Raw genomic sequence first — 144,179 nt, 5'->3', positions numbered from 1 at the left:
ATTATATGAAATGGGAGCGGGTTGCATGTCTACAACGGTCCATATCTTTTGCCGGTGTTTGATTTATGGTGTTCCTTATATTTCTCTACTATTATTTTGTTGTTACCTGCTACTCCCTGCAGCATGTTTCCCCCGCCTAACTTTAGTTGTAATTATCTGCTTCTATTTCCGCTGTATATGATTTAACTGCACATGTTTATTTGGTAGTCTGGTTTAGCCTCGTCATTACTTCACCGAGGTTAGGCTAGGCACTTACCATCACATGGGGTCGGTTGTGCTGATACTACACTCTACACTCTTTTGTGCAGATCCTTGTGCTGTAGATTTCAGACCGTAATGAGTATGTTGTTTCTTGTTCATCAGGCGACCCGAAGTAGTCCTGCAGGCGTCCGCAGGCCTTGGCGTCTCCTTCTATCTACTATTACTGTTTATTTCATGTATTTCCAGAGAGTGTTATATTTATTTCTTTCAGACCTTTATTTGTAGTACTCCTAGATAGTCTGTGAAGTTGTGACACCAGTCTTGGGTAGATTTATTATGGAATGGTATTTGCAGTATTATTAAACTTGAAATTTAATCTTCCGCTTAGTAAATTTTGTTGATCGATAACTGTTGGTTCTTAATTATTAATGGGTTTAGAATGGAAACAAGGTAAATAATGCAATTGGTTGGCTTGCCTAACTTTCACTAGTGGGGCACCATCACGACTCTCGAGGGTGAGAAGTCCGGGTCGTGAACAAGGTTATATCAGAGCTCTAGGTTACATAGGTCTCACAATTCATAGACAAGCTTAGTAGAGTCTGAGGGATCAGTAAGGAGACGTCTGTATTTATCCTAGAGGCTACAGAGTTATGAAAAACTTCACATCTTTTCCTTCTTGTCGTGCGATTTTGTTCTCTCAAAGCTAAATTGAACCCTATACTCTTGTCCTTTCGCGGATGTCAAGGTCACTTACCGCTTCTTCAGTCAAATAGCAGCACAGACTGGTGATAGATCAACTACGTCTTCGGAGGCTTTGTGGAGGTTGGACAGGTTTTACCAAGCTCTTTACAACCACTTTCAGCGGTGCATCTTCTGAGGATCCCAAGGATTATTTGGACAGCTGTCATGAGGTTCTCAGGAACATGGGGATAGTGGAGACCAATGGGGTCAACTTTGCTACTTTTCGCTTATCTGGATCCACCAAGACTTGGTGGAGGGATTATTATTTGGCTAGACCAGTTGGATCACCAGCTTTGACTTGGGATCAGTTTTCTCAGCTATTTTTGGAGAAGTTTCTTCCGGTCACTCAGAGAGAGAGAGATCTATCGGAGACAGTTTGAACATCTCCAGCAGGGTTCTATGACTGTTACTTAGTATGAGACCAGATTCATCGACTTGGCCGTCATGCTCTTCTCATACTTCCTACCGAGAGAGAGAGGGTGAGAAGGTTCATTGAGGGACTTATTCAGCCTATTCGACTTCAGATGGCTAAGGAGACAGGGAGTGAGATTTCTTTCCAGGAGGTGGCCAATGTGGTCAGGAGAATTGAGATGGTTCTATTGTAGGAAGGTGGTCAGGAGTCTGACAAGAGGCCTCGTCATTCAGGCAAATTCAGTGGCGCCTCATCTGGAGGCAGAGATTCTTTTGGTAGAGGCCATCCTCCTAGGACTTTTCAGTCAGCACTTCAGGCTTCTCACAGTGCCCCAGGTGGTCGTGGTTCTCACATGCAGTATTCCGATCAGTAGTCCTACAATGCATTACCAGCTCCTATCAGTGCACCTCTGCTTCAGAGTTTTCAGGGTCGTCAGCCCCAACGCCCGAGGGCTTATTTTACTTTTGGTGACACGAGGCACATTGCTAGATATTGTCCTCGAGCATCGAGCAACTCTAATCATCCAGGTTCTCGTGCCATAGTTCAAGCACCGATTGTTTCAAAGCCCGCCCGGCCAGCCAGAGGTGGAGGTAGATGAGGTAGAGGTGGAGGTAGAGATGTTAGAGGTGGAGCTCGGGTAGCTAGAGGTAGAGGCTAGCTAGCTGCAGGCCGTCCTAGAGATGTAGTCCAGGGTAGTGGGGCCCAGCCCTGATGTTATGCTCTTTCAGCCAGGCCTGAGGCTGAGGCTTCCGATGCAGTTATCATAGGTACGGTTCTGGTTTGTAGTAGGGACGCTTCAGTGTTATTTGATCCAAGGTCTACATATTCTTATGTGTCATCTTATTTTGCCGTATCTGGTCATGCTTAGCGATTCTTTGAGTGCCCCTATTTATGTATCTACACTGGTGGGTGATTCTATCATAGTAGATCGTGTTCATCGCTCTTGTGTAGTTGTGATTAGGGGTCTCGAGACCCGAGTAGACTTATTACTACTGGACATAGTTGATTTTGATGTCATATTGGGGATGGACTAGTTATCACCTTACCACGCTATCTTGGATTGTCATGCCAAGACTGTGACCTTAGCCTTACTGGGTCTACCTCGTCTTGAGTGGAGAGGGATACCAGGTCATTCTACCCGTAGCATTATCTCATACATAAAGGCTCGGCGTATGGTCGAGAAGGGGTGTTTGACTTATTTAGTATATGTTCGTGATTCTAGCGCTGAGGTCCCTTCTATTGATTCAGTATCGGTAGTTCGTGAGTTAGCTGAGTTATTTCCTTCAGACCTGTCGGGTATGCCACCCGATAGGGATATTGACTTCAGCATTGATTTAGCTCCGGGCACTCAGCCCATTTCTATTCAGCCGTATCGTATGGCCCCCCCTGAGTTGAAAGATTTGAAGGAGCAGTTGCAAGACTTGCTTGAAAAAGGTTTCATTAGACCTAGTGTTTTGCCTTGGGGTGCGCCCGTGTTGTTTGTTAAGAAGAAGGACGGGTCGATGAGAATGTGTATAGATTACCGACAGTTGAACAAGGTTACAATCAAAAATAAGTATCCATGGTCGATGATTGATGATTTATTTGATCAGCTCAAGGGTGCCAAGGTATTTTCAAATATTGACTTGAGATCTAGATACCATAAGTTGAGGATTAGGGCATCCGATGTCCCTAAGACAGCTTTCCGCACTCGGGAGAAGCATGAGCAGCATCTTAGAGTGGTTCTCCAGACTTTGAGAGACAGTCAGCTGTATGCCAAGGTTTCGAAGTGCGAGTTCTGGTTGAGTTCAGTTGCATTCCTGGGTCATGTTGTATTAGCAGAGAGTATTCAGGTAGATCCGAAGAAGATAGAGGCAGTCAAGAACTGGCCTAGACCAGCATCAGCTACAAAGATCCAGAGTTTCTTGGGTTTGGCAGGCTATTATTGTCGGTTTGTGGAGGGGTTTTCATCTATCGCAACCCCGATGACCAGGTTGACCCAGAAGGGTGCCTAGTTCAGGTGGTCGGACGAGTGTGAGGCGAGCTTTCAGAAGCTCAAGACAGCCTTGACTACGGTGCCAGTGTTGGTTTTGCCCACAGGTTCAGGGCTTTATATAGTTTATTGTGATGCATCTCGTATTGGACTTGGTGCGGTGTTGATGCAGGATGACAAGGTTATTGCATATGCTTTGAGTCAGTTGAAGATTCATGAGAAGAACTATCCGGTTCATGATTTGGAGCTAGCAGCCATTGTTCACGCGTTAAAGATTTGGAGGCATTATCTATATGGCGTGTCATGTGAGGTGTTCACGGATCACAAGAGTCTGCAGTACTTGTTCAAGTAGAAGGAGCTAAATTTGAGGCAAAGAAGGTGGTTGGAGCTATTAAAGGACTATGATATCACCATCCTATATCATTCGGGAAAGGTCAATGTGGTGGCCGATGCTTTGAGTAGAAAGTCAGCCAGTATGGGTAGTCTTGCATATATTCCGATCGGTGAGAGACCGCTTGCTTTGGATGTTCAGGCTTTGGCCAATTAGTTCGTGAGGTTGGATGTTTCTGAGACCAACCGTGTGTTAGCTTGCACGGTCGCTCGTTCTTTATTATTGAAGCTTATCCGAGATCGGCAGTATGATGATCCTCATTTGTGTGTCCTTAGGAACACGGTGCAGCATGGAGGTGCCAAGCAAGTTACATTAGGAGATGATGGAGTTTTGAGGCTGCAGGGCCGAATTTGCGTGCCTAATGTGGCTGGGCTTCGAGAGTTGATTTTAGAGGAGGCCCATAGTTTCCGGTACTCTATTCATCCGGGCGCCGCTAAGATGTATCAGGATTTGTGGCAGAATTATTGGTGGAGGAGGATGAAGAAGGATATCGTTGCGTATGTGGCTCGGTGTTTGAATTGTCAACAGTTTAAGTACGAGCATCAGAGGCCTGGTGGTTGTTTTAGAGGATTGAGCTTCCCCAGTGGAAGTGGGAGCGGATCACTATGGACTTCGTTGTTGGACTCCCACAGACTCAGAGGAAGTTCGATGCAGTGTGTGGCATTATTGATAGGCTGACCAAGTCAACACATTTCATTCTGTGGCAGTCTCATATTCTTTCGAGATGTTAGCTGAGATCTATATCTGGGAGATTGTTCGTCTTCATGGTGTGCCCGTGTCTATCATTTTAGATCGAGGTATGCAGTTTACCTCATGTTTCTGGAGGGCAGTTCAGCGAGAGTTGGGCACACAGGTTAAGTTGAGCACATCATTTCATCCTCATACGGACGGGCAGTCCGAGCGTACTATTCAGATTTTGGAGGATATGCTCCGAGCGTGTGTCATTGACTTTGGAGGCTCGTGGGATCAGTTTTTGCTTTTAGGAGAGTTTGCCTACCATAACAGCTACCAGTCGAGTATCAAGATGTGTCACGACCCAGATTTTCCACCTTCGGGAGTCATGATGGCGCCTACTAGTGTGAGCTAGGCAAGACAACTATCGAGCAAGTAACCTTTTTACCCTTTTTATACTCTTTAACAGTTATAAGGCAATAACGTGTAAACAACAGAAATTTATAATGAGCGGAAGAAAAGCAATAAAATATCTGAACATGTAACTAATACAACTTTTTAAGCCTTAACCACCCAGAACTGGTGTCACAGTGTCACAGACGATCTAAGATTTACTACATACAAAGTCCGAAAAATAAACGATACACTGTTCTTGAATGAAGGAAATGAAACAGGGATAAAAGGATAGAGGGAGACGCCAGGGCCTGCGGACTCCTGCAGGTCTACCTTGGATCTCCGTGTGGACTGAAGGTAGCCACCCAATCTACAATCCAAAAGCTGCTCCGGGATCTGCACATAGTGCAGAGTGTAGTATTGGCACAACCGACCCCATGCGCTGGTACGTGCCTAGCCTAACCTCGGCGAAGTAGTGACGAGGCTAGGACCAGACTACCACATAAACCTGTGTAATTTAACTATATACAGCGGAAAAGAAGAACAAAAATAAACAGTCAAATAACGGAGAGGTAGCATGCTACGGGGGAGATATCAATTCAGAATAGAAAGGCAACAGGTAATTGAAGGAAATAGTAAATCTCGGATATCAACAAAGAACTAGAAATCAATAAGTGCACGGCACCACCCTTCGTTCTTTTACTCTTGTCCTCACCAAATCAAGTAATGAAAATGTACACGGCATTACGCTTCGTGATTTTACTCTCGTCCTCACCAAATAAACAATATAATCGGCACGGAATGGTACATCGTATGACACGACATCACCCTTCCTGATTTACCCTCTTTTCTCACACATCATACATGGCATCACCTTTTCTGCTTTAACACTCTCTCACTAAAATAATGTCCGGCATCACCCTTCGTGCTTTAACACTCTTCCTCACCCAAACAACAATCACAAATAATAGGGCAAGAGAATAAATGAAATTACAATAAGAATCCCGGAAAGGGAACAATAGTTCAATAATCAAGTCCCAGCAAGGGAATAACATCAAAAGAAGCATCAACATCCCGGCTAGGGAGATAACATAAAAAAAACAAATTCCTAGCAAGGGAGATAATACAATGATTCTCTTCTCTTTTTCACTTTTACTTCTCAACTCACTTCACAACTTGAGTCAATGCTCTAAAAGGTTCAATTTCCACTTATACTTTCACATTTCATTGTACAACTTGAGCCAACGCTCCTCAATACTCAAATGTCACAATTACTTCCACAAACTTTGCCCAACAATAGAAATCAACATCAAATCATGAATAACACAACGAAGCCATAATAATCACAATATAAGACTCATGAGCATGTTTGACACCAATGTATAGATGCTCGTCACCATGCCTATACGTCGTACTTGACAATTACCACATAGCAAATAAGACTCGACTCCTAATCCCTCAAGCTAAGGTTAGACCAAATACTTACCTTGATGCCACGAACATAATTCAAGCCTCTACTATCGCTTTACCTCTTGATTACACCACCAATTCGCTCGTATCTAGCCACAAGTTACTTAAGTACATCAATATATGTTAAATGAATCAACTCCAATGCATGAAAATGAGTTTTCCAAAGTTTTACCCAAAAAGTCAAAATTGCCCCTGGGCCCACATGGTCAAAACCCGATTACCCATTCCCCACAAACCTAAATATATAATTTATTTTGAAATCGCATCTCAAATCGAGGTCCAAATCCACAATTTTAAAAAAACCTAGGTTCTACCCAAAATACCCAATTTCCCCCATGAAAATCATTGATTTTGAGTTGGAATCATGTTAAAAGATGTTAATGATTGAAGAAATCGAGTTAAAATTGAGTTACAATCGATTTGGAAGAAGAGTTGTCTTTGAAAAATCGCCCAAAAGTGTTTTGGTTTTGAAAGAGTGTGAAAAATGGGAGTTTTTCGGCTAAGTATAAAAATTGCAGGTTGCAGATATGGGAATTGCGACCAAGGTTCGCAATTACGACCAGGGTTCGCAATTGCGAACCCCGACCTCTTCTATGTTCGCATTTGCGAACAAAATGTCGCATTTGTGACCAAGTAGATTTTTCGGTCTTCTTCACATTTGCGATAGACCTCTCGCAAATGCGTCGCATTTGCGATACAAGAGTCGCATTTGCGACTAAGGCAGTAGCTGGGGGGAATCGCATTTGCGATGGGAACCTCGCATTTGCGAGATAGTGTTGGCCTGGGCTAGTTAGCATTTGCGACATAGCCTTCACAATTGCGATCTCGCATTTGCGAGCCAGGCTTCGCGTACATCAGTTCAAAATCTGCAACATCCTAAGTCAAAATTCCACTCCGTGGCCTATCCATAACTCACCCGACCCCTCGGGGCTCCAAACCAACCATGCACACCAACCTAAAAATTTCATACGGACTTGCTCATGCATTCAAATCGCTAAAATAACATCAACAACTATGAATTTAGCATCAAAATCATGAAATTTCTTAAGAACTTCAAACTTGCCAAATTTCTCAAATAAGGTCCGATTCACATCATTTCAAAACCGTTTCTTACCAATTTTCACAGACTCTACTCAAATCATATATAAGACCTGTATCGGGCTCTGGAACCAAAATATGGACCTGATACCAATGATTTCAAACACATTTCTTTTTCAAAAACTCATAATTAATTCAGCAAAACAATTTCTTTCAAAAATTCATTTCTCGGGCTTGGGATCTCGGAATTCGATTTCGGACATACGCCCAAGTCCCATATTTTCCTACGGACCCTCTAGGACCGTCAAATCACGGGTCAGGGTTCGTTTACCTAAAATGTTGACTGAAGTCAAATTAATTTATTTATAGTCAAAATTCATCATTTTCACAGATTTTCACAAAATGGCTTTCCGGCTACGCGCCTGAACTGCGCATGCAAATCGAGGTAATGCCGAAAGAGGTTTTTAAGGCCTCAGAATGCAGAATTCACTTGTAAAACAAGTGATGACCCTTTTGGGTCATCCCTTTTGGGTCATCACATCCTCCACCTCTAAAACAACCATTCGTCCTCAAACAGACAGAAGAAAGAAGTACCTGAGTAGGGGAAAAGATGGGGATAACGGCTCTGCATATCGGACTTGGACTCCCAGGTCGATGCCTCAGTAGGCTAACCTCTCCACTGAACACGAATAGAAGGAAAATTCTTCGATCTCAACTGACAAACCTGTCGGTCTAGAATAGCTACCGGCTCCTCCTCGTAAGACAAGTCCTTGTCCAACTGGACAGTGCTGAAATCTAACACGTGGGATGGATCGCCGTGATATCTCCGAAGCATGGACACATGAAACACTGGATGCACGACTGATAAACTCGACGGCAACGCAAGTCTGTAAGCCACCTCTCTCACTCGATCAAGAATCTCAAACGGGCCAATGAACCTAGTGCTAAGCTTGCCATTCTTCCCAAATCTCATCACGCCCTTCATAGGTGACACCCGAAGCAATACTCGCTCATCGACCATGAATGCCAAATCTCGAACCTTACGGTCGGCATAACTCTTTTACCTGGACTAAGCTGTACGAAGCCTATCCTGAATAATCCTGACCTAGTCCAAGGCATCCTGAACCACACGGCGACTGACACCACCTACCATACAAAGCCTCATACGGAGCCATCTGGATACTCAACTGGTAGCTTTTGTTGTAGGCAAACTCCGCTAAAGGAAAAAACTGATCCCACGAGCCACCAAAGTCAATGACACAAGCTCGGAGCATATCCTTCAAAATTTGAATAGTCTGCCCGGACTGCCCGTGTGTCTGAGGATGAAACGTTGTGCTCAACTCAACCTATGTGCCCAACTCTCGCTGAACTGCTCTCTAGAAATAAGAGGTAAACTGCGTACTTCGGTCCAAAATGATAGACTCGGGCACACCATGAAGGTGAACTATCTCCCGTATATAGATCTCAGCTAACCTCTCAAAAGAGTAGAAGACTATCATAAGAATGAATTGTACTGACTTGGTCAGCCTATCAACAATAACCCACACTGCATCGAACTTCCTCTGAGTCCGTAGGAGTCCAACAACGAAATCCATAGTGATACGCTCCCACTTCCACTCAGGAATCTCAATCTTCTGGAACAAACCACCAGGTCTCTGATGCTCGTACTTAACCTGCTGACAATTCAAACACCGAGCCACATATGCAACGATGTCCTTCTTCATTATTCTCCACCAATAATGCTGCCGCAAATCCTGATACATTTTCGCGGCGCCTGGATGAATAGACTACCGAGAACTATGGGCCTCCTCTAAAATCAACACTCGAAGTCCATCCACATTATGCACACAAACTCGACCCTGCAATCTCAAAACTCCATCATCTCCTAAGGTAACCTGCTTGGCACCTCCGTGCTGCACCGTGTCTCTAAGGACACATAAATGGAGATTATCATACTGCCGATCACGGATACGCTCCAATAAGGAAGAACGAGCGACTGTGCAAGCTAACACATGGTTGGGCTCAGAAACATCCAACCTCACGAACTGATTGGCCAAAGCCTGAACATCCAAAGCAAGCGGTCTCTCACCAACCGGAATATAAGCAAGATTGCCCATGTTGGTTGCCCAGATGATATAAGATGGTGATATCATAATCCTTTAATAGCTCCAACCACCTTTTCTGCCTCAAATTTAGCTCCTTTTGCTTGAACAAATACTGCAGACTCTTGTGATCCATGAACACCTCACATGCCACGCCATATAGATAAATGCCTCCAAAATTTCAACGCGTGAACAATGGCTGCTAACTCCAAATCATGGACCAGATAGTTCTTCTCATGGACCTTCAACTGCCGTGAAGCATAGGCAATGACCTTTCCATCCTGCATCAATACCGCACCAAGTCCAATATGAGATGCATCACAATAAACCGTATACGGCCCTGAACCTGTGGGCAAAACCAACACCGGTGCCGTAGTCAGAGCTGTTTTGAGCTTCTAAAAGCTCACCTCACACTCGTCAGACTATCTAAACTGGGCACCTTTCTGGGTCAACCTGGTCATAGGGGCTACAATAGATGAAAACCCCTCCATGAACCGACGATAGTAGCCTGCCAATCCTAAGAAACTTCGAATCTCCATAACTGATATTGGTCTAGGCCAGTTCTTGACTGCCTCAATCTTTTTCGGATCAACCTGAATACCCTCTGCTGATACACATGACCTAGGAATGCAACTGAACTCAACCAGAACTCACACTTCGAAAACTTAGCATACAACTGACTATCCCTCAAGGTCTGAAAAACCACTCTAAGATGTTGCTCGTTCTCCTCTCGGCTACGGGAATAGATCAAAATATCATCAATGAAGATTATCATGAACAAATCCAAGTAAGGCCTTAACACTCGGTTCATCAACTCCATAAAAGTTGTTGGGGCATTTTTCAACCCGAATGACATCACCAAGAACTCATAATGCCCGTACCGAGTGCGGAAAGCTGTCTTAGGGGTATCGAATGCCCTAATCCTCAACTGATGGTAGCCAGATCTCAAGTCTATCTTTGAGAATACCTTGGCACCCTGAAGATGATCAAACAAATCATCAATCCTCGGCAATGGATTCTTATTCTTAATTGTAACCTTGTTCAACTGTCGGTAATCAATACACATTCTCATCGATCTATCCTTCTTCTTAACAAAGAACACCGATATAACCCAAGGCGAAACACTAGGTCTAATAAAACCTTTCTCAATCAAGTCTTGCTACTTCTCCTTCAACTCTTTCAACTCAGGCGGGGCCATAAGATACGGCGGGATAGAAATAGGCTGAGTGCCCGGAGCCAAATCAATGCAAAAGTCAATATCCCTATTGGGTGGCATACCCGGCAGGTCTGAAGGGAATACCTCAGGGAACTCATGAACAACGGGCACAAAATCAATAGAAGGGACCTCAGCACTGGAATCACGAACATAGGCCAAATAGGCCAAACACCCCTTCTCGACCATATGCCGATCCTTCATATAAGAGATAACACTTCGGGTAGAATGAGCAGGAGTCCCTCTCCACTCTAAAAGAGGTAAACCCGGTAAGTCTAAGGTCACAGTCTTGGCATGGCAGTTGTCACACCTCCTTTTTTACTACACCCCGTAAAGGGTATAAATATAAGGGAGTTTTTCCAATTAAAGGACAATCGAAACGGTATTTGTTTATTTAAAGATTCAGAGTCGCCACTTAGAAGATTTACGGTGTCCCAAGTCACCGATTGAATCCCGAATCAAGGAAAGATTGACTCTGTTTAACAATCCGCGAACCAGAAATCCAAGTAAGGAATTCTGTTAACCGGGGAGAAGGTGTTAGGCACTCCCGAGTTCCGTGGTTCTAGCACGGTTGCTTTGATCATTCTTGGCTTACTAAAATTATTTAATTACTGATTTTAGAACCTATGTGCATTTACCTTTTACCGCTTTTTAATTAAGAAAATTATCTTGAAACGGGTCACGCGTACGTGTACCTGTCTGTTTGGCGTGTCAAAATCATGTCACTCGAACGTGTCCATAATTAATAACGCATTATTATTATTAAGAAAGTTTAGCCGAAGTTGCGCGAACGCATACTCCGATTTTATTTTTAGAAACCGTAATCATGTCACGCGAACGTGTCCACGATCACAGTGGTATATTAAACAGGCCTAAAGCAAACTACGAACATTTGTTATTTTATATCTAAATCATAAGAAATTAGTAGAGAGCCATGCATTTTAAGATTTTATTTGACACGGCGCACCTCGTTCCCAATTTTTAAAACAAGTTTAAAATTGAGCTTTTGAAGGCCATAAGTTATACATTTGACTAATTGGGCGGGTCTCGACCCATTTTTAAAAGGTCTAATTAGTTAGCTAAAGGTCTAAGGTAATTTGAATTCCGTCTAAATCAAACAAGTGACTTAACGAAATGGAACAACGTTTCATCAATATAGAACCCAACCAACAGCCGGCCCAAATCAGTCACGGGCCCAAATCACAAAAGATAACAGAAGTCTAGAACGAAAGTTGCAACGCGTCGAAGGCATGGGGCCAACGTTAAAGGCCCAATTGCACGCTCCAACGCCAGATCATACCCAAGAACTCAGCATTGTACATATTTTTATTGAATACCAATCAGCTAAAGCTATGTTGAGCAGCGATTAAACCAATATCTTTGCTTTCTTAGTTATTCAAACATAGAGCAACTAAAATTATAATTCTAATAATGTCTGCACCTCAGGCCCATATTTGCCTTGGATTCACAAGGCCACATCACAAGAAAAATGAACTTTGGGCCCAAGCGAGCCCAAGCCAGATTTCAAGGTAACCCTCCGGGAGCCTTAAGACTCAATATCGAGTCTTCTCATCAGCAAACAATGTATGTCTAATAAACAAGCCTCAATCTGCAAGCGTATAGCTAAAAAAAAGAAAGCTGAGCAACATGCATTCAATCAAACAACATGGGTCTCAACAGATCTCAAACAAACCTGAAATACACCGAATACTACTAAAATTTCTTTGCAATAATTCTCTGCTGCTCCTACACATGATCAAGAACCTTAGAACATTCAAGTTAAGCAAGTGAAAGGGAAACATTTATACATTACCATAAAAAATCCAAAAGATAATGACCATAAACTAAATAACTTATATGAGCCTAGGAGGAACGTGAAGACGACTTATAATAAACATCAAAGCTGGTAAGGTAACATGGAAAAGGCAACGATCAATTTCTTCGACTCGTATTACATAATTCAAGCACAATTGCCATAACAAGCTTCATTTCCATTCAAGGTTTGAAGGAAATACCTGGAAGTTGAAAAGCAAAACAGAGAAATGAAGAATCAGTAATGGAATCAGTAGCAGGAACAGGAATCAGCAACAAAATCAGCCCAGAAATGATTGAGAAAAGACCACTTTAGCCCAGTTTTGTATTCACAATGATATCACATAAAGCTCAGAACTAAAATCCACTCAAGATTGTACCAAAACTTGAATACCAAACAGATTCGGTTTCCTTTTAAAACTTTCAGCTGCTCAGAACCCCTTTTTTAGCTCTTGAAGTCTATGAAAGTGTAAATTTATGTAAATTTTGTATTTTTTCTGGATTTTTTAACTCTCGAAAAAGTTCCCCCTTCAGCTGCAAGTAACTTATGCCTTTATAGGCAAGCCACTAAGGCAGCTCTAATAAATTCACAATTGCATTTCAAACCTTCAGAAATTTTCGTTTTTGCTTAGGTATCCTTCTTTTAAATCTCAGAACTTCAAACTAGTCCCCTTCCCCAGCTTCCTAGTTAGTTAGAACAAGATTCCTTAGGCCAATTCCCTAGACTACCCTTCGAACCCTGATTATTTACTCTAGGAACCCATATGGGTCAGATTGACCCGATATTTAAACCAATATTTGGGCTCAATTCTGACCCAATACCCTAAACCAAATCCCTTGGAATGAATTCTAAAATAGATTCAGATCCCAAACAGCAAAATGGGTTGAACCAGGCTGACAACTAAATGATTTCACAAGACTAAAACCTAAACTAACATGCGGAATTGAATGAAGCTGTCAAATAAACCTAATTAAATTAACCTAGAAGGCTGAAAAAGCAGGGTGAACTCAGATGGCGGATTTAACTTTCAGCCACATTACTATAAGACAACTAAACTAAAGAAAGGGGAAGAGGATGATAATAAGATAATGAGAGAAAGAAAACAAAAAAGGGAAAAAGAACTTACCAAATCAACCTCGACGCCAGACGGAAACAAAGGACCCAATAAAACTAATGTCGATCAGTCGTTCTTTGTAAGAACAGACTGAGCAACATCAGTCTTGATGAGTCCAAGCTTCAAAACTCGACGACACACCACCCTATGACCATGCATGCTACCAAATTCCATAGAAAATAACTTTTGGATTTTAGGGTTCGCTTTTCGATCTGAAATTCGAGAAGTTCCAGAGGAATTCAAAGCAAACAGAGTGGAAATTTGGAACGAGGGAGTCTTGGGGTTCACAGGATGTTAATTCGGAGTGATTTGGGAGAAATCAAGTTTTAGTTTGATTTTCGATTGAAGATTCGAGAAATAGGGCTAGGATTTGAGAGAAAGGGTTTAGGGTTTTGGAATGGGGAGGTGGAGAGGAGTTAGGGGTGTAAATTTGGTAGGGTTTGGACGCCGGCCACCGCCATGGGCGATTTCCAGCGGGTGGCAAACGGTGGTTTGGGGCGGGGCTAAAGGAGGGTCTCTGAGGTGGTGAGAGACGAAGAGGGGGGGTTTGAGAGGGGCAGGGTCCGTTCGGACACTTATATACCATCAAGACTCACTGTTCCCAACCGTTGGATCTAAAGAAGATCGACGGCTAGGATTCAAGTTCATCGAAACGGGGTCGTTTGGTTTAGTGTGGAGATGGACCGGGTTCTGGCTGGTCTGGGCCTTGGTTAAACGGGTATTTTGGGCTGGAAAATCAGATTTGGCCCAAAAATCTGGTCTCATTTTTTTTTTCTTCTTTCTCTTTTTTTTTTCAATTTTCCCTTTAATTTCTTTTAAATAAAATTAAAATTAAAATAAAACCTAAATTAATTCCTAATCAAATTATCTTATCAAATTGAATTAATTAATTCTAAATAATAATTACCACCATTAATTAAATACCAAATTAACGAAAAGCTACCAAAATTCGAAATTAAAATTTAAAATGTAAAAATACGTTATTTTTTTTATTTTTCCATTTTTATAAAACAATTAAATTAATAATTAAATTTTTTGAAAAAATGCAAAGTTAAACTCTAAATGCAAATGCAACATATTTTGTATTTTTCATTAACTAAAATGCGCACACAAAATACAAACAAATAACAGAACATGTCACGAAAATCCACAAAATTGCGAACACTGAAAGAAATTATTTTGTTTTGAATTTATGGGAGTAATTCATATAGGGCAAAAATCACGTGCTCACAGCTACCCCTCTTTGCCCGGAAACACCAAGAGTTTTCGTGCAAAGATAAGTGAGCGGATACGAGCGATTTTTGCCCGTTTGAATACTCCGTGGGAAGCATTTTTGAAAGATTTGACTGCACCCTGCTTCCTAGGTTGCCTACATATCCTTGGCTAAAAAGGAATCAGGTCAGTATAGTTCAGGAGTGTTTGGTAGTTGAGACTACCATGAAGCTGGGCTTTCACTATTGCTGCTGCTGCCGCTACTGCTTACTGAACCCCTTATTACACCATATCAAAAATAAAAGAAGCTAGACTAGACTATGATTTATGTTTTATAAAATCCTATCTAGATCTTTAAACTTGCTCTTGTACTTTTTGTTGCCTTATGGTCCTCTATTCTATCGGTGATATCCATTTGTCCCCTTAAATTGTAAGCTGAGATGTCTTCCCCTTCTTCAGGTGGGTGCCTGACTGCTGAACTTGATATGTATTCCCATGCTCTCCAGGTGGGGCTCCTGATCGCTGAACTTGAATGTATTCCCATGTTATCTAGGCGGGCTCCTGACTTCAAAACGTGAATGTATTCTCATGCTATCCAGGCGGGCTCCTGACAAATATCAATAAGATTTTTTGAAAACCAAAACTTGAATTGTACTGCTTTGTTCTCCATGCGGGCTCCTGACTGCTAAACTTGAAAGTATTCCCTGCTTTCAGGCGGGCTCCTGACTGCTAAACTTGAAAGTATTCCCTGCTTTCCAGGCGGGCTCCTGACTTCAACTTGAAATGCATTCCCTGCTCTCCATGCGGGCTCCTGACTTCAACATAGACGAAACAAAGAATTTGAAAGCTAAAATTTAAATTGTACTCCCTTGTTCTCCAGGCGGGCTCCTGACTACTACGCTTGAAAGTATTCCCTGCTCTCCAGGTGGGCTCCTGACTGCTGGCTTGAAATGTATTCCCTGCTCTCCAGGCGGGCTCTTGATCTCAACAAAATAGACAAAACAAAGAAAAACTTCTGCCCCAGTTTGGTGCTGGGCATGTCGTGTTACCAAATATCAATAAGAGCTTGAAAGTTAAAACTTGAGTTGTACTCCCTTGTTCTCCGAGTGGGCGCCTGATTGCTGAATTTAAAATGTATTCCCTTATTCTCCAGGTGGGCGCCTGATTGCTGAATTTGAAATGTATTCCCTTGTTCTCCAGGTGGGCACCTGATTGCTGAATTTGAAATGTATTCCCTTGTTCTCCAGGTGGGCGCCTGATTGCTGAATTTGAAATGTATTCCCTTGTTCTCTAGGTGGGCGCCTGATCTCAACAAAATAGACAAAACAAAGAAAAACTTTGCCCCAGTTTGGTATTGGGCGCATCTGTGAGTGTTAATTGAATCATGTTGCCAAATATCTTTATGAATTTGAAAGCTAAATCCCATTATCCAGGAGGGTCCTGAAAACTTCTAGTTAAATGGTGGCTTAAAAATCTAAATTATATCTTCTGAAGGTGTGACTTCCGCTGAATCTTGTTGTCCAAGAAGGTCTTAAAACTATATCCCATTATTCAGGAGGGTCCTGAAAATCAAATATCAAGTCCTATCTTAAGAGTGACAACTTTTGCGGCTGAATTATACTACCCTACAACAGAACTTACGCTAAATGTTGTTATCCAATTGAAATCTTAAAACTAAGTCCCATTATTCAAGAGAGTCTTGAAAACTCCTGATTGAATCCTATCTTAAACATACCAACTTTGAAGCCAACTTATATTCCTTTGGGGTATATTTATGCTAGATTATGCTACTCATGATTGTTTCGAATTTTAAACTAGGTCCCATTTTACATGAAGGTCCTGAAAATCAAAAATCAAACCTGTTTGGTGCCTGCCTTTCTCCACGGGGGGTTTCTCTGAAACAACCGAAATTTCCTGCCCCTGTCTCAATCAAAGAAAATTTTGTCAGTTTAAAATGGAGGTTAGCTGATGGCATTCTTGCTAAAGATCTTTCTGCCGCATTGTTTTGTTCTGACTGGCTTCCCCGAACTGGCCCTGAACCGCTTTGACTTTCTGACTGACTTTCAAACCACATGACCATTGACGAACCGAGTGTCCTATGGCCATGCTGTTGTTTCACACTTCTGGCCCCTTTATCCAAACCTTTGCATCTCCCATGACATTACCAATCCATTTCACCGATGAAACTTCCGGTGATTCCTTGTACCCCCCTCTCACATCATGTTATCCTTAGTACGCTCTGACCACGCTATGCTTTGCAATTTTGGAAGTTGGTAGTGAGCTTTGAATTTCTTTATCACTTGCTTTGAACAAAACTGACATTGAAACATCTTAGACAAACAAACCCAAAAGAAAATGAAATGCAATGACTTTGCAGGTTAAGGATAAGAAGAATCCAAAACCAGATGACTGCTACAAAAGGGAAAAAGAAAAAGAAACTTATCTAAGTGGAACAGCTGGTACCGAGGATCATGACATGCATTTCGGATTAATCGGCCCAATCTGTCCAACCAATCAACTTTCAATCGCCGTACTTCATTGCCTCAGAATTACCATGACCTAATTACTTTACCCCAACCTTGACCTTGTTCATCCTGCGGTGCCTTGAAAGGTTTTCACCAGCAGACCTTTTTCATTCGTTCATCTCTCAACTCACTTTCGCCTCACGGTGCCCGTAAGGGTTTTCACCAATAAAACTCTCTCATTCTTTGATTTCTCTCAGCTCTCGTCGCCTCATGGTGCCTGCGAGGGTTTTCACCAATAAGACTCTCTTATTTTTATTTTCTCTCAACTTTCATCACCCCATGGTGCCCGCGAGGGTTTTCACCAATAAGACTCTCTCATTTTTATTTTCCTGCTTGAACCAGAGTGTTGCCCCTGACATGAATTACCTTTACTTGCTCGACTTGGAATTTCTCAAAGACTGATCCGAAGGTCTTTCTTTGGACCGTAATGTGGGCTTTTGGACAGGCTTAGAAAGAAAGGGTATAAAGGCTCAAAACAATTCAAATGGGTTCAAAATTACAACTTTCGGAATCAGATTTCTTACAACAACCACAACTTCTGCCCCAGTTTCTTGCTTGGGGCTTTTGGATTTTTATTTTGACAGGACCGAACCATGAGGCTACCTACGTATCCTTAAAAGGAATCAGGTCGAACGTAGTTCATGACATAGGAATTGCTCTATCGTTGTGATTTTCTTTTCTCTTTCTCTTTTCTTTTCTTTTCTTTCTTCCTTTTCTCTTTTTGTTGTTTTTTCTTTCTTCTTTTTCTTCTTTTTTTTCCTTCCCTTTTTCTCTTTTTTTTTTCATTTTTTTCGTTCTTTTCTTTTCTCCTTTTCCTTTACTTTTCTTTCACGCTTGTGTTTATGATCCTTGCTGCTGATTCCGAAAGAGGGGTATGAAAGAAAATAAACAAGGCTCAAAGGTGTAACGAAGGATAAAGTGTTTAGATAGCATAACAAAAACACCTTTATCATTTCAATCTTCAAACATGCCAAATACAAACAAGTACAATCAAACAAAGAAATCATACATAGTATCTCTTGACTGCATCGGAATTGATAGCCATTTCTACACATTTCCCTTCTACATCTGTCAAATATAACGCGCCATTGGACAACACTCTAGTTACAACAAATGGCCCCTGTCAGTTTGGGGCAAACTTTCCTTTTGCTTCAGCCTAATGAGGCAAGATACGTCTCAACACTAATTGACCCACTTCGAACTTCCGCGGACGTACCTTCTTGTTATATGCTCTCGCTATTCTCTGTTGGTACAATTGGTCATGACATACTGCTGCCAATCTCTTTTCATCAATCAGACTTAATTGCTCCAAGCGGGTTTTGACCCACTCAACATCATCAATTTCCGCCTCAGCGACGATCCAAAGGGATGGGATTTCAATTTCTGCGGGTATTACTGCCTCTGTGCCATACACCAACAAATAAGGAGTGGCCCCTACTGAAGTACGGACAGTAGTACAATAACCCAACAATGCAAATGACAGCTTTTCATGCCACTGTCTAGAACCTTCCACCATTTTTCGAAGTATCTTCTTTATATTCTTGTTGGCTGCCTCGACTGCTCTATTCGCCTTAGGGCGGTACGGGGTGGAATTGCGATGTATAATCTTAAACTACTGACATGTCTCCTTCATCGGGTGACTGTTGAGATTAGCGCCATTGTCCGTGATGATTACCTTTGGAATCCCAAACCGACAGATGATATTTGAATGCACAAAATCGACCACTGCTTTCTTGGTCACAGATTTAAAAGTTTTTGCTTCAACCCACTTGGTAAAATAATCAATGGTTACCAGGATAAACCTATGTCCGTTTGATGCTTCTGGCTCGATTGGCCCAATGACATCCATGCCCCAAGCGACAAAGGGCCATGGTGCCGACATTGTATGCAATTCAGATGGTGGGGAATGAATCAAATCCCCGTGCACCTGACACTGATGACACTTGCGCACAAAACTGATGCAATCCCGCTCCATAGTGAGCCAGTAATAACCTGCTCGGAGAATCTTCTTTGCCAGAATGTACCCACTCATATGCGATCCACAAACTTCGGAGTGTACCTCAGTCATGATAGCTGCAGCCTGTCTAGCATCTATGCATCTTAGCAATCCAAGATCTGGAGTTCTTTTGTATAACACCTCTCCACTGAAGAAAAATCCACTTGCCAATCGTCGAATTGTTCTTTTCTGATCATCTGTGGCCTGTACCGGATATACCCCCATCCTGATGTATTCTTTGATATTATGGAACCATGGCTCCCCATCAAGTTCTTCTTCCACCATATTATTATAAGCATGCTGATCACGGACTTGAATCTGCAAAGGGTCCACATAAGCCTTATCTGGATGATGTAACACTGACGCCAGAGTAGCCAAAGCATCGGCAAGTTCATTATAGATCCTTGGGATATGCCTGAATTCTATTGACTGAAACCGCTGGCAAAGATCATGCAAACATTGTATGTATGGTATGAGTTTCAAATCCCGTGTTTCCCATTCTCCCTGAATTTGATGCACCAGGAGGTCCGAGTTCACCCAAGACCAAGACTTCTTGGACACCCATATCCACAGCTAACCTCAAACCCATAATGCATGTCTCGTACTCAGTCATGTTGTTGGTACAATAAAAACGAAGCTGATCCATAACATGGTAGTGTTGTCCTATTTCAGAAATAAGTACTGCTCCTATCCCCACACCCTTCATGTTTGCAGCCCCATCAAAGAAAAGTTTCCATCCCGGCTTCTCAACTTGCTCCAACTCATCAATGTGTATCACCTCTTCATCGGGGAAATAAGTTTTCAAAGGTTCATAATCTTCATCAACCGGGTTCTCGGCCAAATGGTCCGCCAAGGCCTGTGCTTTTATTGCAGTTCGAGGACAATGTCAAACTCTGTGAGCAGGATCTGCTATTTTGCAAGCCTCCCTGTGGGCATAGGATTCTGAAAGATATACTTCAATGGATCCAAGCGAGATATGAGGTAGGTAGTATAAGATGACAAATAATGTTTCAGCTTCTGTGCTACCCAAGTTAGGGCGCAACATGTCCTCTCAAGATGAGTATACTTAACCTCGTAGGATGTGAATTTCTTGCTGAGGTAATAAATAGCATGTTCCTTCTGCCAGTGATATCATGTTGACCTAATACACAGCCAAATGAATTGTCCAAAACTGTCAAATATAGAATCAAAGGCCGCCTTGGTTCTGGTGGGACCAACACGGGTGGATTTGACAAATACCCCTTTATCTTGTCAAATGCCTCTTGACATTCGTCTGTCCACTTGACCGCAACATCTTTCTTTAACAGTCTGAAGATTGGCTCACATGTTGTCGTGAGCTGAGCAATAAATCGGCTGATGTAATTCAATCTTCCCAATAGACTCATCACCTCGGTCTTATTCTTCGGAGGTGGCAATTCCTGGATAGCCTTGATTTTTGATGGGTCCAGTTCAATTCCCCGGCGGCTGACTGCGAACCTCAACAACTTTCCAGATGAAACACCGAACGCGCATTTTGCAGGATTAAGCTTGAGATTGTACCTGCGAAACCTTTGGAAGAACTTCTTCAGATCTCTGACATGGTCAGACTGCTTTCTAGACTTCACGATCACACCATTTACGTACACCTCAATTTCCCGGTGTATCATATCATGGAATATTGTTGTCATTGCCCTCATGTAGGTTGCCCCAGCATTCTTCAAGTTAAATGGAATGACCCGATAGCAGTACGTTCCCCACGGCGTGATGAATGCCATCTTTTCTGCATCTTTCTCGTCCATTAAGATCTGATGATAACCCGCGTAACAATCCACAAAAGAACCAATCTCATGTTTGGCACAATTATCAATCAAGATATGGATGTTCGGCAATGGGAAATTGTCTTTTGGACTCGCCTTGTTGAGATCTCGATAGTCAACATACACCCTGGTCTTGCCATCCTTCTTCGGCACAGACACAACATTGGCTAACCAGGTGGGATACCGGGTGACCCGAATGACTTTGGCATCGAACTGCTTGGTACCTCTTCTTTGATCTTTACACTCATATCCGTTTTGAACTTTCTCAGCTTCTGTTTGACAAGAGGGAATGTCGGGTCAGTGGGCAATTTGTGAACCACTAAAATCAGTGCTTAGACCCGGCATGTCATCATAGAACCATGCAAAAACATCTTTGTATTCGAACAGTGCTTTAATTATCTCCTCCCTGAGTTGAGGTTCCAGATTGACACTTATTTTAGTTTCACGGACATTATCTTGGTCCCCTAGATTAACTGCTTCTGTATCGTTCAAATTAGGTTTGGTTTTTTCTTCAAAATGACTTAGTTCCTTACTAATTTCTTCATAGACCTCATCATCATCAAATTTCAACTCGTCATCACACTCAATTTCTTGTATTATTATTTCAGAGTTAGATTGGCTTTTAAAACTGGGCCGAATATTCCTCATGCATGTCATGTCATTGATATCAGCATAAAAAGAACTGTACAAAAGAAACAAAAGTAAAATTAGAAGAAATGAAGGGAAAAGAACAATTGCATTTCATTGAATTTAAAGATAATAGGGTTTTAACACATCCAACTGGACGGAACATAATATCTGAATTACAGACCCTGGAATAATTCAGACAACTAAAAGAAATCAAAACCCACTACCAAGACTCCCTCCAGGTAGGAAGAGGAGTAGCTTCCCAGTTGTTGACTTTTGCACGTGGTCCCACGAATTGCACATCTGCCTTGCTGGACCCTTCCCCAGCCTCAACCATGTTAACCTCGGCGAATAACCTTTCGAACCCCTTTTATAAGTCTCCATCATCACCAATCAATGATTCAGGAACCTTTAACAACAATTGCTTTCTGATACCCCGCCTGACGAATGATCTAGACAGGCGCGGGATTGGCCTTGGCAATGCCCATGCTTTTTGTTTCATTTTGCGGGCTCGTCTCACATGTGCAACAGTAGGCTTGAACCCCAGACCAAAAGTATCCAGATTCTTTGGAAGAGAAACTGGTTGCACAATACCTTGAAGAGATGCACCCAAACCCTTGCCCGGTACAAAACCATTTTTCAACATTTCAACGGCTACCATGACTGATGCAGTAGCTACCTTTGGAGTTGGAACGCACTTCCCTTCTGGAATTTTCTCTACCGATAATGTGTCGAAAACCTGATAAACCCATGGCCCCTTGTCGTCTTCAACCTCTATGAGCGGAACAATGGCATCATTGGGCACACACAAATTATCCTCGCCGTGTACGACAATTTCCTGTTGATCCCATTCAAACTTGACAATTTGATGCAGAGTAGACAGGACCGCTTTGGAAGCATGAATCCAAGGTTGTCCCAACAGCAGATTATAGGAAACAGCCATATCGAGCACCTGGAATTCCATAGTAAATTCAGCTGGCCCTATTGTGAGCTCAAGCACTATGTCCCCGACTGAATCTTTCCCTCCACCGTCGAATCCCTGAACGCAAATACTATTCTTGTGAATTATTTCATCCTCAACTTTCAGCTTGTTCAATTTGGATAGAGGACAAATGTTCGTGCTAGACCCATTGTCAACCAGTACCCGAGTAACCACGGAATCTTCGCATTTCGCCGTCAGATAGAGGGCTCTATTGTGCTTGGTACCCTCCACGGGCAACTCATCATCAGAAAAAGTGACTCTGTTTACCTCAAATATATTGTTGGCTATCTTTTCCAAGTGGTTTACTGAGATTTTGTCAGGAACGTGGGCTTCGTTCAAGATCTTCATCAAAGTATGACGGTGTTCGTCTGAATGGATCAGTAATGACAAGAGCGAGATCTGAGCTGGTGTCTTCCTTAACTGCTCCACAATGGAATAGTGTTGCACTTTCATCTTTCTCTGAAATTCTTCTGCTTCTTCCTCAGTCATTGCTTTCTTCACCGACACTGGATTATCTTTTGAGGTTTTAGCTTTTCTCAACTCTTCGGGGGTAAAGCATATCCCCGATCGAGTCAAACCATGAGTCTCACACACTTCTTCTTTAACTTCTTTCCCTTTGTAAGTCACGGTCACTCGTTCATAATTCCATGGGATTGCCTTGCTGTTGACTATCGGTAATTGAGTTACCGGTTTGATAATGACAGGATCTGTGGGTGCGCCCTTCACAATTACTACAGGCTTGTTCGCCACTCCTAGCACAACCACTTTTGCTCTTTTATATTTTCCTGCAACATCACTTGAGGACCCCTTCTTGACCTCAAAAGATGGTTCATTATTTTCCCTATTCAACTTGATCATAGACTTCTTACTTGTTGACTTTTCAAATGGCCTGGCTTCACTAGCCCGAATCATCATAATGATTTGCGAAGGCTGCTTAGGCTCCCCTCCCTTATGCACTATCTCAATCATATTTGTTTCATGATGGGCTGACAAGGGATTCTGATTGATATTGGGCGCCTTCGAAGCTTGGAACTCAATCCGATTGGTGTCAATGAGTTCTTGAATGGCTGTTTTTAATTTCCAGCATTTCTCTGTGTCATGTTCCGGGGCCCCTAAACAATACTCACAACTCACCGAGCGGTCAAGATTTCTGGGAGGAGGATTCGACAATTTAGCCTCGATCGGATTCAACATACCCAAATGTCTCAGTCTGTGGAATAGACTACCATATGATTCTTCCAATGGAGTGAAAGTCTTTTGCTTCTACAACCTCTCATTCTTAAAGGCTTGGTTGGGTCGAAAACCCGTTCCAGGAGGATTTCTGTAGGCTTTTGGGGGTGGATAGTTATTTTGTGGATCTTGGTACGGATTTTGTAGAGCTGGCGCACGCCATTGTGAGTGAGCGGAAGGTTGGGTATAGGTTTGTGCGTGATGGACAGAAAAATGGGGATCTGGCGGCGGGTAATAGTGTTGTGGTGGGTTATATGGAGTGTGGGGGTAAGTTTGGGGATAGGGTCGTGACTGGTTGTAGTAATAGGGAAGGTTCCTATATCCAACCCAAGCTCCTGACTCAATTGTCGCAACATCCTCCTTCTTCTTCTTCACGAGCACACCCCCAGTACCATTTTGAATGGCCTGAGTGGTCGCTTTGATTGCTGAATAACTCATGATCTTGTTGGACTTGAGTCCCTCTTCAACCATGCCTCCTATTTTTACAACTTCATAAAGGACTTGCCCACTGATGACACCAAGTGACCGAAATAAATGGGTTCCAAAGCCTGCAAGAAATAATCAACCATCTCGCTTTCTTTAATCGGAGGGTCAACCCTCGCTGCTTGATCTCTCCAATGGAATCCATATTCCCTGAAGCTCTCACCAGGCTTCTTCTCAATTTTTGTCAACGATAGATGATCTGGGATAATTTCGAGGTTGTACTAAAAATGACGGGCAAAGGCTTGGGCCAAATCGTCCCATGTGTACCACCTATTGTGATCTTGTCTGGTATACCATTCTAAAGCCAATCCACTCAGACTTTGGCTGAAATATGCCATCAACAATTCATCTTTTCCACCTGCTCCTCTCATTTTGCTACAAAATCCTCTTAAGTGTGCTACTGGGTTACCATGCCCATCGTACAGATCAAACTTGGGCATTTTGAACCCCGTTGGCAACTGAACATCTGGGAACAAACATAAATCCTTATAGGCCACACTTACTTGACCTCCCAACCCCCTCATATCTCAGAACGATTGTTCTAAGCTTTTGACTTTTCTGATCATCTCTTCATGCTTGGGAATTTTGGGTGGTTTCTCGGTCCCTGCCGGGAGATCAAGATGAGGGTGTAAGGATATGTTCTGGAACTTTGAAGGTGGGTTCAGGGGGATAGTACTGGTTGTCGTGAGTTTGGAACAGGGGTTCACTGGAAGATCGGTGTAATGTAGCAGGTGGAGGTGCCACAAAAATAGGTGTAATTGGTGGTGGAGGTATGGGACTTGTTTGGGTGGAGGAGCCTGTGATGTATGGGAAGTGGTACCGTGGCATTGTTGGTAGAAGGGAAAGGCTAGAGACGAGTTCACAGTGGGAGGTTCCTGAGATTGAAACAATGGTGAGATATAAGCAGGGTTAGCGGGATAGACTGGCGGTGGATGCCCCTTTGCCCAGGCTTGGTATATTTCAGCCATCTGTTGCTTTAGCTTATACATTTCTTCTCTCATTGCATTAACGTCAAATTCTTCCACTTCTTTCGATGGGTCAACAATACTTGTTTCCGGTTCCTGGTTGGCCCTATTCAGCCTGTCTTTCGATCGGGTGTTTTATGAGTGAGTTGCCATAATGCCAAGCAACTAGCCACCTGCCTGTACTCAATGCATCAATAACAACATTGTTAGCGATTAGGTTTTAACAGATTGGTAACCGTACATTGGGCATGAATGCACCTAAATAGTTAACCGTCTCTACTATGTATTTGATCGGTTGCATGCGTCATCCCGACCTTTTAATTGCAAACTTCCCCCTTTTCTTTCTTTTTGTTTCCTTCCTTTCACTCTTGCCTCTGTTCTCTCTTTGTTTTTATTCTCTTTTGATTTCTTATTTTCTCTCTTTTCTTTCTTGTTTTTCCGCTCTTTTCTTTTCTTTACTCTCTTGCTTTTACTCTTGTTTTCTCTCTCTTTTTTATTTGGCTACGGTCGAATCTTATGGAGATTGCCTACGTATCATGACCCCATATGAATCAAACCAAGCGTAGTTCTTGGAGATAAAAATAATCAAACACATTTAGTTTTCTTTTTTTTGGAATTTTCAAATTTTTCATAATAAGACTCGGAAATAAACTTAAACAGAAACTAACAGACTCTGATGAAAGACGAAATACAGACTCAAAAACAAACAACCCACATACTCTTATAAAAGAAATACAGACTCCAAGACAAACTGGCAGACTTTAACGGAAAGAAAATATAGACGCAAGGAATCACGAATACATCAATGCTTTAATTGCCCCCGGGAACCGTGGGGCATCATTCGGCCTTGTCGCGGGCTGACTCGCTAAATCCCCTTGGGGGTGGTAGGGATCTTCCATAACTCGGCGAACGAAAATCATCACAGTAGTGAAGAACATAGATCTAGTCATATCCTCACAGCTACTGCACTTCATCACGATGTAGTTAGCAACCTTTTGACTAGCTCTCTTATGACGCCCTTCTCTTGCAACAAACGCCCAATTTGTTTGGTTCTGGCTTCCAAAGTTCGTTCGGCTACCTGGTTCTGCTTTTGGAGTTGTTGCAAGTCTCTTTCTAGCCGTGCCATTAAGGCGTAACAATGTTCTCTTTCAGCCTTAAATTTTTTGGCTTGTGTAGCCATTTCACCCTCGAGGTTTCCAATTGCCTTTTCCTAAGCTGTGACCCCTTTTTCATATCTTTCTTTCATCTGTTGAATGAAATTTGCACGCCCTTCGGCGCTTTTAGCCAACCTCGGCCGTGCTTTTGCTAGTTCAGACTCAGCTTTCTGCAGGTCATTCTTCATAGTCACGTACCTTTTGAGTAAGATTATAAATGAGCCTTTCATCTTTCCTGCTTCGGCCTGGGTTCTCGGCTTCAATTTTCAACTGTCGAACCTAAGCTCTGAGGGCTTCATTTTCTCGCACCAATCTTCTCCTTTCACCTTCGGCCTCCTGTGTCTACAAATCATTGTTGAAGGTGACATTTCTCAACTCTTCTCGTAGACCATGGATGATGGCCTTATATTCCTTTTCCTTCTCCCCCCAAGCTAACCTCTCCTGAATTTTATCATCAAAGGCTTGAACATGAGGCCTTTTGAAGGGCCTTTCGGGCTCTGGCTCATTGTTTACATAAGATATTTTCTCAAACCAAGCAGCATAATTTGGATCTACTTCCCCCTTGGCGATGTTTGGTACCTGGGTGCCATTTTTTTATATACCGGCAGCTATTCCAATCCTACTGAACTACAGCCTCGGGCAATGCAGCTTCTGGATGTAAATCTATGACTTGGGTGCTTAGATCTTCATCTTTAGGCACAATCTGATACCTTCCCAATTGCCTCAAGACCCTCTGCGGTGCATATGGCTGGATACTCCTTACACCCATTAACCTCAGGTAGCCTTTGGTAGCAGTCATATAGATGGCTTCTGACCTCGGGAGCCATCCTATAGTCCACTCGACCTGACCTGCGTTAAGAACATTCAAGTGAGAGACCCATGCTTCAAACCCTTCTGGTGCGTTATAATCTTTTACCCTCTCCTCGTAACTAGTGATGAAGTTATTCGGGCTCGAACCATAACTCATGAATCTGGGATGATGGCGAAGGTGCTCGATCAACCACATTTGCAGAAGGATGCTGCAACCTTCAAATAATTGAGCCCCTGCTTTGCATAAAGTCAATGCTCGATAAATATCCGCCAGCACCAATGGGGCAAGTGTATGATCTTCCTTGGTAGTGAGGATTTGTGCAATTCTAGCCATACGACTATCCACCGTCCCTTTCTAATTTGGAAAAACCATGATCCCCAAGAATGCCACAATAAATGCGAACCGACGATGAATTTGCCAAAGGCCCTTGTCTTGTTTGTTGCTCAGACCCTTTTCATGCGTTTCAAAACCAGCAGAGTGCCCGAACCTAAAGTATAAGAAATGGAAAGCACAACACCCATTGCTCACACATTCTTTATTTGTCTGTTTACTAATATTCAGGAGGTCAAAGTACTTGTGCACCGATGGAGCCCTTGGAAATATAAGTTGTTGCTTCCTCAAATCCCGTCAGAATTCAATGTACTCGGATATCTCCTCCAAAGTAGGGGTGATCTCAAAATCCGAGAAACGAAAGACATTGTGGACAGGATCCCAGAAAGTTACCAAAGCTTTGATCAGATCTTCCCGTGGTTTGATCTCAAAGATGTCTATAAGAGCACCCAAGTGCTTTTTCACCCATTTCTGACCATCTTCGTCTAGATTATTCCACCACATACGCAAGTGTAGCTGAGCCTGTTCCCTGACCACTTCTGGCGGTTCCTGGATGGTATTCATTTGTTCCTAGAAGATTAAGGTTAGGGTTGACTCGAGTGGACCCTTTTGTAAATAGTTTTTTTGAAGAAGAAAAGAAAAAGAAAGGGAAAAGAAAAGAAGAAAAGAACCATAATTTCTTCCCCTATATGCCAACTTTAGCCAAGTGACTGTTTTTGCAAATGCGGCCCCTTCCCAATTTCATGCGAATTTTGAGGCCGGGGGGAATTATTTTATGACCCTTCACAAACTTGTCCATTCTTTTACGAAAATAGCCTTTTGACAACTGAAGAATACTCTGAGGCTATCTCGGCAAGAACGGTTTAAGACATTACCGAAGCTGGATCGACTTATTTTGACCAAAAATCAAGATTGCATTCACTCGACCACCGACTCTCTTTTCTTGTTTTTCTTTCTCTTTTTTTTTCAAAAATAAGGCCTAACCTTATGTAGGTTGCCTACTTATCCCACATCCGGTGAGAATCAGACCTGCGTAGTTCGGTCAGTTTTGACACATTTGAAAGAACACATTGTTTAACTCTTTTGAAATAACTCTTTTTGAAAAATTTTGGGCAGAGTTTCAGGACGTTTTTCAAATACTGGGATTTTTAGAACCGGGCCTTATTTCCTTCCCTATATCACTCTTGGTTTTCCTTTTTCGCTTTATTTTCCCTGGCCGGTCATCATGCAAGCCAAAACAAATAAATGTTCACATAGCACGTAGAATGCATCAGGATGGTCTGTTATTTTGGGCATACCTGTCCTAGACGGATCCAACCCCTGTGTTGAGTCCCCTAAGTCAAATGCACATGATGCAAACAAACATTCCTACTAGGGATCCGGCATGAGGCTGTGTTTTTCTAGGTTTAAATCCTGGGGTTTTGGTTTAGACTTAGGGTACCCGAGTGGACAACTGGGGCCGAGGAGGGGGCGACGTACCGGGAGCACTGAAGTCTACCCGGCCTTGTCGCTTGCCCAGCCTCATTCTATTTGGTATAATTTCTACAGAAAAAGCGGGCTACGCTAACGTATGTACCATTTCCAGAAGACTCAGATGGGTGTTGTAAGAAGATAGTTATATACAATTCAAATAATATTAAAGCGGTAAACCGATAGCATTTAGCACAAAGGATTCACATAATACAGTAATATTAACAATAAAGCCAAACAAAATCATATTAACAAGCTCGAATTCTTGAACCCTGAACCAGAGATTCTGGGTTCGATCCCCAGCAGAGTCGCCAGAGCTGTCACACCTCCTTTTTTACTACACCCCGTAAAGGGTATAAATATAAGGAGTTTTTCCAATTAAAGGACAATCAAAATGGGATTTGTTTATTTAAAGATTTAGAGTCGTCACTTGGAAGATTTACGGTGTCCCAAGTCACCGATTAAATCCCGAATCGAGGAAAGATTGACTCTGTTTAACAATTCGCGAACCAAAAATCCGAGTAAGGAATTCTGTTAACCCGGGAGAAGGTGTTAGGCACACCTGAGTTCCGTGGTTCTAGCACGGTCGCTTTGATCATACTTGGCTTACTAAAATTATTTAATTACTGATTTTAGAACCTATGTGCATTTACCTTTTACCGCTTTTTAATTAAGAAAATTATCTTGAAACGGGTCACGCGTACGTGTACCTGTTCTGTTTGGCGTGTCAAAATCATGTCACACGAACGTGTCCACAATTAATAACGCATTATTATTATTAAGAAAGTTTAGCCGAAGTTGCGTGAACGCATACTCCGATTTTGTTTTTAGAAACCGTAATCATGTCACGCGAACGTGTCCATGATCACGGTGGTATATTAAACGGGCCTAAAGCAAACTACGAACATTTGTTATTTTATATCTAAATCATAAGAAATTAGTAGAGGGCCATGCATTTTAAGATTTTATTTGACACGGCGCACCTCGTTCCCAATTTTTAAAGGAAGTTCGAAATTGAGCTTTTGAAGGCCATAAGTTATACATTTGACTAATCGGGCGGGTTTCGACCCATTTTTAAAAGGTCTAATTAGTTAGCTAAAGGTCTAAGGTAATTTGAATTCCGTCTAAAGCAAACAAGTGACTTAACGAAATGGAACAACGTTTCATCAATATAGAACCCAACCAACAGCCGGCCCAAATCAGTCACGGGCCCAAATCACAAAAGATAACAGAAGTCTGGAATGAAAGTTGCAACACGTCGAAGGCACGGGGCCAACATTAAAGGCCCAATTGCACGCTCCAACGCCAGATCATACCCAAGAACTCAGCATTGTACATATTTTTATTGAATATCAATCAGCTAAAGCTATGTTGAGCAGCGATTAAACCAACATCTTTGCTTTCTTAGTTATTCAAACATAGAGCAAATAAAATTATAATTTTTATACTGTCTGCACCTCAGGCCCATATTTGCCTTGGATTCACAAGGCCACATCACAAGAAAAATGAACTTTGGGCCCAAGCGAGCCCAAGCCAGATTTCAAGGTAACCCTCCGGGAGCCTTAAGACTCGATATCGAGTCTCCTCAGCAGCAAACAATGTATGTCTAATAAACAAGCCTCAATCTGCAAACGTATAGCTAAACTAAAGAAAGCTGAGCAACATGCATTCAATCAAAGAACATGGGTCTCAACAGATCTCAAACAGACCTGAAATACACTGAATACTACTAAAATTTCTTTGCAATAATTCTCTGCTGCTCCTACACATGATCAAGAACCTTAAAACATTCAAGTTAAGAAAGTGAAAGGGAAACATTTATACATTACCATAAAAAATCCAAAAGATAATGACCATAAACTAAATAACTTATATGAGCCTAGGAGGAACGTGAAGACGACTTATAATAAACATCAAAGCTGGTAAGGTAACAGGGAAAAAGCAACGATCAATTTATTCAACTCGCATTACATAATTCAAGCATAATTGCCATAACAATCTTCATTTCCATTCAAGGTTTGAACGAAATACCTGGAAGTTGAAAAGCAAAACAAAGAAATGAAGAATCAGTAATGGAATCAGTAGCAAGAACAGGAATCAGCAACAAAATCAGCCCAGAAATGATTGAGAAAAGACCACTTTAGCCCAGTTTTGTATTCACAATGATATCACATAAAGCTCAGAACTAAAATCCACTCAAGAGTGAACTAAAACTTGAATACCAAACAGATTCGGCTTCCTTTTAAAACCTTCAGCTGCTCAGAACCCCTTTTTTAGCTCTTGAAGTCTATGAAAGTGTAAATTTATGCAGCTTCTGTATTTTTTCTGGATTTTTTAACTCTCAAAAAAAAAATCCCCCCCTTCAGCTGCAAGTAACTTATGCCTTTATAGGCAAGCCACTAGGGTAGCTCTAATAAATTCACAATTGCATTTCATACCTTCAGAAATTTTCGTTTTTGCTTAGGTATCCTTCTTTTAAATCTTAGAACTTCAAGCTAGTCCCCTTCCCCAACTTCCTAGAAGCTTCCTAGTTAGTTAGAACAAGATTCCTTAGGCCAATTGTCTAGACTACCCTTCGAACCCTGATTATTTACTCTAGGAACCCATATGGGTCAGATTGACCCGATATTTAAACCAACATTTGGGCTCAATTTTGACCCAATACCCTAAACCAAATCCCTTGGAATGAATTCTGAAACAGATTCAGAGCCCAAACAGCAAAATGGGTTGAACCAGGATGACAACTAAACGATTTCACAAGACTAAAACCTAAACTAACATGCGGAATTGAATGAAGCTGTCAAATAAACCTAATTAAATTAACCTAGAAGGCTGAAAAAGCAGGGTGAACTCAGATGGCGGATTTAACTTTCAGCCACATTACTATAAGACAACTAAACTAAAGAAAGGGGAAGAGGATGATAATAAGATAATGAGAGAAAGAAAACACAAAAGGGAAAAAGAACTTACCAAATCAACCTCGACGCCAGACGGAAACAAAGGACCCAATAAAACTAATGTCGATCAGTCGTTCTTTGTTAAGAACAGACTGAGCAACATCAGTCTTAATGAGTCCAAGCTTCAAAACTCGACGACACACCACCCTATGACCATGCATGCTACCAAATTCCATAGAAAATAACTTTTGGATTTTAGGGTTCGCTTTTCGATCTGAAATTCGAGAAATTCCGGAGGAGTTCAAAGCAAACAGAGTGGAAATTTGGAATGAGGGAGTCTTGGGGGTCACAGGGTGTTAATTCAGAGTGATTTGGGAGAAATCAAGTTTTAGTCTGATTTTTGATTAAAGATTCGAGAAACAGGGCTAGGATTTGAGAGAAACAGTTTGGGGTTTTGGAATGGGGAGGTAGAGAGGAGTTAGGGGTGTAAATTTGGTAGGGTTTGGATGTCGGACGCCGCCGTGGGCGATTTCCGGCGGGCGGCAGGCGGTGGTTTGGGGCGGGGCTAAAAGAGGGACTCTGAGGTAGTGAGAGACGAAGAGGGGGGGGGGGTCTGAGAGGGGCGGGGTCCATTCGGACACTTATATACCATCAAGACCCACGGTTCCCAACTGTTGGATCTAAAGAAGATCGACGGTTGGGATTCAAGCTCATCGAAACGAGGTCGTTTGGTTTAGTGTGGACATGGACCGGGTTTTGGCTGGTCTGGGCCTGGGTTAAACAGGTATTTTGGGCTGGAAAATCATATTTGGCCCAAAAATCTGGTCTCATTTTTTTGTTTTTCTTCTTTCTCATTTTTTTCAATTTTCCCTTTAATTTCTTTTAAATAAAATTAAAATTAAAATAAAATCTAAATTAATTCCTAATCAAATTATCTTATCAAATTGAATTAATTAATTCTAAATAATAATTACAACCATTAATTAAATACCAAATCAACAAAAATCTACCAAATTCGAAACTAAAATTAAAAATGCAAAAATACGTTATTATTATTTGATTTTTCCCTTTTTACGAAACAATTAAATTAATAATTAATTTTTTAAGAAAATGCAAAGTTAAACTCTAAATGCAAATGCAACATATTTTGTATTTTTCATTAACTAAAATGCACACACAAAATGCAAACAAATAACAGAACATGTCACGAAAATCCACAAAATTGCGAACACTGAAAGAAATTATTTTGTTTTGAATTTATGGGAGTAATTCATATAGGGTAAAAATCACGTGCTCACAGCAGTCCAAGATAGCGTGATAAGGTGATAACCAGTCTATCCTTAATATGACATAGAAATCAACCATGTCCGGAAGAAGCAAATCCACACGAGTCTCAAGACCCCCAATCACAACTATACAAGAATGATGGACTCGATCTACTACAATAGAATCACTCACCGGTGTAGACACATAAACAAGAGCACTCAAAGAATCACTAGGCATGACCAGATACGGTGCAAAATAAGATGACACATAGGAGTACGTAGATCCCGGATCAAATAAAACTGAAGCATCTCTGTTACAAACCAGAATAGTACCTGTGATAACCGCATCAGAATCCTCAGCCTCGGGCCTAGCTGAAAGAGCATAACATCGGGGCTGGGCCCCACCACCCTGAACTACATCCCTGGGATGACCTTCTGCTGGCTAGCCTCCACCTCTAGCGGCCTGAGCTCCACCTCTAATACCTCTACCTCCACCTCTAGTACCTCTACCCCACCTCTAGCTGGCTGGCGGGCTGTGGAACACTCTATGCCTGAACCATGGCACAGGAACCCTGATGCTGAGAGTTGCTCGGTGCTCGAGGGCAAAACCTAGCAATGTGACCCATATCACCACAAGTGTAACAAGCCCTCGGCTACTGAGACTGCTAACCTTGACGACCTGAATGTCCACCTTGAAAACTCTTAAGCGGCGGTGCACTGATAGGAGCTGGTGGTGCACTGTAGGGCTTCTGATCAGAATACTGCATATAGAAACCACGACCACCTAAAGCACCGTGAGAAACCTGAAGTGCTGACTGAAAAGGCCTAGGAGGATGGCCTCTACCATACGAATCTATGCCTCTAGACGAAGTACCACTGAATCGGCCTAAATGACGAGGCCTCTTGTTAGACCCCTAACTACCTCCCTGCGATAGAACCATCTCCACTCTCCTGGCCACATTGGCCGCCTCCTGGAAAGAAATTTCACTCCCAGTCTCCCTGGCCATCAGAAGTCAAATCGGCTGAATAAGTCCCTTAATGAACCTTTTCACCCTCTCTCTCTCTCGGTGGGAAGTATGATAAGAGCATGACGAGCCAAGTCGATGAATCTAGTCTCATACTAAGTAACAGTCATAGAACCCTGTTGGAGATGCTCAAACTGCCTTCGATAGATCTCTCTCTGAGTAATAGGGAGAAATTTCTGGAGAAATAACTGAGTAAACTGCTCCCAAGTCAAGATTGGTGATCCGGCTGGTCTAGCCAAGCAATAATCTCTCCACCAAGTCTTGGCGGATCAAGACAAGCAAAAAGTAGCAAAATCGACCCCATTGGTCTCCACGATCTGCATGTTCCTGAGAACCTCATGACAGCTATCTAGATAATCCTGGGGATCCTCAGAAGATGCACCGCTCAAAGTAGTAGTGAAGAGCTTGGTGAACCTGTCCAACCTCCACAAAGCATCGACAGACATAGCTGCTCCATCACTGGTCTGAGCTACCACACCTGGCTGAACTGCTCTAACTGGCTGAACTGCTGTAGTCTGGAACTAGGGAGCCACCTGCTTCGGAGTGCGAGTAGCAGGAGTCTGGGCTCCTCCTCCAGCCTGAGAGACGGCTGGTGCTACATGAAGCAAGCCTGCCCAGGTGACACTCTCCATAAGGCCCACTAGGCTAACTAGAGCATCCTGGAGTACGGGGGTAGCAATAAACCCCTCTAAGACCTGAGTTGGGCCCACCGAAACTGTCTAGGCTGGAACCTCATCATCAAATTCAACCTGAGGCTCCACCACTGGTGCTGCTACTCGGGGTTGTGCTCTGCCCCTACCTCGGCCTCTAGCACAACCTCGGTCTCGCCCTCTTCCCCTCGTGGGAGCTGCTGCTGGGGGCTCGGGCTGCTGGACAGTGGATGAGGAAGCATGTGTTCTCGCCATCTGTGAAATAATAGAGTAGAGATTCAATTAGCATTGAGAAACCAAACCGCACGACAGGAAAGAATAAATGTTAAGTTTTTCCTATCTCTGTAGCCTCTGGGGGATAAATACAGACGTCTCCATACCGATCCCTCAGACTCTACTAAGCTTGTCTGTGAACTGTGAGACCCATGTAACCTAAAGCTCTGATACCAACTTGTCACTACCCGGATTTTTCACCCTCGGGAGTCGTGATGGCGCCTACTAGTGTGAGCTAGGTAAGACAACTATCGAACAAGTAACCTTTTTACCCTTTTTATACTCTTTAACAGTTATAAGGCAATAACATGTAAACAACAGAAATTTATAATGAGCGGAAGAAAAGCAATAAAATATCTGAACATGTAACTAATACAACTTTTTAAGCCTTAACCACCTAGAATTGGTGTCACAGTGTCACAGACGATCTAAGATTTACTATATACAAAGTCCGAAAAATAAACGATACACTGTTCTTGAATGAAGGAAATGAAACAGGGATAAAGGGATAGAGGGAGACGCCAGGGCCTACAGACGCATGCAGGTCTACCTTGGATCTCCGCATGGATTGAAGGTAGCCACCCAATCTACGATCCAAAAGTTGCACCTGGATCTGTGCATAGTGCAGAGTGTAGTATCAGCACAACCGACCCCATGTGCTGGTAAGTGCCTAGCCTAACCTCGGTGAAGTAGCGATAAGGCTAGGACTAGACTACCATATAAACCTATGCAATTTAACTATATACAGCGGAAAAGAAGAACAAAAATAAATAGTCAATATGAGGGGTAGCATGCTGCGGGAGAGATATCAACTCAGAATAGAAAGACAACAGGTAATTGAAGGAAACAGTAAATCTCGGATATCAACAAAGAACCAGAAATCAATAAGTGCACGACACCACCCTTCGTGCTTTTACTCTCGTCCTTACCAAATCAAGTAATGAAAATGTACACGCCATCACCCTTCGTGCTTTTACTCTCGTCCTCACCAAATAATCAATATAATCGGCATGGAATGGTACATCGTGCGGCACGGCATCACCCTTCGTGATTTACACTCTTTTCTCACACATCATACATGGCATCACCCTTCGTGCTTTAACACTCTCTCACCAAAATAATGCATGACATCACCCTTCATGCTTTAACACTCTTCCTCATCCAAACAACAATCACAAATAATAGGGTAAGGGAATAAATGAAATTACAATAAAAATCCCGGCAAGGGAACAATAGTTCAATAATCAAGTCCCGACAAGGGAATAACATCAAAAGAAGCATCAACATCTCGGCTAGGGAGATAACATAAAAAAAACAAATTCCCGGCAAGGGAGATAATATAATGATTCTCTTTTCTTTTTCACTTTTACTTTTCAACTCACTTTACAACTTGAGCCAATGCTCTAAAAGGTTCAATTTCCACTTATACTTTCACATTTCATTGTACAACTTGAGCCAACTCTCCTCAATACTCAAATGTCACAATTACTTCCACAAACTTTGCCCAAAAATAGAAATCAACATCAAAGCATGAATAAACAACGAAGCCATAATAATCACAATATAAGATCCACATGCATGCTTGACACCAACGTATAGATACTCATCACCATGCTTATATGTCGTACTTGACAATTACCACATAGAAAATAAAACTCGACTCATAATCCCTCAAGCTAAGGTTAGACCAAACACTTACCTCGATGCCACGAACATAATTCAAGCCTCTACTATCGCTTTACCTCTTGATTCCACCACCAATTCACTCATATCTAGCCACAAGTTACTTAAGTGCATCAATAAATGCTAAATGAATCAACTCCAATGCATGAAAATGAGTTTTCCAAAGTTTTACCCAAAAAGTCAAAATTGCCCCCGGGCTCACATGGTCAAAACCCGAGGTTCAAACCAAAACCCGATTACCCATTCCCCCACGAACCCAAATATATAATTTGTTTTGAAATCGGATCTATAATCGAGGTCCAAATTCCCAATTTTTGAAAAACCTAGGTTCTACCCAAAACTTCCAATTTCCCCCATGAAAATCATTGATTTTGAGTTGGAATCATGTTAAAAGACGTTAGTGATTGAAGAAATCGAGTTAAAATTGACTTACAATCGATTTGGAAGAAGAGTTATCTTTCAAAAATCGCCCAAGAGTGTTTTGGTTTTGAAAGAGTGTGAAAAATGGGAGTTTTTTTGGCTAAGTATAAAAATTGCAGGTTGCAGATATGGGAATTACAACCAGGGTTCGCAATTGCGAACCCCGACCTCTGCAATGTTCGTATTTGCGAACAAAATGTTGTATTTGCGACCAAGTAGATTTTTCGGTCTTCTTCGCATTTGCGATAGACCTCTCACAAATGCGAAATCACATTTGCGACTAAGGCAGTAGCTGGGGGAAATCGCATTTGCGATGGGAACCTCGCATTTGCGAGATAGTGCTGGCTTGGGCTAGTTCACATTTGCGGCATAGCCTTTACAAATGTGATTCGCATTTGCGAGCTAGGCTTCGCAAATGCGAAGCCTGGAGGCCTGCAATACATCTGTTCAAAATCTGCGACATCCTAAGTCAAAATTCCACTCTGTGGCCTATTCAAAACTCACCCGAGCCCTCGGGGCTCAAAACCAACCATGTACACCAACCTAAAAACATCATAAGGACTTGATCGTGCATTCAAATCGCTAAAATAACATCAACAACTATGAATTTAGCATCAAAATCATGAAATTTCTTAAGAATTTCAAACTTGCCAAATTTCTCAAATAATGTCCGATTCACATTATTTCAAAACCGTTTCTTACCAATTTTCACAGGCTCGACTCAAATCATATATAAGACCTGTACCAGGCTCCGAAACCAAAATACGGGCCCGATATCAATGGTTTCAAACACATTTCTCTTTCAAAAACTCATAATACCCAAGTCCCATATTTTCCTATAGACCCTCCGGGACCGTCAAATCACGGGTCCAGGTCCGTTTACCCAAAACGTTGACCGAAGTTAAATTAATTCATTTTATAGTTAAAATTCATCATTTTCATAGATTTTCACAAAATGTCTTTCCGGCTACACGCTCGGACTGTGCACACAAATCGAGGTGATAACGAAAGAGGTTTTTAAAGCCTCGGAACATAGAATTCACTTTTTAAACAAGTGATAACCCTTTTGGGTCATCACAAGATGACTCCTTATGAGGCTTTGTATGGTAGGCGGTGTCGGTCGCTGGTTGGATGGTTTGAGCCGGGAGAGGCTCGGTTATTGGGTACGGATCTAGTATAGGATGCCTTAGACAAGGTCAGGATTATTCAGGATAGGCTTCGTATAGCTCAGTCCAGGCAAAAGAGTTATGCCGACCGTAAGGTTCGTGATTTGGCTTTCATGGTCGGTGAGCAGGTATTGCTTCGAGTGTCCCCTATGAAGAGCGTGATGAGATTTGGGAAGAAGGGGAAGCTTAGCCTTACGTTTATTGTCCCGTTTGAGATTCTTGATCGAGTAGGAGAGGTGGCTTACAAAATTGCATTGCCGCCGAGTTTATCAGCAGTGCATCCAATGTTTCATGTGTCCATGCTTCGGAAGTATCACGACGATCCATCCTATGTGTTGGATTTCAGCACTGTCCAGTTGGACAAGGACTTGTCATATGAGGAGGAGTCGGTAGCTATTCTAGACCGGCAGGTTTGTCAGTTGAGATCAAAAAGTTTTCCTTCTATTCGTGTTCAGTGGAAAGGTCAGCTTGCTGAGGCATGGACCTGGGAGTTCGAGTCCGGTATGCGGAGCCGTTATCCCCATCTTTTCCCTAACTTAGGTACTTCCTTCTTATGTCCGTTCGAGGACGAACGGTTGTTTTAGAGGTGGAGGATGTAATGACCCAAAAGGTCATAACTTCTTTTAGAAACAAATTCAGTGTTCTAAGGCCTACAACCCTCCCTTTTACCTCACCTTAATTTGTGTGCATGGTCCGAACCTATATCCGGAAAGCCTTCTATGTGAAATAGAAATTTCTAGGGTTAAAAATTCAATTTTTGGTTGACTTTGGTCAATATTTTGAGCAAACGGACCCGGATCCGTGTTCCGACGATTCCGGGAGGTCCGCAGTAAAATATGGGACTTGGGCGTATGCCCGGAAATGAATTCCGAGGTCCCAAGCCTTATAAATTAATTTTTGAAAGAAAATATTTTGCTGAATTATCTAAGAAATGAAGAAAAGAATTAATATTTAAAACCATTGGTATCGGGCCCGTATTTTGGTTTCAGAGCCCCGTACAAACTTGTTATAGTATTTGAATGATAACTGTGAAATTTGGTGAAAAATGGAGTCTATTTGACGTGAGTTGGACTTCCGGTTGAAGAGTTATGAACTTTAAGTGTTCTTGATGAAATGTTGAGTTTTGAGGTTCAATTCATGGTTTTACAAGTTATTTTGATGATGTGATCACACGAGTAGGTTCATATGATATTTTTGAGTTAGTATGCACATTTGGTTTGAAGCCCCGAGGGCTCGGGTGAGTTTCGGGTAGGTTCCGGGATGTTTTAGGCTTAAAATTTAGCTGTTGCAGGTCCAGAGATGTTGCAGATTTCTGAACCCGCCAGTGCTGACCGCATTGATTTTGTCCTGACCGCGGAGGGGCCTTTGTGGCCGCAATCCTTTTTGTGTGGTCCGCGGTGAGGAAGAATTTCACGGGTCCGATGTCGAAAGCCTATATCTTTTGATCTAGAAGGAATATTGAGATGATTTAAAAATAAAAGTTGTAGCCCTTCGTGTCTAGTTTCCAGAACGATAAAGAAATCATAATTTGGATATCTGTAGAGAAAGTTATAGCCACAATACTAAAGCATGTCACTGCAGTCAACATTGTGAGCTCCGTAGCCACACTCCTTTTTGTGCGGTCCGCACAGAGGGTCTGAGAGGGGTATATTTAAACGGGAATTTCAGTTATTTTGCATTTTTCAAAACCCCAAAAACATAAGAGGCGATTTTTCAAACGACCTTTCTTCTCCAAAATATTAGTAAGTGATTTCTAACTCATTTTCTTTCCTCCTTAACTTCTTCTTACAAGATTTCATCCTAGAATCTAGGGTTTTCATGGTGGAGTTGGGAATTTTGGGTAAAACCTAAGAATATTGAAATTTGGGGACTTAGACCTCAAATTGAGCTCGGATTCCAAAACCAACTATATATCCGGGCTCGGGGGTGAATGTGTAATCGGGTTTTGATCCGAATTTCGGGTTTGGACCAAGCGGGCCCGGGGTCAAATTTTGACTTTTTAGGAAAAACTTTAGAAAACTTATTTCCATGCATTAAAATTGATTCATTTAGCACTTATTAATATTATTAAGTAACTTGTGCCTAGATACGAGCGAGTTGGAGGAGGGCTCAAGAGGTAAAGTGATAGTTGAGGCTTGAATTGTGTTCGTGGAATCGAGGTAAGTGTTTGGTCTAACCTTAGCTTGAGGGATTAGGAGTTGCGTCTTATTTGCTATGTGCTAATTGTGTAGTACGACGTATAGGCATGGTGACGAGTATCTATACGTCAGTGTCAAGCATGCCCGTGAGTCTTGTATTGTAATTGTTGTGACTCCGTTGAGATTTATTGTGCTTCCTATGAGGATTACCATTATTGTTCCCTTGTCGGGATGTTGTTGTCATATTGTTGTTCCCTTGCCGGGATATTGTTGTTATATTATTGCTCCCTTGTCGATGTTGTTGTTATAGTATTATTCCCTTGCCGGGATGTTGTTGTCATATTATTGTTCCCTTGTCGGGATGTTGTTGTTATAGTATTGTTCCCTTGTCGGGATGTTGTTGTTAAAATATTGTTCCCTTGTTGGGATTCTTTTATGATTGGTATTGATAAATGAAAAGGGAGCGGGTTGCACGCCTGCAACGGTACTATATGAAAAAGGGAGCGGGTTGCATGCCTGCAACGGTACTATATGAAAAAGGGAGCGGGTTGTACGCCTGCAATGGTAACATACAAAATGGGAGCGGGTTGCACGCCTGCAACGGTAACATATGAAATGGGAGCGGGTTGCACGCCTGCAACGGTAACATATGAAATGGGAGCGGGTTTCACGCCCGCAATGGTAATATATGAAATGGGAGCGGGTTGCACGCCTGCAACAGTAACATGAGAAATGGGAGCAGATTGCACGCCTGCAAAGGGTAACATGTGAAATAGGAGCGGATTGCACGCCTACAACGGTAATATATAAAATGGGAGCAGGTTGTACGCCTGCAACGGTATTATATGAAATAGGAGCGGGTTACACGCCTGCAACGGTGTTACATGTGTACTTGTTTCTTATGTCCATATATTTTGCTAGTATTTAATTTTTGGAGTTCCTTACATTTCTCTACTATTATTCTGTTGTTACCTTCTACTCCCCACAGCATGTTTCCCCCGCCCAACTTTAGTTGTAATTATCTACTTCCATTTCCGTTGTATATAATTTAACTGCACATGTTTATTTGGTAGTCTGGTCCTAGCCTCATCACTACTTCGCCGAGGTTAGGCTAGGCACTTACCAGCACATGGGGTCGGTTGTGCTGATACTACACTCTGCACTCTTTTGTGCAGATCCCAGTGATGTAGATTTCGGACCGCAGTGAGATTGTTGTTTCTTGTCCACCAGGCGACCCGAAGTAGTCCTGCAGGCGTCCGCAGGCCTTGGCGTCTCCTTCTATCTACTATTCCTATTTCTTTCATGTATTTCTAGAGACAGTGTTGTATTTATTTCTTTCAGACCTTTATTCGTAGTACTCCTAGACAGTCTATGAAGTTGTGACACCAGTCTTGGGTAGATTTGTTATGGAATGGTATTTGTAGTATTATTAAAATTGATATTTAATCTTCCTCTTAGTAAATTTTGTTGATTGATAACTATTGGTTCTTAATTATTAATGGGTTTAGAATGGAAACAAGGTAAATAATTCAATTGGTTGTCTTGCCTACCTTTTACTAGTGGGCGCCATCACGAATCCCGAGAGTGGGAAGTCCGGGTTGTGACATGCACAGACCTAATTATGTGGTGGAGGATAGAAATAAGAGGAGAAGGTTAACCATTGCTGAAATGAATGACAAACGGGCTAAAGGACTTTGTTTCTTTTGTGATGAGAAGTTCGAAGAAGGGCATGTGTGTAAAGATAGGAAACATCTACTCTTATTGTTGTTAGACGAAGAGGAAGTAGTGCAGGACACCAATGAGGAGGGGAATGGTGCAGAGGGACCAATTGAAAATTGTAAAATCTCTCTAAATGGAACCAGAGGTTACACAGCCATTCGACTGATTGGCTATAATCAGAAGAGAGCTATTAACATTTTAATAGATGGAGGTCCTACTCATAACTTTGTTGATTGTGATTTTTCCGTCAAGATGGGATGACATATAGAAACATGTAGACCACAGAATGTGAGTGTAGCAGATGGCACTACTATGCAAGTATCACAGATATGTAGGGGGAATTGCATGGCTGATGCAGGGAGCAGTTTACACCTCTGACTTCTTGTTGTTTCCAATAGGGTCCAGTGATATGGTGTTAGGAGTCCAGTGGTTGTGTGAGCTTGGAAACATCAAGTTCAATATAGGAAACTCTCTATGGAGTTTGAGTATCAAGGGAAGATGCTTAAAGTGCAAGGCATTACCCCCACTCTGAAGGAAGTGGATGCCAATTCCTTTCACAACATAGAGTGCACTAGTGCTCACTTATTCATGATTAGAGTCACTCCTACTATTACAAGTGTTTTGGTAAACGATAAGGAAGAGAAGATCAATGAAACTTGATGGTGGATTAGAAACTCGTATTTTAGTCATAGTTTGCACTCTAATCACCATATTTACTTGTAGTTAAACTTAATTAATGGTGATTTGCGCTTGTTACATATTTTATGCCTTGTAGGAGATGATTTCATGCTATTAAGATAATTTGGAGTTAATTTGAACAAGTTGGAGCTTTGAAGTCTGAGTAAAAGCCCAAGAAATTAAGCCGGGATCAAATTCGGGGGTCGAGGACCAAGTGTGGATGCCAAAAAATAAGAAAAACAATTACTTTGAGAAAACTGCACTACCGCCCGCGCCATGCGTAGCGGGGCGCTAGTGCAAAATTCCTGCAGAGTGAGAAAAATAGGCCTCTGAACTTTCCTACTAATGCGGCGCATGGTGCACTGCCCGACACACCGCGATAGTGTATTTTCTCGCCCAACTTTTTCCACTTCGACTTGGAAAGGATAGTTTTGTCCGGGTCTGTTCCAACATGGTATAAATATACCAAAAATATGATTTTTAGAGGACTTTTGACCTTGGAAGCTTTGGGAGAGCGTTGGAGGCTACAAGACACATAATTTCATCATCCTTCCATAAATTCAACACGGGAGTTTGGACTGTAACATTATATTGATGTTTTCTTGATCTTTAATTATATTTGTGATGAGTTCTTCCATGATTATGGAGTAGTTTCCCTTCCGGTGTAATGACCCAACCGGTCGTTTTGAGCATTTTGTACTTTGCTTGGTTGATTGGGGGCATGAGAAACTCCGTATGATGCATTATGACTTATGTGAATCATCGGTTTTGATTTTCAGGTTATTCGGAATTGATTTGGAAGAATGATTCTCACCTAGAAGCTTTAAATTTGAAAGGTTTGACCAATTTTTGACTTTTTAGAATTCGACTTTGGATTGAATTTCTGATAGTTCCGTTAGCTTCATTGGATGATTTTGGACTTAGAAGCGCGTCTGTATTATGATTTGGAAGTCCGTAGTAGAATTTGGCTTGAAATAATGAATGTTGGAATTTTAGAAAGTTTGACCGGGAGGAACCTTTTGATATCAAGGTCAGATTCTGATTCCAAAAGTTGGAGTATGTCTGTAATGTAAAATGTGACTTGTGTACAAAATTTAAGGTCAATCGGACGTGATTTGATAGGTTTCGGCATCGGTTGTGAAAGTTTCAAGTTTCAAGTTTATTGATTTCGAATTGAGTTGTGATTCGTTGTTTCGATGTTGTTATGTGTGTTTTGAGACCTCAAGTAGGTCCATGTTTTGATATGGGACTTGTTGGTACGTTCGAACAGGGTCCCGAGGGGCTCGAGTGAGTTTCGGATAGGTTTGGATTGTGTTGTGCTCGTTTTTTATGTTTTGACGTCGTTTCTTCAAGCATAAATGGTACTATATTAAGCTAATGAGCTCCGATTTTTGTTTTTATTGAAGCATTAGATCCGTATCATAATTACGAAGCCATAGCAAAAAGAATCGTCGAATTTGGACATCGTATGAGGATTTTATGGTCATTTTGACTAAGAATTGAGTTGCTAGATTTTTCAGATTAATTACTAAATTGCCACTGAGTTCGTATTTAAAAATCTTCACTATTTCCAAATATTGAAACCAACATATCTCCTTCTATATAAGGTCAAATGGAGTGATTTAGGAGCCTAACTTGACTAAAATTTTATAAGGAATCCATTAGAGGCATCAAAAGCGAGTTTCGAGATTATTTGGCATGAGAAGCGAGGTAGAATAGCTGGCAAAAAAATATATAAAATAAGAGTTTGTTCGTTTGGTCATATTTTGAGTTGGGGAGCTCAGATTTGGGCGATTTGGGAGGCAATTTTCACCAAATTGATTGGAGTAAGTGTTCTCTACTCGGTTTCGATTATATTTCATGAATCAATCTTCGTTTTTGACATTTGATTGATGATTTCAAAGTGAAATTTGGGGGGGTTTGCCTTAAGTTTCATAAAGTGAAATTTTAAGTTTTGAACATCTATTTGGAGTCAGAATTGGCTAAAATTAGTATGGTTGGACTCATAATTAAATGGGTTGTCGGATTTTGTGAGTTTTGTTTGATTCCGCGATGCGGGCCCGGATTGGACTTTTTGGCCGATTTTGGGCTTTTGATTAAAGATTTGACCTTTTTCAATTGAGATTGGTTCCTTTAGTATTGTTTGATGTATTTGAGTTGTTTTGTTTAGTTTCAAGCCGTTTGGAGGTCGGAACGCGTGAGATGGCATTTTTGGAGCATCGCTTAACTTGCTCGGTATTGGAATTGGCTTGTTCGAGGTAAGTAACTCTTCTAAACTTAGTGTTGAGGGTATGAAACCCCAAATTACATGCTATGTGATTGGTATTGAGGTGACGCACATGCTAGGTGACGGGCGTGTGGGCGTGCACCATGTGAATTGTGGCTCCGTCGTTTCCATGGCACTGTATAGTGGCCCTATCTTGTTGTTATTTGTGTTTTCACCATGTGATAAAGTAATTGAGATGTTAATCATGCTAGATATCATGTTAGGCTTTATGCCGATACTATTGGGACCCATAATGGTCATTTCTTGCTTGTCATCTCATTGATTTTACTGATATGTTTGTACTCAATCATATTCATGCATTCATATCATATCTTAGTATCAGTTGTTATTTATTGATACATCATATCATTATTGTAGGGCTAGTTTCATGACATTGCGAGCCCGTGAGTGAGAATGGAGAGATTAAGGATTGAGTGAGGTTGAGAGCCTGATTATGAGTGATATTTATGGGATCGGGCTGCACGCCGCAGCGATATAGCGCTTAGGGTGAAGGAGCCCCTCCGGAGTCTGCACATCCCCAATGAGCGCAGTCGACTATGTATATATATGTATATGGATCGGGTTGCACGCCGCAACGAGCCTTATGGATATATATATATATGGATCGGGTTGCATGTCGCAACGAGCCTTATGGCTATATATATATATATATATATAGATCGGGTTGCACGCCGTAACGAGTATTGTACATTGCTGAGTGATTGAGTGTGCTGAGTATTGAGCACGGTAAGAGATAATGCGAGACAGTAAGGTTGAGTACTCTGAGAGTGTGAGTACTTGAGTTCATCACTGAGAGGCGTTGCATTTTTCATGCGTACTTGAGATACATGCATAGAGATGCATTTTCTTTTGCTGCCCGATTTTGGTGATATTCATGATTTTCCCTGAATCTTGACATGTCGGCATTGAGATATACTTTCCTCATGCTATCTGAAAAATGAAACATTTTATCTGATGAAAGTTTTCTGGGGAAAATTTCAGTTTTCAAACTTACTCATATTTTTGACGATTTCGGTAAGGGATTTGGGTTTTCACTGATATACTTGAAAAGCGGAACTATTTTTGGAAAACTATTTGAGTTTGTTTTGGTTAGTTTTGAGCCGTTTGAAGGTCGGAACGCGCGAAATGGTATTTTTGGAGTATCGCTTGGCTTGCTCGGTATTGGAATTGGCTTGTTCGAGGTAAGTAACTCTTCTAAACTTAGTGTTGAGGGTATGAAACCCTGAATTACGTGCTATGTGATTGGTATTGAGGTGACGCACATGCTAGGTGACGGGCGTGTAGGCGTGCACCGTATAAATTGTGACTCCGTTGTTTCCATGGCACTGTATAGTGGCCCTATCTTGTTGTTATTTGTGTTTTCACCATATTATAAAGTAATTGAGCTGTTAATAATGCTAGATATCATATTAGGCTTTATGACGATACTGTTGGGACCCATAGTGGTCACTTCTTGTTGTCATCTCACTGATTTTACTGATATGTTCGTACTCTGTCATATTCATACATTCATATCATATCTTAGTATCAGTTGCTATTGATTGATACATCATATCATTATTGTCGGGCTAGTTTCATGATATTATGAGCCCGTGAGTGAGACTGGAGAGATTAAGGATTGAGTAAGGTTGAGAGCCTGATTATGAGTGACAGTTAGGGGATCGGGTTGCACGCCGCAGCATGTTATATTGATTACATTTTATGGGATCTGGCTGCACTCCGCGGCGATATAGCGCTTGGGCTGAAGGAGCCCCTCCGGAGTCTGCACACCCCCAGTGAGCGCAGTCGACTATGTATATATATGTATATGGATTGGGTTGCACTCTCTCTCTCTCTCTCTCTCTCTCTCTCTCTCTCTCTCTCTCTCTCTCTCTCTCTCTCTCTCTCTCTATATATATATATATATATATATATATATATATATATATATATATATATATATATATATATATATATATATATATATCGGGTTGCACGCCGCAACGAGTATTGTATAGTGCTGAGTGATTGAGTGTGCCGAGTATTGAGCGAGGTAAGAGATAATGCGAGACAGTGAGGTTGAGTACTCTAAGAGTGTGAGTACATGAGTTCATCACTGAGAGGCATTGCATTTTTCATGCGTACTTGAGATACATGCATAGAGATGCATTTTCTTTTGCTGCCCGATTTTGGTGACATTCATGATTTTACTTGTATCTTGACATGTAGGCATTGAGATATACTTTCCTCATGCTATCTGAAAAATAAAACATTTAGAGCTTGTTTGGAAAGTCACATGGGAATTGGAATTGGGTGTAATTACACACTTTGGCATATTTGTTTGACCAAGTAATTACTTGGTTGGTGAGGAATTGGGTATAATTGGGAGAGAGTAAAATTATACTCTCCAATTCTCATGGGGGAGTAAAGAATTGGATGTAATTACAAGGCAACCTTTCCAATTCCTTTTTTCCTCTTTCAATATTATATTACTCTTTCATTGGAAAAAAAGACGATAGAAAAAACAAAACATCTCTACTTCACTTCTTCAGTTCTAGCACCGTCTCTGCTCCAAGTAACCTTTCTTTTTTTCCCCTTTTGTATTTCATATTTTTTAAATAGTTGGTTCCTATTAAACTATTTTATTTATATAACTTCACGTTGCCTTGACTTATTGTTAAAATCTTTACCTTTCAATTTTAGATGGGTGAAATTTGGGTAGAACAATAATTTTAAACTTATGTAGAAACTTCACAACTAATGCATACAAATAGTATTTCTTGTCATATTCCGTTTCCATATTGTGTAGTGTATTACATTGGAAAGAGAAAAAAAAATCTGTATAAAAAAAGTGGTACTATTTGTGTGTGGAAAGAAATCTTTGTGTGTTTCCCTGATTTATGCCATTAAAATAGAAATGGAGAACCTTAATATATTAGAATATTTACTGTCAATTATAAATTTTTTGTGCAATTATAAATGAATCACTATGCTTTGTTCATATTCTGCCACGTATATCTTTTACATTTTGCCCGACTTGATTATGCATATATGAATCTCATAAACATATTGTAGAATCGTATAGTTATATTTATGTAGGATGTTAAATAACCAAACACCTAAGGTTGAAAAACCATACACTAAATGGAGTGAAGTTCAAGACGAACATTTCATTTATTTTATCGCTTGACAAGTTAAGTTAGGAAGAACGCAACAAGGAGGCTTAACAACCGAGGGATGGGATGGTGTAGAAAGAGAAATAAATAAGTTATATGGGGACAAATTAGATAAAACAAAAATAAAAAATAGGATGAGAACCTTGAAGAAAACTTATGCTACTATGAAGAGAATGGTGCAACATAGTAGATTTGGGTGGAATGAAGAAACTCGAAAAGTTGATGCCAAAGATGATGTTTGGGAGCAGTACCTTGCAGTGAGTCATACTATTCTTTTTTCCTTTATAGCTAAAATTTGAATATAAGTTATTTGTTTCTCTAATTAAGAACATTGGTTATATTATAGGCTCACCCAAAAGATGCTCAATATAAGACGAAGAAGTTGTCAGACTATAATACTTTGGCTTTGATTTTTGGAGACACTGTAGCTGATGGTAGGAATTGATGTGAAATTAATGAAACGGAGGATTTTCAAAATGAATTTTCTGATGAGGAGATAACTGGCGAAAAAATTATTATACCTGCTTCTAAAGATGCACAGTCTATTGACCATGTATATCTTGATCAAAACATAAGCTTTATGAGTACTGAAACAACTCAATCAATTGGTCAAGATAAGAGAGCAGGAAAAGGACATTTAGCTGAGGAACAAACTTTGGCATCTCATCTCAAAAGAATTAGGAACTCTATTGGTATTAGTTTGGCTAAATCTGTTGATAGATAGACAGCCATAACTGAAGAACAAATAAGGCTACAACATGAACCAAAAAATACTTCTGCGGAGAAATTAATGCCTTTGATAATGGAACTAGAATTGGACGACGCATGGAATATACGCGTTATTGATCTCCTTACAAATGAGAGAAATGCTGAATTCTTTGCTGATATGGCTCCTCCGCTTAGAAAGAAATGGGTTATGCACAAACTTGGATTATATGATTGATGTTGTTAGTGTTGTGTTTTTGTTGTTTGGATAAAGTTATAAACTAGTATATTATTTTTTTGGATTATGTTAACTATTAGCTGCAGACATGAGCATCTTCTACTTTTGCTTATGCTTTATATATATTATGTGAAAATCATGGATTTTAGTGTCACGACCTTAACCCCGAACCCAATCGTGATGGCGCCTCTTGTGAAGACAAGGCCAGCCAGTTCAACCCAACTCAACTTTTAAAGCAGTTAATCAACATAAAAATAGTCTAAACATGATTTAAACAGTACTAAATAGCGAAAATATCGTTAACAATGCGGAAAGTCCAACCCGACACAACCCGGAATGTCACAAGTCATAAGCAACTAATAATCTTGATACGAGTCTACTAGGTACGATGTCTGGCACAATAGTTTGAAAAAAATAGAATTAATAAGATAAAGGGAGGCACGGGGGCTGCGGACGCCAACAGCTACCTCATAGTCTCTGAAACACCGCCTGAACTGGGAGGATCAGCACTTAGGAGTGGGATCTGTTATGCCTGAATCTGCATACAGGGGTGCAAGGAGTAAAGTGAGTACTCTAACTCAGTGAGTAATAATTATAAATAATGGTTGAAAGCATGAAAATACGTAAAAGCACAAGGCAATTCTATATCAAAGTAGTAAAATCACTTAAAGCAGTAAATTCGTGAAGAAATCAAGTTAAATCCCTTTTTAAACAAGTAAAACAGGTAGTTTGGCAGGTAAATAACAAGTAGAAATCCGCCCCTCGGGCACAGTATCAATCACTCAGAACAGTATCAGCCCCTCGGGCCCACTCTCAGTACAATATCAGCCCCTCGGGCTCACTCTTAGTACATGATGGGTACCCGCGCTCACTGTGGGTGTGCAGACTCCGGAGGGGCCTCTTACAGCCCAAGTGCTATATCAAGCCACCTTGTGGCATCATCTCTCGGCACTCGGCCTCACATCACTCAAGCCACCTCGTGGCATATAAAGTATCTCAGGCCCTAGACCTCATATCACTCAGCATATCCTCACATATGGCCCTCGGCCTCACTCAGTCCGAAAATCATCAAGAGCCCCTCGGGCATTAGTAAAACAGTAGTTCTCAGCCCAAAACATCATTTAGAAATATCATTTAAGTTTTCAAATCTGAGTAAAAGTGGCTGAGTTTGTAAACAGTAGATATCAACAGGACCGAGTTCAAACAATAAGTCAAAACAGTGAGAAAACTGTGATAAAAATCCCCGAAGGGTTCAAATAGTTGGCACGAAGCCCAAATATGGCAATCAGCCTAAATCATGATGATGACAAATAAGTTTCAGTCAAATATGCGGTAAAATCATCAATCGGGACGGACCAAGTCACAATCCCCAATAGTATACGACCCCACGCTCGTCATCAAGCGTGTGTCTCACCTTAATATAGCACTACGATGTGCAATCCGGGGTTTCAAACCCTCAGAGCATCATTTACAATCATTACTCACCTTGAACCGGCTAAATCTCTAACTCGCGATGCCTTTTCCCCTCGAATTGGCCTCCACGCGCGTCAAATCTATCCAAAATCAGAACGAATACGTCACAATATGCTAAGGGAACAAAGCCCAAGCGAAAACAATCGAATTACCACAAAATTCCAGAAATTGGTCAAACCCGACCCCCGGGCCCACATCTCAGAATTTGACAAAATTCACAAAACTAGAATCCTTATACTCTCACGAGTCTATCCATACGAAAGTTATCCAATTCCGATACTATTTGGTCCTTCAAATCATCATTTTACATTTTTGAAAGATTTCACAATTTTCTTCCCAAATTTCATCTCAAGTCACGAATTAAACGATGAATTCAATGATAGATTCATGTACTCTAGCCAAATCTGAGTTAGAATCACTTACCCTGATGAATTTCTTGAAAAACCTTCGAAAAATCGCCAAAATCCGAGCTTTGTAGGTCAAAATATCAAATAAAACCTAAAACTTCGTATTTAGAGAGTACCCCATAGATCTCCACCTCCGCGTACCGTACAAAATCGACCGCAGTCGGCACAAAAATGACCGCGGCCGCACAGGCTTTCCTTACAGTGACAAGATTTAGTGTTTTGGCCATAACATTCGCTACAGACATCCAAATTGCGATATCTTTACCTTTCTGGATACTAGAGACGAAGGGCTACAACTTTTGTTTTTAAATCATCTTAAAATTCCTTGTAAATCAAAAGATATGAGCTTCCAAAGTAGGACCAGTGAAAAGTTCCCCACCGCGGCCGCACAGCATTTTGTGCGGTCCGCACAGCATCTACCGCAGCTGCACTTCATTTTGTGCAGTCCGCACAGCACATACCGCGGCCGCACTTCTTTTTGTGTGGACCGCGTGGGTAGGTTCCGAGGCCTGCAACCCTTTCGGACCTGCTACAGCTATGATTTTCGGCCTAAAACATCTCGGAACCTACCCGGAACTCTCGGAACTTCAAACCAATTATACCAACACATCCCATGACACCGTTCAAACTAATTCAAAACTCCAGAACGCTCACAACAATATCAACCACCAATTTAACATAGGATTTAAGCCTAAAACTCCAAGAACTCTTAAATTATGCTTTCGATCAAAAAATCTATCAAATCTCGTCCGAATGACCTAAAATTTTGCACACACGTCCCAAAATGACACAACGAAGCTACTGTCAACCTCGGAATTCCATTCCGACCCCTATATCAAAATCTTGCCTATCAACCGGAACCGCTAAAATATCGATTTTGCCAATTTAAGCCTAAATCTTCTCTACAACTCCAAAACCCATTCCGATTGCGCTCCTAAGTCACAAATCACCTAACGGAGCAAACCAAATCATAAAAATTCCAATCTGAGATCAAATACACACAAGTCAAACCTTTCAAATTTTAAGCTTTCAATTGAGATGGTTCTTCCAAATTAAATTCTGATTAAACTGAAACCCAATACCAACGATTTACATAAGTCATATTGCATCACACGGGGCAAGTCATGCCCAAGAACTGGCGAGCGAAATGCAAAAGCTCAAAACGACCGGTCGGGTCGTTACATCCTCCCCTACTTAAACATACGTTCGTCCTAGAACATGCCCAGAGTTGTTCCGAAAGCCAACCAATTGCTGAATAATCTCACCATGCACATACCCGGGGGGTGATCCCAAGTCACCCTATCTTACATAGGTTCGATAACACAATATAACTGAAATTTCACAATCCATCCTAGTCCATAAACTATAGAACCACATTTCCTCTTCTAAAATCATCAACACGATCAGAATCTCACATTTATACTGTGAATAAGTCCGAACAAGCTGTAACAAACCATATATTCTATCTTCGGTGCAATCACATGATATACCACATAACTCAACACTTGTAGTGATAACTTCTAACCATAGCAGTTGCACACAACATCCACATACCGATAGAAAAACTCTTATCAACTAAAGTCTCATCCCAACACTTTCATATACTGCCAATGATCACTAAGACACGCGGTAAGCCATAACTATTTCCCAGATCAATCATTCATGAAGCCATTCCTTCCTTGGCAAATACCACAGCAAATTTTTGAACCGAAGCTCAATATTATCCTCCCAACATGCTGAAATCGCATCCATTCGTATTTATTAATGATCCCCAACGATCTCCTCTAATCCAACACATTACTCTGGTGACATGACACATCCATACAGACCTAAGCCACAACTTGCACAATACACGCATCAATATGCAACAGTCCGAACATACTCAAATCATGAAAATGACTCAAATGAAAGAGTTGAACCTCAAGTTCACTAGTACCACCACAACACAAGACTGAGAACCCATCTCACATTATAGGAACAGAACACATGAATCTAACCTGCAAGGTCATACCTCCACATAACTTCGTTGCGATGTGCGATCCTATCCAACACTGCTCCACATGAGCCACCTTAGTCACATTGCTCGAAATCGACAACCACGCACAATTTGATGTCTGGAACCAAAGCAAATCATCATACCCACTGTGAAGCAAATAACATACACCACACTAACCCGAAAGGATATAACTGATATGCCATTCACCGAGCAACACCCAATCACTCTTCCCGCTCGACTTCCACTATGAAACTCCGATAGAACCGCACCATAGGTGCCTTATAACCAACAAATCATAACATCTCGCAATACAGAAAGGTAACTCATGGATCTCCCCAAATTACTAATAAGCTCAATAACAATCGAATCAACACACCCCTCAACAGTACAATTCGGAGCCAACCAAACCGGCTCAAATTAGAACACGCATCCACATTGGCCTGCCAACGAGCTCCTTATCACAAAAATCCTGGAGTTGCTCTTCAACTCCTTTAACTTTGCTGGTGCCATACGATATAGTTCCCGGCATCAAATCAATACCGAAATCAACAACCTTGCCCGACGACATGCCCGGCCACAAGAAACATATCCGAAAAGTCCCTTACCATCGGAACTAAATCAATAGTAGGAGCCTCTGCACTGACATCTATCACGAAACCCGACTAAGAAAGATAATCCTTCCCAGCCGCCTGTTGGGTCTTCGAAATATAAAACCACTCCACTAGGACATAATCCGTCGAACCTCACCACTCAATTCGTGACATTTCCGGCATAGCCAACGGCGTCGCCTTAGCGCAATAGTCCAGAATGACACCACATAGAGACAAACAATCTCAACCCGATATCACATCCAAAATCTAACATACCAAGCAACAAAATATCCACTCGGGTTTCCAAATCCCAGTAGTCACTAAACAGTGCTGATACACACGACCCACAACTACCACATAGCCTGAATGTGAGAACTTCCCATCTCCAGCTCCATATGGCCCATGAATCAACATATCTGGTCCCAATTCCACCGTCCGTATACATACCACACCTCAAATACCCAATCATTGCACGAGAGAAAATCTAGAATTCCACTATGCCACCAAGCAAACTCGAATATTAGCAGTCGATCTAACAAGAAAAATGCCGCAATACTACTGAAGTATCATCAACTTAATCACATTGCCCTTTCTAAAACATATGCCCTCGTCAAATCACCCCAAATTAGCAATACCATTTCCTTAATCATCCGAAGACCCTTTCTCTAATTATCTGAAGCTCGTTCCTCTAATTATCTGAAATTGCCCGCCGCCTAAGAGTTGTGACCTTCCTTTCAGAACCGAACTGCAACCTTACACACGCGATTCTCAATCCTTCACAACATACCGCATAACCCGTACCATCCTAGGATAACCATGAGAACTTCATATCCTTTTCGAACCACAAGCAACTATGCATTCCACTAGCAAGAATTCCCCATTGATCCCATCTAGAAGAGAACCACTATACATCCCATGCTCCTCGTGCCAATAGAAAAAATATACCTCTCTAACTGTGGTGGAAACCATCTAGAACTCCCCAAATTCCTTTTGGCACGACACTAACTCATCAGGACTGAATCCTTCTAACTCAACCGAGCTACACATATCACTAAAACCCAAAAGAATTTCCGCAAAACACCTGCAGAGACTCGTTACCTCAAAAACACCCAAGGAACTAATCATATCCTTACCATACCGTTCTGGCCTACAACCATGCTATCTCATCTATTCGAGTTTCCCTCTGATCTACCGTTAGCTTGACACTTCTTCTTGCTACAATGCCACAATTCCTCAATCCAAACTTACCACAAGAGTCCCAAGCATGAAACCACACTGTCTAAGGCTCATAAACCGCTGAGTACTCTCTTAAATGTTTTCAAAAGCACCACATTCAAAATACCTACCCCGAAGGGACCTCCTGCGAATCTGGAACCATTACCTTCCTAATACTGATATATAGAATCCCATAGTTAATGTAGAAAGTACCACAAGTCTTGACATCTTCCAAATGAAAACTCAGTTCCTAACCACATATACAACTTTAAAATACCCAATTGCTACACGTAGAACCTTGAACACATTAGAACCATTCTTGAGAGTCATTCACTCTATTCAACTGCAATTAGTCTGATCAAATGAACCGAACAACCCATGCCTCATTGGCACTCCGACACTGCAGAATGTAACCTCATCCCAATACGACCAAGCAACTTTCTGCTCTATGCACCGAGCATTCTTGCCAATAACAACTCAAGACATCCCGTGATTCTCACACACCTATGAAGCATAATATAATCTTCGTCAAAATTTTCCTTTACTCGAGCCATCCTCGATCTCAATTTCCGCAAGCCATAACTGATTCACCAGCATGCCTCAAACTGGAACCAATATAGCACCTAACCGTGCAATCGCCTATTCAATAGCAGGCTCCCCCACTTGGCTCGAAGCCATAGATCAGCACACACTCAATAACTCATAACGATTATACTCTATTGATGCTATGATACCATAGTGAGATTAAACTCAAATCTTTTATAAGCCCATGAAAACACAGTTAATCTAGAGTTTTAACTCTTCTGCAAATCTCGCATTCCACTCTCGCAACAGTTACACTCACTCTCTAAGCGACCCAATTTAAATTGCAACACATATCCTTCACTCGTAAATGAGATCTTCTAACAGACACATAAGGATTGTACAACCTTAGAACATTTCGCAGGAGACAACCTACCTGCTTTGCCTCTAACTAACATTTCTGTATACCTTCCACCATCATAAACTGTACGCAGTCACTTAGTCTTCCTGAGTCTGAACTCATACCGCAAAATGAAATTTACTTCACTCACAACTGGGAAACATGAACAGATCCTTCACATGCACATAACTCGGGGCTATACCTCGAATCAAGATAGAATTTAAGCACCTAATAGTTCTTCTATCCTCTAGCAGACCTTCTCATCGCTTCCAAATCATGTGGATACATCTCGCAGTACCAACATACTTATCACATAGTTATCCAGTCGTCACTTCCACTAGTAAGGACAATACCAAACATATACGTTCAAAAATACTTGCTCACACAATCAGCACCTCGGTGCTCAAGCTATAGGCAAAGATCCGGCCTCAAGTCCTCCAGACTGGCCCAACATCAACTCACAAAGATCACATCTCGCCCCTCGATCAGGGAATCACAAGCCATCGAGGCACATCTAATACTGAGCGCTCATGCGCATACGAATGCGTGGAAAGAATTCAAGAGTTACTTTTCAAGCTGAATCAAGGACGTACGATTAGAATTCAAAAACGTGAAGTTTTCCTAAAGGTTCTGCAGCCTCTCGAGGATAAATACAGACGTCTCTGTACCGATCCGCAAGACTCTACTAAACCTGCTCATGACACGTGAGACCTATGTAACCTAGGCTCTGATACCAACTTGTCACGACCTTAACCCCGAACCCGGTCGTGATGGCGCCTCTCGTGAAGACAAGGCCAGCCAATTTAACCCAACTCAACTTTTAAAGTAGTTAATCAACATAAAAATAGTCTAAACATGATTTAAACAATACTAAATAGTGGAAATATCGTTAACAATCCAGAAAGTCCAACCCGACACAACCTTAACCGGGGTGTCACAAGTCATGAGCAACTAATGATTCTGATACGAGTCTACTAGGTACGATGTCTGGTACAATAGTTTGAAAGACGTAGAATTAATAAGATAAAGGTAGGCACGGGGGCTGCGGACGCCAACAGCTACCTCGTAGTCTCCGAAACACCGCCTGGACTGGGAGGATCAGCACTCAGGAGCAGGATCTGCTATGCCTGAATCTGCACACAGGGGTGCAGGGAGTAAAGTGAGTACTCCAACTCAGTGAGTAATAATTATAAATAATGGCTGAAAGCATGAAAACACGTAAAGGCACAAGGCAATTCTATATCAAAGCAGTAAAATCACTTAATGCAGTAAATGCGTGAAGAAATAAAGTTAAATCCCTTTTTAAACAAGTAAAACAGGTAGTTTGGCATGTAAATAACAAGTAGAAATCCGCCCCTCGGGCACAGTATCAATCACTCAGAATAGTATCAGCCCCTCGGGCTCACTCTCAATATAATATCAGCCCCTCGGGCTCTCTCTCAGTACATGATGGGTACCCGCGCTCACTGTGGGTGTGCAGACTCCGGAGGGGCCCCTTACGACCCAAGTGCTATATCAAGCCACCTCATGGCATCATCTCTCGGCACTCGGCCTCACATCACTCGGCACTCGGCCGCTCAAGCCACCTCGTGGCATATAAAGTATCTCAGGTCTTCGAGCTCATATCACTCAGCATATCCTCACATATGGCCCTCAGCCTCACTCAGTCCGAAAATCATCACAAGCTCCTCGGGCATTAGTAAAACAGTAGTTCTCAGCCCAAAACATCATTTAGAAATATCATTTAAGTTTTCAAATCTGAGTAAAAGTGGCTGAGTTTGTAAATAGTAGATATCAACAGGACTGAGTTCAAATAATAAGTCAAAACAGTGAGGAAACTGTGATAAAAATTCCCGAAGGGTTCAAATAGTTGGCACGAAGCCCAAATATAGCAATCAACCCAAATCATGATGATGACAAATAAGTTTCAGTCAAATACGTGGTAAAATCATCAATCGGGACGGACCGAGTCACAATCCCCAATAGTACACGACCCCACACTCGTCATCAAGCATGTGCCTCATCTTAATATAGCACTATGATGTGCAATCCGGAGTTTCAAACCCTCAGAGCATCAATTACAATAATTACTCACCTCGAACCGGCTAAATCTCTAACTCGCGATGCCTTTGCCCATCGAATTGGCCTCCACGCGCGTCGAATCTATCCAAAATCAGAACGAATACACCACAATATGCTAAGGGAACAAAGCCCAAGCAAAAATAATCGAATTACCACAAAATTCCAGAAATTGGTCAAACCCGACCCCTGAGCCCACATCTCGGAATTTGACAAAATTTACAAAACTAGAATCATTATACTCTCACGAGTCTATCCATACGAAAATTATCCAATTCTGATACCATTTGGTCCTTCAAATCATCATATTATATTTTTGGAAGATTTCACAATTTTCTTCCCAAATTCCATCCCAAATCACGAATTGAACGATGAATTCAATGATAGATTCATGTACTCTAGCCCAATCTGAGTTAGAATCACTTACCCCGATGAATTTCTTGAAAAACCTTCCAAAAATTGCCAAAATCCGAGCTCTGTAGGTCAAAATATCAAATAAAACTCAAAACCTCGTATTTATAGAGTACCCCACAGATCTCCACCTCCGCAGACCGCACAAAATCGACCGCGGTCCGCACAAAAATGACCGCGCCGCAAAGGTTTTCCTCTACAGTAACAGGCTTTAGTTCTTTGGCCATAACTTTCGTCACAGATGTCCAAATTGTGATATCATTACCTTTTTGGAAACTAGACACGAAGGGCTACAAATTTTATTTTTAAATCAACTCAAAATTCCTTGTAAATCAAAAGATATGAGCTTCTGAAGTAGGACCAGTGAAAAGTTCTCCACTGCAGCCGCACAGCATTTTGTGCGGTCCGCACAGCATCTACCTCAACCGCACTTCTTTTTGTGCGGTCCGCACAGCACATACCGCAGCTGCACTCTTTTTGTGCGGACTGCGTGGGTGGGTTCCGAGGCCTGCAACCCTTCTGGACCTTTTACAGCTATGATTTTTGGTCTAAAACATTCCGGAACCTACCCGAAACCTACCCGGAACTCCCAGAACTTCAAACCAATTATACCAACACATCTCATGACATCGTTCAAACTTATTCAAAACTCCGGAATGCTCACAACAACATCAATCACTAATTTAACATAGGATTTAACCCTAAGAACTCTAAGAACTCTTAAATTATGCTTTCGATAAAAAAATCTATCAAATCTCGTCCGAATGACCTAAAATTTTGCACATACATCCCAAATGACACAACGAAGCTATTGTCACCCTCAGAATTCCATTCCGACCCTATATCAAAATCTTGCCTATCAACTAGAACCGCCAAAATATTGATTTTGCCAATTTAAGCCTAATCTTCTCTACAACTCCAAAATCCATTCCGATCGCGCTCCTAAGTCACAAATCACCTAACGGAGCTAACCAAATCATAAAAAATCCAATCTGAGATCAAATACACACAAGTCAAATCTTGGTCAAACCTTTCAAATTTTAAGCTTTCAACTGAGACTATTCTTCCAAATTAAATTCTGATTAACCTGAAACCCAACACCAACGATTTACATAAGTCATATTGCATCACACGGGGCAAGTCATGCTCAAGTACTAGCGAGCGAAATGCAAAAGCTCAAAACGACCGGTCGGGTCATTACATTTAGTCCATCAATGCTTTGTATAGCTTCTTCCTATTTTGTTCTTTTTCATTAATTGCTACAATGAGCTCCATGGACCTACACTTATCTTATTTATTTTTGAAAGCATAATGTTTTCTCTTATGCTATTACAGTTGTAAATTTTAATTTTTTCCTGTCATATAGGATGGCAAATGAAGACCAATTCATGATGTTTCTTGCAAAATGTGTGCTTTTAGTTAGCATTATTGGAAAATATTTAGGTATTGGACCAAAAGAAAAGAGTGCACCGCTCAATTTTAACTGGAGAAGAGTTTATTAAAGATTTGATTGAAGGACATTCTTGTGGATGCTATGACCTACTATGTATGAATGTCAGATGTTTCTTACAACTTGCAAATGAGATGAAAATAAGAAGTCTATTAACTAATTCAATAACGGTTAGAGTTGAGGAACAATTGGCCATATTTTTGTTTACATTAGCTCATAATGAAAGGAATAGAGTCATAAAAATCGTTTTCAACATTCAGGAGGAACGATTAGCCGTTATTTTAACAAGTGTTTGAAAGCTTGTCTACGATTAGGAAAATACTATGTCAAGCAAGCAGGAAAAGGTGTCCCGCAAGAGATATCATCTAATCCACTTTTCTATCCTTGGTACAAGGTTAGTATTTAGTATTACATTCTACAATTATTAACAATATTATTAATTATTTGTGCAATATCATAAAACTATTGTAAGTTTTTGAAGGATTGCATTGGAGCTATCGATGGAACTCATATTCATGCATTTATTTCTATGGAAGATCAACCAAGATATAGAAATCGTAAACGAGTTCTTTCTCAAAATGTCCTTGCTGTGGTAGATTTTGATATGAATTTTCAATACATGCTTGTTGGTCGGGAAGGCTCTGCTTCAGATTCTAGAATATTAAGAAATGCCATTTGGGAGAGATCATCAAATAAGTTAAAAATTCCAACTCGTAATTTACAAATAATTCATATTACCTATTTATTTTTTATTATCTTTTTTTTAAAATATTTAACTCGTACTTGTAACTTTGTAGGAAAATATTATATAGTTGATGCAGGCTATGCAAATACAAAAGGGCTTTTTAGCACCTTATCGTGCAGTACGATATCATTTGAGAGAATGAAGTCAAACACAAGCTCCACAAAATGCTTGCGAGCTTTTTAACTTAAGACATTCAAAACTTCAAAATGTGGTGGAGAGGACATTTGCTGTTTTAAAAAAAAAGTTTCCTATATTGATGACTCCTCCCCCTTATACTATCAAAAAAAGGCTGGATTATGCTAGCATATTGTATACTTCACAATTTTATTCGTAAGTGAAACTGAGAAGATGCATATTTTGAAGAGCACATGGAAGAGGAAATAGAAGATTTCCATAATTTGGATGGTATTGATTCAGATTCAGATGATGAAGAATTTGGACAAGGCCCGACTGATATTGACAAACAATATATGTGCAATCTAAGAGATGGAATAGCTCATCAAATATGGAATGCTAGATCAATTAGATAAAATTTTATATACATCGTTGTTAGGAGAATTTTGTATGAGGAAGACTTGCGAAAAAATAATTTATATTTTACTAATTTTATTTTCTAATCAATAACATAAATATTAACTGTGAAAAAAAATATTTTATAAGCTCATATTTATCTTTTTTTATTCAAATGAGTTGCTAAAGAATTTTGATTTGTTATTGAAATTTTCATTGTTCTCTTTTTAGTTACAATATTGTTTATATGGAAGATACTAATTACTTTTATAATAATATGTATTACTTTATAATTATTTAATATATTTTCTTATAAAATTTTAATATATAATAATTTAATATATATTATACATATAAATATTTATCATACAATGAAAATTATTAATTACATATTAATCTGAAAAAATATTCATTTATCTATGTAATTACACTTGTACAATCAAACATGACACATGTAATTACATTGTAATTACATCATGACAAACAAATAGGCCATTATAATTACAATACTATATAATTACCAAGCTGTGTAATTGTTACTCTAGTAATTACATAGGGATTTCCAAACAGACCCTTATCTGATGAAAGGTTTCTGGGAAAAATTTCAGTTTTCAAACTTACTCATATTTTTGACGATTTCGGTAAGGAATTTGGGTTTTCACTGATATATTTGAAAAGCGGAACTATTTTCGAAAAACTATGAAAAGGCTGAGCATTTTATCTCTGAGCTATTTCTTTATTTAATCGCTTTACATTGTTATGAACTGTTGTTGGTTATTGGTGCTGGACCCGACCTATGTTCCAGCTCGTCACTACTTTCAACCTAAGGTTAGGTTTATTACTTATCAGTACATGGAGTCGGTTGTATTGATACTACACTTCTGCACATTGCGTGCAGATTTTGGCTGCTGAGGTTGTTGTGTTCGATGGGAGCTGGATTTGAAGATGTACATGTGTTCCGGTTGTAGCTGCCTCTTGTTCATGGTAGCCTTAGATTTTAAAACTCTGTTTATGTACTTTTCAAACAGAAAGTGTATTTAGTTCATATCAGCTTGTAAACTCTATTCTTAGAAGCTCATGATTTGTACTACCAGTCCTTGGAAAAGGTATAGGATTCAGATAATTCCTTTATTTAATTATCTTTTTAATATTATTGAAATTGGATAGTTATTAGTTGGCTTACCTAGCGGGTTGGGTTAGGTTCCATCACAACTAGTGAATTTTGGGTCGTGACATCGGGTTTGACGGATATGGTGTTTTGATTGATATTTGTGAATTTTAACTCTAGTTCTTTACATGAATTCGTTTATGGAGCTTTGAATTGTTGCAACTTTATTCACCAGTTTATTTAATCGAAAGAGGAATATTTTGGTAATTATCTTTGCATTATTTTATTTGATTTAATTCAGCGATTCTCTTAAGTAATCGAAAAAGCTTGTTGAATTGTTGATTAAATTAAGTTAGGAGAATATTCGAGAGACGTTTTCTTGAAGACTAATCTATTAACGCATGCTTATATATTGTCACAGTGCATATAATAGTTCACCTCATAGAGTTAAGATTTAATTGAGAGATGAGTCTTGATTACACATTTGAACTAATCATCCAGTGAATTCGTGAGAATCATTAGAACATTAGAGTGAACTAAACTAGAGTTAATTCTCAAATAGTTATATTGCACCTATCCTGTCATGACTCTTATTCCTCACATTGATAAGAAACCAACTCTACTAATCTCTAGTTCTTTGCAATTAAGTGTCAATTGTTTTACTTTAGTAGTTAATCGTAGTTTGAAATCATTCCAATTCAAGTTTTTGTCATCCTGAATAGCAGTTAAATCATAAATTAATAGAACATTATTTAAATCCAATCCATGTGGAGAATATAATTTTACTATACTATCTTTAGCTAGCGAGCATCAATTTCATATTTTGTTTTGCGCTCGTCAAACCTCCTATTATACAACAGGTCCTTGATACCCCCAAGGATCTTCCACCCTTTAGGGAACTATATAATCATCAAATTCTCCTAATAGAAGGATCCAAAGCTGTCAACTCTAGACCCTATAGGTATTTTCCTATGCAAAAAGACATTATTGAGTAGATAGTGCAAGAACTCCTAGTTCAGGATCTTATACAACATAGTTGCATCCCTTTTGCCTCACCTGGGTGCTAGTCGGGAAGAGAGATAGGAGTTGGAGGATGCGTGTTGACTATAGGGCTCTAAACCAAATTACCGTTAAGGATAGTATCCTATCCCAGTAATTGAAGAGCTTTTCGATGAATTAGGTGGCTCCAGGATCTATTCCAAGATTGACCTTCAGGCGACCATCAAATCAGAATGGCACCATCTGATGTCTACAAAACTGCCTTCAAGACCCACTGTGGTCATTATGAGTACTTAGTCATGCCCTTTGGCCTGACTGATGCTTCTTCTAGCTTTCAAGGCTTAATGAACCATAAATTCCAAGCATTCCTCAGGAAGTTCGTCTTGCTATTTTTTGATGACATTTTGGTGTTCAGTAAGAGTCTTCAGGAGCATGTCGAACACTTGAGAATAACTTTCCAGTTGTTACTAAAACATTAGTTGTCTTCTAAGAGGTCTAAGTGCCAATTTACTGCTGAAAACGTGGAATACCTGGGGCATTACATATTAGCTCAATGACCCTAGGAATTTTCGGGCTGTGCAACAGTGGCCACATCTAACTAACATCAAATAATTAAGAGGATCTTTAGGGCTAGCAGGGTACTACAGAAGATTTATTAAGGGTTATGGGCAGGTCAGTAGACCTTTGTCTGACTTGATCAAGAAGGATGGGTTAAAATGGACAGAGAAGGCTAGTGAGGCCTTTGGGGAATTGAAGTAGGCTCTTACTACAGCTTCTTTATTGGCTGTCACGACCCAAACCGAAGGGGCCGCGACGGGCACCCGGTGCCTTACTCAACTGAGTACCAATGTAACATATCTTTCTTCTCATACTATCATGGGTAAATGATCCAGAAAATCTGTCATGAGATAACAATAATAAAACATAAAGGAATACTCAACATATGACGATCCAACATCATATACAAACTTATACATATGACATATAAGCCTATAAGGCCGACATGACCATTTATAAACTCAAAACATAGGCCGACAAGGCCATACACCTGACATCTATCTACAAGCCTCTAAGAGTACATAAAATCATAAAGGTCGGGAATGGGTCCCGCTATATTAATCAATACATATCCAAGCATATTGACCAAATAGGCAACTCCGGAGCAAGTGAAGTGCACCAACACCTTTCACTAAGCTGATAGCCTACTTGGAGGACTGTCAACCTATCAATCAGGACCTGCGGGCATGAAACGCAGCGTCCCCAGGCAAAACGGACGTCAGTACGAATAAAGTACTAAGTATGTAAGGCAGAAAAACATAAACAAGAATAGTAATGTAAAGAGAGATAGAGAAGATACAACCTGTAACATCTGAGTGCCTCTAGGGGCTACTGACATGAAATGCATAATACATATATATACATAAACTTTTAAAAACATACGCCTTTGTGGGCATCATCATCATCATATCATACCCGGCCTCAAAGAGGACTCGGTAAAAATGTACCCGGCCATCATAAGGATCGGTAGAATCGTACCCGGCCACGTAGATCTCGGTAAACCCAACTGATCAGTGGTTGAACAATAGGTGTCTTACCCCGTCGACTATAGCGCGGCTCGGTAGAGTACAAGAGATACTATACATAATGCATGCTGGACTCATGGAATCACGTTCTAAACCTTTCGGAGTGACGTAAGGTCGTTGCACCTTCGAATAACATTATGTACATCCATACCATCAATATGAACCTCAGTAGGATTTAAGGATCATACATACTTGCTTAGAATAACTTTATAAGGAAAGAACAATATGAGCAACCTTAGTTGCTAGGAGTAGATCCGTTATGAAATAGCGTATAGTTTATGTTCATTTCATTTTAGATCATGCCAAAAGAAAGAAGGAAGTGCCTTAACATACCTTTGAAATCTTCTATCGAATCTTCAAGCAAGTTCAATATGATCTTCTTACGTCTACAATGAGTAAACCTACTTCGTCGTCATCATATAAGAGTTATAACTCTCATATTTTGAAACCAATATTCTATAAGAAAACGGACAGCACCTCCCCTATTTGTACTACATCCCATATGTTACCAAAAGTCACCAAACATCCCAAACAACAACAATATAATTCACAATAAGCTCTCCGATATTTTCAATAACCATTTTGAGCGGCAAGCTCGACTTACGATTAACAAAATATGGTTTGAATCCAATTCCTTTTCCATGAATCTGCCTACAACATATATAACATCATACTTATTCTTACCATATCATTTTCAACCTAAAACATCATAAGCATAATCTTCAAATATAGTCCACACACCTAGCACCTTAACCTTTATCATCAACATCTTATTTTTCATGTTATCTTCCTCAATCCACTGAATTAGCACATAGATAAGCTTAACAATAGCATCCATAACGTAATAAAACTATTTATAATGATTCCTTATGCCATGTCAATTACTATCTTGTAGATTTTCACTCAAAGAACTCAACCAACATGATTGACCTTAAGCACAACCAAGAACATGATACACTTACCTTAGGCAGTAGATACAACTTGAAATCCCCAGCTGGTGTAGCTCACAAATACACTCAATCACACCACAACACTATAGGAGTTGTATTCTCTTCTTGAATCAACTTATGTGTTCATGTTGGTGTGTAAACACTTGTATTTTGCCTTGAAACTCTAATATACATGAAGGAGGTACTAATTCTTATTAATCATAAATAACAACACGAAATCTGAGGTTACTTACCTTTGAAGAACCCTCCAAAACAGTCACAAGATGTAGAACTATGATCTAGCAAACACCACGGAATTTCTAGCATTAGATTCATGTTTTTATCTTAAGTTTTCTCCCTAAAATTATGGAAAACCCTTGGAGAGAATTTATAAGGGTTTAGGAACTTTTGTGGATGAGAAAAATGAGTTAAAATGACATATAAATGACTTAAATACAAGCTGAAGTTTAAACTAACTTTGTGGGTCCCATGGGAGCTGCTTGCGCAGTCCCACGAAAACGCAAATATCTCTCTAGTCCAATGTCATATTGACAAACGGTTTAATGAATTAGAAACTAGACTCGTATATCTTCAATTTGATATGTAGATCATACCTTTATTCCAAGTATATTAGGAGAAAAGTTCAGCTACATTTGACCTAAATTTCAGCACATTATGAATGCAACATGTGATGACCTTTGCCGACTTTTGTTCTACAACTCGCTTGACTTAAAAACATAACACACGACTATCATACGGATAAAATAACTCATAAATTAACCTCTCATCATGTTAATCACCCTAGTCTCACCCCAAGAGTATATGTTACAACATTCCAAACTTGTCGACTTTCGACGAAACTTATTTTCTTCAATTCGTTTTGCGTCTAAGCTTTCCAACCCTTTTGGTACTTGTTATTCATGATCTTAAAGATTTATAACCTCAAATATAACATGATGAACTTGCGTTATGTACTTTAAAAAATGATCTCATTTCCGAGCTTAGATCAATTGGCTTACGACGTACTCTCACGTACGAAAATATGGGATGTAACATTGGCACTACCAGATTTCTCTATACTCTTTGTGGTAGAAACAAATGAACGCGACTTAGGTATTGGGGCTGTTTTAATGCAACAAGGCAGATCTGTATCTTACCTGAGCAAGGGGTTATCAGGCCAACACCAAGCTCTGTTTGTCTATGACAAGGAGTTGTTAGCATTAGTCATGGCTGTGACTAAGTGGGGACAATACTTAGTGGGTAGGCACTTCATAGTCATAATTGACCAAAAGACTCTTATGTTCCTGTTGGAACAGAAATATGACTTTGACATAGAGTACAACAAAGGAAAAGAAAACAAAGACACAAATGCCTTATTCAGGCTACTAGCAGTGGAATTGGCAGCTCTTACTCTATCTACTATGACAACTGATTTGCTACAAGCTATCATGGCTAGTTGGCAGAAAAATGCTCATTTTGGTGGAACTAATCCAGAAATTGGTATCTAAGCAAAGTGACATTAAAGGGTATACTTATATTAATAATCAGTTGAGGAAGAAGGATAGATTGGTGGTAGGTCTTGATTTATCTTTGAGAAGTGAAATTATTAAGTTGTGGCATGATACCCCAACTGGAAGGCATTAAGGAATTGATCACACATATAGGAGGATTGCAGCCTTATTTTATTGGAAATGATTGAAGGAAGTGGTGGCAGATTATGTCAAAAAAATGTGCCATCTGTCAGAAAAATAAGTATGGCCCTGCTGCCTACCAAGGGTTGCCTCAACCTCTCAACATTCCTATTACTGCTTGGAGTAGCATTATCATGGACTTTATTGAGGGCCTTCCAAAGTCTAAAGGGAAGGCTGTTATATGGATCGTAGTTGACCGGCTAACCAAATATGCTCACTTCCTAGTTATCTCCTATCCTTCTTTAGCAGCTGATATAACTAAGATGTTCATGGAGTAAATTTTCAAATTGCATGGTATGCCGGAGGATATTGTTAGTGACAGAGATCCTGTGTTTACAAGTAGACTTTGGCAGGAGTTATTTGCTATTCAAGGGGTTACACGGAATACTTCCACTACCTATCATCCTTAATCCGATGGGCAAACTGAAGTTATCAATAGATGTCTTGCAACTTATCTTAGGTTCTACTGTTCTAATTCACCTTCTGATTAGGCCCAATTCCCATCTTATGCCGAATGGTGGTATAACACCACCTTTCACACTTCCACTCAAACAACTCCATATGAAGCCCTTTATAGCCAGCCACCTCCTTTACACTTGCCATATGTTGTTGGCGATTCAGAGTTATCTGAAGTAGATAGGAGCATCGTGACTAGAGAATTCAAGTTGCAATTGCTTAAAAGCCAAATCACAGCAGAGAATGGAGATGCAAGCCAATAAGAGAAGATCTGATAGGCAATTTAGTGTGAGAGATCATTGGGGTTGGAAAGGTAGGTAAGACAGACTTGTCACACCTCCTTTTTACACACCCGAAGGTATATAAGGGAGTTTTTCCAATTTAAGTGACATTATTCGAAATGGGATTAATTATTCAATTCAGAGTCGCCACTTGGGATAGTTTATTTGGTGTCCCAAGTCACCGATTTATTTTAAATCCCAAATCGAGGAAATTTCGACTTTCCTTTTGAAGTCTGCGAACCAGAAATTCTGAGTAGGGAATTCTGTTAACCCGGGAGAAGGTGTTAGGCATTTCCGGATTCCGTGGTTCTAGCACGGTCGCTTAAACTATTACAATTGGCCTATTATCTGATTTTTAAAACATGTTTCAACCTATGGTATATTTTTAACTTATTAGCCACTTTTAATTAAAAAAAAAATTGGAAAAATTCAACGTCATATAAAACACGTATTGAACCACGTCACATGAAATGCACCCGCGGTCCACGACACATTTTATCTAACGTTGTTGAGATTTGGATTTGGGTCACATAAAATGCACACCCGAGTTTAGGAAATTAATTTTTTTAAAAAAAATAGATAGCGCGCCTAAAGCAACTACGCACTTTCAAGTTTGCGAGGGCCATGGAAAATTCAACTAAATGGCACGCCTCGATTTCTAATAATTAAAATTAATTAAATGAGGGCCATGGGTTTTGAGATTTTATTTGGCATGGCGCGCCTCGATTATTCTAAAAGGATTGTATTCAATTTAAAGCAAACTACAAATATTCATGATTATGTTTCTTCCTAAAACTACTTTGAGATTATTGCAAGGTCATGATTTATGAATATGGAATTATTATTGAAGAAATATATGATTTGAGTTATTATGAACCTAATCACCCATGTCGGTATCAAATTTGCTATTGACTTAACATCCTTTAATTTGGATCCAAGCTATTACATCGTTCTCTCTCCATTTTGAATACATTTTCCTATCTTTCCCTATGAACTACAATCTCATTGAAGAAACTCATTCTGTCTTTCACGAATTCTATTTCTTGATGCTCTTCCTTCATTTTTTTTGTTCATATCTTTCAAGTTGGTAGATAACCAAAATATAATATACAAATCAAAAGGAAATACGGTGAAAGAAAAATAATGGAAACATTGGTTAAGAAAAGAATGAACATTTTATAGATGAAGATCTTATTCAATACATATGGAGCAAACAACCATCAAATTTAATGTGCAAATGAACCACAATCAGAGGCAACGAGCGGAAACCTTACGAACCGAACTCGACTTTGACCTCTTCGGGCCAGTATTTTGGGCTATCTTTTAAATTGAGTTTGAAGCTTTTGGATTTGATTTTTGGTGTGATTTAGCTCCTGTTTTTGAGGTATTTTTTTTTTTAAACAAAGTAATGAATGGCTATATGTTTTTTTTTTGTTGAAAGAAATAGGTAGAAAGAATAAAACTAGTAGAAATTCTCTTTAGCATAGAAGAAGAAAATTTATTTTCTCTCAATATTCTTCCCTTTTCTCTTCTCTTCTTTTCTTCAAATATTTCTCTTCTATTTATAGGAATATTTTCAAAAAATAACATATTTTTTTTTAATCTTTTTAATTTTTTATTTAAAAGAAATCTCACTTACATTTTGCTTTTCTTTTTTTATAAAAATAATTACCACCTTTCTTTACTTTTATTTTTTAAATTCCAACTTTAATTACTTTTATCTCATTTAAAATCCCACTTTTTTTACTTTTTTAAAAGAGAATTCCACTTATTTTACTTTTCTTAAAAAAAATCCACTTTCTTTTACTTTTCTTTAAAAAAATCTACTTTATTTTAATTTACATTTTTTAAAATTTTCAGCTACCTTTATATTATTTTTTAATTCCAAATTTCTTTTACATTTTATTTTTAAAAATTTCCACAAAATTTTATTTTTATTTTTTAAATTTTTCACTTTCTTTTACTTTTTTAAAAGAGAATTCCACCTACTTTTACTTTCTTTTTTTTAATTCCATACTTTTTTTTTCTTATTTTTTTAAATCTCTCCCGAAAATTTAAAAAAAATTAATATTTTTTAGATTTTTTATTATTATTTAAAAATAAGAATAAAAATAAAATAATATTAATAGTAATAATTCACCTTCTAAAATTTTGTATTTTTAACCTATAATAAAATGTATAACAAAGCTAAAAATTTGTATGTTAAAACCCCCTAAAATATTTACATAGAAGAAGTGACAAAAAAAATTAAATATTGTCAAAAATTAGGTGCTCACAACTGCCCCTCTTTGCTTGGAAACATGAAGAGTTTTCAAGCAAAGATAAGGTGAGTCATGTGACTAATTTTTGAACATATCTTTATTCAAAAGAGAAGAAATAAGGACAAAAGAAAAGAGAAAGGGTGCAACCGAGTCTTGGTTTTGGACAGCCTACATATCCCGGGTTATAAGGGAATCAGGTCGCGTGTAGTTCAAGAAAAGTGATGGAATGATGAGTTGAGGAGTCGAGTGATGTTCCGTCGAGGCTCCAGTCCGCGATCCTGTTATTATATCAAAAATCAAAGAGAAACTAAACAAGCCTATCAGCTATGAGTTACAAGATTCCTATCTATGAGTCTTGTGAAACTTGTCCTTGATCTTGACTGGTTCTTCTTGCAGACTCTATCTGAATCTTGATGCTCGTTAGCTGCAACTGCTGGTTCATTCTTCTTCAGCTTTTCGGATCAAGGCGGGACATGCGAAGCTTGTGACTTCAATCATATCTTGAACAGTCCACATCTTTCTCCACATCAACACTTTGAGTTCATTTCTTTTTGCTCCTTTTCTTCTTTTCTTTATTTTGGATTGAGACTCATTCTTTTGGTTGTCTCAGACCTTGTGCCTCGAGGCCAAACCTGCTCAGACACCAAAACAAACAAACGAACGAAATTATTCTGCCCCAGTTTTCACTAGGAAAATTTCGTAAGTTATTTGTAACTAAAATCTAATTTTTTTTTTGTTTTGAAAGCGGTAAAATAAGGATTGCGTGTCTTTAGGAGGAAGAGATTAGGGAATGGAGCCCTATATCTAAAATAACCTCAACTAGGGAGTGGATACCCTATGTAGGCAAAAAGGCAACTAGGGAATGGAGGCCCTATGTCTAAAAATCTCAACTCAGGGATTGGAGCCCTAATGTTGGAAAAGAAAGGCGACTAGGGAATGGAGGCCCTATGTCTAAAATCTCAACTAGCGATTGGAAACCTAAAGTTGGCAAAAGGCGACTAGGGAATCGAGGCCCTATGTCTAAAAATCTCAACTCAGGGATTGGAGCCCTAGTGTTGACAAAAGGCGACTAGGGAATGGAGGCCCTATGTCTAAAAATCTCAACTTAGGGATTGGATCCCTAATGATGGCAAAACATGCGACTAGGGAATGGAGGCCCTATGTCTAAAAATCTCAACTCAGGGATTGGAGCCCTAATGTTGGTAAAAGACGACTAGGGAATGGAGGCCCTATGTCTAAAAATCTCAACTCAGGTATTGGAGCCCTAATGTTGGCAATAAAGACGACTAGGGAATGGAGGCCCTATGTCTAAAATCTCAACTTAGGATTGGAGCCCTAACGTTGGCAAAAGGCGACTAGGGGATGGAGGCCCTATGTCTAAAAAATCTCAACTTAGGGATTGGAGCCCTAATGTTGGCAAAAGGCGACTAGGGAATGGAGGCCCTATGTCTAAAAAATCTCAACTCAGGGATTGGAGCCCTAATGCTGGCAATAAAGACGACTAGGGAATGGAGGCCTTATATCTAAAATCTCAACTTAGGGATTGGGGCCCTAATGTTGGCAAAAGGCGACTAGAGAATGGAGGCCCTATGTCTAAAAATCTCAACTCAGGGATTGGAGCCCTAATGTTGGCAAAATGCGACTAGGGAACGGAGGCCCTATGTCTAAAAATCTCAACTCAAGGATTGGAGCCCTAATGTTAGCAAAATGCGACTAGGGAACGGAGGCCCTATGTCTAAAAATCTCAACTCAGGGATTGGAGCCCTAATGTTGGAAAAGAAAGGCGACTAGGGAATGGAGGCCCTATGTCTAAAATCTCAACTAGCGATTGGAAACCTAAAGTTGGCAAAAGGCGACTAGGGAATCGAGGCCCTATGTCTAAAAATCTCAACTCAGGGATTGGAGCCCTAGTGTTGACAAAAGGCGACTAGGGAATGGAGGCCCTATGTCTAAAAATCTCAACTTAGGGATTGGATCCCTAATGATGGCAAAACATGCGACTAGGGAATGGAGGCCCTATGTCTAAAAATCTCAACTCAGGGATTGGAGCCCTAATGTTGGTAAAAGACGACTAGGGAATGGAGGCCCTATGTCTAAAAATCTCAACTCAGGTATTGGAGCCCTAATGTTGGCAATAAAGACGACTAGGGAATGGAGGCCCTATGTCTAAAATCTCAACTTAGGATTGGAGCCCTAACGTTGGCAAAAGGCGACTAGGGGATGGAGGCCCTATGTCTAAAAAATCTCAACTTAGGGATTCGAGCCCTAATGTTGGCAAAAGGCGACTAGGGAATGGAGGCCCTATGTCTAAAAAATCTCAACTCAGGGATTGGAGCCCTAATGCTGGCAATAAAGACGACTAGGGAATGGAGGCCTTATATCTAAAATCTCAACTTAGGGATTGGGGCCCTAATGTTGGCAAAAGGCGACTAGAGAATGGAGGCCCTATGTCTAAAAATCTCAACTCAGGGATTGGAGCCCTAATGTTGGCAAAATGCGACTAGGGAACGGAGGCCCTATGTCTAAAAATCTCAACTCAAGGATTGGAGCCCTAATGTTAGCAAAATGCGACTAGGGAACGGAGGCCCTATGTCTAAAAATCTCAACTCAGGGATTGGAGCCCTAATGTTGGAAAAAAGGTAAAAGATTGATTTTGGGGATTCTAAACTACCTTTTTTTTATTTTCTTCTTATCTATTTTCTTTCAATTCATTTTTAGTAAAAAAAAATGCAGGAAAGAATTTGGAGGAGACTTCCCTTTTGGGTTGATTATTGTTGCTAAGCTATTTCTTTCGCTTGCACATTTCTTTTTCCATTTTGGTTACACCTGCTTCTTGCACTGTTGCTTTAAATTGCACCTGTTTCAATTTTCAAACAAAGAACAATTGTTAGTTTGAAACGGTGGTCGGTTTTGTGGCCTTCATTGTTTTTGATCACTTGATCTCGGCCCAACTCTTTTGGCGAGAACCTCTGCCGCTTGCTGGCTTTTCATAAAGATTGGTCTCTCTCCTAAAATCGAGGAACTCAACTTTTCAAAATTTATCATGACGGCTCACCCGTATAGGGCTTTGGCCCTTTCATTTTATTCTGCTTCTAGGGGATTTTGACTTTGGATTTCTTTTTATTTTCAATAACTCTGATTTCAGAGTATCGGCTATCATGGCCAGTTGGTATCGACTTGATGCACCCACTGAGGCTGGGTACTTTTCTTTGGACTTGGCTTTTATTAAACAAAACCCTGTAAAACCAATCTTTCCACCTTTTCTTTGTATTAGTTTCGGAACAGAGTTAGACCGAAAAGGATTCAAGGAAAAGTAAAGAAAGGACAAGAAAAAATGAATTTAAGGAGAAGCGTCCCTTTTGGGGGAAAGAAGGACTTATCTGGGGTGCATGCAGACTTCAATAGACATGACATGCTTTTTGGAGTGGATACCCGATATGCACAACTATCCAACTCATTGTGAACCACATCTCCAAATCAAGAAACATGGCCAGGACTCTTTCAGTGGTGGGGGTGTCTTCTTTTCGATCGACGGCGCCCTTTGCGGGTTTTCGCCAATCGACCTCTCTCATTTCTCTTCTCACTGTCGCCTGATAGTACTCTTTACGAGGTTTCACTAACCAGGCTCTCTCATTTTCAATTTTTCTGCTCACCGTCGCCTTATGGTGCCCGTGTGGGTTTTCACCAATAAGACTCTCTCATTTTATTTCTCTCATTTTTATTGCATCGGATCCAAGTAGCTGTATTCTCTGATCCTTGAACATTCTCACCGATTGATCGGAAGGACTTGAAAGGATTTGGGTAAAAATGATTTGGATCGAATTACAACTTTGGAACCATTCAAGCGGGATTATCGCAGGACCATTACAACATCTGCCCCAATTTCACTTTTGAGGGAATTTGGATTTTTATTTTGGTGTGACTGAACCCCATAGAGAGGCTGCCTACGTATCCTTTCGGAATCAAGTCGAACGTAGTTCAGGAAAACATCTTCTTCTTCTTTTTCATTTCTTTTTTTTCAATAACACTTTCAAGTTCCATAGAGGGCAATCAAAGAAGAGTAACAGGTACAAATGGGTTTGCAAAGGGTAGATAGTGTTTGGGTAGCGAGAATAAAAGCCTTCGTCCTCCCAATCGGACAATGTTGTTGTTACAGAAAGACTAAACATAGTATCTTTTGACTGCATCCGTATTTACAGCTGCTTCAGGATCATTTCCTTCGATATCGCCCTGATACAATGCTCCTCTCGGCAATATCTTTCTGATGACGTATGGGCCCTTCCAATTAGGAGCGAATTTTCCTTTTGCTTCCTGGTGATGGGGAAGAATACGCCTTAAAACGAGTTTCCCCACTTCAAAACTTCTAGGCCGCACTTTCTTGTTATAGGCACGAGCCATTCTTTGTTGGTACAACTGCCCGTGGCAGACCGCAGCCATTCGCTTTTCATCGATCAAGGTTAATTGTTCCAGATGGGTTTTAACCCACTCACTGTCTTCAATTTCGGCTTCAACAATGATTCGGAGAGAGGGGATTTCAACCTCGGCGGGTATTACAGCTTCCGTGCCATAAACCAAAAGATACGGGGTGGCTCCAATTGATGTGCGCGCAGTAGTGCGATATCCCAACAATGCAAACGACAACTTTTCATGCCACTACCTGGAACTTTGAATCATCTTTCTCAAAATCTTTTTGATGTTTTTGTTTGCTGCTTCAACGGCACCATTGCCTTTAGGCCGATAAGGAGTAGAGTTTCGGTGCATTATCTTGAATTGCTCACATATCTACCCCATCAAATGACTATTCAAGTTTGCAACATTCTCTGTGATAATAGTTGCAGGAATGCCAAAACGGCAAATAAGATTGGAGTGCAAGAAATCTACCACAGCTTTCTTGGTGACAGACTTGAGAGTGATTGCTTCAACCCATTTTGTAAAGTAGTCAATGGCAACTAGTATGAATCTGTGTCCATTTGAGGCTTTTGGCTCGATTGGCCCAATGACGTCCATGCCCTAGGCAACAAATGGCCAAGGTGCAGACATGGGATGCAATTCTGTGGGAGGTGCATGAATCAAATCACCGTGCACCTGACATTGATGACACTTCCGAACGAAACTAAAACAGTCCTTTTCCATGGTCATCCAGTAATAACCCGCTCGAAGGATTTTCTTTGCTAAAACATACCCATTCATGTGGGGACCGCATACTCCCGCGTGTACCTCATGCATGATTCTTCCAGCCTCTTCCGCGTCAACACATCTTAAGAAATTGAGGTCCAGAGTTCTCTTGTACAAGACATCCCCACTCAAAAAGAAACCACTCGCGTGCTGTCTAATGGTTCTTTTTTGGTCTCCACTGGCTTGCTCGGGGTATTCTTGAGTTTTCAAAAACTTTTTGATGTCATGGTACCATGGTTGGGTATTTGGTGCTGCTTCAATTATATTACAATAACTATGCCTTTCCCAGATTTGAATTTCCAAGGGATCTATGTGAGCATTGCCTGGATACGGCAGCATTGAGCCCAAAGTAGCAAGTACGTCAGCTAATTCGTTGTGACAACAAGGAATGTACCTGAACTCTATTGACTTGAATCACTTTCTGAGGTCTTCCACATCCTTCTTGTAAGGGATAAGCTTAACATCTCGGGTTTCCCATTCTCCTTGGGCTTGCCGGATAATCAGATCTGATGATCAACAACTCTTCGACATTTTGGTCGATTGCTATGTTTATACCCATAATGCAAGCTTCATACTCGGCGGTGTTGTTTGTACAGAAGAACCGAAGCCGAGCTATGGCTGGATAGTGCTGACCAGTGGGTGAGATCAAAATTGCCCCAATTCCAACACATTTTGCATTTACCGCCCCATCAAAGAACATTTTCCAAGCATGAGTGTCTTGAGATATTGCCTCAACTGAATTTACTTCTTCATCTAGGAAGTAAGTTCTCAAAGGTTGGTACTCATCATCAATCGGGTTCTCAGCCAAATGATCTGCTAATGCCTGGGCTTTCATTGTCATGCGAGTGACATAGACTATGTCAAACTCCGTGAGCAAGATCTGCCACTTTGCTAATCTCCCTGTGGGCATTGGTTTCTGAAATATGTACTTTAAAGGATCCAACCTGGTTATGAGGTAAGTAATGTAAGCTTGCAAATAATGCCTCAGCTTCTGAGCGACCCATGTAAAAGCACAGCAAGTTCTTTCCAATAAAGTGTACTTGGCTTCATAACTAGTAAACTTCTTGCTTAGATAGTAAATGGCCTGCTCCTTCTTTCCGGTCATGTCATGTTGCCCGACGACACAGCCAAAAGGATTTTCCAAGACGGTCAGGTACAAGAACAGAGGCCTCCCTGGCTCAGGTGGGACCAAGACTAGCGGATTTGACAGATATTCCTTGATTTTATCAAAAGCTTCTTGACATTCAATTGTCCATTTGATTGCCGCATCTTTGTTTAACAACTTAAATATGGGTTCACACGTGGAGGTCAACTGAGCAATGAAACGACTGATGTAATTCAATCTTCCCAACAAACTCATAACATCTTTATTGGTTCTTGGAGGAGGCAAATCCCGAATAGACTTTATCTTTGTTGGATCTAACTCGATGCCCCTCCGACTGACTATGAATCCCAAGAGTTTGCCGGATGGTACCCCAAATGCACATTTGGCTGGGTTCAGCTTCAAATCATATTTGCGCAGCCGCTCAAAGAATTTTCTCAAGTCCCGAACGTGGTCGTCCTGGGTTTTGGATTTGATGATTACATCGTCCACATACACCTCTATCTCTTGGTGCATCATATCATGAAAAATGGCAGTCATGGCCCTCATGTAGGTTGCCCCGACATTTTTCAGACCAAATGGCATGACTCTATAACAGTAAGTGCCCCAAGGTGTGGTAAAAGCTGTCTTTTCTGCATCTTCTTCATCCATCAACACCTGGTGGTATCCTGCGTAACAATCCACAAAAGACTGTATGTCATGTTTGGCGCAGTTATCAACAAGGATGTGGATGTTTGACAAAGGGAAATTGTCCTTGGGGCTTGCTTTGTTCAGATCTCGGTAGTCAACGCACACCCAGATTTTCCCATTTTTCTTTGGCACAGGAACTATATTAGCCAGCCACGTGGTGTATCGGACCACTCGGATCACTCCCGCCTTTAACTGTTTTGTGACCTCTTCTTTAATCTTGTCACTGATATCAATTTTGAACTTCCTCTATTTTTGCTGGATAGGGGAATAATCGGGGTAGGTTGGCAACTTATGGACCACTAAATCGACACTTTAATCCTGGCATGTCATCGTATGACCAAGCAAACACATCTTTGAATTCAAACAAAAGTTGGATCAATGCGTCCCTGGTTCTTTCATCTGTATGAATGCTTATCTTGGTTTCTTTGACTTCTTCAGAGCTACCCAAATTAACCGGCTCGGTTTCATTTAAGTTTGGCTTAGGTTTATTCTCAAATTGTTCCAATTCTCGATTTATTTCCTTAAAACCCTCTTCTTCAACATATTCCGGTTCTTGGTTCATTATTTCGCAGTTAGACAGCGTGTTTGGATCTGGGCATGAAGTCCTCAAGCATGTCATATTATTTAAAGCCACATTATTAGAGCTGAAAGAAAAAAGAGAAAAAATAACAAAATCAGAAAGAATAAAGAAGGATGGACGATGAACTATGATTTCATTTCTTTGAATTTAAAGATAACAGGGTTTACATTGGAAATTAAAAGACAAAAAACTAAAGAAAAACATCCGAGTTACACCCTTACATAACTCGCGATGCAGAAAAAGTGGCAGGACAGGTCTACCGGGACTCCCGCCTGATTGGGAATGGCGTAGCCTTCCAATTCTGCAGCTTGGCATTGGGTCCCATATACAGCACCTCAGCGGTGCTTGAGCCCTCCCCTGGCTGGACCATGTGGGTTTCATATAGTATCTTCCTCATTGCCCCACATATCTCTTCAATCTCTTCGGCAGTACAGGCCTCATCTTCTTTTTCTTCTGGTATTTTGGCTTGACAAATGTTCTGTACAGATGCGGAACCGGCTGAGGCAAGACCCAACCATCATTCTTTCTATCATCTGCCCATCTTATATCAGCTGGAATGGGTCGGAAGCCTACCCCAAAGAACTTTTCACTGGTGGGCAGGGTGATAAGTTCAACTATCCCTTGCAATGATTTCCCAAGTCCCTTCCCCAGTTTGAAGCCATGTCGGATCATTTCTTTGGCCACCATGATTGATGCATTAGAAAGGAAGTGTTAGGGGCAAGGGTTTCCTTCTTTGTACTGGTCTGCAACCACAATTTCAAAAGCCTGATAAACTATGTGTTCACTCCCCTCTCTTGCTTCAAGACATGGGACTGATGGGTCCTGATAAATTGATTGCTCATCTTCTCCGTGGACCACGATCTCTTGATCCTCATGCTCGAACTTCACCATCTGATGAAGAGTAGAGGGTACAACCCCCGCTGCATGAATCCATGGCCTCCCCAAAAGAAAGTTGTAGGATGTGTCCATGTCTAGAACTTGGAAGGTTATTTCAAAGTCTACTGGGCCGATGGTCAGAATTAGATCGATCTCTCCAATTGTGTCCCTTTTGATGCCATCGAAGGCACTTACGCAGACATTGTTGGGTCGGATTATTTCGGTCCTGATTTCCATGCGCTGTAGAGTTGAAAGTGGGCAAATGTCTACTCTAGAGCCTCCGTCCAACATAACCCTTTTCACGTAGTGCCCTTTGCATTTAACTATTAGGTGCAGGGCTTTGTTATGTGCGGCCCCTTCTGAGGGCAAATCATTTTTGCTGAAAGTGATCTAGTTGATTGCGAAAAATCTTTCTGCCATTCTCTCCAACTGCTCTACAGAAGTGTCAACAGGCACATATGCTTCGTTAAGGGTCTTGATCAATACCTTCTGATGTTCGGGCGAGTTCATCAACAAAGCCAACAAAGAGACTTGTTCGGGAAATTTTCGAAGCTGGTCAATCACCTCATAATCTGCCATTTTCATGTTTTGAAAGAAAGCCTCCGCTTCTTCGGCACTCACGGGCTTCTTAAGTGGTAAGCGCTTTCTAGTAGTGTTGTTCACCTCTTCCAAATTGGAATACTTTTCAATAGGGTTATTTTCTTGAACTTCTCCTGAGATTTCTTTGCCCTTATAAGTCACCACCGTTTTGTTGTAGTTCCAGGGCACAGCAGTAGGATCTTTCATGGACTTCTGTGGCGCGCGTCCAATAACCACGGGCTCATTCAGCCTTGATGGCTTAATTGGCCCCCGCATCACATAATCCCCCTTGGGCACATACATCTGGGTTATTTTGTTCAGCTCGAATCTCCTGGGAGGACTCAATGTCATCTGCTTTTCTTTACGGCCTTGAGGGACATAGAGAACAACATCTTTGGGAGGCGTTGCCCCGGTCTCAACTTCAATTTTCTTCTCTGACTTTGGAGGGGTGGTTTCTTTCTTTTTCTCCCCTTTATCTTGCTTCGAGGCAGCTTTTGGTTTCTTTTCTTCGTCAACAATGGCAATGATGGCCTTCAATGCTGGGTCAAATTCCTTATCCTCACAAATCATTCCAATTACCGGCCCGTTGTTGTGGGTTGTTGGTCACATTGGGAACATCTTCATCCCTCAGCACTATCTTCCTTTGTTCTATCAAGTTCTCCACGGCTCTCTTCAGAGTCCAGCAATCATCTGTGTCATGCCCTTCTGCCCCTGAGTGATAGGCGCATCGGGTATCGGCTCTGTAAGCGGGTGATGCTGGGTTTTGCCTGGTTTGAGGAACAAGCTGTAGCAGACCCATTTGAACAAGCTTTGGTAACAGGCTGGAGTAGGTTTCACCAATTGGTGTGAAATTTGGCCTCTTGGGCGGTTCATGAGGGTGGAAATTATTTTGTGGAGGACGGGGGTTGTAGTGGGTTTGGTAAGGAGGTTGGTTTCTAGGAAATGGAGCTTGATTTTTGTTGGCTTGTTGTTGTGGCCGGACATAAGGCTGAGCATTCATGACCGAGTATGGCTGAGGAGTATAGGCCAAGTCTTGGTGAGGGTAATAGTGTTGCGGGGTCCTTTCTGAGAAAAGGGATTTAGGAGTACAGTTTCTCCTTGCACCCGACACTGCCATGGATGTTTCTTCCTTTTTCTTTCCCTTTGCTATTCCTCCAAACCCACCCTAAATGGCTTGGGAGGTAGCTCTGATAGCGGATTGGCTTAGAATTCGACCCATTTTCAGCCCATTTTCAACCATTTTGCCAATCTTGATAGCTTCAGCGAACGGTTTATCCATTGCGGACATCATATTTTGGAAGTAGTCAGCTTTCTGAGCTTGAAGGAAAACTGTGACCATTTCAACCTCATCCATCGGAGGCTTTACCCTAGATGCCTGCTCACGCCATTTAACTACGTACTCTCTGAAGCTTTCTGAGGATTTCTTTTTCAAGTTTGTCAATGAGTTTCTATCTGGAGCAATATCAATGTTGTACTGGAACTGCCTGACGAAATCTCTAGCAAGATCATCCCAGATGTACCAGCGGGATATATCCTAGTCCATGTACCACTCAGATGCGATGCCAACTAGATTTTCTCCGAAATAGGCCATGAGTAGTTCTTCTTTCCACCGGCTCCTCGCAGCTGATTGCAATATCTCTTGAGATGAGCAATAGGATCACCATGCCCATTGTACTTCTCAAATTTTGGGGTTTTGAATCCCAATGGTAGGTGCACATGAGGGAACATGCATAAGTCAGCATAGGATACACTTTTCTGTCCACTCAAGCCTTGTATGCTTTTGAGACTCTGTTCCATACTCCTCATCTTCCTCACAATCTCTTCTTGCTCAGGAGTTTTGGTGGTCTTTTCTTGCCCCGCAGTGAACTCAAATTGGGGTGATTGAGGGTAAGTATAAGTAGGAAACTGAGGAAGTTCCACTGGGAAAGATGGTGCTTGAAATGTGAAGGAAGATGAATCAAAGTTAGGCCTGGGTAAAGCAGGTTGTGTCGTAGCTGAACAAGGTGACGCGGTGAATATGTTTGAAGCTGCACTTAAAGCTAACACCTGGGGGCGAGACTCAGAAGGTGTTCCAGCAAAGTGGGCTGAAATGGTAGGATATCCTAGTGGGGTATTTGGATAACTTATGGGGATGTTGGAGGTCCCACTTGCCCTGGGAAAAAGCTCAGGGAATCCAGGGATCGCACTTGGCGTTTCTTTTCCATTGGCCCAGGCGTCCCACATTTCCATCATGCGGAGACGCAGAATTCTATTTTCCTTAGCCGTTGCTGACTCAGAAGTTGGGATGGCCGAGATCGGACTATCCTCTGTAATAGGAACTGTTGGCAGAGGAATTTTCGAAGACATTTCAACGCTTCCTTTTGACCTTGTGAAGTATGAATGTGAAGCCAGACTACCACAAAACCAACCACCTTACTATAGAACCTTTACAATAGCAAACAACAAACCAGTTAGTTTGAAGCAATTAACACATAGGAAATCGCACATTGGAGTGTGATGCACCTATACAGTTAAATGTGTTTCTACATGTTTCGCAACGGCTGCATGTTTCATCCCGGCTCTGCTTATTTTCCCAATTTTCTTTTTCTTTCCACTTTTGGCTTTTGTACTTCTCCTCTAATTCCCATTTTCCACTCTTTTCTTTCCTTGCCCTTTTTTTTCGTTTTTCTTTTGGTTTTTCTTTGGCTCTCTTTTTCACATCCCTCTCTTATTTGAGTTATTTACAAAAATCGTGACCGGATCCGATGAGGATTGCCTACGTATCACGACGCCGTGTGAATCAAATCATTACGTAGTTCAAGAAAAACAAGTACGAAAAATAAAGAAACAATTTTTTGGGAATTTTCAAATTTTCATTAATAAAACTCCTAACCTTTCTATTACAAAAGACTTCAAACTACTCATTTTCTTGGAATTTTTAAACTACCAACAGACTAAAAAATAATTTCCAAAATACAGACTCAATAAGTGAAAAATCATGAATACATCAATGCTTCGACTCCTGGGGCCCGTGGGACATCATTCGGTCTCACGGGCCTACGTGCGAGATCCCCTTGAAGCCGCTCCAAATCACTCATTATCTGGCAGACAAATGTCATTACAGCAGCGAAGAAAGTGGTCTGAGTCATATCCTCACATGCGTGGCATTTCATGACGATGTAGTCGGCAATGACTCTAACCCTCTCTCGGACAATACCCTTTTCCTGAAGTAAACGCCCGATTTGCTGATTCCGGGCTTCCAACACTTGAGTGTCATGATGATTTTGATTCCGCAATTGTTGCATATCTTCGTCCATTTGGACCATCAAAGCATAACAATTTCCCTATCGGCTTTAAAATTCCTGGCCTATTTGTCCGCCTCATTTTCAAGGGTGATTAGCTTTCTCTTTAAATTGGCGATTGTACCCTCATATTTTCTTTTCATTTGTCGCATAAACTCTGCCCGCCCTTCTGCATTCTCTGCCAATTGTGCTCGGACTTTTGCTAGACTAGCCTCAGATTTTTCTAGGTCATCTTGACACTCAAGTACTTTCTTTCTCAGACCGCTTATAAGCCTTTCATCTGTCCGGCTTTTTTCCGGGTTTCTAGCAGCTATTCTCATTTTATGGATTTGAGCTTTGAGAGCTTCATTTTCCTGAGTTAGCTTTTTCTTTTCCCCTTCATCTGCGGCAGCTTGGATACTGTGGCCAAATTTGAGGTCCCTGATTTGTCCCTCTAATTTACTTATCTTAGCCCTATAGCTTTCTTCTTTTGCCAACCATCCCCACTGCTCCTGCGAGTCGTTAGTGAATTGTTGGACATGAGGTCTCTTAGCAGGTCTCTCGGGCTCTCGAGGAATTTGAAATCTTTTGCCAAACCAAACCATATAATTGGGGTCCACCTCACCTCTAACTAGATCCCGCACCATAGTCTTGGGTTCGAGAAATTTGCACTCATTCCAAACTTGGCGAACTCTTCCTTCTGGAAATACAGCCTTTGGGCCCAATTAGACGACATGTACACTCAAATCTTCGTCATGGGGGACGGTTTGAAATCTTCCTAGTTGGCGCAAAACCCTGTGAGGAGTATATGGCTGGATGCTCTGGATGCCCATTAGGAGAAAGTAGCACACTTTAGCTGACATGTATATGACTTCGATGGCAGGGAGCCATCCGAATGTCCACTCAATTTTATCCGAAGTTAAAGAACTCAAGTGGGCAAACCAAGCTTCGGTACCCTCTGGAAATTCAACCCCCGCCAGTCGGCTTTCAAATTCTTCGATGCAATCCAAACCGGTCATGTCGTAGTTCATATACCCGACACGGTGGCAGAGATGTTCCAGTATCCACAATTGTAGTAGTAAGTTGCAGCCTTAGAAGAATTTTCCCCCTTCTCGACAGATGGTCAAAGCTCGGTAAATCTCAGATAAGATCAGGGGAACAAATGTGCCATTAGCTTTCTTGATTGCGACATCAACCATTCCCACGAGGCCCAATTCTATGTTGCCGTCTTTTTGCGGACATATTATAACACCCAAGAATGCTACTATAAAAACCAAACCCCGCCTTGCCTCCCATTTATCTTTATTTCTGGCATGGGTCAGACCAGTATTCGGTGCTTCGAAACCTTGGGGATTGCCATAACGTTGGTACAGGAACTGGAAAGTGCAAAACCCTCCAGATAAACTCCCATCCTGAATATCCCGGCTAATACTCAACATATCCAGAAACTTGTGAGGAGATACTGGTCTCGGTAACACCGGGTACCGACTTCTAAGGTTTCCGCTAAGGCCGGCGTAACCCGCAATTTCCTCTAGCGTGGGTGTGAGCTCAAAATCAGAAAAGCGAAACACATTGCGAGTCGGATTCCAAAAAGGTATCAAGGCTTCAATCACGTCCAATCTTGGTTGATGTTAAAAAGTCCGACAAGACCACCCAAAACTTTTATCACAGTTCCTCGGCTACCTTTTCCTAGGTCATTCCACCACATGTGGAGCTGTAAGGGGATCTCTTCAAGAGCTGCGAAGGGTTCGTTTTCATCTGTGCTCATCATGCACATTTATTAGGGTGATTTAATTTAAAAGGTTATGACTCATTTTGACTCAAGAAAAGGTTATCACTATTTTTTTAAAAAAAAAATTCATAAAAAATCCGACTTTGCAAATACGGCCTTTCAGCACTTCGGGGAAGAAGATTTTAAGGTTGTGTTTGCTAAACGGCCAAAACCTTAAAAAAATTACTAAAGGTGGTTGTTCTTGTAAAAACGGCATTCCGACGCCCTTTTGGGGACATTCAACTATTTTAGACAAGAATGACATCACCTTCTTATTTACAATCAAAACAAAAAAATTTGTTCTTTTTGGGCTATTTTTACAAAAATGAAGTTGGACCCGATGGGGGTTGCCTATGTATCCCACATCCGGTGAGAATCAAACTAGCGTAGTTAGAGAAGACCAAAAATAAAGTAAATAAACTAAATCTTTTTTTTTTGGAATATTTTAATTTCCGCAAGAAATAATTATAAAGAAGAAAGAAAATATTTTTGATTTCAATTTTTTTTTTTTTGGGAATTTCGAAAGAAGAAAGTTTTTTTTTTAATTTAGACTTTTACTGTTTTTTTTTTTTGGAATTTCGATAGAAACAAAAATTCTAAAGAAGAAAGAAAAATATTTTTGGAATTTTATTTTGAATTTATGAAAGAAATACTTCTAAAAAAATGAAATATTTTTGAATTTTGAATTTTCTTTTCAATTTTGAAAGAAGAATGAAAATATTTTTGGATTTTTGGAAGAAATTAAAAGAAAATATTTTTGTATATATATATATATATTAAAAACAATTAGGGTCTAAATAAGCAGTAAAAGAAAATATTTTTGTATATATTTTTTTTAAAAAAAACAATTAGTTTCTAAAGAAGCAAGTAATGGAAAATATTTTTTTTTGGATTTTTTGAAAATTGGGGTTTAAAAAAAAGACTTTTCTAGAGAGGAAGTAAAGGAAAATATTTTTGGATTTTTTTTTTGAAAATTATGGGCCGGAACCGATGAGGTTTGCCTACGTATCTCACATCCGGTGAGAATCAAACCCGCGTAGTTCGCCAGTATTGACAGAACATGGCAGTTGAAAACTTTGGCTCATTTGGAGATGACTTTTTTTTTCCGGAATTTCGGCAGGGTTTCAGAATTTTCTAAATACCTACCTCTCACTCCTATATTATTATTATTATTTTTTTTTTGATTTTTTTAATTTTATTTTCTTCCTCTGTTCTAGAAGCCGGTCAACATGCAAGCCGAAACAAACAGATACGCAAGTAGCATGTAAGATGCATCAGGATGGTCTTTTTCATTTGGGTACACCTGTCCTAGACAGACCCAACCCCTGTATTGAGTCTCCAAGGTCAAATGCACATGATGCAAACAAACGTTCCTACTAAGGATCCGGCATGAGGCTTGTTATACTAGGTTTAAAAACCTGGGTTTATTGTTTTAGACCTGGCTTACCCGAGCAGACAGTTCGAGCCGAGGGGGGGGCAGCGTACCGGGAATACAGAAGCTTCACCGGCTTTGCAACTTGTCCGAACCTCGTTCTAAAATTGGGATAAGACACTAATAGAAAAGAAGTCACACGAAGTGCACACTTCCCAGATGATTTAGAAGACTCAGAGAGAGGAGGGTTTCGTAGCAATTTATATACAATCCAAACAATATCAAAGCGGTAAAAGCGGCATTTAGCACATTAGGCTCAACATGTAAAAATCAGATAAAACAAGCCAACTATAACAGTTATTCTAAGCTCGAATTCTTGAACCCTGAACCGAAGTTCTGGGTTTGGATCCCCAGCAGAGTCGCCAGAGCTGTCACACCTCCTTTTTACACACCCGAAGGTATATAAGGGAGATTTTCCAATTTAAGTGACATTATTCGAAATGGGATTAATTATTCAATTCAGAGTCGCCACTTGGGATAGTTTATTTGGTGTCCCAAGTCACCGATTTATTTTAAATCCCAAATCGAGGAAATTTCGACTTTCCTTTTGAAGTCTGCGAACCAGAAATTCTGAGTAGGGAATTCTGTTAACCCGGGAGAAGGTGTTAGGCATTTCCGGATTCCGTGGTTCTAGCACGGTCGCTTAAACTATTACAATTGGCCTATTATCTGATTTTTAAAACATGTTTCAACCTATGGTATATTTTTAACTTATTAGCCACTTTTAATTAATTTTTTTTTTGGAAAAATTCAATGTCATATAAAACACGTATTGAACCACGTCACATGAAATGCACCCGCGGTCCACGACACATTTTATCTAACGTTGTTGAGATTTGGATTTGGGTCACATAAAATGCACACCCGAGTTTAGGAAATTAATTTTTTTTTTTAAAAAATAGTGCGCCTAAAGCAACTACACACTTTCAAGTTTGCGAGGGCCATGGAAAATTCAACTAAATGGCACGCCTCGATTTCTAATAATTAAAATTAATTAAATGAGGGCCATGGGTTTTGAGATTTTATTTGGCATGGCGCGCCTCGATTATTCTAAAAGGATTGTATTCAATTTAAAGCAAACTACAAATATTCATGATTATGTTTCTTCCTAAAACTACTTTGAGATTATTGCAAGGTCATGATTTATGAATATGGAATTATTATTGAAGAAATATATGATTTGAGTTATTATGGACCTAATCACCCATGTCGGTATCAAATTTGCTATTGACTTAACATCCTTTAATTTGGATCCAAGCTATTACATCGTTCTCTCTCCATTTTGAATACATTTTCCTATCTTTCCCTATGAACTACAATCTCATTGAAGAAACTCATTCTGTCTTTCACGAATTCTATTTCTTGATGCTCTTCCTTCATTTTTTTGTTCATATCTTTCAAGTTGGTAGATAACCAAAATATAATATACAAATCAAAAGGAAATACGGTGAAAGAAAAATAATGGAAACATTGGTTAAGAAAAGAATGAACCTTTTATAGATGAAGATCTTATTCAATACATATGGAGCAAACAACCATCAAATTTAATATGCAAATAAATCACAATCAGAGGCAACGAGCGGAAACTTTACGAACCGAACTCGACTTTGACCTCTTCGGGCTAGTATTTTGGGTTATCTTTTAAATTGAGTTTGAAGCTTTTGGATTTGATTTTTGGTGTGATTTAGCTCCTGTTTTTGAGGTATTTTTTTTTAAACAAGGTAATGAATGGCTATATGTTTTTTTTTTGTTGAAAGAAATAGGTAGAAAGAATAAAACTAGTAGAAATTCTCTTTAGCATAGAAGAAGAAAATTTGTTTTCTCTCAATATTCTTCCCTTTTCTCTTCTCTTCTTTTCTTCAAATATTTCTCTTCTATTTATAGGAGAATTTTCAAAAAAAAAATCAGATTTTTTTTTAATCTTTTTAACTTTTTATTTAAAAGAAATCTCACTTACATTTTGCTTTTCTTTTTTTATAAAAAGAATTACCACCTTTCTTTACTTTTATTTTTTAAATTCCAACTTTAATTACTTTTATCTTATTTAAAATCCCACTTTTTTTACTTTTTTAAAAGAGAATTCCACTAATTTTACTTTTCTTAAAAAAACAATCCACTTTCTTTTACTTTTCTTTAAAAAAATCTACTTTATTTTAATTTAATTTTTTTTAAATTTTCAGCTACCTTTATATTATTTTTTTAATTCCAACTTTCTTTTACTTTTTATTTTTAAAAATTTCCACAAAACTTTACTTTTATTTTTTTAATTTTTTACTTTCTTTCACTTTTTTAAAAGAGAATTCCACCTACTTTTACTTTTTTTTTAATTCCATACTTTCCTTTTTCTTATTTTTTTAAATCTCTCCCAAAAATTTAAAAAAAAATAATATTTTTCGGATTTTTTATTATTATTTAAAAATAAGAATAAAAATAAAATAATATTAATAGTAATAATTCACCTTCTAAAATTTTGTATTTTTAACCTATAATAAAAAGTATAACAAAGCTAAAAATTTGTATGTTAAAACCCCCTAAAATATTTACATAGAAGAAGTGACAAAAAAAATTAAATATTGTCAAAAATTAGGTGCTCACAACTATGGCTGCTCATCATTTCAGCAAGTTGTCTTCTAAGTACTATGATCCTTACATGGTTATCCAGAAAGTGGGACCTGTTGCCTACAAGTTATCCTTACCGACTGACTTGCTCCTTCACCCTACTTTTCATGTTTCACTACTCAAACCATGCTATGCAGTTCTAGCTCGAATCTCACATCCATCGATGCTAAACATTTCGAGTCCAAATTGTCCAAAACAAGTCAGTACTTTAGATAAGAGAATGATTCGAAAGGGTAACAAAGTTGTGGTTCAACTGCTCATCCAATGGGAACACCTTGATGAAGCTCAGGCTACCTGGGAAGATGTCAATGCTCTGAGAGTTCGATTTCCTTCATTTCTTTCTTGGGGACAAAGAAGTTCTTAACGGCGGGGTACTGATGTGAGCTAGATTGAAAGGAGTATTAACATGCATGCAAGAGTAGTACATACAGTTGAGGGAGTGGTACTTAACATAAGGAATATAAGTTAGTTACTACTTTACTAGTTTACAGTTAAGGTCTAGTTACTTTTTAAGTGTAAGAAGTGTTATATGCACATTCACTCTTCTATGTTTTCCTATTTGGACACTTTGCGTCCTAGTCCCTAGTTAGACATATCAGTATTTTTACATAATTGAGCTCTCATTTGCCTTTTTCATGAAATGAAACCTAACTATTTTTTGCTTCTTCTTAGTTGTTCCTCTATCAATTACTGCAATTTTCTTAGTTTTTAAAATTAATTACAACACCCATCAGGGAACAGAATCTCCCAGTTTGATATCAATCCAAATGTAACATAATTTCTTTTTTCCAAAAATTACTACTCCCTCCGTTTCAATTTATGTGAACATATTTGACTGGACACGGAGTTTAAAAAAATAGAAAAGACTTTTGAACTTGTGGTGTAAAATGAGGCAAATATATTTTGTGTGGTTATAAATCATTGCATAAAGGTAAATTGTTTCCAAATAAGGAAAGAGGTCATTCTTTTTGGCACGGACCAAAAAGGAAATAGGTTCACGTAAATTGAAACGGAAGGAGTACGTGAGGGTGTACGAACACCGCTGTGAACTTGTGCTTATTTTATTGGTGAATGAATTTCCTTGCCTTCTACAATAAACACGTGTATTCACACTACTGTTTTAGCAAACCATGTGTACTCTTCATTTTCCCCCAAATTGACCGAGCTGCTCTTCTTTGTCCTGTCCCTTTGCCTCTCTTGAGCATGGAGCAAAATTCATCATCCACACTTTGTTAATCCATCTTGGCGTGTACCCTAATTATGGGTTTCTTAGTGCATGCGTTCATGGAGAATAGTAGCATGGAGTAAAGCGTGCTAAGAAAACATGATACACCTCAATTCCATGGTTCAATAGATATCGAATTGCACTGGAAGTGGCCTCTGCCCTCGCCTTCCTTCACAAATCCCGCAAACATATTGCTTGGCCTCTCAACCGTGATCTTTGTTTCTTCATGGTGACCATGTAAGTGTTTGATTCAATTTCTTTAGAGATTATTCAGTTAGAATTCATTCGGCCTCTGAATTTTCTTTGTGTTTCATTTTTCTTTTTACCTCAGTGTTGATGATTTTGGATATTTGATTTATATATATGTGTTTATTGCTTTCTAGGTGGATTATGTATATGAATGTGGTTATTTGCTCAAGCGCCTCTATGAAATTTTCTGCTAAGGTGCGCATACTGCTACTTCATTCAGCATACGAAATTTTCCCCTGAAGCAACAATAGTACAATACTTGATAAGAAAGGATTTTGAAAAACTTGTGAGCTCTCCTTATCGTCTGTAGAACCAGCACAGATGGGCTGATTATTGTACAATTAAATTTTCATCTCAAAGGTGTTGCATGAGTCGGTCTGGGCTGGGAGGAACTGTTATTTTTTCATTATATTTTGTATCATTTCTTTGACTCTTTTGTTGTCCTAGAGATTCAGGTGCAAATATTGATGTTGTACAAATAGAAATTCCAAATCAAAGGTGGTTTTCCGTGCAAAGAGATTAAATTGTTCAGATTGTGGATTTACATATATTCAATCTTTAAGAGTTGTTCAAAAATTACACTTGGAACCTGCCCTTGGAGAAACTATGATGTTTCCATATCAAATACTTCTCCGCTTTACTGTGACTGAAGGTGCTGATCTCACTTTAATATTTTTAGATCTGGAGTTCCAAGTATAAGTTACTTTGGCATGGACATAACTTACGATATTCTCATCATTAATTAACTGGCCTTGATTCTTAAATGTCTGTTATTTAGTACAAATGATTTTAGTTGAATCTGTTCGTTCAAAATAATTTTTGCATCCTGATGTCGATGCTTTTTTATGAGGCAAGGTATATGTAGCTATTCGCCCTATTATTTCTAACAAGTTTTTAAAGGTCTCTCAGTTTTTCCTTTAATTAATGTCTTAACAGGGTAAGCTGTAACTAACATTCAAGGTATAATTTATGGTTAGTACATGGTTGATGCAGATTCGTTATAGATTTACAATACTCACACATGTACCATCTCTTAAGGCTGATAAGATTCTTTTTATATTATTGCGCTTCTTTTTCAGCCCAACTTTGTGGCTCGTAACAAGTTAGAACTTTATGTTTCTTTAGTTGAAAGCTTTCCGTTTTCATGCCAATAGATAAAACTTTGTTTACTGCTGAAAAAACTTTGATTGGATGATGTTTGCCTACATAATAGAACTGACGAAGAAAGAGCAGAGCTGGTGGTGTACAGCCCGAAAAATGTTTTCGTCTTATTTTACATGTGTATTGTGACGACCAGGCCAGTTGTCTCATGAGTTACCGCTCCGTTTTTCCCCATTCCTGCTTCTTTATGCTTTGTTTATCCGTGTTATGTGGTATCGGGTTGGTCGGATCGAATCCGGAATGGTTTTGGTAAGGTTTGAGATACTTAGTCTCTAAAAGTAGCTTTTGAGTTAGAAAAGTCAACCGAGAGTTGACTTATTGGTAAACGACCTCGGAATACGGATTTTATGGCTCGGATAGCTTCGTTAGGTGATTTGGGACTTAAGAGTGTGTCCGAAATATTTTTGTGGTGTTCGGTATAGAATTAGGCTTGAATTGACGAAAGTTAGTTTTTGGCGATTTCCGGTCGGAAGATAGGCTATCGGGGTCGGAATGGAATTCCGATAGTTGGAACAGGTTCGTAATGTCATTTTGGATATGTTTGCAAAATTTCATGTCAATCGGAGTTGTTTTGGATAGTTTCGGCGTTGTTGGTGGAATTTAGGAATTTCAAGGTTCATAGGCTTGAATTTGATGTGATTTTGGTGTTTTGATGTTGTTTTTGGTGTTTCGAAGGCTCGACTAAGTTCGAATGATATTATGGGACGTGTTGGTATATTTGTTGAGATTTTCGAGGGCCTCGGGTGGATCTCGTAAGGTTAACGGATTAATTTAGACTGAAGAAAAGCTGCTGTATCTTTCACATCAGCATGAACAGTAACTCGGGTGAACAGTAGTCTGGTGAACAGTAAAACGTGTGAGCAGTATTTAAATAAACCCTCCGCGACCATTAAACTCTTTTACACCATTTTTGAACAGGAAAAGAGCTTTGAGGCGATTTTGAAGAAAGGAAATTATTGTTCTTCATTGAGGTAAGGATTTTGGACCCTAAAACTCGATTATTTGTGATTAAGGAACAAAATATCAGTGTTCAATTCATGAAAGTCAGTAGAAAAAGGTGGAGTTAGGGCTTGAGATTATGAGACCTTCTAGGGATGATTTGAGGGGTCAAACGAACTCCGATTTTCGAGTTCTTTATATGTACGGACTCGTGAGATGATGAAGAACATTTTGGTACAAAGTTTGTCCAGTTTCAGGACGCGGACGCGGGCGCGGGGGTTGGGTTTTGACTGATTTCGGGTTTTGTGCTTAAAATCGATATTTTTCAATTGGAATTCATTCGCTTAGCATAATTTGATGATAAGAATCTGAACTTGGTAGATTTGGAGTAGATTTGGAGCACTCAGAAGTTGGTTCGAGAGGCAAGCGTGTTGCAGAGTAGCTTTTCGGGCTAGTTCGAGGTGAGTAATGATTTTAAATGCTGTTTTGTAGGTATGAAACCCCGGATTATACAACGTTCGGCTGTGTTGAGGTGACGCACACGTTAGATGACGAGCGTGGGATCGTGCACCGTTGGTGATTGTGACTTAGTCCATCCCGAATGACTATTTTTCTGTATATTTGGTAGTTAATTCTTTGATATTATTATACTTTGGGCTAAATGTCATATTTGGGTTTCGTACCAACTGTTTGAACCCTTAAGGGATCGTTAATGATATTTTCCTCACTGTTTGATTTCATACTTGTGCTCAGTTATGCAAGATTTTTCAATGTTTTCAAAACTCAGCTATGTTAATCTGTTTTAAAAATCTTAAATGATGTTTTAAAGATATTTTGAGTTGAGTTGTATATTTTTACTATCTTTCGAAGGGCTTATGAGATTCTGACCGAGTAAGGCTGAGGGCCTGTATTGTGAGGATACTTTTGGGTCGGGTTGCATGTCGCAGCAGTGATACACTAATTATGATAATGAGGCTGAGGGCCTGAGATTGTACGCCACGAGGTGGATTGATATTGATATGAGGCCGAGAGCCTGTTTATGATGCCACGAGGCGGCTTGATATTACGTTTGGGCCGTAAGGGGTCCCTCCAGGAGTTTGCACACCCCCAGTGAGCGCGGGTATCCATTGTGACATGAGATGTAGCTCGAGGGGCTGGTATTGTTCTGTGATATTGCCCGAGGGGCTGATTTGATGTTATCGTGCCCGAGGGGTAGTTCTTATGTGTTTACCGTTCCTAGTTGTTTTTCCTATCTATTGTTGATTGCTTAAAAAGGTGTTTTTATGAGATTTCATTGTTAAATTGTGTTACTGATTTTGTTATGCCTTTTATAGCTAAATGTTGTGTTTAACGTGATTTTATATCGTTCAGTCTTCATTTATTTTTATTACTCACTGAGTTGGAAGTACTCACTTTACTTCCTGCACCTCTGTGTGCAGATTCGGGCGCTACAATCCTGCTACTGAGGGTTGACAGTTTCAGCAGATCTTCGGAGGTTCACTAGGTAGCTGCTTGGCGATTCGCAACCTAGTGCAACCTTCCTCTATCTTATTTCTTTTCTGATTCAGTTATTTAGTAGTAGAGTAGACTTTCAGGCTGGTAGTATTGTTTTAGATGTTCATGACTAGTGACACCCCGATGTCGGGTTGTGTTGGCTTTAATTTTCGCAAATTATATTGTTAAATGCTTATTTTGGGATCTTATTTTGATTAAAGACTTAGTAGTTATTATTTTAATTGCTTAAAGTAAATTGGAAGTAAGTCGGCTGGCCTTGTCTTCACGAAAGGTGCCGTCACGATCGGGTTGGGTTTAGGGTCGTGACATATATATGATGGTTTTTCGATTGCCAATTGCTTTTTCGATTGCCAATTGCTAGAAATTCTGATGAGTTCTTTGCTATCATTTTAATTCTCAATCAAAAATTTAATTTAGTATTATAGCTTACTGCTTTCTATTATACTAGATAGCTTTTGCACGGGACCAACGTTTCATACTTTTAGGTAGCACTTTTTTTCTAAATCCTTGATTTGGTTTAAGTACTAATACATATCATTCAGAATATTGATGATTTTGTAAATGCATATTCTAATATCATTGGCCATTGCTTTGATTTTGTAAATGCATATTCTGATATCACAGGCCATTGCTTTCAACCAGTATACTCCCATAACAGGGAAGTCAAGTAAACGTAACCTGAGATGACAACTAAGCATGAACTTTAGAATTTGGGCTGTAAAATAACTTCAAAAGTCTCAAACATCATTTATTTACAAGGTAATGTATATTTTTAAGTTCTTAAAAATAAAAAGTCTCAAACATAAAAATACAAAAACTTAAAAAGCCTAATGCAGGCCATGTAAATCAAACGTCTCAAACTTTAAGATGCAAAAACTGAAGAAGTGTAATGCTTGGGGAACAACAAAGAAATGAAGCATTTTGCTACGCAGTCATAGAAATCACGCAAAATTTTAGGAAGTCTAACGCTTAGGAAAACAAAGAATAAATCATTTTACTTCCCAATCATAAAAGTTAAAAATCAAGCTACGTCACATACGCTTGAACTTAGGGAATCAATCTGAATCAGTGAATAATGACAAATCATATTTAGCTGAGACTATAAAGGGACATCCACATACAATGACAATAACAGTAAGAGACTTAAAATGCATAATATTTCTACAATGGTTGGAGAATTGCCAAGCTTGGGAGGAATTGGTCCTTTGAATCGATTAGCATCGAAGTCGAAAATCTTTCATTTCATAAAAGCTAATCCCCTTTAGTATTTTGTACCATCACATGTATACTCATTCAAAGTCCTGCATATCAACAATATAGCAACATAAAAATCTTGAAAAATTTCGAATGTTAGAAACTAATACTTATCCTTTATTGGGAAATAGCTTATAATTTCCACGAAGAAGAGATTTTGTACAAGTATTGAAAGAAAATCCATTTAAGAAGCATCATAAACGTTACTGTAAAAGAGAAAGTGAAAATGCAAATTAGGGGCTCTACTGATATGTTCCAAAATATATCAAATAAATTGAATTTTATTGAAAAAGATTAATAACCAAATAAATATACAAAAATTATATAAGTGGAAGACACCTCTTCACGTTTTTATGACGACAGATCTTGCGTCATAAGGCAAAGTTTCCAAGTCTATCATAAGAATCTAAGTCAAAGACATTCGGTAAGTCAAAAAAGTGATGAGTTCTTTTTGCTTTGAGCTTCAAGAATCTTAAAGTCAAGTCAATAATTTATCAAAATAATCTTAATATGCAATCACCATTATTTCCAGATACATACATATATCCAGATGCTACATTAGCCAATAACATTAAAGCGCCCTACTGTTGGACTCTTATTTTGAAGACAGATAACCAAGAAAAGTCATACTTTATTAGCGGTAGCCGGCAGGGATCACTATATTCAGCATTTAACATATATCAAGTCATGTAACTTTTTCATTGTGAAATTATTCATGAATAAGATATCATAATATTTCAAGCCAGCATCACTAAGTTGACAAAAAATTGCATTATAATGTCCGTGTTGTTTCTTATTGCTTGCAATTAGTGTATCAGAGTGTCTCTCAAGTTGGACTTCTTTGAACCATTCAGGAAGCATCTCTATCCCACTGATCTCAACTATGTATATAATAGAATGTAAGAGATGAATGTGGTGGACGGAGTGTAACAATTAGCATAGCAAAAAAAAAGAAAAGAAAACCACGATGCAGCTATTTGGCGAAGTCATAACGCGTTCCGAGAGTAGCAAGTTTAAGCCAACATTAACTGTTGATATGCACGGGCTGAGATGGGAAAATGTTCAGAGTTTGTGGTCTCATTCCATATTCCTTTGCAACTTCTCAAGAATGGAAGCTTCTACATTTCTGACAGGTTATGTATTTTAGCTCTTTGAAAAAAGCTGCAGCAAAAAGATGGGAAAAACAAATATATGTCCCGCACTACTACATCTATCAACTTAAATAAACAAAGGAAACAACCTCATGTCAATTATTATACACTGAGTAACAATCTAATACTCGACAACACAATTATACACTATGACTATAACAATTATGCCAATCAATCTATGGCAACTCCAGCATTCTATAGAACCTTACACTGTTTCCTGTGTGCTCGTCAAGTTTAGCACTTGCGAAATTCAACTTGAGCTCTAAAGGATTACCTGTTAGTTTTATATGATACCGTCAATTTAATCTGTAATCTCATTGTTCTAACCTCAGCTTTAAGATTTATGATAGCATACATATGTTGATACATCAGATTTATTATTATAACCCGGCAAATTCAATTCGAAGGAAGAATTTCGACTCTTCTAGATCTTTTATCTTGAAATTTTAGTGCAGTACCTCTTAGATTCTTCAACCATCTTGTCATCATCCGTATGATCAGCAAGTTATTGACATATAAAAGGATCACAAGTTCACAACTACGTTACTGCATGTCTTCTCGTGAACAAAAGCAATATAAGAAATAAATCTATCAAAAAAATACAAAAGTGGCATTACTATATCATTTTCATAACTTAGATGACCATTTAATTAAATAAATATAAAGAATATAACTTTTTTTTCATTAACAAAGGATAAATTAAACTTTGGCATATTAAAATTGAGCAAAAAAAGATATCCATTTTAAATTCACATTCTTCTATAGTATAGGTGTTAAACGGACCGGGTTGACCCGGTTCCGGACCGGCCCAGACCGGTTAAACTCGGAACCGGCCCCGACCGGTTAAAGGGGGTTGGGCTGGGTAGGAGGGGTAGAGGGGGTTGGTCCATTTAGAATTTTAAAACGGGTAACCGGACCGGTTGAACTTGGTCCAATGAACAGTTACTCTTACCGGGTTAACCGGCCCGGTACAACGGCTAGAATTTTTTTTTTGTTTTTTTTTTAATTTTCGAAATAGGTGGGCCCCATTGACCGTTGGCAAAGTTAGACCTTGAATTGGTCCGTTGGCCAACGGAAAAATTGCACAAATAGCCTTTTTTTTAAAAATTTTAACCCTTTTTCAATTTACAAAACTAACTTTCTCTAAAACTATAAATACCCCCCCCCCCTCCTTCTTCATTTCTTCACTCAATACTCATTTCTCAATTTCTCTCATTCTCTCATTCTCCAATTTGCAAGACTTCAAGTCTTCAATTCATCTTCTAATTTTATTTGGCTCTCTTTTCTTGAATTTAATTTATCGTGTTTTATCATTCAAAATTTGAAGTTTGAACAATTGAAGTTCAAAATTGAAATACTTGCTTGACGTTTGTTCGTGGTAACATCGAAATTGTGTAATCAAGTGCTCAATTTATTGTCGAATTCGGTGCACTCCCTCCAACTCTTTCTTTTATTTACTATTTTAATTGCATATTTAATTTTAGCTTATACTTTAATTTTTACAATATGTGTAATGCTGCTAAAAGAGCGTGTAAAAAATTTACTGGTAGGGAAAATAAAAAAAGAGGTAGTCCTTCAGCATCTGGTAGTAATAGTAATAACCCATTATCATTTTCACATGTTTCCGAAACATCGCCTAATGATAATATAGATATAGATTATGAACAATTACAACAAGATTTTGGAATAAAAGATAATGAAATAGGAATGGAAGATGAGATACCAGCTACACCTACTAGTGCTGGAGCTGGTAGTGTTGGAGTTGCTACAAGGGGTGGTGGTCGTGGCACTAGTAGTAGACCACCTGTGCCTCCGACTACTAATCGTAGAAAAAGAAGTAAGGTTTGGAATTTTTTTGAAATAATAGAAAGTACTGATAGAGTTAGATGCTTTGGAAGCAATGCTTTGGAAGTTTTAGTATGTTTCAGAGATTGGATTAGATCGGAATGAAAAAATTAAGGACGTGAAGATGTTGATAGCCCAAAAGACGGGGAACTTGGAGATATATTAACACATAGTAACCCATCCGAATTTATCACTCCAGAAGAAGGTCAATCAGTTCATATTGATTATAAAGAACTTACTAAGGCAATGCAAAACCTTTGAATTTACTTGTTGTTAAAAATGTAAATCTTTCAATTTGTAAGTTTGAATTATGAAATAAATGTAGCACTTGCAACAAGTGCATTTTTTTTCCATCTTCCTTGTATTCTTTATGTTAATACTTTGTACTAATATAACCTACAATAGTTATACAAAATTCCAAAAAAAAAATATTAAAATACACTAAACCCAGCCCGGCCCGACCGCCTCAACCCGTAACCCTTACGATTCAATTTTTACCCGAATGAACCCGAACCCGTTAAACCCGTTAAGAACCAACCCGGAACCAGCCCGGACCGTAACCCGTACGGGTCCAAAAAATAGGGGCCCGGCCCGGCCCACCCGTTTATACCAATCACTGCTTACAAAAATAAAGAATGTTATGTCACCATGGAATAATAACAGCCAAGTAAATTCACCCATGAAATAGGAAATTGTTAAGAGATCTCAAAGAAGAAGAAGAGAAAACAGAGAAAAAAAGAAAAAGATTGGAGCAAAAACTGTGAGAGAATCATACCCGAAATGGTTTTCTTCAAATTCTGAAGGAGAACTCAAAGAGTTCACCTAAGTTTCGATGGAACAGAGGAGAGATGTTTCTAGACCCATATCGTTTGTTTGTGTCGAAATAGCGAGCACTATTAAAGATAGAAATAAAAAAAAACAATAAAGTGGCAAGGTAAAATGGCAATTTTGCCCTTGGTCGACCAACTTCTCTTTTCTATATATATAATAATTATAATAGATACTATGTTTAAAGCATTTCATTAATTATACAAGTTCATTCTTTGTTTGTTGCTGTCATTGGAGTTTTCCTTGTCCATTTTGCTGCTAGGTTAAAAATGCTATTCAGTATCAGAAAAATCGTTGGTACTTTATGTGAGAGTGAAAACCTGACTTCTCTAAATATAAAAGTTTAGTTGTTATTAGTTCATAGTATATTCAAATTCAAGCCTAACCATTTCATACTTCTGACTTTTCGTTGCTGTCACTAAGGTTTTTTAAACAGGATAGTATTACTTATCACTGCTTCCAATGGAGCCTAAACTGGGAAGATGTGTATATCTGGGGTAGTTTTAAATTATTTGGATCCAATATTAACTTTAAATTGCTGGTCTTAGTGTTTGTGATCCCTTTATGACACTGTTTGATTGCTTCATCTTCTTAAATTTTATCAGTCATAACTTCAACTTCCCCTTTCGGAGCATTAATTAATATCTATGAGCTCTTCTTTTCGGCTTGTGGACACTGCTCAATCTGAAAGAGATATAATACTGCCAAAATAGTATTTGCCTGCACTATGAGAGCTATACTTTCTCTTAGTTGGGAGTTTCACTCTTTTGCTCAAGGATACTAATTATTAGGAAGTGGGCCTACTTCTTTTAGTGAATATGTTCCAGGTACCCTTGGTCTTTCTTTAATATTTTTTCCTCATTGCGTGTAGTTGGACTTAGTAATACTTTGAAAGATTAGAAGGCTGTTAAAACTCTGATATGGGCATGTTTTAGAGTCTACTTCTTAGAAAAAAAAATTAGTACTTAAAATTGCTTATTCTAGCAAGAGATTCCCAAAAGTCTTGGATGGGAGACTTTACCTTTTAGTTATTAAATAAAAGATCTTGGGAAGAACTATACTGAAGATGAAAATGTGTGAGGTCCATGGTTCTTTGGTTGATTAACTTGATAAGTTTTCTTTTGTAAGGGAGGTATAGTAAGTATGACAAGTAATTTACCTTCCTACTATACATAAGGAACGATGTAGGATCCTCTTCTTGACACACCTGCTTGGGAGCAGAGAGCAGACATGTTATTTGTGTTTTGAAATATATTTTACCCTTGTGATTGTTAATTTATACTGACCGGAATAAGATATCATATGCCATTTTGTGCTTAGCAATCAGTACAACAGAGACTTCATTGTTTTGCTCTGCTACTTTCAGTTTTTCTCTGGAATTGCGCATGGGATTTGCAATTATGCTCTATCCATTTGCTATAGTTCACTTTTAGTGTTGCAACAACATCACCAAATCCAGTATATTGGAAAGAAGGTGGTCCAGATGTTAATGAATCGAGCAGAATATGCAATTCCGACCTAGGAGACAAGGCAATCGAATAACGAGCACCTTTCAGCAACTGTAGAGTTCAATGAAATGCAGACCAGTTTTCTAGAGAGCATTGCAAATAATGGTGTTAGGATATATTAGAATGCAAAGCTGATAACAACTTAGAACGTATAAACGAAATGTTCCAGTGTGGAGTGTATAGTTCCATAACAGCAGAGAGCTTTGACATACCAATTACAGAAAAATGTAAAGATGTTGTAAATGAGGGTCGAGATTGGTTGTTGGAAGGGCACCGTTTATATGTCATCTTTTGCACATACATGTTATAAAGCCGTAATAACCCCATGTTATATAGAGAACTCTTTTGATTAAGGTAATCTATTTCTATTATTTCAATATAGGACACTATTTATGAGTTACACATTATGCCGGTGGCTATCACCACACATAAATATTGAAGAAGATGCAGTTCTGCAACTGTAGTCACCCATGTGTTATGAGATTTGATATAAATAAACATTGTAAAAGGTGGTACTAAGAGATGAGATATTAAAAGGCGAATCTGAACCAATTGTTTTGAGCAAATTTCAGCCTCACCCCTTAATGTAAATTTATTTCGACTGTAGGACAAAACTATTGCTTTTATTGGAGATTCACTTGGCAGACGACATTTAGTGAGGAGAATCTTGAAGTTGAAAATGTAGGATGGAAGTACGGCTTGGTTAAATCCCGTGGAGTGGTACGTCCCGATGGATGGGCTCAGTGGCGGAGGCAGGATCTCCACGAAGGGGGTTCAAAAAAAAAAATTGTATCTAGTGGGAATTGAACGCATGACCTTATGTAGATTTTGAACCCCCTTGACCACTAAACTACACTTTTGGATTGTGTTAAGGGGGTTCAAAACTTAATATATAGAGGTAAAAAACAGATTTTGCCTTATATATACATTGTATTTTTTCGGCGAAAGGGGTTCGGGTGAACCCCCTTGCGCCCCCCTAAATCCGCCCCTGGATGGGCTTATAGGTTTCCAAACACAAACACCACAATTTTGTATTACAGGTCAGCAAGTCTTTGTGTTATAGAGCCCTTCAACGTCACGGATCCCGCCCCAGAGTCGGCCATGAACTTGGATCAACCTTCTGCTTTTCTGAGGAAATATCTTGATCAATTTGATGTTGTGGTGCTGAATACAGGTCATCACTGGAACGGAGGGAAGGTTAACGCAAACCGATGGGTGATGCATGTAAATGGAAAGCTTGTTGTAGACAGGATGCTTGCAGAAATAGGAAATGCTAAAAACTTCACAGTTTATAGTATTGCCATATGGCTTGATTCCCAAATCGCCTCACATCCACAGCTTAAGGCTTTCTTCCGGACCATATCACCCATACATATCTTGAATGGGGACTGGACCACTGGAGGTCGCTGTGATAATAATGTTCCACTTATTAAAGGAAATGAAGTCCAGCTAGAGGAATCAAGTGATCCAGTTATTGGGGGTGCTGTGAACTAAGAAGCATCGTTATGCTGGTTATGAAAGTATTTTTTTTTTATCGCCACAATGTAACAAGTTTTTCCTATACCAAATGGGATCTACTGATCTTTTATAGATGCTTGCATTTATTTGAGATTGACTTTTTATCTTTATTTGGTTATTAAGGAATTTTTCTTCTGTTGCAGGAAATATTAGGATCTCAGTGATCTCTATAGGCCATAGATACAGTATGTTGTCATCATTATTCTTTTTCTGAAATTTCTTGTAATCAACGAGTTTATGATTTTGAGGACATACTTTTCAATATCTATGACCTGATTTGTCTTTACTCTTGTGGTTTTGATGTAATGGGTTAGCAATTGGAAGTTCCTAGGATTTTGTGAAAACATGCTATTTTATTAGTTTACTTGGTTTATCACTAATGATTTATTGGCATGATATCTTGTACTGTTAGTATTTACTCGATTTTGAAAAGCACTGAAGAACTCTCCCACGTGCTGTTTCTGGAATAGCAAAGGTTCGCTACCAACCTGGGGACTGATCTGGCACTCACAGCAAATGGTGATTTAACGGATGCCAATAATTAATGTACTTGAAGATACAAACTTTGCTGTAGTTTTGGGAATGGATCCATCCACCCTGGAAAGCAGCTAACGCAGCTGATATATGCCTTTGCCTTGATAACATAAGCAAAGAGCACGTTAATAACTACGAACATTTGCACAAAGAAATGCAAAAGCATTGAAAAATGCTTCTTTCTTTTACGCTTTCTTCTTCTCATTCAACTACTAAATTCTGATCAAAGAAGGATCCATGGTTTATGTCTATTCATGGCTTGACATCTTTGCGCAGAAGCTTATTATAGTTTTTTTTTTTTAAATTTGTAAACGTTTCAAAATATAGATCATGTGAACCATGTTATGCAACGCAGGGAAATGTAAAGAGCACAGTAGATTGGAAGTGAGGTAATATGAACCTCTACTGTGCTGTTGTTTTTGGAATGGCAAAAGCTTACTGTTAGTTGGGCAGATAATGGATTAAATGTACCAAAACTTGTGTAGTATTTTTTAATTGTTCAAATAGTGTTGGTATTTCTGCTAATGTCACTATTGAACTTGTGAATGGAAACATTTATCGCTGATGCTTTAGCCAACGGTAAAGTTGATAGAGCTGCACTGACTCATTTGAAACATGGCAAGCCAGAAGCAGATGATTGCGAGGACGTACCATCCATGCAAATCTCATACACAATAAGGAATACACACATAATACTGCACCCAAAGAGACACAAGCAATATCAGAATTCCACAATTTAAGAATGGTCTAAAACTGAGACAATATTTTATGCAAGATCAAAAGCCGAGCACCAGAAGTTCTGTTTTCACAGAAAATTGTCTTATTTTGCACCAAAAAGAAAGGACAAACAGACAATTGTTTTAGTAAACAACAACAACAACCTAGTGTAATCCCACAAGTGCGGTCTGGGGAGGGTAGAGTGTAAGCAGACCTAACTCCTGCCTTTAAGAAAGTAGAGAGGCTGTTTCAGGTAGATTGTTTTCGTAAAATGACGATAATATTCACCTGCAGTCATATTTCCAGATATGGCATCTGGGGGCTTCCTTGAATCCATCATTCCCTAACATATTAGTTCACATAAATTTCAGAGAGTTGCACTCGGAAAAAAAAAGAGAAGGAACTCTATACATTAGATAATTTAACGAAAACGACAAACTGAGGTTGGGAACATACAGCAATGACAAATCCCCAATTGGCCATAGGTCCCCAGAAGTGAGTTGTTTTAGGGCCAACAGGACTGTTCCAGAATGCCCGGAAGAAAGCCATGAACTTGTTATTTCAATTGTCTCTGCATATATTTAAATAACATCCAAGCTTATCAAAATTTACAAGACTTTGCAAGTATCAATAAATGACATGTTCCTTATAAATGAAAAAATTCTAGCTGTCTACTAAAGAGATGAAGTGCAAATATTCACATCTATTTTTAGGAAATACTTGGACTTTATCTCATTGACGATGCTACGAACCTGACTTTCAGTGAGAAGTGGTCCACATATCTGAAAACATGTACTACAAAAGGATCATTATAACAGAAATACTTCTTTTGCCATTTTTACTTGCATTCTGCCACTGTTGTTGTCTATTGATTTGACACTACTAAGAAAACATGGAAAATAATTTTCATAAGTTGACTTAATAGGAATGTGCTGATATAAGGTTTTTCTATGGAGTCCATCTAATACAAATTTAATAACCTTTCTGTCAAACTCACTAGTCTTACCTAGTCATGCCAAGAGAACTTTTGTGATTACACTATCTGTCGTAAATTTGATTCAAACACCACTTTAAGCATTTTATTATAGTTTAACCATGCCTTTGTAGGTATTAATTATTCTGATGTATGGAATACAAGACTTTTCTAACAACCTTGTGGAGAAAGAGATACAAAGTAATAGTTTGAGATAGGCACAAAAAAAGGTAGAAATAAAAATACTTCCAGAAAATCCTACTGAGTACTAATAATTCATGTGAATGGCCCGCATGAAAACCAAAGTCTTTTTCTGTAGTGAGTGTCTCACTGGATACTCATATGCAATAATTTCTAATCTCTTGTAATTATATTATGGTTTCTCTGATTTGTGCCCCTCTAACGCTAAAGTGACATAGCTTTCCTAAAACTAACATACGGATGGAATGTTGCATAGAAATCTAGAACAAAGAGGAAATAATAAAAAGGAGCACAATCAGAAGTTGTGCGGGGAACTCATACAGCCAGGTCCAAAGTTAATCCAACAGAATAACTTATAGTTGCGGCAGACCATCTCGGAAGCACATAGGTTATATATCTTCAATATTCAGCTGCAAGAAGTTAATTTTTGTCTTCTTCAATAATTTGTTGCTATATATAACTGGTGCATTTACGCACCTAAACAGAAGTAGCTCATAGACTAAAGATATTCATGAAAGGTTATTGGCATCACCACATCTACTAATGCTTCTTGGTAACGTTAATTGGCCGAATCGTATATATATAGGACGTATCACAGAAACTTCCCTTTTCGTCACCAACTATATCTCCGTTTGGAATTCCCTGAGAAACTTGGCTTCTAAAAGAAAAGGCATAAGCTTCAGAACAAAGGACCAATGACAGAGACTAGCTGGTTATAGCAACTTATTGCTAGAATATACACTGAATAGCCTAGAAAATTGTCCTATTATATATGCATTTCATGAAAAAATTACCTGGTTTTAGTTGTGTATCTTAATCTTAATGTTAATATGGAGCACTATTTCTGTTGGTACAAAAAAGCTGATCGCCTAATATGTCGGGCATGGCTCATCTAGTATGAACTTAAGCATGTAAATTTTAAGCTTAATTAAAAAGAAAGTTCCTTTCTTTACAAATTTCAACTGCTAATATTTTAGTAAAATTTCAATTCCACCCGTCAGTTGATCCAAAAACAAAACCAAAGTCTAAACCATACAAAACGGAGTCAAACAAGAACAAGAAAGACTTAAATGGAGTACCTCAAAAACCACTTGAAAATTCACAAATTTTGTTCCCTCTCGGCCTGCCAAGGCCAAAATGACACACCTAAAAAAAGTATTAAGTATGCGTATGCCAAATGTATTACATACTTGCATAATTATTACTCTTTGAGAAACCACGGGAAATTAGGACAAGAAAAAAGAAATCCAAAAGAGGGGAAAAAAGGAAAGTGTTTTAGTTGAAAAAGAAAGTGTTTTTAAAAAAAAAATCAAAAAAAAGAAAGAGAAGAAGAATTGTGTGGAAGTGGTTATGACCAATTCTCCATGGACACACACAGCCCAGACAATGTGTGAGAGAGAGTGTGGTGCTTGTTTTCTTCTTTTGATGATAATAATTAATTGAATGTTACTAAGATATAAATTCTTTTATATAAAAAGAGAGTGACACTCTTTTTTTCTTTAAGTAAATTAATTTCGTTTTTTTGGTGGAAAAAAATAATTGTTCTGGAATTTGGATATATGTTTAATCATCAACTTTTGGCACCAGTAAACATCTCGCGGGAAGTTTGGCTTGGATTTTTTATGATAGTTGGTTCTTTTTCTTCACGGGCAAATGGTCAAATTTGCAAATGAACTATATGAATGGTTTGCATATATTCTCCATTAAATTACTTGGGGTCAATCATGCCGTTACCATTATAAAAGTGGGTTATATTGATCTTATTGACTAACAAAATGATAAGCACGGTTTGATGTCGCATGTTCAAATTTAATGACGAAAAAAGGGTCCAATTTGTTCTTGAACTATGCAAAATTGTCTAAATAAGCTCTCCGTTAATAGTTTGGGTCAATCATGAAATTTTGGTAGATGTAAATTCTTGAAAGGAACGTGGCTGCTCTATCAGCTGAAATTGAGGAAGATGGTATCGACATTTACATTAGTGTATGCACCAGCTTGAGATCGAGAAAACTTAACTGCCTTCCAAATCAGTGTCAAGTCCTAATATGATCTATAACGCTGATATCAATTTGACTAAAAAGAATGACACCTTGGCCAAATTATTTAATCTGGTCTTACAACAATTTGGTTTACATAGCTTCACAATGCAGGGTGTTCGTGGTTTTGCTGGAGAGAAGTATGTCATATAGATAAAGAGCATAACACAGTACACAATAAATTTGCAAAAACAAAAGGCATTTTGCTGTAAAATTGACCCCCTTTTCCAATACTCCAGCCCCAAAAGGTAAGGCTATATAGTATTCCATATATTGTTCTGCAATAGGAAAAAGAATTCAGCACTTTTTTGTAATAGACAGGCTATCTTGAAGCAGGATCTCTGTATCTCTTGAAAATGTCTTCAATATCATCCATTACTTGAGGTGGCAAAGGCCTCTCAGTTGTCAAAAAAGCATCAATATCTTCTTTTAATTGTTCCACGGAAGTTGCACCGATAATTGAACTTGTCATAAATGGCCGGTCTCGCGCAAATCCTAGAGCTAACTCAACTAGAGTTAGACCATGTTTCTTGGCCACTTCTTCATACTTTTTAGTTGCTTCCTGGAAATCAAACATAAAACACACCAAAAATCCAAGTAACCATTAACTAGCAGCATGGAATAAACTTCTCACATCGTCTATGTCTACAGTAATGGATGGCATTGATACTGAAGTTGGTAATGTAATGTACATTGTAACTCTAAAGACTACTAGCATTTTTCTGCTTATTCTTCAACGTTCTTCTACTATCTGCTCCTCCAATATACAAAGAAACCACCACCAAGTAATGCCCCTTAACACCAACCCAAACTCCTATAAATGTGGCACCACAAGTTCGCGTTAAGATTCTCATTCCCTCCCAACACAAACCATTTCTCTTTTATTTTTGTATAAGAAAAGCTTCTCAAGTTCCTGTAAGTTCTATAATCAAAGATTCAGCATAGTTATACATGCGTCCAATTTTACAACAAAACCCCTGGAAAATTCGAATTGATAGTGTGTAAATTAAGAATGCTAGACTGAATGAGAGGAGCGAACGATTCTATATAATTGTATCTAATTTCTTTATTACACATAAATGCACAAAGGAGGTAGGCCAGTCAAAAGAACAAGGTGCAACAGACGCTCCCAGTACATTCAGCTTCTTCTTTTTCCTTTTTTTTTGAGAGGGGGTTTTGTTTGGGGGGGGGGGGGGGCGCATTGAAAATTCCAAGTTATTCAGATATTCAGCTTTCTTTGAATTCTTTTTCCAACCGATAAAGCTGATCAAACAGTCAATTAACTTTTTCTTTCTTATAAAACTTGAAAAACACGTACCTTGGCAAGGGATTTATTGTATCTTTCCATGTAGCCAGGGAACAGGTTAAGTCTTCCTTTTCTAGCAGCTTCAGAATTATTGTCCAAATACTTCCCCGATAAGGTTCCACCAGCCAGTGGGGAATAAGAAAGTAAGCCAATGTTACAGTTGTTTGGGTGGCATACTTCGACAAGATCAACTACAAAGAACAACCAAAACTCGTTATGCTAATTGGCAAATTAAACATGTTGATGCTTACTGTAAACACAATAATTCTATTTCTGTATTTGATTGTTTACTAGGTTATTTCATCACTTCTTTTATCAGTATAGGTTATTTTACTCTCTTTTCTTTATCAGTATTAGGTTATTTTATCACTTAAACATAAAGTCCTTTTTATCAGCATAATCCAAGTAGAAGGAGGTCCACAATTGATAACATGCCAATATAATAAAAAAGAGCTCTTATAAAAAATAAAACAATGTCATTTTAAATTGTATAATGTCAAAGTGATCATTCATAAAAATAAGCTCATATATCTTGAGATAGCCAACAACTTTTAAATGCATTTAAACTACAATGGCAAGCAGAGTTCCCTGTATCTTAAAGATTAGTAATGCTATTGTTAGGTAGATTGCCTCTATGAGAGTATTGACAGAAGCCATTAAGGATCTAACAGACTTAACCAGTAAATAATCACATTCCTAGAGACCCTAGCTCACCAATGTTGATGCAAGTATATGATTCGGGTATTTGAATATGTGCAAAAGTGGCTTAAGTCAGACCAGAGAATAAGATATCATGCAAGAGGAGATTTAGATGAGAATCAGTTCGCCAATATTCAGAAAAACCTTTAGAATGTGGTTTGTCTATTTCTTTATGAGGTACAGGCAGGTTACTACACGTGATTTGTGCAGCTGCCGCATGGATGACATCAATGTTTTTGTGAATGGGAAAATGTTCAAGATGTCTACTCATACAAGAATATTATAAGGGGAAGCTGTAAAGGAATAGGGGAGAAATGATTCAAGGTTATTTCATCACTTTTCTTTATCAGTATAGGTTAGTTTTAATAGGCAACTCATCACTTTTTTTATCAGTAAAGATTAATTTACTTGGTTACTTATCACTTTCGGACTAATATAGGTAATTTTACTTAAGGTCTTTTTTATCAACGTAATCCAAGTACAAGTGGACCTAAATTGATAAAACACCAATGTGAATTAAAAAGAGCTCTCATCAAAAGATGGAATAAATCATAATGTTAAATGTGATCTATCCTAAGAATAAGCTCATATATTTTGAGATAGTCAACAACTTTTAAAGGTAGATAAACTACCAAGCAGAGTCGTTGTATCTTAAGGATTAGCTATGCCATTTTTGTTAGGCAGATTGCCTCTGGAATGAGTATTGGCAGAAGCCATTAAGGATCCAATAAACTTATTCAGTAGATAGTCACATTCCTTAGAGACCCGAGCTTCCCTAATGTTAATGCAAGGATATGATTTGGGTATATGCATATGTGCAAAAGTGGCTTTAGCCAGATTAGAGAATAAGATATCATTGAAGAGATTAGAGTCTGAGATCAGAATCAGTTCAAAAAGATCCAAATGAATCATTAAAGGCAGTTTTCCATTTCTTTATGCGGTAAAGGCAAATGACTATGTGATTCGTGCAGCAATAGCACGGATGATAGCCGTGTTTATGTAATGGGAAACTGTTCGAGATGTCTACTCATACAAGAGTATCACTAGGGGCAACTGTAAAGCGAATTGGGAAAACTGGATTCTAATAGTCTGTTTAAGAGTTAAGCAAATAGGATTCGGTAATGTAAATACTAAATGAAAGAATTACCAACATATCTATTTGTAAGCGAGCTGTTAAAGAATCTTAACACTTAATAAGAAACCAATTAGCAAAGGGTAGAGTGTCCTAGGATTAAGCACCATGTACTCTTTAATTAATCATCATAGGAGTTCTTCTTTTTCATTTAACACTCTCCCAATCATGTAACCAAAGATTAACTTAAGTAAAGACTCCTAACAAAATAATTTACCCCATGAAGCATCTTGAATAACAAAAATGGATGTGCAGCAGAGATGTTTGTTTTCACACAGGAAGGGAGCTGTGTTACAGTCCCACATTAGTTGAGGATATGAGTTATAGTCTTGTTATATGGTCTTTGACAATCCTCACATCATAAGCTAGCTTTTGGGATTGACTTAGTTCCGGGGTCCCTTTTTCTTACGATGCTAGCAGAGACAGACCCATCCCTGATCTTGTTTACCAAAATGTTGAATCCTTATGTCATAATTTCCACGCTGTAGATGTTCAGCCATGAGTAGGGGAGGGAGGGGGTGTTAGAGTCCAAAATTGGTTAAAGATATAGATTGCAGCTTCTTTATATGGATTTGGACCATCCACACCCCATGAGCTAGCTGTTGAAAAGTGGACTCAGGATGCATTTTCCTAACAGGCTGAATGATAAATAAAGCTCGAACTTTGATGCCAGGTTGAAGAATTTGATCTTCCAAACTTAATTATTGACAACTATTGGAGTACCCTAACATCTTTGTCAAGCATCTTGGAATTATTCTCATCTAATGAATGTAGGAACTACTTTTATTATTGAACAAAGCAAAACATATCATCCAACTTATAGGACCTCCCAAAGTATGAACAGTATCATTGACAAAAATGGTGGAACACTCAAAATAACTGCGTAAGCTAAATTTCTGTTGAGAAGAGTTGCATCTAAACTACTTTAGTAGGACATGACAAAAGTTAACTTACCCTCAAAGTGACACCTAACCAGCAGACTGTAGCTATTCTGAATGCTGACAATCTTCGGCAGTCCTTCAACTTTTGCAGCATGGACGAACTCCATTACTCCATATGAAGTTTCATTGGAAACACCAATATAGCGGACCTGAATAGCTTGTACCCTTAAATGTTACTTCAAGCTAACTGTATTATAAAGTTAAATCTCCATAAAGCAAATTAATTTTGAGATTTTACGAAGCAAAATGAAAGCTCAAATTATTTTGCAAGATGTGCAACCAAGCCATGTGTAAAAGATTAGGCTTGTTTGTATTCACTATAAGCATTGCAAAATGTTTAAACTCAAACCATGCGTAAGAGTCCTGACTTGCTTATTCACTATGAGTTTTTTTTCATCCAAAAAGTTCAGTTTCCTGGCAAGCATATGTCCTGAATTTTCTTCACTTCAAGATGGATTTTATATAATCCTTCAGGAATGAATGAAAGATACCCTCGGCATTTAATTAGTAAAATGATAACTATAAAGCATCTTACTTCACTCATTTCATTGACAGGTCTGCAGTATTGCAATTGTTAAAAAAAGCAAGACATACATACCTTTCCTTCATCGATGAGTTCTTGAAAGGCTCTAAGCTGCTCGACGAAAGGCACACTTGGCCTCCATTTTGAAGATTCATAAAAGAATTCACCAAACAATGGTACATATCTATCTGGCCTGAAGAAGGTTTTTACATCAAAATTCCGAAATGAGAACCATCCTTTATTTTTTATGTGGGGGTGAATGTGTGCATTGAACATGCAGCGAACAAACAAATAGATGAAACAGATTAAAACACAAGGTAAGCTCATATTTCACAATTATATCAGACCTAAACAAGATAAGAATGAGAATCCACGAATTTATTAAGTCCTTGCAATATCAAGGTTACCTGATAAAATCTCTCAACTAAGGATGATTTATCACTTCATTGAGAAAGACTTCTAAAATTGATGAAACTTAAACAAGTTATTTATGTCAGTGGCTCAAGTCTATTGCACTTTGATGGGTCCATCATGGTCCATGATTTAAGGAAGATGTTTTTCTTCTTTTGACAAAGACTTCTAATGTCCGCAACTTCTTTTATAGATTTGGCCGTGGACGTTTTGATTTGTTCACATTGAAAAGTTTGAAGTTTCTATCTTTCATCATGGATGACATCTGCAAGAGTATTGAATTTCTATAAATAGAGAGCTCCTGAGTCATTTGTTAAACACACCAACAAAGAGAGAAAGAAAGAGCGAGGCATCACAGATAGGGTATAAGAAAATAGTCTGTGAGGAAAATAGAGAGAGTGGACGATATTGTAGTGAGGTGGGAATAACAAAAGAGGTAATTTCTTTGAGTGTTGTATTGATTTTTGGAGTATTTTACTCGGGCCTACAAAGTGTAAAATTTCTTGCTATAGTGATATCAGTTGCTCCTCTCGGGTTGTGGTTTTTCCTTATTCTTCCACATAAAAATCTTGGTGTCCTTGTTTCTCTTATTATTGCCGTTGATTACCGTATCTCGGTGCTACGTTATTATTTCGCCGTTATTTACTGTGAATATTAGTTTCTGTGGGAGGTTTATTCCAACACACAATATACAACATACTCTTTCTGATGCAAGTCAAGCTCTTGAAGGAACTGTTTAAGCCATCTCATCTCCTTGCCAGCTTCAGTAGCTGCAATATATTCCGCTTCAGTTGTAGAGAGTGCAACACACTTCTGCAACCTCGATTGCCATGATATAGCTCCCCCTGAAAATGTAAATAAATATCCAGTAGTGGATTATCTATTATCAATTTCACCTGCCATATCAACGTCTGTATAGCCCTTCAAGATTGGATCAGATCCTATAAAACACAAACAGTTTCCTATGGTACCTCTCAGTACCTTAGTATCCACTTGACTGCTTCCCAATATTCTTTTCCAGGGTTTTCAAGAAACCTGCTAACAACACCAACTACATGAGCAATATCAGGTCAGGCTTCCGACTGCTGAAGAATAAGGAACTCTAGCTATGCTCACTTTTTCCTCATTTGTTGTAGGACACATCTTCTTGCTCAACTTCAGATGACTAGCATGAGGTGTGCTGACTGGCTTAGCACTCTTCATGTTGAAGCATTCCAGTACACGTTCAATGTACTTCTCCTGAGATAGCCACAACTTTCTTCTTCGCTCTCGAACTATCTTCATTCCCAGAAATGGGTCATACCTTTCTTCTCTTCGAAACCTTTTACCACCAATCGAGCTTTGTATCTTACCAACTTGTCATTTCCATCTTTCTTGAGTTTAGAGACCCATTTGTATTTGAGTGGTCTTTTATCCTTTGGATGTTCAACCAGCTTGTACATGTTATTTTTCTGTAGAGATTTCATCTCTTCTTGTATGACTTTTATCCGCTGGTTCTTTTCTGGATGAGACAATACCTCCTTAAGACTTTCTGGCTCCCCTTCATCATTAATGAGGGCATACTCTGTGGATGGGTACCTGCATGACTCTACCCTCGGTCTTTCTGATCTCCTTGGAGGTTGAAGTTGTTCTTCTCCCTGAGTGGGGTACTACACTTGCTTGGTGTCATCATCAAGGTGCTCCCCCTGCTCAATAACCTCGGTTTCCCCCTGCTTGGAAACCTCACCGGTTCTACTTTCTGCACTTGTGGGATCAGTCTATGAAAAACGCTCGTTTCAACGCTTTAAGCGTGAAGCGAAGCGAGGCGGCTACTGTGTCGCTTTTGTAGGGTGAAGTGTAGCAGGTAAGTTAAAGCGTCCGCTTTTGTCAAAAAAGCGAGAAGCGACGGAAGCGCTCGCTTTTGTCTTTTAAGTCACCGATAAAAAAAAGCTCAGTCTTTTTTTTACAAAATCAGCAAGCAGTAGAGCAAGTAGCGACTAGGGTTTCAATTTTCAAACCCCGGTATGTTTGCAGCGACTAGGGTTTCAGTTTTCAAGCCCAGGTATGTCTTCTTCTTCTTCTTCGTTTCAGTCCTTAAAATTACAGCGAAATGCTGCCAATTTTTTTTTCCTTCAGTTTTTCATCTTTTGTTCTTAGTCTCACAGCCAATTTTTTTAGTATTGGCAGTTACATGTGTTGTATGCAGTTACATATGTGACATGTGTTGTATGCAGTTACATATGTGACATGTGTTGTCTATTCAGTATTTATTTTAATATTTTTCTTAATTCCATTTCACTTCAAAAAAGCGAGCGTTTCGCTTCTCGCTTCATGCTTTAAGCGAAAAGGGGCTTATCGTTTTTCCTCGCTTCACGCTCTTCATAACACTGTGTGGGATTGTTAGAAGTAGAAGGAATGGTAACAAGGTTAGGGGTTATACCATTTTTGCACTTCTCTGACTGATCATCTGCGGTTCCAACTTCACTTTCTCGGAAGATTACATCTCTACTTCTGATGACCTTTTTCTTCGCAGGATCCCATAATCTGTACCCGAACTCTTCATCTCCATATCTGATGAATATGCAGGGAACAGATTTATCATCCAGCTTTGTTCTCTGCTCCTTTGGTACATGTGCAAAATCTCTACAACCGAATACCTTCATATGTGAGAAGGACACCTCCTTGTTGGTCCAAACTCTCTTTGGGATGTCAAACTCCAATGGAACTGATGGACTCCTATTGATCAGGTAACAGGCTGTCTGACCTGCGTCACTCCAGAATGACTTAGGCAGTTTAGCTGTTCTGAGCATGCTTCTCACCTTCTCAACAATGGTGCGGTTCACTCTCTCAGCTACACTATTGTGTTGTGGGGTTTCAGGAACTGTCTTTTCATGCCTGATCCCATGGCTCGAACAGTACTCTTCGCTTTACCTTTCGACCCGTCTCCCTTTCCACCAGATCATTAAACTTCTGGAAAACTTGAAACACTTTATATTTGGTTTTCAAGATATAAACCCACAATTTTTGTGAAGCATCATCAATAAAAGTAATAAAATATTTGTTACCACCTATCGATTATATCTCCATTGGACCACAAACATCAAAATGTACCAAATCAAGCGATGTCTGAAGTGAGACTCTATGGGGTAGTGACAAGGTTTTACCGTTGTGCCTTTGGCAAAAGAGATGAGTGATTTCCTAGCAAGAATCTACAATCCCTTCTCGCTCATATGACCTATTTTATTGTGCCACAAATCTGCATAAATTTCATCTTGTGCCTCGTTCAATTCACCTCGGCATATTTCTGCATTTGTCCTGTACAAGGTGCCACGAGCAACTCCCTTTGCAATCACTAATGATCCCTTAGTGAGTCTCCATTTTGAATTGCAAAATAATTCTCGTATCCATCTCGGTCCAAAGCTATTCCCGAGATTAAGTTCATCCGCAAATTAGGTACATGTTGCACGTCCTTAAGAACCAATGTACATCTGACATTTGTCTTGATACAAATATCACCTATCCCTGCAATTTTTGCATAACTCGTGTTACTCATTCTCACAGTGCCAAAACCACCTGCTACATATCTGCAAAAAAATTCTCTTACCGGAGTGGCATGGTAAGATGACGCGGTGTCAACCACCCATTCCGATTCTGGAGCTACCAAGTGCATGCATTCCTCTTCCTCATTTATAAAGAGAACAATATTATCATTGTTCTGCACCATGACGGTTGTGTTGTCGTCATTTTTTTGGCCACTACTTTCACCTTTGCCCTTTCTTAGATTTGGGCAATCCCTTTTGAAGTGACCCGGTTGATCGCAATTGTAGCAATTTCTAGCTTTTGATTTGGATCGGTTCTTGGACTTCCCACGACCTCCGGATCTACCATAGTTGCTTGAACTCCTTTGATAACTCCTGCCTCTACCTTCTGTGATGAGAGCATGTCCTTGGTTTTCAGGCTTCTTTCTCATCTTCTCATTGAGTAGAAGAGCCGACGTGACATCCTTCAACTCCATAATGGTTTTAGCGTGCACAATAGTTGTTGCCAAATTATCGTACGAAAATGACAATGAGTTCAAGAGCAAGATGGCTTTATCCTCTTCCTCGATCTTTACTCCGAGGTTGGCAAGCTGCGTGATTAGTCCATTAAACACATTTAAATGTAACAAAAAAATTGTACTTTTACCTATATGTAGGGCGTATAATTGCTTCTTCAGATACAATTTATTTGTCAGCATTTTGGACATGTATACACTTCCTAACCTTGTCCAAATGTCACATGCAGTGTCTTCATAAATGATGTTATTTACCACATCATCTAATAAGTGCAACCTGATTGCACTGGCAGCCTTTTCATCCAAGCCAGCCCAATCCTCAGCTTTCATGGTATCAGGATTCTTGGCATCACTATCTTAATACCTTGTGTAATCCTTGTTGAGTGAGCATATCTCTCATCCTTCTTTGCCATGTTGAGAAACCGCTATCTCCGTTGAATTTTACTACTTCGTACTTTACTCCGGACATTTTATTATTTCACCGAGTATAGTACTACCGACCATGAAGAGTGTTTTTGTGAACAAGTAGAACGTGTGCTCTAATACCAATTGTTGGGAATAAACCCCCCCACAGAAACTAATATTCACAGTAATAACAGCGAAATAATAGCGTCGCACCGAGATACGATAATCAACGGCAATAATAAGAGAAACAAGAACACCGAGATTTTTACGTGGAAAACCTTTCTGAATATCGGAAAAACCACGGCCCGAGAGGAACTACGGCCCGAGAGGAGCAACTGATATCTGTATAGCATGGAATTTTACACTTTGTAGGCCCGAGTAAGATACTCCAAAAAGCACTACAACACTCAAAAGAAATTACTCTTTTTTGATATTCCCACCTTATTAAAATATCGCCCACACTCTATTTTTTCAGCAGACTATTTTCTTATACCCTGTCTGTGATGTCTCGCTCTTTCTTTCTCTCTTTGTTGGTGTGTTTAACAAATGCTCAGGAGCTCTCTATTTATAGAGATTCGATACTCCTGCATATGTCATCAGTGACACCAAATGAAAGATAGAAACTTCCAACTTTTCAATGTGAAAAAAAATCAAAACGTCGGCTGCCAAATATATAAAAGCTGCGGACATTAGAAGTCTTTGTCAAAGGAAGAAAAACATCTTCCTTAAATCATGGACCATGGGATGGATCCATCATCTATAACATCCGACTTTTTGGTTTTGCTAGGAACCTATACTTGTCCTCTATTATGCATCAGAGAACCAACTAGTTAATCAATCATCTTATCAGTAATGTAACACATATGATGGATAAAAATTAGGACCCGCAGAATTAGTCAACCGCATTGAAACAGGCAGGTTTGCTGGTAAAACCTCTCAACAAAGGATCTGTTTTACTGGTTTGTCTAGAAAATAGAAATACAACAACTGCGCTTCAGTCCCAAACAAGTTGGGATCGGTGATATAATCCTCATTCCTTTCATTTAGCTCAACTCATATCATCAGAAAATACTAAAATTTAAACTAGTCAATTATGTCCATCACTTTAGCACACATCACAAAGTAGCTAATGATCAGCAGTGCAATGATTTCAGGTAGCTTTCTGTCAGATAGTCTGTCAGATAGTTAAGCACAAATATTATTGAGCATAAATGGTGAACGTGATATATTCGCACGTTCGGTAAATATAGTTGTGTTCACTCATGAATAGTTGCCAATAAAATAGTTCAGGTGTACACATTAGCTTTCACACATTGTCTTAATCTCTTTTCATTGTTTCTCTTATTTCAAACACGGTATGGGAGTTTCAGCGAGTTTTTTTGAACTAATTATTTTAAAATACTTCATTCCCTAGGATCCTTCTGCATGTCTACAACCATAGCAGTTTCTTCAGTCCGTTCTCGTATTCTTTGGTTACTGCCCTAGAGTGCTATTGATCTGGCTCTGCTGGATTGCTTTGCACCTACACTTACTCCAACATGTGGTGCAGTTAAAGTATTAGCTTAGCTGTCAACTATCCTCCTCCTTCACCTTCCCAACGTGGGAAAACTAAAAACAGAAAAAAGAAAATATAATAGAAGAAGGGTACAGAAAAAGAAAAAGAAAAAATAGAAGGTTACGTTGCTATGATCCCTAAAGCTCAAAGCATAAGTAATATCTGGTCTTCTAGAATCTGAGAACGATGAGAAATCTCACATGGACAATCAAAGTTCATGTAATAGTGTTTTCACCACCCAGATAATCTGGAACAACCCCACTGATGCAATAGTAGAAACCGGGGAAGTTTTATAATCTAAGGTATACTACTTACCAAAATGCACTTCTAGAATCCTTCAACGATATCATTGACAAGTACTCACCAATGTATTTGGAGTAAATCAAATACTCACCAATGTATTTGGAGTAAATCAATGTAATCAGTATTGAGACGTTTCAAGCTTTTTTCCACACTTTCTCGAATATTAGCAGCATCTACTCGCAAAACATTTGCATTTTCACGTATGTAACTTGATCTTTCTGAATAACCACAAACTTTTGTAGCCAAAATCACCTGAAAAGAAAATACAGCAGTGCATTAGTAATCTTGAGTTAAAAGGACACCAATATATTATAGCTATAATGGCTCAAAAAAGGCAGGAAAGGTTCCTCTACTTAAAGAACAGTTTTGGTAGTTATTTTACTAAGAATTGTAACATTTGGTATCATGGTCATGCTAATAACTTTAGTTTTTATTGTCCAAGAGAGTTGGAGGAAATTCTAAGTTGACTGCACAAGTGCTCCACCATGCCATTTGTAGAATATGGAGAGGACATTTGACAGGTGAAAGATCCAGCATGAACATTACAAACATTTTAGTGGGCATCAAGTTCTTAACAACCAAGTCCTTCTAAGTTGAGACTCATGCTTGGACTTGGGCGATTAATTAATAGGGCTGGACTGTGATTTGCTTTTTTTTCCTGCTTGTGTAATGATTTGCCAAATACAAGCATACATGCATATTAAACAAGGAGAACTACACAAGCTTTACGTATTCAAAGTAACTCAAGCAGCAAAAGGCCAAACTCAAATCAGTCCACATGGCAGTGGCAACAATGATGAAGGGTTTCTCTTTCAGAAGCCTTCCTATCCTAGTGGCCTTCAAAAAATTTCTGACGTAAAAACAAAAAAAAAAAAAACTGCAATGTGCTATACATACATTGAGCAAAGACTAAGTGGACCTTTAGTTACCACTCAGAAGAAAATGATAGCATCTGATAGAATGACTAAAAGCATGAAATACCATAATATGCACATAATGTTGGACATTGCTAACTCAAGGAAGTAAATTAAAAGTTCTTTAAAATGGTGGATTACTCTGGGAAGGTTAAAGACAATTACAGATCAAAGTGGACATATTTCTTTAAAAAGGGAAGGATATCTAAAAAGTAATGAAAGAATGCATTATACTATGGCGAATCAGGCAATGCAAGACTCAGTACCCAGCTTTAGTTATTTTAGCTGCTTAGCCTTTTGTGATCTCATTGATTTACAACCTCAAATCAGAACCAGTACCCAAAGATACATTTTTTCCCAATATTCTTTAGTAAGTGAATCAACAGTGAAGTCTTATCGAGGAATTTGGTGAAAGAGATCAAAGGCAGTTAGAGTTCAGAACAAAAGATCTGAAACAACATAAGATTAGAAAACGAGGTAAAAGAAGAATGTAATAAGGTTCTCTACTCAAAACAAGACAAGAAAATGTAAATAACATGCATCTTTGATGTAAAGGGTTCCCTTCCACAATAGTATTATTACCTTATCACGGGGTTGAGACTTCATCCAGCTGCTAATATAGAGATCCGTCGTCCCTTGTGTCTCCTTCCTCATAGGGACTGGATACTTTTGGAGACAAAAAACAAGGTTAGAAATAAATATAACAACCAACGATATGCAACAAGAAATGAGAGAGGAAGGAAAAGAAAAAATTGCACTAATCAAGAATCTTTTGCGTAAAATTAAGAGAAATGATCTCATTGCTGAATCAATTTCCAACAAAACAAAGTTTACTTCAGATTACATCGGCAACAATGCAGAACTAGAGCTTCAAGAAATAATCTATCAAGATACTGAAAACCAAGAATGGAAACTGTATCATAAATAAAAGCAGCTTTCATAAATTAAAACAAGTAAAAAGCAAAAGTTTTATGCTAAAAGTGAATCTGATCAAGTATGCTATGCACCAAAGAAAAGCCAGCTCCAACTAAGTCAGAATGCTTCCAAAGGATATCCGTCGACCGAAGCATCCATTTATTTAAGTTGAAAGAAATAAAAGATTAAAGGGAGCAAAAGAAAAACCAATAATGCTTTAAGTTTGTGCAACTGAAACTGTAACTAAAGAGAGCCAAAAATAGAACTAACAATGCTTAAGTTTGTGCATGGAGCTTACAGCTTCAGCAGTATCAATAATATTAATTCCTTGGTCAAATGCGTAACTAAGTATTTCATGAGCCTCCTTTTCTGTATTCTGTTCTCCAAATGTCATCTGCAACATTTAATTCACCAATGAGTTCAGATTAATGAATCTTCAATTACTTCATAAATACGCAAATGAGTAGAAACATGGGGGAAAAAAGGCTAAAATGACCTTTCTTTTTAAATAGGGTTCAAAAAAAGAAATTGAAAACTTGAAAATTTCTGTAATTAACTGATAAAAGAAGTATTTACAGTGCCAATAGTAATTTCGCTGATATGAAGATTAGAGTCACCGAGTTTTCTGTACTGCATAGCATTCTTCGGAGCAAGTTTTGCAGTAACAACTCTGCTATAAGTCTTCTTCCTTGCTGAAGACAAAGGGGATGCTCTCAATTGGAGCGTGAAAGTGCGGCAAGGGGAAATGCGAGTGGTGGTGTTAGAGATAAACGCCGGCATTACAGAGGAAGTGCTGCTGCACGAAGCCATGGGTTCTTGCTCTGTGTTTTAGCCTTATCAAAATTCAGAAAAACTATTTGAAAATTGAAACTCTGCCTCAGAAAAAACTATCCGGTTTTGCGAAAGAGGGAGTATCCAAAAGTAACCAAGATGAGATTTTCGCCGAGCTATACTATGCGAAAAGAAACCAATGAAATGATTTTCAATCCATTTAATTAGTTGTATTGAACCTTGACTGGTTTAAGAAATAAATGAGAACTTTTGTAATTTGTGATACTAAATAAGTTGTTTGAATTTTTTGGAACGAACAAAAAAGTAAATAGATTCACGAAGCAGATGGCAGTACAAACTAAAATTTTGATGTGTTGCTAAATTACACAAATAATTTAATTCATTTTAGAGTCTCAGAAATTTACACAGACATAAGCCTATAAACGTGGATCACTCAAGTGCAAGAATATCTCAAGTTCATTAGATGCGGCCGTACGTCATCGTTTTGCTCAATCAAAGATAAAAAGAAGGCACGCTCTACGCACGGCGTACTTCAGCTGCTACCCCTTTTTACCGGAAACGACGACGTTTGACTGCTTGTCGTGCTGATAAAATCTCTATCATCTCCAATTTCAGTCCACTGGCAACTCCCAGATCATAGCTTACTCGCTCGTCTCTCTTCACTCTCTCGAAAAATTCAAATCTCCTACAATGGCGAAAGATCCAGTTCGTGTTCTCGTTACCGGTGCTGCAGGTACTCTTATCTGTTGTGTATGCTTCAAAAGGCTTTCATTTTTTAATTATTTAGATCTGCTTCTCCATTTTTACATTTGCTTTATTTCCACTACTAGTTTGATTGATCTTATACTTGGCATAATTGAATCATTGATCTGCTTCCGTTTTGGATTTTAATCCTGATTTTGTTTACTACAGTTTATTTTGTTGATTAATCTACTTAATGTTAGTCGATCATGCATCTGGCTTCTTAATATAATGAAATAAAGTCTGGAGTATGTTAAATAGATAAGTAGGTTAATAGAAAGAATTTGAGGGCGTGTTAAAGACATAATTAATTGCACATGGAAGTGTTCTTTTTGAAACAGCTTAAACTTACGAGGTGGTTGATGCAATTCAATTGAAGTATAGTCGGTTCATACTTTCTTGCTTACTCTTGATTTGGTGATTTCGTAGTTGAAGATAACAATCATACAAAGTTATATACAAATCACTACCTCCTTTTTGTATTCAGTCTTAACGGAAGATGATGGCTTGCTGTGCTTTGTTTTATGTCCTAATTGCTAATAGGAAATTTTGTTCCTTTGCTTTTGTTAGCTGTTAGATACATCTTTATGGTCTAATACTTATCAAAGCAAATATTTTGTATAGTCCCTTAATGGACTATCATTGAGTGATCTACTGCATTTCCTTGTGTCTTATAGAGCACTTTTGAAATATGGTCAACTATAAAATATGTGCTGTAGTTTTGTCTGGGTTCATACAAGCTTCTAATGTGTTAGCGAGGCAATTTCTGATGATGTCTTTTGATGGATGTACGGCTGTTCTTATCTCAAACTTAGATGTTTTTAGCTGCACCATGTCATTTATTAGAATTTGCAATGGTTTAAATATTACTAAATCGATGGTGTCATTGTTTTCCAGGACAAATTGGTTATGCCCTTGTTCCCATGATTGCCAGGGGAGTGATGTTGGGTCCCGACCAGCCTGTGATTCTACACATGCTGGATATTCCACCTGCTGCAGAGGCATTGAATGGAGTGAAGATGGAATTAGTGGATGCCGCCTTTCCTCTTCTTAAGGGTTGGTACCTAAGCTCATTTAGCTTCAATGCTTTAATAATGTCACTTTGAAGTGTTTCGTTTTCTGACCAGCCATCTGTAAGTTGTCAAAAACAAATATGGGTTTAAATGATGAGTTTGCCATGTCTCTGTCAGGTGTTGTTGCAACAACTGATGCTGTTGAAGCATGCACTGGTGTCAGTGTTGCCATCATGGTTGGTGGTTTCCCACGAAAAGAGGGAATGGAAAGAAAAGATGTGATGTCAAAGAACGTTTCTATTTACAAGTCTCAGGCTTCTGCTCTTGAGAAGCATGCAGCTTCTAACTGCAAGGTGAGGTGACTGTTTAGGGAATGAATAAAGATTGCACCCTACTCAATGTGTCATATGTATTTTTGTGCAACTTGTAATTTACTTTTTAGTGTTTTTAATGTGCATCCTGAACATGCATGAACCATATTCAGCATTGTGATGCCCATAATATGCAATTTCATTTTATTGTAAAAAGTCTAAGATTTTGCTTTTTGTTTATATTAGGTGTTGGTTGTTGCTAACCCTGCAAATACAAATGCATTGATCTTGAAAGAGTTTGCTCCATCTATTCCTGAGAAGAATATTACCTGCCTCACAAGGTTGGACCACAACAGGGCCCTTGGTCAAATCTCAGAGAGATTGAGTGTTCAAGTAAGTGACGTTAAAAATGTCATCATCTGGGGCAACCACTCGTCAACACAATATCCTGACGTCAACCATGCAACTGTTAAAACACCAACTGGAGAAAAGCCTGTACGTGAACTTGTTGCTGATGATGCATGGTATTCTAAATCTCTGACTGGTTTCTATCATCAAGCAAATGCACTTGACTTGTTTTTTTATATCCCTTTTTCTGTAAAAACTATGAAGTGTCTGTTCTTTTTTAGGTTAAATGCAGAGTTCATAGCTACTGTGCAGCAGAGGGGTGCTGCCATAATCAAGGCTAGGAAGCTTTCTAGTGCCCTTTCTGCTGCTAGTTCTGCTTGTGATCACATACGTGATTGGGTCCTTGGAACTCCAGAGGTAAATCTTCCAACCAGTCACTTGTGGTAGATGAATCAGATTCATTTGATTGCAAATTGAGGTAATGTATATCTCACTGTGAACATTGCAGGGATCATGGGTTTCTATGGGAGTGTACTCTGATGGATCATACAATGTCCCAGCTGGGCTTATATATTCATTCCCAGTTACTTGCAAAAATGGAGAATGGTCAATCGTTCAAGGTTAGCAGCAGATCTAGTTGCGTTCAGTCACTGCTTACCAATCATTTTTACACACATTTTTCATCTGATCACATGCAAGCTTGTTTACATCATAATAAAGTTTTCAAATGAGTATCTCAATTACTGCAATTCCTCAAAAGTAAATTGTTAACTCGTGTTATTGGGGAATTAGGTTTCAAAATTGGGATGGATCGGCGGGCTTATTTATGTGATTCAAATTGATTGTAAATTACCATATTGTAGCACCTATAAGTGCACTACCTTTGGAGAGGCATCATTCGGGAAAATATTTTGGCATGTGATCAGTCATACCCCGAGTATGAGGTGGGCTTCCTTTAACTATGATAAGATAAAGCCACCTTATGCTGACAAAACAGAGAGCCGTTTGGAGATGTAAATATTTTTTCTGAAATTTCTCATTATCCCCTATTAAAGATTCTACACTTAGTCTTATAGATGATCTAAAAATCACTTTAATCTGATAATTGACTTCACTTGCTTTTGAATGAAGAGCTTAATTGTTCCTTTTCAACTTAATTGGCCATTTCTTTACTTATGTCTATGATATGCTATAGTTCCATTTAAGGTTCTTTCTCCTCATGGGGGTCTAAGGAATCTTTTAGTTGTTCCGTGTAATAAGGGTACAATCTTGCAGTGGTACTGATATGCATGTATCTGTTGGATGTCCAAGAGGTCTAAGTAGCTTCTGTGCTTTTCATCCAGGTCTCTCAATTGATGAGTTCTCAAGAAAGAAGTTGGACTTGACGGCGGAGGAACTCACAGAGGAAAAAGCTTTGGCATACTCGTGCCTTTCCTGAACTTTTTAACATTCCGGAAGTAGGTCATAATCATATGACTAAGTGGTGGTAGAAGTGGCTTCAGTTTTGAATAATGCCATTGTTGAACCTTGAGGGAAGTAATGATGGAGATACTTCAGTTACTTATTATGTACTTTATTATATGCTGATACTCGAAATTAAACTGTTCTCCCTCGTGAGCAATACCATTTTGTCGGACATATTTTTGGACCTCTTGGTCATTAACGAGTTCTGTTCTTGTTGGACATATTTTTGGACCTTGGTCATTAATGAGTTCTGTTCATAAACACCCTCAATAATCTCAGCTCTCAATAAAGGCTCCCAATAAAGGTCTGTACATCTAACCTTCCCAGACCGCTCTGTTGTTGATTAAGTTTTGGAACTCGTAAGTAAATCTGATGAGACAAAGATAAGGTCTCTCGAGACCTGATTAATATTGACTGACCTGTAAGATTGCTCGCTCTTTTAGCATTAGAAGAGGAACTAACCACTTATGAGTGCTTGTAGGATATCAGTATCAACGCACGTTTACTAGTGTGAGGCACCCATTCCCCATCCATCATAAACATAGCACTAGAGCTGGTTATTAGGAAATTCAGTTTTTCAGAATATGAAATATTTGAGCCAAAACGGGGTTTGGGGAGGTGATGTATGCTCCTACCCTAAAAACGGGGTGCACTTAAGTTCAAAGCCAAAACCTTTATATATATATATACTCCTAAAACTTATGTCAAGCTCATAACTTGCTCGCTTCACCGAAGAATTTGAGTGGACCAACCAGAGTTGCCTATTCCAAGTCCAATAATAGGCCAGAGCGGTTCATCTAATGATAATTATCTCAAAATTTTGGTTAACAGGATAAGGATTTAATTCTAGTACAAATTTTGAGATTTCATGTTTGGTTGTGGGTATTAGCTAATACTGTATGGGTTAAAATTAGATCAGAGAAATTCGGCACGCAGAGATATGAGGTCGAAGTCAGACAGGCCGAGGTCGGACAGGCCTGTCACACCTCCTTTTTCCGGCACCGCGAGGTGCGTAGGGAGTTTTTTCCAATTAAAGGACAGTCGAAATGGGATTGGTTTAATTATTTCAGAGTCGCCACTTGGGAGATTTAGGGTGTCCCAAGTCACCAATTTTAATCCCGAATCGAGGAAAAGAATGACTCTATATTACAGTCTGCGTACCAGAAATCTGGATAAGGAATTCTGTTAACCCGGGAGAAGGTGTTAGGCATTCCCGAGTTCCGTGGTTCTAGCACGGTCGCTCAACTGTTATATTCGGCTTATTTATCTGATTTTTAATACAATTATGAACCATGTGCAAATTTTATCTTTTACTGCTTTATTATTATAATTATTATTTTTTAGGAATGTGAACATCGCTTAAAACATATCTTTGGATTGTGTCACATGAAATGCACCCACAATACGAAACATATTTTATTTGATGTTTTAGGATTTAGATTTGGGTCGCATGAAATGCGCATCCGAGTTTAAGAAGGTAAAATTAATTAAATCGCGCCTAAAGAGTCTAACGCGTCATTATCTTTTGGGAAGGAAGTGAAATTCACTAAACAATCCATCCCAAATTCTAAGTAATTTTTTTAAAATAATTAAATAAATAAATGAGATTGGAGAATCCTATACATTTGTATTATTTACATCTATTTATTTTTAGCGAAATCCTTTAATAATATCCTTTAATGACTACCTTTTTATTATTACTAAATTTTTTATAAATATAAAATCAATATCTACATTCTTGAAAATGACATATTAAATAGAAGAGAAAAACAAATATTAGCAGAAAGTAATAAAATTATAATCATAGATACAACATGGAATTATCGAAAAGTAAAAAATAAAAATAAAAAAAAACTAATTATCCCATAGTTGGATTAAAATTCAAATTGTTAGTAAGACTATATATTTATTTTTAGCGAAATCCTTTAAGAATATCCTTTAATGACAACCTTTTTATTATTACTAAGTTTTTTATAAATATAAAATCAATATCTACATTCTTGAAAATGACATATTAAATAGAAGAGAAAAACAAATATTAACAGAAAGTAATAAAATTATAATCATAAATACAACATGGAATTATCGAAAAGTAAAAAAAATAAAAAAAAAACTAATTATCCCATAGTTGGATTAAAATTCAAATTATTAGTAAGACTTAAGCTTATTGAAACTAATTATTTACAAATACTGAAAATTGAAAGAAATAAAAATAAAAACTTGAGTACTAAATCATATTTCTAAAAATTTAAACAATTTAACATTAACTAACTTTGTTTTAATTCATCATGTCCTAATACTTGTTTGCAAACTAATTCATGTTATAACTGAAATTGACTACATGATTCGGATTAACTTATCGTTGACGAAAAACCTTATGAATAAGGAACTTAGTTAATTTTTGCCAAACTGATTCAATAACGCCATTTTTACGTTATTTCTTCTATTTTTTTTTATTTAAACAATTTTAATTAATAATCAGGTTTAAATATATTTCCTAATAATCTGGTAAAGACGTTATTTAATATGTCGCTATAATATGCCTAGTTATGCCGATGACAGTGATTTACGGAATAATAATACATGAATAACCTAAATACAATACAAAAAATTAAATTAAACTAAATTAAAAATTTAACACTCCATTCTTTATTTCAGCTTACAAAATGCCAAAATTACAGTTGTGCACCTGATATTGTCAATATAAGAAGAAGAAAGTCAGCAACGTAATACGTAACACAGCAACAGCAACAATAACCAGCAATAACCAGTCAACGAAAATCCCAGTGACAGCTTTGAAAAATTCAAAATAAAATCCAGGAATGCCGAAAATAACGGACAGAAACCAAGGGAAATTTTCAGATTTTTGAAAGGCTAGTTAATCTTCAACCCTTAATTTCTACACCTGTATACCAGAATATTTATCAGGTGTGTACTACTTTCTCTTCTAATTTTCAATTTTTTTTTCTTTGTATGTTTTTCTTTTCTTGAGAGTTTCAATTTTTTTTTTTCGGAATAAATGTTCAGCTTTTTTTTCAATCTTTTTTTTTCTGTCTGTATTTCTCCTCCCTTTTGTGTTCAAGACTTCACATATATATCTCATCCCATAAATCAATTAAAATCAATCCCTTTCTCTACCAAACCCATTATCTTCCCACTCATCCCCATTATATTAAATAAATATATCACATCACCCCATTATATTTTGTCCCCCATGCTTTATTTAAAATAATGCAAGATTCCCCTTTAATTTAAATCTTGTCCCCCTTTTATATTAAATAATCATATCACAACCCACCCCATTTCATTTTGTCCCCCATGCTTCAAATAAACAATTTCAAAATGTACAATTCCTAAACTACCCCTTCCGACCTTACTGAAATTACCAAACTACCCCTGAACGTATTACAAATTTACCAAACTACCCATCAGCTATAACACATCAATTAATCAAACTTAACCAAAATATAGACAATATGATCAATTTCTAACAATGTTCAAACAACAATATGAACACGGATGAACATCATAACAACAATATCACATGAACATGATTTTAACAACATTTCAACAACAAATCACATGAACACAAATTGAACAACCAAGAACAACTAAAATTTGATTGAACAATATTTTAGCAACAAACAATCCTATTTTCGGATTCAACACCAAAAGTATGAAGATTTCTAAACTCAATCATATTGAACTTAAAATCAACTCTAACAACATTACAACAAACAATTCTTATATTAAACTTTAAACAAGATTATGAGAACAATTCAAGAAATAATCATAAATGGTAAACAAGAAATCAAACTATACAAAATTTGGATTCAAGATCATCCAAACAAAGTATGAACATGAATTAATCTATTTTAAGACAACAAACATGACGGATTAAACGATTAAAACAATATATTCCTTTAATACAACTAAATTCTTTAAACAAATAACAAGATCGACGAAGAAACAATTATGAACTTAAACTTGAACTTAACAATATTAACAATTTCTAACAATACATAAACACATGAAACAAATTGAAGAAACAATTAATTAAATTTCAATTTGAATCTAACAAACATCAAACTAACAAATTCTTACTTAAACAATACAACAAACATGAAATAAACATGAAAACAACTAATTAAACTTCCATTTTAAAATCTGAAAATTGATTTAACAAATAACACATGAACATGAACTAAAAATTAATTCAAACGATAAACAAAACAAACATTTGTTGATTTTAGATTCGAAAATATCAAAACAAAATATGGACAAAATAAAACTCAAAAACTACTAACCGGATCGAAAGACGAACAACGACCAAACAAACAACGAACTTGACGATGAACTTACGACGTATAGTATCTTCACTTGACGAAAAACGCTCGACCTTTGCCGGACTTTAACTGGACTGTCTTGTGTCGTCAACAACAGTACGAAGCGGCGAGCAGCAACACGACGCCAAGAAGCAGCAGCAGTCCGAAGCAGCGAGCAGCAGCAACTGTCGACGACGTCCATGGCGGAATGGACTGCTCCCGATGGCAGCGTGCGAGCTTGGTCGTGACGAGCAGCGGCGATGGGAGCTTCGATCAACAGCTGACTCATCGAGGCTATGTTCGTTTGGTTGTTTGGTTGAGACAGAAGCAACAACGACATAGACGTCGAGCTTCAACGAGCTTGAGCTCGATGAGCTTCATCAATGGCGGATAGGGTTGGGGTCGCGAAAGAGGTTGTGTCATTTGGTGGTGTTTGGACGGTGCTTGGGTGGTGTTCGACGAAGGGGGGTGGCTGCTGGGTAGCCATGGTTGTGCTTTGGAGTTTTGAGGAGAAGAAGATGAAAAGAGAGAAAGAGAAGAAAGGGGGGGGGGGCGGATAGCTAAGGATAGTTTTAGGGTTTTTTTTTCTTTTTTCTTTTGTTTTGTGTCTTTGAAATGCAAGATAGGGGTATTGGGTCTTTTGGGTTATGGACTGGGTCGACCCAGTTCGAAATGGACTGGGTCGTAGGGAAGATTGGGCCATTTTTTGGGCCTATAGCTTGAAATTGAAGAAGAGGCCCAATTCCGACTTTCTTTATATTTTTGCTCTCTTTTCTTCTTTTATCTTTTCTAAAACTAAATTATAAAAATACTTAAACTATTATTAAGAACTAAATTAAGTTATAAAAGCGCAAATTAACTCCCAATAACAATTAACGCACAATTAAGTATTAATTAAGCATAAAATTGTATATTTGGACATTAAATGCTAAAAATGCAAACGATGCCTATTTTTGTAATTTTTAATTTTTGTAAAACAATTTTAATTACTAACAATTATAGAATTAAATCCTATATGCAAAAATGCGACATATTTTTTGTATTTTTTATTAATTTAGCAAATAAACATGCACAAACAAATACAAATAATTATTCAAAATGTCACAAAATATCACAAAAATGGCACACCAAGAAAAATTATTTTATTTTTGAATTTTTTGGGAGTAATTCTCATATAGGGCAAAATCACGTGCTTACAGCTGCCCCTCTTTGCCCGAAGACACGAAGGGTTTTCGTGCAAAGATAAAGCGAGCGATTTTTGCCCATCCGAGTACTCCGTTGAAGCATTTTTTTGAAAAAGATTTGACCGAACCTTTGCTTCAAAGGTTTCCTACATATCCTGAGCTAAATAGGAATCAGGTCAATGTAGTTCGAGAAATTTTGGTAGCTGGGACTACCGTTGGACTGCAATGTTACTGTTGTTGCATGCTATTATTATTGCTTACCGATCTCCTTGTTACACCGTGCTTAAAAAAACAAGAAGCTAGGCTAGAGTACAATTTGTTTTTATTGCCTTGCTTCCTTGTCTGCTTGCATTTCTTTCGGTGCTTTTCTTCCGATGCTTTTCTTCCTTTTGACACATGGACTTGAGTTTATGCTGGGACCTCTTGTTGCAACCTTCTACTTCCCGGTGCTGGGGATTTTATTGTTTACTGCTGGGGATTCCTGTTGTAACCTTCCGCCTTCTGGTGGGGTTATTGATTCCAAACTCTGTAATACAAGACTAAAAAGTTGCTTCAATGCAAAATTATGAAATGTATGCCCGCATTATACTGGTGGACGACCTAGAACTGAAATGTATTCCCGCATTTTACTGGTGGGCGACCTAGAACAGAAAAGTATTCCCGCATTATACTGGTGGGTGACCTAGAACTTAAAAGTATTCCCGCATTATACTGGTGGGCGACCTAGAACCTAAATGTATTCCCGCATTATACTGGTGGGCGACCTAGAACTGAAATGTATTCCCGCATTATACTGGTGGGCGACCTAGAACATGAAATGAAAAGATAAATGCATACCCGCATTATACTGGTGGGCGACCTAGAACATGAAATGAAAACATAAATGTATACCCGCATTATACTGGTGGGTGACCTAGAAATGGAAAACTGAAATGTATGCCCGCATTATACTGGTGGGCGACCTAGAATATGGAATGAACAGACAAAATGTATTCCCTCATTATACTAGTGGGCGACCTAGAACTGAAATGTATTCCCGCATTATACTGGTGGGCGACCTAGAACTTAAATGTATTCCCGCATTATACTGGTGGGCGACCTAGAACTTAAATGTATTCCCGCATTTTACTGGTGGGCGACCTAGAACTTAAATGTATTCCCGCATTTTACTGGTGGGCGACCTAGAACTTAAATGTATTCCCGCATTTTACTGGTGGGCGACCTAGAACTTAAATGTATTCCCGCATTTTACTGGTGGGCGACCTAGAACTTAAATGTATTCCCGCATTTTACTGGTGGGCGACCTAGAGCATGAAATGAAAACATAAATGCATACCCGCATTATACTGGTGGGTGACCTAGAGCATGAAATGAAAACATAAATGCATACCCGCATTATACTGGTGGGTGACCTAGAACATGAAATGAAAAGACAGAAATGTATTCCCGCATTATACTGGTGGGCGCCTAATTGGTAAAGAATAATTTGAATTTGTTTCCTCGATTCTCCGAGAAAATTTCCACTTGTGGCAGAAAATTTTATGCCCCAATTCTGGCGATCTTTCTTATGGCGTATCTTTAGGCCATCATCAACACTTTATTTTCCTGTTCAAATCAAAGAAAATTTAGTTAGTTTTTTTTTTTTTTTTTTTGAAATATGGCGAATGGTCATGTCACTCCTGATGGGGATGATTGTTCCCTTTCCCTTATTCTTGTTCGGCGTTCTCAAAACTTGTTGGGGATGATGTTATTTGCTGGGGATAACATTCTGCTGGGGATGGTTTTTCCATTTATCCCTTCACCATTTTGTATCTCAAAAATTTCTGGAGGTTATTTTGCCGAAGATGAATTTTCCTTTCTTCCCTTCCCCTTCTGTGTTGTCCGACCACCTCGTAGCTTGGTCGATATTCGGTCGGAGTACTCTGGGGATCGTCTTGGAACTTGGCTTACAATTTCCTCAACATGTTTTTTTTTTCCGGCTCTTCCCCTTACTTTCCTTGCCATTTTAGGACAGTATTATTCGGCCTAGCAACCAACGTCTTTTGCCTTATTGCCTTGTCTCTTGCCTGCCCTTTTCACTTTTTATGTTGTACCATTTTGGCAACTGGTAGTAAGCTCTGAAAGACCTTCCTTAAAACATAAATTTCTAGAAAAATTCTTTTAAACAACGAAATGAAAAGATAGAAAAATGAGAAAATCTTTCTGAACAAAAAAATGAACTTATCTGGGTGATACAACCGATTCCAATGATCATGTTGTGCATTCCGGATTAATCAACCCAGTCTATTTGTGTCGATCAAACTTTCTGATGTCTTCACTTGCTGGGGATAAATAGGTGCCCAATTCTTCGCAAAATACGGATCTTTTCCGTCAATCTATCTTGTCGCCTTATAGTGCCCTTCGCGGGGTTTTCACTAACAAGGCTCTCTCATTTCTCACAACTCTCGTCGCCTTATGGTGCCTGTGAAGGTTTTCACCGATAAGACTCTCTCATTTTGTATTTCTCAGCTTACGTCACCTTATGGCGCCTGTGAAGGTTTTCGCCGATAAGACTCTCTCATCTTATTTTCTCAGCTTGAGATTGGAGTGTTGCCGATAAGATTTATCTAAGCCGGGAATTCTTTTGGCTATAAATTCTTTCAATTCATGATCCTCATTCAGTCAGGGACCGATGTTTTATTCTTGGTTTTCATTTGCCTATCTTAACACCTCTCGGATACTGATCGGGAGGTCTTTTTTGGATATCAATATAGGTTTTAGAAGAAAAGGATATAAAATTCAAAATAACTTTGATGGGTAAAGTATTACAACTCTTGGAATCAAACTCTTTTTTTTTCTTTTTCTTTTTTTTTAAAATTTAGAAACATAATTTCTGCCCCAGTTTTCTTACTTGGGGATTTTTCTTTTGATTTTTTTCTTTTTTTTTATTACCTTATGACCGAGCCGTGAGGCGCCTACGTATCCTCTTTGAGGAATCAGGTCGAACGTAGTTCACTGACTCCTTTGTTTTCTTGCGACCTTCAAAAAGTTTTTTTTTCATACATTTTTTCATTAATGATTCCAAGAGAGGGGTATAAAAAGATAAGTATGGCTCAAAGGGGTAAAGCAAAGGTTAAAAGTGTTTGGATAGAAGAAAGAATTGCCTCCGTCATTTCATTATCCGATAAGCATTAAGTACAAACAAACAAATAAACAACAAAAGAAATTACACATAATATCTTTTGACTGCATCAGAATTGATAGCCATGTCGACGCATCTTCCTTCAACATCCGTCAGACGTAAAGCGCCATTGGATAATACTCTGGTCACAATATACGACCCTTGCCAATTCGGGGCGAACTTGCCTTTTGCCTCAATCTGATGTGGGAGGATCCGTTTCAATACTTGTTGCCCTACTTCAAATTTTCTGGGGCGCACCCTCTTATTGTATGCTCTTGCCATTCTCTTTTGATACAACTGGCCATGACATACTGCTGCCAATCTTTTTTCATCCATTAAACTCAGCTGCTCTAGTCGGGTTTTGACCCATTCATCATCGTCAATCCCGGCCTCAGCGATAATTCGAAGGGAAGGAATTTCAACTTCCGCTGGTATTACTACTTCGGTTCCGTATACCAACAAATAAGGAGTCGCACCTATTGAAGTACGAACAGTAGTGCGGTATCCTAACAACGCAAATGGTAGCTTTTCATGCCATTGTCTGGATCCTTCAATCATTTTCCTCAATATCTTCTTTATATTTTTGTTGGTTGCCTCAACTGCTCCATTCGCCTTGGGCCGATACGGGGTGGAATTACGGTGTGTAATCTTAAACTGTTCACATACTTCTCTCATCAAGTTGCTGTTAAGATTAGCACCATTGTCCGTGATTATTATATTTGGGATCCCAAATCTACAAATGATATGGGAATGGACGAAATCCACCACTGCCTTCTTGGTTACAGACTTAAAAGTTTTGGCTTCAACCCACTTAGTGAAATAATCGATGGCTACCAGAATGAACCTGTGACCGTTCGAAGCTGCCGGCTCGATAGGCCCAATGACATCCATGCCCCATGCTACAAATGGCCATGGTGCGGACATTGTGTGCAATTCCATTGGTGGAGAATGAATCAGATCTCCGTGTATCTGACACTGATGGCATTTTCGTACGAAACTGATACAATCATGCTCCATAGTGAGCCAATAATATCCCGCTCGCAGAATCTTCTTTGCCAACACATATCCGCTCATATGGGGCCCACAGACTCCAGCATGTACCTCTGTCATCACTATCGTGGCTTGACCTGCATCAATACATCTCAGCAATCCCAGATCTGGGGTTCTTTTGTACAACATTCCTCCACTGAGGAAAAATCCATTTGCCAGTCGTCGAATGGCTCTCTTTTGATCTCTGGTTGCCTGCTCCGGGTATATCCCCATCCTGAGGTATTCCTTGATATCATAAAACCATGGCTCGCCATCCATTTCTTCTTCTATTATGTTGTAGTAGGCATGCTGATCACGAACCTGAATATACAATGGGTCAACATGGATTTTGTCTGGATGGTGCAACATCGATGCTAAAGTGGCCAAAGCATCGGCAACCTCATTGTGAACTCTTGGGATGTGTCTGAACTCCACTGATCGAAATCGCTTGCTCAGATCGTGCAAACATTGTCGATATGGTATAAGCTTCAAATCCCGTGTTTCCCATTCACCCTGGATCTGATGTACTAGGAGGTCCGAGTCTCCCAAGACCAAGACGTCCTGAACATCCATGTCTGCAGCCAATCGTAGGCCCAAAATACATGCCTCATATTCAGCCATGTTGTTAGTACAATAGAAACGTAGCTGAGCTGTAACAGGATAGTGATGTCCTGTTTCTGAAATAAGTACTGCTCCTACTCCAACTCCTTTTGCATTAGCAGCCCCGTCAAAGAAAAGCTTCCACCCTGGCTCCTCATTCAGTTCTAACTCCTCTATATGTATCACTTCTTCATCAGGAAAATACGTCCTCAAAGGCTCGTATTCTTCATCAATAGGATTCTCAGCCAAGTGATCGGCCAATGCTTGAGCTTTCATGGCCGTCCTCGTCACATAGACAATGTCGAACTCTGTAAGTAATATCTGCCATTTTGCCAATCTTCCTGTGGGCATAGGCTTCTGGAAAATATACTTTAATGGATCCAGACGTGAAATAAGGTAAGTAGTATGTGACGACAAATAATGCTTAAACTTCTGTGCTACCCAAGTTAGAGCACAACATGTCTTCTCAAGTTGAGTGTACTTATTCTCATAGACTGTAAACTTCTTGCTGAGATAATAGATGGCTTGCTCTTTTCTTCCTGTGATGTCGTGTTGACCCAACACACAACCAAACGAATGATCCAGGACCGTTAGATAAAAGATTAATGGCCTCCCCGACTCAGGTGGAACCAATACAGGTGGATTGGATAAATAACCTTTGATCTGGTCAAATGCCTCCTGACATTCTGCCGTCCATTCTATCGCGGCATCTTTCCTCAGCAATCGAAAGATGGGTTCACAAGTTGTTGTGAGCTGAGCGATGAATCTGCTGATATAGTTCAATCTTCCCAACAGACTCATTACTTCTGTTTTGTTCCTTGGTGGCGGCAATTCCTGGATGGATTTGATCTTTGACGGATCCAACTCAATGCCTCGCCGACTGACGATAAATCCTAACAGCTTTCCAGATGGAACACCAAATGCACATTTGGCTGGGTTGAGCTTAATGTCGTACCTTCGAAGTCTTTGGAAAAACTTCCTAAGGTCTGCTACGTGGTCTTCCTGACGCTTGGATTTGATGATCACATCATCTACGTACACTTCGATCTCTTTGTGTATCATATCATGGAACACAGTAGTCATTGCTCTCATGTATGTTGCCCCAGCGTTCTTCAAACCGAATGGCATTACCCGATAACAATAAGTCCCCCATGGCGTAATGAAAGCTGTTTTCTCTGCATCTTCTTCATCCATCAAAATCTGATGATACCCAGCGTTGCAATCCACAAAGGAGCCAATTTCTCGCCCGGCGCAATTGTCGATCAAGATATGGATATTGGGCAATGGAAAGTTATCCTTTGGGCTTGCCCTGTTCAGATTACGGTAGTCGACGCATACCCTGATCTTCCCATCTTTCTTTGGTACTGGCACTACATTAGCCAACCAATCAGGATATCGAGAGACCCGAATAACCTTTGCTTGCAGTTGCTTGGTTACTTCTTCTTTAATCTTCACACTCATATCTGTCTTGAACTTCCTCAGTTTCTGCTTGACGGGGAGGCATGTCGGGTCAATGGGTAATTTGTGAACCACTAGCTTGGTGCTTAAACCCGGCATGTCGTCATACGACCATGCAAAAACATCTTTAAACTCAATGAGTGCTTTGATTAATTCTTCCCTGATGCTAGGCTCAATGTGGATGCTGATTTTGGTTTCTCGGACATTATCCGCATCCCCTAGATTTACAGCCTCGGTGTCATTCATATTAGGCTTGGGTTTCTCTTCAAATTGGCATAGTTCTCGGTTTATTTCTTCGAAGGCTTTATCCTCATCATATTCAGACTCATCGTCATAATCGATCTCTTGTATCATTAAATCAGAGTCAGATTGATTTATTAGACTAGGTCGAAGATCCGTCGTGCATGCCATGTCATTAGAACCAGTAAAAAGAGAACTGTTCAGAAAGAGAAAAGAATAAAACAAAATTAAAATGAGACAAGAAAAGAATTTTATTAAAATGCGGGATAACAGGGTTCACACTTTTACAAGATAAAATAAGATTTGGATTACACCCTGAATAATCCGAAAAATAAGAAAGCAAAAATCAAAGCCTACTACCAGGACTCTCCCCGAGTAGGAAGAGAAGTAACCGTCCAATTGTTGGTTTTGGCCTCAGGCCCCATAAATTGTATGTCTGTTCCGCTGGAACCCTCTCCGACTTCTACCATATTGACATTAGTGAACAATCTTTCGAAGCTCTGATTCAGATCCCCGTCAATCCCAATCAATGGCCCGAGAACTTTCGGGACTGGTGACCCCTTGGCGCTTGCTCTAACAAAAGATCTTGATAGACGTGGCACAGGTTTGGGAAGAAACCAAACTTTCTTCTTCATTTTCCGAGCTCGTTTTACATCTGCCGCAGTCGGTTTGAACCCCAACCCAAAGGTCTCCAAATTCTTGGGCAAGGAAACAGGTTGAACAATTCCCTGAAGTTCAGCTCCCAAGCCTTTTCCTGGCATAAACCCATTACCCAGCATTTCTGAAACCATCATAACCGTTGCGGAAGCTATCCTAGGATGCTGAATGATTTCACCCTCGGGGAACTTGTTTGCCGACACTGCATCAAAAATCTGGTAGACCCAGGGACCTTTGTCATCATTGGTCTCTATGAAGGGTACAATGGCGCCTCCTACGGTGCACGCAGTGTCCTCGCCGTGCAACACGACCTCTTGTCTATCCCACTCGAACTTGACCATCTGATGCAAGGTGGATGGCACTGCTTTGGCTGCATGGATCCATGGTCGTCCCAACAGAAAGTTATAAGATACCGTAGCATCTAATACCTGGAATTCCATGGTAAACTGGACTGGACCGATGGTCAACTCAAGTATAATATCCCCCACGGTGGCTGTTCCATTTCCGTCAAATCCTCGGACGCAAATGCTATTCTTTTGGATTCTTCCGTGGTCGATCTTCAATTGGTTCAGGGTGGATAATGGACAAATATTGGCACTTGAGCCGTTATCCACTAATGCCCGAGTAACTGCCGAATCTTCACATTTGACAGTTAGGTAGAGAGCTTTATTATGCTCCGTGCCCTCCACTGGCAGATCATCATCTGAAAATGTTACCCTGTTCACCTCGAAAATTTTGTTGGCAATCGTTTCCAGGTGATTTACAGAAATCTCATTGGGCACATGAGCTTCATTCAGTATCTTCATCAGGGCCCGACGATGTTCATCCGAATGGATTAATAATGATAGCAGTGAGATCTGGGCCGGTGTTTTCTTCAACTGTTCGACTACGGAGTAATCCTGCACTTTCATCTTCTTTAAGAAATCCTCAGCTTCTTCTTCTGACACAGGTTTCTTTATTGCAGCTGGATTGGGTCTTCTCAACTCCGCCGGAGCAAAACACCGTCCTGATCGAGTCAGTCCCTGCGCCTCACAACTATTCTCCTCCACTTGTTGTCCCTTGTACATCACCACTGCCTTCTCATACTTCCAAGGCACAGCCTTGCTATCAATCACTGGTGTTTGGACTACTGGTTTTATGATGACCGGTTCCCTGCAGACCCCTTTCACAACAACCACGGGTGCAGATGATGCTCCCGTTATTACCAACTTGGCTAGTTCTGGTTTCCTTGTAGCGGCAGATGGATTCTTCCCCAATATCACCACTGGCTTGACATCTTCCCCCTTCAACTGTACCCCTGCTTCCTTATTGATCGATTTTTCTTTCGGAGTGGCACGGATCATCATCACTGTTTGTGAGGGTTTCTTCGGCTCCCCTCCTTCGTGCACAAGTTCGATCATGTGGGCTTCAGGGTGCTTTGGCAATGGGTTCTGGTTAATGTTGGGTGCCTCCGGTGCCTGTACCTCGATCTTGTTGGTATCAATAAGATCTTGTATTGCATGTTTCAGCCTCCAACATTTCTCGGTATCATGTCCGGGAGCTCCCGAACAATATTCACATCTTACCAAGTGATCCATATTTTGGGGTAAGGGATTTGGTAATCTAGGCTCAACAGGATTTAATAAACCCAACTGCCTCAATTTGTGGAACAAGGCAATATAAGTTTCCCCCAACTCAGTAAAAGTTCTTTGCCTCTGCAATCTTTCATTTCTGGCGGCCGGATTTCCCCTGAAACCCATCCCTGGAGGGTTCCTGTAGGCTCTTGGTGGTGGATAGGTGTTTTGTGGTGGTGGGTATGTGTTATGTGGAGGTGGGTATGTATTGTGGGGAACCGGCGCGCGCCATTGTGGGCGAACCGGAGGTTGGGTGTATGTCTGGGCTTGATGGACGGTGAAATGTTGTTCTTGTGGTTGGTAGTAGGGTTGTGGAGGGTAATTTGGAATGTGTGGGTAGTTTAGACGATGGGGTCTGGGTTGGTAATGAGGGGAAGGACCTCTAGATCTGGACCAATTGTCGGCCTCTAATGTCGTGACCTCCTCTCTCCTTTTCTTCCCTAGCGCACCTCCCGTGCCGCTCTGAATGGCCTGAGTTGTTGCCTTAATTGCCGAATAACTCAGGATCTTATTGGACTTAAGTCCCTCTTCTATCATACCTCCCATTTTCACAACTTCATTAAATGATTTGCCAACTGACGTCACCAAGTGACCATAGTAAGTTGGCTCGAGAGTTTGTAAGAAGTAATCCACCATTTCTCCTTCTCTCATTGGGGGATCAACTCTGGCTGCCTGTTCTCTCCATCGGAACCCAAATTCCCGGAAGCTCTCTCCGGGTTTCTTCTCGAGCTTTAACAATGTGAGACGGTCTGGGACTATCTCAAGGTTGTATTGGAAATGTCCCGCGAAAGCCTGTGCCAAGTCATCCCAGGTGTACCACCTGCTCGGATCTTGTCTTGTATACCACTCTAACGTCGACCCGCTCAAACTCTGGCCAAAGTAAGCTATTAATAGCTCATCTTTGCCCCCTGCTCCCCTCATTTTGCTACAAAAACCTCGTAGATGTGCCATAGGATCACCATGCCCTTCGTATAAATCGAACTTGGGCATTTTGAACCCTGCTGGTAATTGAACGTCAGGGAAAGGGCATAGATCCTTGTAAGCCACGCTGACTTGGTTACCTAACCCGTGTATGTTCCTGAAGGATTGCTCCAGGCTTTTAAATTTCCGCATCACCTCGTCCTGATCTGGGCTCTTAGTCGGCTTTTCAATCTCCGCAGGGACCTCAAAGTGGGGATTATAGGTATGTGGCTCGGGTGCTTTGAATGTGAGTTCAGGGGGTAGTATTGTGTATCGTGAGCCTGAAACAGTGGCTCACTAGATGATCTGTGCAATGGGGCTGGGGGAGGTGCCACAAAGACGGGAACATTTGGTGGAGGAGGGTTTTGAGTGGGTGGTGGAGCTTGGGAATCATAAGCCTCTCTTCCCTGATAATAGTGATGGCTTGGGAAACTTGTTGAAGGACCGGGAGAGGGGTATTCCGGCGTGTGTGTTGGTTGGAGGGTAGGAGTAACGGGTAATTCTTGCCCCTTCTGGGCTCTAGCTAAGGCTATCTGCATTTCATTCATTTCTAGCCTCATTTTTTCCATTTTCTCCAGGGCTTCTTTCAGCATCTGATTGGCCGTTTTTTTTGACTCAACGCTGTTGTCTGACCCAGTCATGCTTTCTGGTATAGGACCTTTTGATCTTGTCTGATAATGGTACGGTGCTAGTACGCTCTAACAACTAACTGATATTGATTGGAAAAACAACAAACTTGTCAGTGTTAGAGTCTTAACAGATATTGTAATTGCACGTTAGGGGGATGCAATGCTCCTAGGCAGTTAATCATTTCTAACATGCTTTTGCTCTGACCGCATGCATCATCCCGGCTTATTTTTGCTCTGACAAATATATATTCTTCCTCTTTTTTTTTCTTTTTCTTTTTTTTTCTTTTTAATTACGGTCGAATCTTATAGAGATTGTCTACGTATCGTGACCCCGCACGAATCAGACCAAGCGTAGTTCGTGCCATAAGACCAAATATTTTTTTTTATTACTCAAAATAATGCTATTACAAGCCATCACAAAAAAAACAAAAAATACAGACTTTATATATATATATTTTTTTTTTGAGAATGTTTGAAGAAAAAAAAAATATAGGTAGACAACAGACTCGAAAAACAAACAAGTGCAAGATTGAACTAGGGATACATTAAAGCTTTGAATTTTGGTGCCCGCGAGGCATCATTCGGCCTTTCCGCGGGCTTGGGGGCCAGGCTTCTTTGCAAGCTTTTTAGTTCCTCCATGATCTGATGGACATAACCCATGATTGAGGCAAATAGGACATCACGAGGCATCTCTTCACATGTTAGGCACTTTGTGGTGATATAGCGCCCTATATCATTGATCCTACCCCTGATTCTATCCCTCTCTATGCACAGCTGTTCTATCCGTTGATTCTTTAGTCCCAATATTCGAGTATTGTCAATGAGCTGCTCTTGGAACCTCTCCATTTGTTCTTCCATCTGGGCTATCGACTCATGGCAGTGTTCTCTATATGTTCTAGCATCCTGGGCTTGTTTGAGGACCCGATTATTGAGAATGGAGTTTATCTCTCTCAATGTCGCAACACTCATTTCGTAGTCCCTTTTTACTTGCCATAGGTGCTCTCTCCGTGATGTTGTAACTGTAGCCCACCTGACCCGCATTCTTGTTATACAAGCCTGGGATCTCTCCAAGTCTTCTCGGCTTTGGCTGACTTGATTTCTCAATTCCGCTATCAACCTTTCATCAGATAGACGTTTCTGTCGGTCTCTATCACTCTTACTGACTCGGCGAATTCGGGCTTTCAGTGCCTGGTTTTCTTTGGCTAATTTGTTCTTCCCACCCTGCTCTGAGGCTACTTGAACGTTGTTTTCAAACATAAGCCTTTCAATTTGTCGCTTCAGCTTCCCGATTTCAACCCGGTAGCCTTCCTCTCTCCCTAACCAGCCCCACTGTTCCTGCGCATCATCCGTAAATTGTTGGACGTGAGCTCTTTTGGCAGGCCTCTGACGAATCTGGAACCTTTTCCCGAACCAAACATCGTATTTTGGGTCTACCTCACCCTTAGCCAGCTCTCGAACCATAGTCTTGGGTTCAAGGAATCTACATTCGTGCCACAACTTTCTAATTTTTCCTTCGGGGAACACGACTCCTGGACTCAACTCAATGGCGTGCTTGCTTAGATCCTCATCAGTGGGAATTACCTGAAATCTTCCTAGTTGGCGCAGTACCCGATGAGGAGCATATGGTTGGATGCTACGAAGTCCCATCAAAAGAACATGACATTCCTCGGCCGCCATGTATATTACCTCAGTATCATTCAACCACCCAAATGCCCATTCAACTTGGTCGGCTGTTGTTGACCTCAATTGTGCAAGCCATGCTTCGACGCCTTCGGGAAATATGACGCCTGTCATTCGTTTCTCAAAGCCGCTAATGCAGTTTTTCTCAGTCAACCCGTGGTTCATGTATCCCACTCGGTGATGGAGGTGTTCTTGCATCCACAGCTGGAGTAACAGATTGCATCCCTGAAAGAACTTGCCTCCTTCTCGGCATATAGTTAAAGCTCGGTAGATTTCAGACAAAATCAAAGGAACCACAGTACTGTCGGTTCTTTTGATTGCAACATCGGCCATCCCTACAAGGCCTATCTCTATTTTTTTATCTTTGCGGGGACAGACCACAACTCCCAGAAATGCTGTGATAAATGCCAAAGTACGTCTTGCTTCCCACTTGATTCTATTCCCAGTGTGAATTAATCCGAGGTTTGGTTCTTCCAAACCCTGAGGAATTCCGTACCGTTGATACAAGAATTGGAGAGTACAACATCCCTTCGACAAATCATCATTCTGTACCTTCCGACTAATGCTTAGCAAATCCAAGAACGCGTGCGGAGATACTGGTCTTGGTGAAAGTAAATACTGCCCTCTTAGTTTCCCATTCAATCCCGCATATCCGGCGACTTCCTCTAGTGTAGGTGAAAGTTCAAAGTCAGCAAAACGAAACACGTTGCGTGTTGGGTCCCAGAACGGTATTAGAGCCTCGATGATATCTGTCCTTGGCTTGATATTCAACAGATCGACAAAACCTCCCAAAACTCTTTCCACTATCTTTATACTATCCTTTCCCATATCATTCCACCACATGTGGAGTTGCGAAGGGACCTCGCTACACACTGAGAATGGTTCATTTTGACTTGTGCTCATCCTGCACATTTATTATAGTGATTAAAGAAGGAAAAACTTTTATTTGACTTAAAAACTATCTATATTCTAAAGAAATATTTTTTGGATTTTAATAATTTTTTTTTCTTGAAAAAAACTTTTAAGGAGAAAGGAAATATTTTTGAACCAATATTCTGAATTTATGAAAGAAATACTACAGAAAAAAATATTTTTGAATTTTATTTTGAATATCTTTTAAACAAATAATTGGGATTTTGAGATTAAAAGGAAATATATTTTTTTTAAAAAAAATTTGAGGTCTAAAAGAAAAACTTTCTAAAGAAGTGAGTAATGTTAAATATTTTTGGATTTTTTTTTGAATATGGTGAGCCGAAACCAAAGAGGTTTGCCTCTGATCTCACATCCGGTGAGAATCATACCCGCGTAGTTCAGGCTATAAACTAACTAATTTTTTTTGAAAACAAACAAATTTTTCCTTTTTCTTTTATATAAAAAAAAAACTATTTTCCTTTTTCATTTTTTTTTAAATAAAGCATATTAAAATAAAAGACTTATTCCTACACACTTTCTGCTTTCTAGGCAAACCAACAATTCTAAAAGTAAAAATATATATGTTTTTTTTAAAAAAAAAAATTCGGCAGCACTTCGACAGTACTTGGACACTGATTTTTCTAAATTAATCAAATAACTTTTCACTTGCTATTTTTATTTTATTTTATTTTTTACACTCCCGAGACTCAGAAGCCGGTCAACATGCAAGACCGAGCGAATAAATGCACATAAAACAAATAAGATGCATCAGGATGGTCATTTTCATTTTTGGTGCACCTGTCCTAGACAGACCCAACCCCTGTGTTGAGCCTCCAAAGTCAGATGCACGTGATGCAAACAAACGTTCCTACTAGGGATCCGACATGTGGTTTTGTTATACTAGGTTCAGAACCTGGGTGTTTGTTCTAGACCTGGCTTACCCGAGCGGACAGCTCGAGCCGAGGGGGGTAGCGTACCGGGAATACAGAAGCTTCACCGGCTTAGCAACTTGTCCGAACCTCGTTCTAAATTGGGATTTTACACTATACAGAAAAGAAGTCGTACGAAGTACACCCTTCTTCATGATTTAGAAGACTCAGAGAGGAGATGGGTTTCGGCACAGTTTATACACAGTTCATGTAATATCAAAGCGGTAAAAGCAGCATTTAGCACATTAGGCTCAAACATGTAAAAATCAGATAAAACCAAATATAACAATTTATATGAGCTCGAATTTCTAACCCTGAACCACTGGTTCTGGGTTAAGAGTCCCCAGCAGAGTCGCCAGAGCTGTCACACCTCCTTTTTCCGGCACCGCGAGGAGCGTAGGGAGTTTTTCCAATTAAAGGACAGTCGAAACGGGATTGGTTTAATTATTTCAGAGTCGCCACTTGGGAGATTTAGGGTGTCCCAAGTCACCAATTTTAATCCCGAATCGAGGAAAAGAATGACTCTATATTACAGTCTGCGTACCAGAAATCCGGATAAGGAATTCTGTTAACCCGGGAGAAGGTGTTAGGCATTCCCGAGTTCCGTGGTTCTAGCACGGTCGCTCAACTGTTATATTCGGCTTATTTATCTGATTTTTAATACAATTATGAACCATGTGCAAATTTTATCTTTTACTGCTTTATTATTATAATTATTATTTTTTAGGAATGTGAACATCG

The 144,179-nt window shown here is 39.3% G+C and overlaps 5 protein-coding genes and 2 long non-coding RNA genes across 12 annotated transcripts; 4 read left to right on the top strand and 3 right to left on the bottom strand.

Annotated features, from left to right (window-relative positions):
• The first annotated feature begins 59,872 nt into the window (after positions 1-59,872).
• LOC142163156 (uncharacterized) lies at positions 59,873-61,230 on the top strand. The gene is made up of 5 exons (XM_075220411.1): positions 59,873-59,948; positions 60,216-60,349; positions 60,437-60,668; positions 60,753-60,818; positions 61,064-61,230. The coding sequence occupies exons 1-5, from the start codon at positions 59,873-59,875 to the stop codon at positions 61,228-61,230; spliced, it is 675 nt and encodes a 224-aa protein (XP_075076512.1).
• A 27,352-nt stretch (positions 61,231-88,582) lies between these two features.
• Positions 88,583-88,966, top strand: LOC142163154 (uncharacterized). The gene has a single exon (XM_075220410.1). It carries the CDS (start codon positions 88,583-88,585, stop codon positions 88,964-88,966), a length of 384 nt encoding a protein of 127 aa, XP_075076511.1.
• Positions 88,967-89,716: 750 nt separating this feature from the next.
• On the top strand, positions 89,717-93,890 carry LOC107806699 (uncharacterized). 6 transcript variants are annotated; one of them, XR_012694061.1, is made up of 4 exons: positions 89,717-90,064; positions 90,211-92,208; positions 92,558-92,637; positions 93,616-93,890. It is a non-coding gene; the product is annotated as an uncharacterized LOC107806699 (long non-coding RNA). The 6 variants fall into 6 exon arrangements; XR_012694059.1 differs by having other exon boundaries at positions 92,558-92,800; XR_001652752.2 differs by lacking the exon at positions 92,558-92,637 and having other exon boundaries at positions 90,211-90,728.
• Positions 93,891-94,660: 770 nt separating this feature from the next.
• LOC107806703 (uncharacterized) lies at positions 94,661-98,846 on the bottom strand. Its single transcript, XR_012694057.1, has 2 exons — positions 98,717-98,846; positions 94,661-94,992 (listed from the first exon to the last, which is right to left on the bottom strand). It is a non-coding gene; the product is annotated as an uncharacterized LOC107806703 (long non-coding RNA).
• Positions 98,847-102,804: 3,958 nt separating this feature from the next.
• Positions 102,805-105,634, bottom strand: LOC107806702 (mitochondrial pyruvate carrier 1-like). The gene is made up of 4 exons (XM_016630912.2): positions 105,300-105,634; positions 103,503-103,617; positions 103,335-103,389; positions 102,805-103,024 (listed from the first exon to the last, which is right to left on the bottom strand). The coding sequence occupies exons 2-4, from the start codon at positions 103,593-103,595 to the stop codon at positions 102,885-102,887; spliced, it is 288 nt and encodes a 95-aa protein (XP_016486398.1). The 5' UTR covers positions 103,596-103,617; positions 105,300-105,634; the 3' UTR covers positions 102,805-102,884.
• Positions 105,635-106,288: 654 nt separating this feature from the next.
• LOC107763504 (uncharacterized) lies at positions 106,289-120,543 on the bottom strand. The gene is made up of 8 exons (XM_075219349.1): positions 119,970-120,543; positions 119,692-119,787; positions 119,061-119,144; positions 117,656-117,816; positions 110,933-111,050; positions 110,348-110,483; positions 107,575-107,753; positions 106,289-106,818 (listed from the first exon to the last, which is right to left on the bottom strand). Exons 1-8 carry the CDS (start codon positions 120,201-120,203, stop codon positions 106,579-106,581), a joined length of 1,248 nt encoding a protein of 415 aa, XP_075075450.1. The 5' UTR covers positions 120,204-120,543; the 3' UTR covers positions 106,289-106,578.
• A 98-nt stretch (positions 120,544-120,641) lies between these two features.
• LOC107763505 (malate dehydrogenase-like) lies at positions 120,642-124,285 on the top strand. Its single transcript, XM_016581992.2, has 7 exons — positions 120,642-120,918; positions 121,824-121,982; positions 122,117-122,292; positions 122,497-122,774; positions 122,880-123,015; positions 123,107-123,218; positions 123,942-124,285. The coding sequence occupies exons 1-7, from the start codon at positions 120,876-120,878 to the stop codon at positions 124,034-124,036; spliced, it is 999 nt and encodes a 332-aa protein (XP_016437478.1). The 5' UTR covers positions 120,642-120,875; the 3' UTR covers positions 124,037-124,285.
• Positions 124,286-144,179: the final 19,894 nt, after the last annotated feature.

The sequence above is a fragment of the Nicotiana tabacum genome, chromosome 8, assembly GCF_000715075.1.
Source record: "Nicotiana tabacum cultivar K326 chromosome 8, ASM71507v2, whole genome shotgun sequence".
Lineage (NCBI taxonomy): Eukaryota > Viridiplantae > Streptophyta > Magnoliopsida > Solanales > Solanaceae > Nicotiana > Nicotiana tabacum.
This window is presented reverse-complemented; position numbering and strand designations above follow the sequence as displayed.

Coding starts and splice junctions, on each gene's coding strand:
- LOC142163156 (XM_075220411.1), top strand. CDS start 59,873: ATGGCAAATGAAGACCAATTCATGATGTTTCTTGCAAAATGTGTGCTT. Junction 59,949..60,215: donor CATTATTGGAAAATATTTAG/GTATTGGACCAA, acceptor TTCAACATTCAG/GAGGAACGATTAGCCGTTAT. Junction 60,669..60,752: donor TAAGTTAAAAATTCCAACTC/GTAATTTACAAA, acceptor GTAACTTTGTAG/GAAAATATTATATAGTTGAT.
- LOC142163154 (XM_075220410.1), top strand. CDS start 88,583: ATGGCTGCTCATCATTTCAGCAAGTTGTCTTCTAAGTACTATGATCCT.
- LOC107806702 (XM_016630912.2), bottom strand. CDS start 103,595: ATGGCTTTCTTCCGGGCATTCTGGAACAGTCCTGTTGGCCCTAAAACA. Junction 103,390..103,502: donor ATTGGGGATTTGTCATTGCT/GTATGTTCCCAA, acceptor CTAATATGTTAG/GGAATGATGGATTCAAGGAA. Junction 103,025..103,334: donor ATCTGGAAATATGACTGCAG/GTGAATATTATC, acceptor CTTTGGGTGCAG/TATTATGTGTGTATTCCTTA.
- LOC107763504 (XM_075219349.1), bottom strand. CDS start 120,203: ATGGCTTCGTGCAGCAGCACTTCCTCTGTAATGCCGGCGTTTATCTCT. Junction 117,817..119,060: donor AGTCTCAACCCCGTGATAAG/GTAATAATACTA, acceptor TTTTCTTTTCAG/GTGATTTTGGCTACAAAAGT. Junction 110,484..110,932: donor AACTCATCGATGAAGGAAAG/GTATGTATGTCT, acceptor CAAGCTATTCAG/GTCCGCTATATTGGTGTTTC.
- LOC107763505 (XM_016581992.2), top strand. CDS start 120,876: ATGGCGAAAGATCCAGTTCGTGTTCTCGTTACCGGTGCTGCAG. Junction 122,293..122,496: donor ATGCAGCTTCTAACTGCAAG/GTGAGGTGACTG, acceptor TGTTTATATTAG/GTGTTGGTTGTTGCTAACCC. Junction 123,016..123,106: donor GGGTCCTTGGAACTCCAGAG/GTAAATCTTCCA, acceptor TGAACATTGCAG/GGATCATGGGTTTCTATGGG.